The 122519-nt window shown below is 42.2% G+C and overlaps 2 protein-coding genes across 2 annotated transcripts; both read right to left on the bottom strand.

The window, feature by feature from the left end:
- Positions 1–1124: 1124 nt before the first annotated feature.
- Positions 1125–57965, bottom strand: LOC308610506 (putative helicase senataxin). Its single transcript, XM_081259611.1, has 23 exons — positions 57475–57965; positions 56030–56240; positions 53949–54058; positions 50214–50433; positions 49321–49440; positions 46489–46660; positions 46267–46354; positions 42605–45769; positions 32990–33089; positions 26081–26254; positions 23531–23763; positions 22303–22470; positions 21471–21621; positions 16199–16300; positions 15894–16009; positions 14624–14695; positions 12776–12925; positions 11493–11600; positions 8038–8225; positions 7324–7416; positions 5472–5636; positions 1914–2012; positions 1125–1308 (listed from the first exon to the last, which is right to left on the bottom strand). Exons 1-23 carry the CDS (start codon positions 57649–57651, stop codon positions 1206–1208), a joined length of 6285 nt encoding a protein of 2094 aa, XP_081115737.1. The 5' UTR covers positions 57652–57965; the 3' UTR covers positions 1125–1205.
- A 16452-nt stretch (positions 57966–74417) lies between these two features.
- LOC308610505 (transcription termination factor 1-like) lies at positions 74418–100267 on the bottom strand (the record flags this gene model as incomplete). Its single annotated transcript, XM_081259610.1, is given in 15 exon segments — positions 74418–74763; positions 75645–75730; positions 79954–80019; positions 81615–81704; positions 84436–84668; positions 87717–87846; positions 91130–91208; positions 92145–92330; positions 93445–93490; positions 93494–93671; positions 95001–95509; positions 95511–95678; positions 95977–96390; positions 99702–99804; positions 100005–100267. Coding segments are annotated over 15 exon segments (2733 nt in total). The 3' UTR covers positions 74418–74581.
- Between the last annotated feature and the right edge of the window lie 22252 nt (positions 100268–122519).

Here is a 122519-nt window from a genome sequence, read left to right as displayed (position 1 = left end):
GAAGTTACCAAAACAGTCCAGAGGTTCCACACACCCTTCACACAGTTTCCCCAAATCGTTATGAAAACCAATTCTTTAAATTTTCAAATTTACATGTAAAGTTTTTGTGGCAGAAAAGCCTAATAGTCATATTAACAGAAAGCCTTTTAATTATGAAAATATATAAACTACCCCCACTGAATTTTATCCTAAACAGTATAAATGGCAATTCAATTTTAAAGAGCAGAAAGAATAGCACTGCTCTCTATTCCACTGGATATATTTAAGAGTGGCATAATGGATTTATTTTTAATAGCTTTCTTTTAAAATGTCAAATATTTACAATACATTAGAAACAAAATCTTTATCAACACTTAACGATGAAACATTTTCAATATAAACTTAAAAGCGGAGGATACACAGCTTTTAAACATTCTTTCAAGGGGGTACACAAACAACAAAGGTTGAAGACCACAAATCTAGGTAAGAGCTGAATGAGAAAGACTGTATTTGGGCGCCCTCTGGTGGAACTAACCAAAACAGGGGAAAATCCTACTGAGTTGGCACCTCTCCTGAGATAAAACAATGACTCTGTTAAATACAGAAATTAGAGAAACTGAGTTATTACACCTAATGAGGCAGGCAAATACATGCTTTATCTAGCTGTGGTTCACCAAATTAAGCTGTACTATTACTATTTGTCGACTACACATGTAAACTTGCCCCTCCTTCTACAGGAGTATCTGTACGCATGGATGAGCTCTGATGCCACTCACCCCTCAAGGGAAACAGCAAGCAGTGCTGCTCTAAGTGCCAAGACAGAAATGAAGATCCAAGCACTTTCCTGCAAATTCCCCCTCTCTCTGGCATTAAGCTAGGCTAATAGCCACATTTACTGAGTGTTTACTAAGTGCTAACCAATCTTCTAGCACTTTACATATATGGGTTTACATGTCTTCTTAACAATTCTACGATGTAGATACAATTTTTTTAAAGCTCATCTTGAGAGTACACTACGGATACCTGGGTCTTGGGCTAAGAAAGGGTGAGCGGTTTAGGCATTATAAAAGCTCCCAGGAAGAAGCTGCTGGAGGACAAAACAACCAGTGGGAAGAGGCTCATTATTGTTTGTAGCCTCAAAATCATTTCCACTTTGATGAAAAATAAAAACAAAACCTCAACCCGGTATCAGTCATCATGAGCAAACTCTGGAGTTCCCCGGTCCTCTAGAATGTACCTACCATCAGGGTCCTCAAATGTCCCAGGATGAAGAGGCTGTACTTGGCTCGTGTGATGGTGACATTCAATCTCTGCAAACTTGCCAGAAACCTAAGCAATAGAAGGAAAAAAAAAAGAGTTACTTCTTTCTTCAGAAAGACTCGGCATGTCAGTGTAGGTGAGACACAGGCATTTCAGACAGCTTTTCTTGGGCTCCTGCTTTAAGCTCGTGGTGCAGGATCCGACACAGAAGCAATTCCCATTAAGGACAGCAAACAAACAAGAGGCCCAGTGCTTTCCTTCAAAGTGATGCATCTGTCTGTCGATTTCCTATTTTGACTTGGATGAGATATTGGAAATTTTAATGGTATGATTTTTAAGCCTTCAAAGATCCTAAAAATATGATAGTAGATCAATTATGACACATACCATGGAGAGGAGCATGCCCCTGCAAAATATACTGGATTCAATAATCTGTTTCACTCTTATCAAGTGAAACAACAGATTCACACTGTGACATGGGTTAATACACAAGGTACCAAGAGAAGCAGACCTAACAGTGGATCAACTTCACAACTTAAAAAAGAAACCTTCATGATATTACTCAATTTTTTATATAAGAAAATAGAGCAAATGATGGTATTCTCTAACAGTGATTAAAAAGATCTAACTCTGGATCATAAACAAGCAAAGAATCAATGATGACAGTTACCCACCCAATTGAGCCTTGCATGGCATTTGCTCTGACACATGTAACAATAATACAGTCTTTCTCACGACCCTGGAAGGCATCCACGGTATCTACTTCTGCTGGCCTATTTACGAAGAGAGAAACATATTTGCTGAAAAAAGATAATTATTAAATATACATATTTATACAGTAGTATTTCTTACTTTTGTAGTGCTATCTTTTAAAACTGGAGTAGAATTCACATAACACAGAATTCACCATTTTAAAGCACACCATTTGGTGGTGTTGAGTCCATTCACTACAGTGTGCAGTCATCACCGCTATCTAATTTCATAGCATGTCCATCACCCAGGAGAGAAGCCCTGTGCCTATCAGCCATCAGTCTCTATCTCCCCCTCCCCAGGCCCTGGCAACCACTAATCTACTGTCTGTCTCTATGGACTTTTCTACATGGGAAATTTCATATAAATGGAATCATAAAATATGGGACCTTTTGTGTTGGGCTTCCTTCACCTAGCATAATGTTTTCAAGGTTCATCCGTGTCGTAGACTGGTAACAGTACTTCATTCCTTCCACGACTGACTATTCGCTTGTACAGATACACAATTTACTTCTTACCTATGTACCATTTTGGGACATTTGGGTTGTTTCCACTTTTTGACTATCATGAATAATGCTGCTACGAACATTCATGTACAAGCTTTTGTGTGAACCCTTTCTCAATTCTTTCAGGTATGTACCTAGGAGTGGAATTGCTGGGTCACGTGGTAATTCTATGTTCAACTTTAGGAGGAACTGCCAAACTGTTTTCTGCAGTTTCTCATCAGCAATGTGTAAGTATTCTAATTTCTCCACATCCCTTCCAAAACTTGTTATTGTTTTTTTTTTTTTTTTTTTTGTAATGATAGTCATCTTGGTGGGTGTGAAATGATATCTCCTCACTGTGGTTTTGATCTGCATTTCCCTCATGACAAATGATGTGGAGCAGCTTTTCATGTGCCTGTTGGATTTCTGTTTATCTTCTTTTGAGAAATGCTCTTCACATCCGTTGCCCGCTTAAAAAGTTAGATTATCATTTTATTAAGTTGTATGAGTTCTTTATATATGCTGGATATGACTTGTCAGATAAATATTTTGCAAGTATTTTCTCCCACTCTGTGTGTTGTCTTTTCACTCTTTTGATAGTGTGTCCTTTGAAACACATAAGTTTTTAATTTTTATGAAGGCCAATTTACTTCTCCTTTGGTTACTGGTGCCTGGGTATCATATCTAAGAATCTGTTGCCTAATCTGAGGTCATATAAATTTACCTTTGTTTCCTTGTAAGTTTTATAGTTTTGTCTCTTAGACTCAGAGCACTCATTCATTTTGAGTTAATTACTCTATACAGTGTGAGACAGGGGTCTAAATTCATTCTTTTGCGGGTGGATATCCAGTTATTCCAGCACCATTTGTTGAAAAACTATTATTTCCCCAATGAGTAGGCTTGGCACCCTTGTTGAGTATCAACTGGCCATGAATGTATGGTCTGATTTCTGGAATCTCACTTCTATTCTATTGGTCTATATATGTCTACCCTTATGACAGTACCAGTGTTGATAGCTTTGTAGTAAATTTTGAAAGAGGGAAGTGTGAGCCCTCCAACACTGTTCTCTGTCAAGCTATTTAGGGTCTCTTGCACTTCCATGTGAATTTTAGAATAAGCTTGTCCATTTCTGTAAAAGAAGGTAGCTGGAATTTTGACAGAGGTAACAATGAATCTGTAGATCAACCTGGGGAATGGTGCCATCTTAACAATATTAAGTCTTCCGATCCATGGACATGAAATGTCTTTACATTTATCTAGTACTTTAAATTCTTTCAACAACGTTTTGTCCTTCTGTGTATGAGCTCACACTTCTTTGGTTACATTTACTCCGAAGTATTTTGTTCTTTATGATGCTAGTGTAAATGGAATTTTAAGAAATTTCCCTTTTCAGACTTCTCTAGAGTGTAAAGAAATACAACTGATTTTTGTATACTGATCTTGTACCTTACAACTCTGCTGAACTTGTTTATAAGGACCAGTAGTTTGCATAGATTTTTTTAGGTTTTTCTAGATGTAAGAGTATGCCGTTTGTTTTTTGTTGTTATTGTTGTTAGCTTTTTGCGTGTGTTTTTTTGTTTGTTTGTTTGTTTTTGGATTTTTTGTGGCCACACAGCATGCAGGATCTTAGTTCCCTGACCAGGGATCAAACCCATGCCCCCTGCGGTGGAAGCATGGTGCCTTAACCACTGGACCACCAGGCAAGTCCCAGATTATGCCATTTGTTAAGAGACACTTTTACTTCTTCTTTTCCAATATGGATGCCATTCATTTCCTTTTCTTGCTTAATTGCTCTGCATAGAACTTCTAATACAGTGCTGCACAGAAGTAGTGCAAGTAGAGAGAGTAGAGAGTGGCATCCTTCCTCATCATAGGGGGAAAGCTTTCAATCTTAGCATCAAGTATGATGTGTTAGCTGTGGGTTTTTCATAGATGCTCTTTATTAGGTTGAGGAAGTTCCCTTCTCTTCCTAGTTTGTTGAGTATCTTTATCATGAAAGGTTACTGCATTCAGTCACATGTCTTTTCCACATTTATTCAGATGATCACCATCATGTGGGGTTTCCCCCTTTAATACGGTATATCACACTGACTGATTTTCATATGTTGAACCAACCTTGCATTCCTGAGATAAATTCCACTTGGCTGTGGTAAATAATCCTTTTAATATGCTGCTGAGTTCAGCTGCCATTATTTTGTTGAGAACTTCTGCATCCATATTCATAAAGGATATTGGTCCATAGTTTTCTTTTCTGGTGATGTCTCCATGGCTTTGGTATCAGGGTAATAATGGCCCCATAAAATGAGTTAGAAAGTGTTCCCTTCTATTTTTTGGAAGCATTTGCATAGGACAGGTGCTAATTCTTAATGTTGGACAGAATTCACCTGTGAAGCCTGATCCTCTGTTTTTCTCTGTTGGAAAGTGATTACTAACTCACTCTTTTTACATTTAATAGGTCTATCCAAAGTTTCTGGCTTTTCCTAGAGTCAATTTTGGTACTTTGTGTGCTTCTAGGTGCAGAAACTTTTGAGTTAATGGATTTCTAATATTTAATTTTTTTATTTTACTGTTGAGGTATAAAGGAGACAAAAACATGATCTTCACCCTATACATGAAGGCACTAAAAGGGTTAAATAATTTATTGTAAGGGAAAATGTGAATACATGATTCTCAGTAGAGTTAGAATTCAGATAACAAGTCATCCAACTAAAGGTAAAGGCCTGAAGAATTTCTCAGTCACTTCCATTGTCAAGTGTAACGGTGATGACATTTGAACTGGCAGGAGGCACTCCATCTGCAGGGGCGACACGTGTAACCACACTCCCTCCCAGCACAAGTCTATGGAGCCAGGGTCCTAGTCTCCTTGTTCTATACTACCAGGGTCTAAGACCACTCCCTAGAGTTAAGTTTCCTTTGCTTCTTTCCTTCTATCCCCTCTTTCTTCTTTTTAATTCAACAGAAAAACTCAAAATCTCTGTAAAAATAGAGATGCCTCACCCTTTTCTATCAAACTCTTTGTCCAAATCCTTCTGAATCATCGTCTTCTGAGCCTTGTAATGGGTTATTATGCCAATGTTTCGGAAAGTAACATCCCTTCTTCTGTCTTTCATAAGTTTAATTATTTCCATTACCAGTTTTATTTCTTGAACATTTACATATGAGCTAAATAAGATGAAAACAAAAAAATACAACACATCAAAACTAATAGCAGCCCAATTGCTAAGTTAAGTTCCACTTTGTTTTCCACTACAGTAAAGGGTACATAGGTAGGTTTCATCTTTATTCAGTCAGCAGTGATTCAAAGAGGCTGTTATAATGACCATTAATATTGTACATATGAATAAATATAAAAATAACTGCCCAGTGAAACACAAAGTTGTAGGAGAGAAAAGTGGTTCGAGTTACGTGATGTTAAGGCACCAGTTTCTTCACTTATTAAAACAGGGATAGCCACAGTGAGAACGAAAGTATTCATAATAATAATGAAGATATGACTAATGAATAGCTAACATTAAGGATTGACTATCTTCCCCACACTGAGAAAAGTGCTTCAGATGTACTACCTTCCTGCATTCCCCACCACAGGTCATGCAGATCATGCACCACATGACCGAGAGGATGGCAGCCACACGGACTAAATGTGACCCGGCTCCCAGAGATGAACAAACACGGGGCCCTACAGCAGGATCACGTCCTCTGTCCTTGCTGGCCTCATCCTGCACTCCCAACTCATCTCCTGAACTACAATGCGTTCCCTCATCACCATACCAAATGCAACATGTGTGCACACTGGGGGATGCCCTGCACGCGCAACTTTATTCCCGAGGCTACCTTATCTGTCTCACTTTAAAGCCTTAAATATTCACTATTCTAATTTCAAGACTTACTATACGGACAAGCCAGTCAGCTAGCTTTCTTTTCCATACCTGAAAGCTTTATTTGGTCACCTCTCAGGCCAACTCTCTTCCCGTGACCATCCATCTCCATAATACTTATGCGGTAAACTCTCAATCCCCTGCTCCATTCCAACAGACCCCACTACAACTTCCACAGTCCCTCTGGAATAGCAACCCCCCAGCCAACTGCTCCGTATTTCTGACTTCTTCACTGAGGGGCCCCTCCTTCCACCACTATTAACTAATATCTTATTCTCATGGAGGACACCACTTGCTTTGCAGCTCTCTCTTGACACAGAGGTGGAATTTCTATTTCTTCATACGTCATGATGCAGGGGTGGCATTTCTATCTGTGCTAACAAATGCAGCCTCCGGGCTCCTCCTCCTTTATTCTCTCACAAGAAGCCCCGGCTCCTCTGAGATGCTTGCTAATTAGCAACCACTGCTCCTTTTGTGCTGTCATTCACAAACCACCTGATTCACAATCCAACATGCTGGAAGTATTGTCCACCCTCTGCCTCACACCTTGATTCAACTGTATCTGTACTTATCCGTCACAATACTTAACCCAACTGGAACCATTAATCACCACGGTGATGGCCTGGTTAATGTCTGTCTCGCCTGTTGGACCACAGCAGCCTTGCACTGGGGCCACGTCTGTTTTACTCATAGCTGGGATCTCAGCATGGATCTACTGAAGTGCTGACCGCATTTTAGGTAACATAACCCCCATTACCCAGTTAAGAAAAAAAAAATCAAGACTGAAATATATAAAGACATCAGTAATTTATGATTGAAAAGGTGAAGTTATCAACCCAGCTAAAAGAAAATGATTGTGCACTGGCACTAGGCAGAGAGATTTATATGGAAAGTATTTTGAATTTAAATATGAACAGAAACAATACAAAAATTCTGGGACCATCAGTGGGGACTGAAGAAAAAGGAGAACTTACTCATTATCCCGCTTTTCTGAACCATCTTCAACATCAAACACGAGGTAGGGTTGAAATGGCCAGTCAGATGAACACCGAATGGTCTCTGTCATTCTACAAAAGAGCAGCCACCATTTAGAATGCAAGTCAAATTACAAGAGAAAATGTTTTAGAATTATTATTACTATTTGTTCTTTCTGTGGAAGAGAGCAAGGGAAAGTTAAGAGGACAAGAAGGACCTTCTTTTTAAATAAAATTAAATACTTGTAAATAACATATTTTAGTGAGAGGTAGCAGGTGAATTTCATTTCTATTCTAGTACTAGGGAGAATGACCCATGTAAATTAAAATATAACAATCATGATTGGAAAGTTACTCATAATACAGTAAGTGAAAAATGCATGCTACAGTATACTATGTAGAGCATGGTGTGCTTTTTTCCTCCAAAAAAAGGAGAAAAAGTAAAAAAAAAAAGATGTGCATAGTACAAGGACTGGAAGTAGATATAACAAAATGTTACCAGTGATTACTTCTGGGTAGTATCAATAGGGGTTGGGTTTATCCCTTTCTTTTCATTTATCTGCATTTGCTACAATCAATAGGACTTTTGTAATTAAAATTATTAAACCTTTGTGTTTTTAATAACAAGACCTAAAAGCACAACAAAAGAGCTATTCTTCCTAAGCAGCCAAACCTACAAATAAAACAGGTGAACATGCAATGAACAGAGCTCACCTATTTGTTTTCAAGTTCCTGTTATAAATGTAATTAGAAGGGAAGAGACATATGTCTGGGTGCATCCTGTACTGAATGGTGAGCTGTAAGACAGGCAGCCTGCCAATCACGTTGTGCTCCACGTTCTCTTCCAGAAGGTTGTAGAAGCGGGCCATCATCGACTGGTCATAGCCATACTCCTGGGCCTTCTGAAAGGAGGAAAACAAAACAATAATCTGCAAGAATTCATGTGTACTTTTCCCACTATTAAAAAAAAAAAACAAAACAATCACTGAGCTCTCAAATGTACAAGGTATTACCAACAACCAAAGATTCAGAGAGAGAAGATATTTCCGACTCCAGCCCTAGAAAAGCCATGTAGCTTGACTACAAAAGTTAAGGTATTTTCCCCTTATTTAGAAAACCCACATACTGCTTATGAACGAGATGTGATCTTGTGAATGACCACAACTGTCGCTATTTTATAGGTGCTAACAGGGGTCACCTGAAAGAATCAATGATAAAAGCAGCAAAGAACTGTAACCCAGATTTTAACAATTATTTCTGGGCTATGCTATCACAACTAGAAATAATGAATGCCATTGTAAATAAGCCTCTGAAAGACCACTTTCTTCATCCATCCATCATATACCAAGCAGCTAAAATTTGGGGTGCTGACAGTCTACAGTGAAGATCAAATGTCACAGAGCTTACATTCTAGTGGAGGACACAGGCAACTAAGTTGATTTCATAAATCCAAGAAAGGGTTACAAACCTGTGATCTGAAACACAGTGACTTAATTGACAAACGAAGAAAACTGTCTTAATGTTATCACGGTCGTGCCTTGGGATATACTTTTCAATGGTAGCATCATATCAAGATTCAAAAAGTATTACGTCTTAAATAATCTAGAAGCAAAAAATGTGCTCTGGAAAACCCACTAGGATGATGCAATCTTTATGAGTGACGTTGACAATATGAGCGTTGAAGATGTATGTGCAAAGTTTTAATAAACCTGTTTCACAAACTATCAGAGTGGAGAAAACAGGCGTTACTTCTTATTTATATTAGTTATATATGTGATTATTTACATATGTGATATTAAATAGGTTTGTATAATTAAAGAGAATATTTTTAGTAGACATTTGGCAATTTCATCTATACCCCCCAAAGTTTATCTATTCAAGTTAGCTAAAAAACCTCATTTATTTCACTCTGTGAAAAAAGAAAGAGGTTTATATGAGGTAACACATCTACTTCCAGAAAAAAAAACTGAGTCCATCCTACAAAATGATGGAGATTTTTATGTTTTGACATGAACATATATCCCTGATCTATTTACTGACTGGAAAAAAAGGTAATTTGGTACAGACTGATTCTTCCACCTTTAAACAAGGTCAAAACCTACATACAGGGCTTCCCTGGTGGCACAGTGGTTGAGAGTCTGCCTGCCAATGCAGGACCCAAGGGTTCGAGCCCTGGTCTGGGAAGATCCCACATGCCACGGAGCAGCTGGCCCCATGAGCCACAATTACTGAGCCTGCGCGTCTGGAGCCTGTGCTCCGCAACAAGAGAGGCCGCGATAGTGAAAGGCCCGCGCACCGTGATGTGGAGTGGCCCACACTTGCCACAACTAGAGAAAGCCCTCACACAGAAACGAAGATCCAACACAGCCATAAATTAAAAAAAAAAAACCTACATACATATACACAAATTTATACATTCCCTATAGCCATCTGACATTCTGAATCTAGTAACTTATTTACTGTCTGTTACCCACTAGAATGTCAGCTTCATGAGGGCGAGGATTTTTTTTTCTCTTTGTGGTATGCGGGCCTCTCACTGTTGTGGCCTCTCCCGCTGCGGAGCACAGGCTCCGCACACGCAGCCTCAGCAGTCATGGCTCAGCCGCTCCGTGGCTTGTGGGATCTTCCCGGACTGGGACACGAACCCGTGTCCCCTGCATCGGCAGGCGGACTCTCAACCACTGTGCCACCAGGGAAGCCAGAGGTCAGGGATTTTTGTCAATTTTCGTCACTGTCATGACGCCAGAACTTAAAAACAGTGCTTGAATTAGCCTGGCACTCAATGAACACAGACTGAAAAAAAGTCAACACACACATGCCCACAAACTGTTCAAATACTCACTAAACTGTTCATAGTACTTATCCCTAGGGTTAGAAAGGCATGCTGAGAAAATTAACTTTGTAATTATTTTCTGAATCTTCTCAATAAGCCTCTATTATTTTTGCAACAATAAGAAAAGCCCAAATGGATTTTTCTCATTTCTGCTGTTTTTAATCAATCACCAAAGGAGACAGTGAAGTTGAGGCCTATCGACAACCCTTTTCACTAACCACGTGCTAAGGCCCTTCAGGAAGTTAAATCAGTAGGTTTCTGAAATACTGCAACTATTCAAGGAATGCAGGGCAGAGCTGGCTCCTCCTAGGTCTCCACAAGCAGAACCCCCCACAGCAGCTCTGTCCTATGGACAAGGTTTTCACTCAGGGACATGGGCGCTCCTAGGCTACTCCCTTGAACAGTCACGCACGAGTGTTCAGACGTCAAAGAACTGCACTATCATTTTGATGATTCCAAAGTCAAAAACAATACTAACCAAAAAAACCTGCTTTCTTTCCATAACGTAACAGAAATGCTGTGAAAATGGTCTGTTCTCTGGGACAGTTTATGCAGCCACTACTCTATATTTGTACAAATAATCTATGTATCAGTAAAATGCTCAAATTTCATTAAACTTCAAAACCGTCATCTAGACCTATGAAGATTACCCAAAACATCTGAATCCTGATTCTGCTGTGCATTTCTAGGAGCCATCTTTAGTGAGATTTAAGAAACGAAGTGAAGGGAACCACAACTTTGGTGCTCATCTTCCCACAAGCACAGCCCACAACCTCTTTCCTTTCACCACCTTCCCTTTCAGAGGATGTGAGGGACACCGGCATTTTCCTGTGCTATAGGATACAGAATCCTAAAATTGAAAACGTTACTGTAAGAATAATTTCTCTTTATACTGTTTTCCTCAAATTTGCACATATTGAAAGATAAATCAGGAGGTTGGATTCTATTCCCTGCTTTTAAAGTTTTTCTATTATTATTGTTTTGGTGTTTATGTTACTAAAATAAATCAGATACAGCCCTTAGAACAGCTGCACACTGCCTTTCCCAAAGGAACAGCCCACTGCACATGGGACATCCTCCTCCTAAACTTCTGGTCTGTGACACTCACACTGCTCCTGTCACACACACATAAGCACATTATGAACAAAGGAACATTTCCGGAGACTTTCACTATGAAGGCTCTCAACAGTGGTTCTCTTTTCTCAGCCATTCCCTATTTATCCTTGCAAATAAGAGATGATGATCCAAGAAAGACCGCCCCGCCGCCCAAAAAAAAAAAAAAAAACCCAAACAAGCCCCTACCACTTTAAAGCAACACGAATGTGAAAAAACATACCATAGAAATGACTGTGGGAGGGAGCTGCTTAGGATCTCCTACAAGGATGAGCTTGTTGCAACGATGTATGAGTGGAGTAAGAGTTTCAACTTCACAAGACTGTCCGGCCTTGGTAAGAGAGTACAGAATGGAGACATAATCAGAATTATCTCTATTATTTATTTATCCATATACAGTCTATCCAATTCACAAGTGTCCTAACCATTCAGAAACATACACTTTCTCCTTCTGCACCAAAGATCAAAAATAAGAACTTCCTTTGGTTAGAAAACAAAACAACAAAAACATTCTAAATGCCGAAGCGGGGGAAAGAGACCCACACACGTTTTGAAGTCAGCCACCACTCAGGTGCCACTACCACCTGGGAAGCAGCCCATAAGCAAGAAGGGCCATGTCATGTCCCCAGTTTGTCTTCTTTGTCCCTGCTGGGCACATGCCTGGGGGGACTGTGTGTCTGTGTGCCCCACCCCCTCTCTCTTCCTTGCTCCTCAGTAGGCCGCTTCAGTTGCAAGACTCAAGCTTCTTTTCAATTCAATGGCATTTCCTTCAATTATTTCATCACTTCCACCTTTTCTATTCCTTCGTTTTGGTGAATACTGGATCTTGGATCTCCTGGATGGGTTCTCTGTACCTCATTTTCCATCTCTTTTGTCTTCTGGCTCTACATTCTGGCAAACAGTAGGTACCCAATAAATGTTTGCTCAATGAATGAAGTAGAAATAAAGATGTTAGCTGAAAATACGGTGGCTCAGAGCTGTCCAGAGTTATATTAAAAATGCTTCAAAAGGTCACCAGAGGGCTTCCCTGGTGGCGCAGTGGTTGAGAGTCCGCCTGCCGATGCAGGGGACACGGGCTCGTGCCCCGGTCCGGGAAGATCCCACATGCCGCGGAGCAGCTGGGCCCATGAGCCATGGCCGCTGAGCCTGTGCGTCCAGAGACTGTGCACCACAACGGGAGAGGCCACAACAGTGAGAGGGCCACGTACCGCAACAAAAAAAAAAAAAAAAGGTAACCAGAGATATCCCAAGCAGGAGCTAGAATAATCCTTGGGAGGGATTTTATGAAGAACAATCAGGAATCGCTAAGACTACAGTCCCGATACTGAAAAAGCAATTTTCATCGTGGTGGGTCATTAGCAGCGTATTTCAACATAAGAGAATACATATGTAATGGCAGGTCAAAATCAGATGCAAAGACCACTTTGTCAACATCTCGGCAGCCACTCTTCATCTAAGACTTACTCCTTACTCCTAGCAAAGCTGTATGGCCGACTGCTTACTGACCTCATCAACAATGACACAACTAAAGGGGACACCCCCTTGCCCACGGAAAGCAGCCTCGAGCAGCAAACCACCACTCGTGCTCAGTGTGCAGCAGATGATGTGGGACTCTAAGATGATGATGTTCTGTGTCTTTTGTGGGCATCCTTGAACCTAAGAGAATAAAAGTTCATCAACATTCAGTTGTATATAAATTCTTAACTACACTTATTATGTGGCAGAATAATGTCTAGTAAATGTTAGGTAGGAACCTCAAGCCTAGAAAAGAGAAGAAACATTCAAGATAATCAGAAGCCACCAGAAAGAACACTTTGCAGTGGAGTCTAATCTCAGAACATGAGTTAATAATAAGCACATTAAGAAAAATTTATTCAGGTTTAATTTGGTCGAAGTGGATTACAATTCTTACAGCCTGACGTATGAGGGAAGGTATCAGAATAAGCAAAGATTAAGTAATTCTACTGAGTTGTGAAGCAATTATCTGAGTAAAACCAGGATCAGAACTAAGCCTGAACATACACTTTGCTGTTAGTTTTTAAGTATGTAATATTGTTCTTTTATAAGGGATAGTACCAACAAAAACGCCTGTGAAACTGACAAGCATTCTAGTTCCACAGTGGAATCCAACAACCTTGGTCCAGACTATAATGGAATAAACTGTGATGGAGACTAACAGTATGAATGACACCTCACAATGCATATCATTCAGTGTTCAAATTAATAAACTAGTACTCTCATCATAGATTCAGGTAGCCTATCTCCCCTCCTGAAAAAGCTGTCGTGAATCATCCCTGAACATGTGATAGATTCAACCATGGAGGCCAAGGCATGTATGTGAAGAGAGGGTGGCAACTGTGGCCTTCTGGTGCTCACATGTTAACTGTCACATACCTCTCCTCTCAGCTATCTAATGAGTAAAACTGCCAAGGACAATTAATTTAATGGCCCACAGAACAATGTGATCAGCGGCAAAAACCATAATACAGGTAAACATGGACTTCATCCTTAAATGTGGGAAGATTAATTTTGGGCTCAGCTTAAAGTTTTAATAAAAAGCTTTCCACATAACTTTTGATTTAAATAAACAAACTGCTAGTGGAAATACACATTAAGTTCAATTATATTTATTTAGCCACACAGAGAAGGTCAATAATACATTCAAGAGGAAAACCACAGCTCAAAAATACAAATACCATTACCGGTTGAGTATTACCCTCTCTTTCCCTGACCGCCAATTCATTTCATTAAGGGCTGCATGCTGGTGATGGGGTACACACCTGGCTCATTCTAGCTTTGACCAATATAAATGTTAGTTGATATTTTTATATCCAAAGAAAACTGGGAAAAGTTATACATGTTATAGAAGGATTTTTTGTGATCAGAAACAAGTAAAAGGAGTGTATGCTTTCAGCCAAAAACTGAGAAAAAAGGTGCTTATATTTCTTGGGCCACATCCCAGCCACTGTCACTCTACCTGAATTCAGATGTGTATTTTTTTTTTCCTGTATCTTCAAATAGTTACTTATTTATTTATTTATTTGGCTACGCTGGGTCTTAGTTGTGGCATGTGGGATCTTCCCGGCAGCGTGTGGGATCTTTTAGTTGCAGCATGAGGGATCTTTTAGTTGTAGCATGCGGGCTCTTAGTTGCAGCACATGGGATCTAGTTCCCTGACCAGGAATCACACCCACACCCCCTGCAATGGAAGCAGAGTCCTAACCACTGGACAGCCAGGGAATTCCCCCAAATTTTTAAATGTAATTGAGAAAAGACCACAGGTTGTCTGAACTATTTCATAATTTAAAAAAAGAAAAAGTAATACCAGTAAAGTGCTACACGTGAACTACTTACCTCTTTAATTTTAGAAGAAAGCTCCTGCCTTTCTTGTGAAACTTTGGCCATTTTTTCATCTAATTCTTGCCTCTGGAAAAAATCAGAATGCCATCATTAAAATTAAATTAAGCATTTTAAAATGCTTTCCAATGGACTGCCTCACATTTCAAAAGGGTGAGCCAGTACTTTACCAATGAAAAACTGATTCACCCAGTGTGTTTTCTCTATACCAGTCTTTCTGTATTGCTGTGTGTCAGAGTTTAGCTAAGCTACTCCATGGTACTGATGCCCTGGCATCCATTTTGTTTGGCCAAGCAGCCTGCAGAGACCCCAAACTAACACTAGGCCCCTTCACACACATGCACGCCCTAGATGGCAGCCCGTGGAGTCACCGGCCCACCAGCCAACATAAGCTCTTGTGATCAACAGTCTCCTCTGCCATCCAGTGCCTTCCCCTTATATGCCCTTTAGATAAGAGACCCTCTAAGCTACTTACCAAAACCCTGCTCTTTCAGTTAAAATTGGCCAATCCAGCCCTAGCCTGGGAACCCCAAAGTACTCCACGCATGGACTCTGATAATGACATGTGCGCCAGGGCCTGCCTCTCTCTGTCTGCACTCTCCCTTGACCTGCCTGTCATGCCCCACGAGACATGCCTTATACCTCCCTCAAGACCTGTGAAAATAAACTTCTCTATTTCGCTTTCTCTTGTGGTCTGTTTTTAAACATCAGCTCATTGTCCAGCAACCCGACAACCAGCACCCCATGCTTCAATCAGTAGGTGCTAATTTGATAAATTCTTTTATTTTTTGTGGCCACCCTGTGCAGCATGAGGGATGCTCATGAGGAACTAGGGTTCCCTGAGCAGGGATCGAACCTGAGCTCCCTTCAGTGTAAGTGCAGATTCTTAACCACTGGACCACCAGGGAAGTCCAATAAATTCTTAATAGTGTGTATGATTCAGTTCTGTTCAGAGTACTGCAGGTACGCTTTCTGCTTAAGCAGGCCAACCCTTGGGGCATCACTTACGTGTTATCTACTCTGCCTTCATGCTATTAACAGTGGCGTTCAGTGGCTAAAACAGACTGCACGTGGCCTGCAAAGTCTGAAATATTTACTATCTTGTTCTTTTAAAAAAAGTTTAACCCCTAATGTAAGGCATACCATCTCTGTGTACATTTTTGTACACAAATTATGCTATTCCACAATGAAAGAATGGCATCAAATACTCACCAACTAGTTTATCTATGAGCTTTTAAAAAACACTGATCAAGACATGTTTAGATACCTGTAGTTCCCTTCCACCTCGGCATAAAGCACGCTGGCGAGAAAGTTCAGCTAGTTGATGATCTAGAAATTCCTTTCTTCTGTGAATCTCATGAATATGAGAAGGTAAGTCTTTTTCTTTAAAAAAAAGATAAAAAGCTGTTGATTCTAACAAATACACACATATGCATACAAATGAGAAGAAAAACTAGCTTTCAAAACTAGACTACTTCTAGGGTCTCCAAATTACCTTTAATGCCCATGCCATTTTCTACCATACAAAAAGAAACAGAAATCAATTTATATATACCTTTATTCAGTACTTACTCATTCTGTGGTTAACTTGGCTCTCCAAACTGAATTTTAGGACCTCAGTATTAATACACTTTTCTGGACCTAGACGTACTAAATTTATATCTCCACAGTTTCCTGTTGATAGAAGTCACACTTAGAGGTTAATAAGAATGCTGTCAATTTCTGTACATAATAATTATTTCTAAGCAAATATATTAACAATCAGAGAAAGGAGCTAACATGAACTATTAATCAACCAAATACCTGGAACTGCGCTAGAGGTTCCACACACATTCTTTTAGATTTGCTTCATAAGAATCCTATAAGGCAAGAATTTATTTCCACCTAATAAAAGCTACTGAGGTTGCACAAGCAGTACACTGCAGAGTTGAGATTCTATTACACTAATGCTTCTCAAACTATGTTCTATACATCACTCCATGGTAAAATGTATTTGGGAAATGGCGAGTGAAAATAAAACAAATTTCTTGACCATAGGATATTTCGAAGATGAAGACTTTTCTCTATTAATGCAGGTCTGAATTCCCCAAACAGAATCTTACAGGACCATCAAATGCTTTTCTGCAGAATACTGAGAACCACGGTTTTGAAACACTGTTCCACATCACAATGCCACTCCAGGATCTAAGGGACACAAGATGCTGGAAATTCTGGAATATGGTAATTCCAAAAACTGTCAGCATCATTTAACTGGTTTATTAACCACATTTTAATTTTAGGTTAGCACATTTCAGATATTATTTAATCTAAAAGTCTCCCACTGCTTCACTGAACTACTAAACTATAGCAATCATGCAGTGTTTATTAGCACTTATCCCAATCTGACACATCACATACTTGTTTGCTATCTCCTTCCACTGAATCCAAGTCCCATAAGAACCAGGTTTTGTTTTGGTCACAGCCTAGAACCGCAGCTGGCACGTAAGTACAATAAACATACACTGAATGAATAAATGAACTCATTATACAGCTGTTCACACATATTTTTGTTCCTAGTTCAGCTCATTCTTCTAAAATTTGAAGCCATCTTCTCTGACCAACATTTACTTGAAGGTGTCAAAATTGCTAACTTGTGTTTCTACCAGAAAGGTGGATGAGATTTATAGCCACTATAAGCATCTAAAAATGCTCCAGAAATTAAAACAGACATCCTTTAAATTGCAGGGTGAGCTCAGAAGGATGTAAGAGAAATTCCTAGGGGCCAAAAACAAAGAGAAAGGTGAAAAACAGAGGTGAAAGCCCCTGAGCTGCTGTGGCTTCCCTGGAGGGAACAGGGTGAGGGCTGGTCACTCTCTAGATGCTTAGGTGTTTGTTTTTTCATTTACATACAATCAAATGCAGAGATTTAAAAATCCTTAGTTCTACAGAGTTTGACAAATATCTACATCAGCAAAACTACCATTCCAATCAACATATAGAAATTGTATAATGGGGGCTTGGATTTTAACGTCCACTAGAAAGCAAGAGGGCATGGAAGAGGTGGAGGGATGAAAACGACATGAATCTATCTTGGCCTGGGCTTAGCTGGGAAAAAAAACTCTCTTCTAGGACTTTCCAACTATAGGCCCATGCCACATGTGGACTTAGAGCCTAAACACATAATACAGAGAATGACAAAGGTGACCCAACCAAAATACAGTTGAGATTTTAAAAATGAGAATACAGTGAACAATGTTATACCAATATATTTGAAAACCTAAGGTGAAGTGGAGATTTTTCTTGAATAATATGAATTAGCAAAACTCACTCAAATGTAGAAAACTTGAATAAACCAACAATTAAAGACATTCAGCACACAGAAACTTACCCATCTGTCAAAAAACAGACAAAAAACAAACAAACAAGAAGCCCCCCAAAAAACAACACTAAAAACAAATTAACCTTCAAGTAACAGGTAATTCCCTGTCATATATGAAACATCCCAAATAAATGTCTGTATAAATTCTTTTTTTTTTTTTTTTTTTTTTTGTGGTTCACGGGCCTCTTACTGCTCTGGCCTCTCCCATTGTGGAGCACAGGCTCCAGACGCACAGGCTCAGCCGCCATGGCTTATGGGCCCAGCCTCTCTGTGGCACGTGGGATCCTCCCGGACCAGGGCACGAACACATGTCCTCTGCATCGGCAGGCAGACTCTCAACCACTACGGCACCAGGGAAGCCCTGTATAACTTCATTTTTAAAGTCTGTATAACTTCAATACTAAAACCAAAGATATGACAAAGAAAAATTATAGGCTGCCGTCAGTTAAAAAAATCAATAGCAATCCAGCAATGTGGTAAAAAAATAATAGTACACAACCAAGCAGACCTTATTCTAGGAATCAAAGGTATTTTCAAATTAGTAAAGCATTGTAGGGAATTCCCTGGCAGTCCAGTGGTTAGGACTCGGCACTTTCACTGCCATGGGCCTGGTTTCAAACCCTGGTCGGGGAACTCAGATCCCTTAAGCCTCGGGGTATGGAAAGAAAGAAGAAAAGAAAGAAAAGAAAAGGGGCTTCCCTGGTTGCGCAGTGGTTGAGAGTCTGCCTGCCGATGCAGGGGACAGAGGTTTGTGCCCCAGTCCGGGAAGATCCCATATGCCGTGGAGCGGCTAGGCCCGGGAGCCATGGCCACTGAGCCTGCGCGTCCAGACCCTGTGCTCTGCAACGGGAGAGGCCACAACAGTGAGAGGCCAGCGTACCACACACAAAAAAAAAAAAAAAGGAAAGGAAAAGAAAGAAAAGAAAGAATGAAAGAAAGAAAGAAAAGAAAAGCAGAATTCCCTGGTTAGGACTCTGTGCTTGCACTGCCATATGGTGAGGGGGAGGGGTATATGAAGGAAAAAATACTGCATGCAGTAAAATTCAACACCCATTCATTAAAAAACTCTAATTAGGTGGGGACTTTTTTAACCTGATAAAAGCGTATATACCAAACCCCAGGAACAAACATCACACTTAATGGTGAGATGTCCAAGGTATTTCTGTAAAGGACACCCAGGACCACTGGACATAGTGAAAAGAAGCAAAAATGAAAGTACTGAATAAGAAGAAAAAAGCCGTCTTTACTGACAAGAGATGTCATTTTCTCTCTAACAAAAATATTAAAAATCCAACCTAGACACTACACTTGTGCCACCTTCGTCCCAGCCTTCTCGTGTTGTCAGCCCACACCTGAAAAAGGGCTTATTACCCTCCCTCAGGGAAAGGAAAGTGAAAACCACACGGGAACTGTTCTCGGTTGTATAATTTGATACAACTACTTTGGAGCAGAACCGGGCACTATCTAGAATCAGCACAAATCCTTCAACCCAGCATTCTCATTTCTAGGTATATATACACTAGACCAGTGTTTTTATAAACTCTTTTGACCGTGATCTATAGTATGAGGTACACTTCACATTGAAAGCCAGTACACTCATACCTCACCAATAAAACAGGTTTCACAAAACAATACTTTACCCCTCACTACCTACACTCTAATCTTTTCTGTTCTCTTCTGTTCTATCTTATCTTGTGTAAGTATGCTGGTTCTGATCTCCCTAAACTGATTTCACAATCCACTAACTGGTCACAAGCCACAGTGTGAAAGCACTGCCCTAGCAGCCTGTATGAATACTCAGGAGACGTGAGTAAGAACACAGTACTCCAGTGTACTCCCTTCAGCTGCTGTACAGTACAACACAATACAACTCAGTCACGGCAGTAAACGTTTTCATCCTGCACTGGAGAAACAGGCACAAGTACAGGAATTAAGTTTGAAATAACAAAAAAAAAAAAAGGGAAAGAACTTACATTTCTATCAATGGATAACGAATGAACTGTGCACTCATAGATGAGACACCCTATAGCAGTTAACATGAATGACCGTATCCATATACAGCGATACATAAAGTCGTAGTTCTCACAAACATAATGGTGAGTAGAAAAGTTGCCGTTCACAATGCATTTTCAGTTTTAAAGGCAAATGACCTCTAGATGTAGCTAATACATGTGCAATAAAAGGGGAAATATGTGTGATCCCTGCGAAGACAGACGACACATCCTGGCTGCTCCTGCAGCTGGTGTGGCCACGGGACTGAGTTCTGGCCAAAAGGAAATAAGCAGAGGTGCTACTGGCAGCGTCTCAGAACTTTCCTTAAAGCACAGCTAGTATATCTGTCCCTTTTTCCTTGCACTTGCTAGATGGGACTACTGGTGCTGGAGCAGCTGTTTCTGACCATGAGGTGCACTAAGGAGTGGGGGGGTCCCACGTAGTGCAGCAACAAGGTAGAAAGACCCTAGGTCTCTGAAGACTCGGAAGTAGAGTCATCACGCCAGTATCATCCCTCAGCTGCCCATCTCTGGGCTTCTGAGTAAGCAGGAAATAAACTTCTATCATAGTTAAGCCACTGTAGTTGGAGTGTCTATTATTTGAAGCCTAATTGAATCTTAACTGATTTAGGTCACTGCCAGGTAACATCAAGGAAAATAAAATTTGCTTAGGGAAGACGAGATACATGTGCTTAGAAGAGCAGCCCGACCCAGAGCCATAACCACGCCACTCAGGATGGCTGGTGTGAGAGGAGGTGTTAAGGTTAAGGGCACAGAAATGACTTTACACATTCGCTCAAGCATTCCGAATCCTCGGTGGCAATGCTCTTCAATCTGTCAACTGTACTGAAAAGACTTGTCCCTGTGGTATACTTTACATCTCAACTCCTCAGCTTCTCCGCCTATAAAATGTAGATAGGTTATTTATTGCATGGCTCAGAGGATTACTCTGAGTACTGACACATAGTGAGCACTCGGTAACCATAAGTGATGACTGCTCTAGCTTTTGTGTCACTAAACATCTACTAAGTCCCAACTGAGTGCCAGGCACTGTTCCAGGCACGGGGGTTACTACAATGAACACATTTTTAAAAGCCCTTGCCTTGGTGGACCTCGTTATATTCTAGCTAGACTGAACCATCCACGGTTCTCTGGCTTCTGGTCCTTTTTATGTACAGTAAGTTCCACCAGAGTCCTCTCCCCACTTCACTTCCTCATTGCTCTTCCAAGTTTCATCTTAGATATCATTTCCTCTAAAAGTCTTCCCTAACCCCTACACAACTGAATCAAGGGCTGCTCTAAGGTGTTTCAAACGGCACAGGGCCTGGCACAGAATAAATGCTCCAAAATATTCAGTAAACAAAGCAGTAAGTACACATGGGCCACAGCCTCAAGTAGAAAAAATGACCAGAACTGGCTTGCTCTTTGTCATTCAAAGTTACCACACTAAACACTGAAAACAAAAACAAATGAAAAGCCCACATAAGTATCATACCTAAAGGATTCTTCTTGTCTTTACACTTCTCGTTGAATTCAAGCATAATTTTTTTCGTAAGTTCATCAACAGCTGTATTGGAAGGTGCACACACAAGGACACGGTTTTGTTTGATTTTGGCATTGGAGTTCTCATCTGAATGCCCCCTCTTCTGGTTCGACAATTTGCAACAAATAAACAAACAAACAAAAAAAAACAAACAATACTGATAAGCTCTATTGTGCAGTGTTATAGTTCTTCTCTACTGTCACATATATTTGAAAGTTCCCCTAATAAATAGTTAAAAGTAAATAAAAGCACCTACATCTTACACTGATGTTAAAAAATTACTCTGGCCGGGAATTCCCTGGCCAACGAGTGGTTAGGACGCAGTGCTCTTACTGCCAAGGGCCCAGGTTTGATCCCTGGTCGGGGAACTAAGATCCCACATGCCGCATGGTGTGCCCGAAAAAAAAAAAAAAATTACTCTGGCATAAAATCTAACTTCTCTGAGCCTTACCTTACTATCCACTTATTTTATTCAATGTTCAATCCAAAATGTAACCCAGGAATACATTCAAGATTGTCTCCTGGGATTAGCCGTGACCTATAATAAAGCCCGAAGACCACTATTCTAGCCCATAGAATTAGTTTCACACAAGATAACATTTTCTGTTCCTTTTATTTCTTATAACCTTCTCTACCTCTGCTACCGCTTTATCTGATATAGTTCCACACAGTATCAAAAAGATACACAGAAGTGAAGGGAAAAACACACTTTAGTACTTATTTACACGTTAAAGTAAAACAACATACTCAATTAAGGGCACAGATGCCCTCGTGCACACTCTACCTCTGTCAGTAGGCGGTACAGGAGGCCCACAATGGTTTTTGATTTTCCTGTCCCGGGTGGTCCATGAATCAGACAGATCTTGGCAACTGCTGGGGAGTGTTTCACCATGGCATATGCAGTTTCTATCGCTTTCTTTTGGTCTTCATTGAAATCTTTTAGGTAGGCAATCTATACAAAAGACACTAGTGAGAACGAGCGGTTCTTCCTGGGATGGCACAGGAGAGCGAGAGAGTGGAAGACATCTGTTTGAACTGCTGCTGACCTTTGTCAGACAGAAGCTTTGGTGATGATCAGGCAAAACCCCAAAATGACCCTTAATCTAAGAACCACTTTCACTACTGGAAAGAGCTACTGATGAGTCTACAGGCCTCAGTCCACCTACAACCACAACAACTATATTTTTATTTGTGATTCTTATAAAGATGATCACAATAAACTGTTTTGTACTTTTCTTCTTTTTATTCCGTGGTTCTTCCCATTTTAGTCAATCCTCTCTTTAGACAGTAAAAACATTCCAAGACTTCCTTTCCTAACACAAGTGATACAGTCAAAACAACAGGGATTTGGGGTCAGATCTGAGTCTACACCTCAGTTTCACTCAAACGCTAGGTCTCTAAACTCCTAACCTCTCTGGGCTTCAGGCTTTGACAATCATTAAATCTGGGATTCCTTAGAGGGTGGGAACTGACTGAGAAAATGCATATGAAAGTCCTAACACAAGACAGGGGTTCAAATAACATTCCTTTCCTTCCGCCTGTCTCTGTGTTAATTTCCTGGAACTTACACCCAACTCTTACAACAATGAGAAATATGTGTTCACACAAAAATCACAACTTCGTCGTCACACTGACAACAGTACCAGTCAATGCTCCACTGATCATTCAAATGCAAAAGTCATTCCATTAAACCTCCTCTTACTCCTGTATTTAATTACCTAACAAACAGTTAAGTAGGATGTTCACCTCACATTTTAATGCTGCTCTGCAAGCATGTTTTCAATTCCTTTTTGGACTCTACCTTTTTTCCTGAGGTAAGCTGACTAACTTAACGCAAAGAACTACTTTGCAATATTAAAGAAAACTAAGCACTAAAAACGTCACTGGGCACACATGGTGACTATGTCTTTGTTGTAGACAACAGGGAATGTGTGACAGATAAAAATAACATGCTTTAACATCTTGACATGAAATGTTCTGACTTTCCCTGTTATCAAATGACTGTCACTCACAATTCTCTCAGATGCTGTAGTTAGTAAATCTTTTGTACAGAAGTCCATGGGGTTTGGATTCAGAACGGCTCTGGCCAGTTGGTTCCGACCACTCAGCAAAGACATGGCTTTCAACTTCCTCTGTGTAGTCACCAGAGAGCTGATTACAAGACATTTCACGAATTCATTTAAATTGACTGGTAAATTATGTTGAGTCTGGATGGAAAGGGAACACTCAGATTTCCCATTACGCACTATTATCAAGAAGGAGAAAAAGCAATTTCAGTTACCAGTGAATAACAGTGTCCAGTTAAAAAGGTTATTCAGAACAAGGTGTTTTGTAACTTTTTTTTTTGTGGTATGCAGCCCTCTCTCAATGTTGTGGCCTCTCCCGTTGCAGAGCACAGGCTCCGGACACGCAGGCTCAGCGGCCATGGCTCACGGGCCTAGCCGCTCTGTGGCACGTGGGGTCTTCTCAGACCGGGGCACGAACCCACGTCCCCTGCATCGGCAGGCGGACTCTCAACTGCTGCGCCACCAGGGAAGCCCTGTAACATGTTTTTTATACATCATTTAAATAATTTTCTCAGTAAGTATCTACTGACTGCCTCCTAAGAACCAGGCAACATTCCTGTCCTCTGGAGGCTTATTTTTTAGAAGAAGGGGGCAGATAAGCAAATAAACATGTCAGGTGATGGTAAGTGCTAGGAAGAAAGCCGAGAAGGGGGATGAGGAAGTGATGAGGGTTGTGAGGGAGTGTTGTTGTAGACAGGAGAGTCAGGGGAGGTTTTCCTGATATGATATTTGAGCAGAGCCATGGCATTAAGTGAGTGAGCCATGCCCGTAACCGGGGAAAGTGGGTTACAGGCAGAGAATCAGCAACTGCAAAGACAATGGGGCAGCAAGGTGCCTGGATTATTTTCACAACAGGGAGAAGTCCAGAATGGCTAGAAGGAAAAGCAGGGAGAAGCGAGCTAGAAGACCAAGATGGTAAATGCAGCTACACTTCAGAGGGCTCTGCAGTTAACCACTCTGAACATGACTCTGAGTCAGGTCAAGAGCACGGGACAGCTCCGCGCAGGTAAGTGACACACGCTAAGTCACACATTAAAAGAATCACTTATCGCGAATGAAGAATAAACTGCAATGGAAAAAGCACAAGAAGACAACTTAAGAGGCTAAAATCTAGGTAAAAGTGAATGGTCACGTGGGCCAGGAGGCAGCAGGAGAGGTGGCACTTGGATGTAGGATATATGGCCAAGGAAGATCCGACAGGACTTCCTGATGCATTAGATGGAGCGTGCGAGGGAAAGCAGGACTCGAGGATGACTCTGAGGTTTTGGGCTGAGCAACTGGAAGAATGGGATGGAGGTCCCACATGCTGAGTGGGGAAAAACCAGAGCAACAGCAGATGTCAGGCAGTAAATCAAGTGCTTCCTTTTGGAGTAGGTTTGAAATGTCTAATAATCTCCAAATGGAGATGTCAGGTAGTTGGATGCATGAGGAGTTCCGGGAAGGAGACAGAAACCATTGCTAAATCTTAGAAACAGAACTTTGGCAAATGTAACCACTTGTAAGAGTTGAAAGCACAGATGAAGCTAGATATCCCTGGTGCTCAACGCATCTTGCACAAAGAACTGAGCTCTGACCACACAATAGTGGACATGGCACACCAGTTAGGATGCGGCACGATGTTAAACTCTAAGAGCTTTGTTGCTATTTTTAAGGTATGATACAAAAAGGGGAAGGAATAATGATCACATATTCTCTTCCCGTAACAGAGACTAAGAGAGCAGCAATGTCAAAAAGGCAGCTTGGCATATATCAAGCATGTGGACTTCGTAGTCAAACAAAATTAGGTTTCAATTCTGGACCGAGTGTTTAATAGTAAGGATGCCTTTGGATATGTTACTTAACATCCCTGAACTCTGATTTCCCAATGAGCAGGGAACAAACCATTCTGCTTTGCAGGGCTCTGGGAAAAGATGATAAATGTGTACAGGAAGGACAGGGCACACTGGCTGGCACACAGTCAGTAGTCCTTAAATTCAAGCTAACATTATTTTTGTTATGCTACCTTAGGGAGAGAAGTCCCTACACCACAATGGATGGGAGTGATGAAACAGTAAACCCCTCCAGTTGCCTTACAATTAGTTCTGTGTTTGGTCTGCTCATCAATAATTAGCCCCCAAACCAAGGCTGGAATGTGATTTAACAAACAGATGGTTTGCAAACTGTCTGTTTTATAACAAACACACTGACAGATGAAGGAATTTACTAGAAGGAGAAGACATTACAAAAGAAAGCTTTAAAATCCTAAGTCTAAAGCAATACGTGCTGGGCCTTTTCCAGCTGAGTCTAGAAAAACTAAAAGAGGACTCTGAATGGTAAGTAATCAACCTAGCAAATACAGTCTGGTAAACATAGAGCAAACATACATCTGGTAAATGGACAGCAAATAGAGGGCTGGTAAATGTATAGCAAATACATGGCTAGTAAAGCCTAATTTAGAGGGAGATGAAAAGATGAGCTGCTGACAGATTTCTCTTCCATGTCTCATTAGGTACTTACTGACTGAAGTGCGGCGGAACGTATGAACATAGCCACAGTAATGTTCACGGGGAACTTGCAGGCGATGTCTCTCTATATCCTTCTTCTCTCCATTTACTCTTTCAGGAACCAAAAACACCAAATCATTTTCCTTTGGATGAAGCTGTTTAGCTAGTTCACATTCCTCAAGATAAACTATAACACAAGAAGAAGCCAGCATTTATTCTAACAGAATTATTTTACATGAGATTAAAGGATATTAAACGCTTGTACTAAGTTCAAGCAAGTATACAGCACTAGCGGACTTTGTACATACTTCAAAATGATAGTCTAAGCTAGTCAGCATTGACAAATATTGATCACATAGCATTATAAAAGTCTTCTTAAAACCTGCTACAAAGCCAAAATAGATGAAGTCATAATATTCAAAAGTAGCTAATACATTTCTTTTCCTTGAAGTTTACCTTAGTTTTTAATCAAGGAATTTTCACTTTTGTGCCCTGCTTTCAAAATCCCGAGAGAAAATCTGGAAACAGATCCATGTACACGTAAGAATTTTGAGCCTACTAGTGGCATTTCAAACAAGGGGGAAAGGACAGTAGTAAAATAAATGGGGCTGGGAAAACAGAGCAAGCTCTAAAATTAAAAAAAGTTCAGTACCAACTGCCAAATCCAGCAGCAACATACTGAACCAAAGCACGAAGTACTAGGATTAAGTAGACTGAACTACTAAGTCAAAAAAGAATTTTAAAAATGCATCATGTAAGAAATGTCTATTTGAAGGCATCAGAGAGCAAATACAACAATGAAGAATCACTCTGTTGAGATCCAGAAGAAGGTGGAGATCCGTAAGGGTCAGCCCAGTATTTTCCCTAGAAACATCTGAACTCTTCAGGGAGTGGCAGCCAGGAATTTGAGCAGTACCTGGGATAGCCTTGTACAAAAAAAAGAGACAAAAACTGGAGTCCAGGGCCTGCATAGATAAAGTAGGCATCCTGGTAGCCCTCAAGCTTCAGGTAGGGACCATGAAGGACTACACCCAACAATGAAGGCAGCTTCAATTCACCCGAGTACTTCAGGAAAGCTCAATCCTTTAAGCCGGATTAAGATGATCCCACATTGCTAGTACTCCCAGAATCCTGGCAGAAGCAAAGAAAAATCCTCTCTGGAAGAGGACATCCTATCATCCTAGGCCCCTGATTATTTTTTAAATAGCTTTCCAAAGACAATGACCAACATATTAGAAATAAGCAAAGCACCAGGAGAGAATACATGAACTACTAGAATCAACAAACAAACAAAAAAGGGCTGCACAAGGCACTACACAGAGTACAGTCCTTGAATTGGTTCTAGGACTCCCGCAGGCACCAAAATCCTCAGATGCTCATGTCCCTTATGTAAAACGGCATAGTATTTGCATATAACCCACGCACATCCTCCAGTACACTTTAAATCATCTCTAGATTACTTATAATACCTAATCCAATGCAAACGCTATGGACATAGTTGTAAATCCAACATAAGTGGTATGTAAATAGGTGCTGGTGCATAGCAAACATGTTTTTCTGGAATTTTTTTTCCCTGAATATTTTCAATCCACGCTTGAATCCGATGACGCAAATCCCGCAAATACAGAGGACCAACTGTATGTATAACACAGTTTAAAATATAGAGTTAAAATACGTAACAATAATAATATACAAAGTGGAACAGATAAACAGGGTTAAAGTTTTTTAAGATTTTGCCTTATCTATGGAGACACTTAAAGTATCAATGAAATCTGTAAACTTTGAATCATGTACGCTCTAAGTTTTCACCTAAACTACTAAATGGCAAAAGAGGTACAAGTTGACGTATAATTTCCAAACTAAAAGAAAAGAAAAAATGAATGGTTCAAAGGTCTCACATATATGTAAAGAGTACACTCTAGTTCTATCAGTTTTTTCTTTATATATGTTATTAGGTATTCAAAATGGTCCTATCTTCTGTTCACTGAACTTGCTATCATTGTGAAATACTCGCTTTTAATCTCAAATAATGCTCTTCTGCCGTAAAGTCTATTTAGTCTGGTATTAACAGAGCAAAACAAGTTTCTTTTAGTTGGGTTTGCATGAGTAGCTTTCTCCAATCTTCCTCTTCTAACCTTTCTGTATCCTTATGTTTACATGTATTACTTGTAAACAGCATATAACATGCCAATACTGATCTTGAAATAACTTTTTCTACCCAAAGATACTACGGCTACTTAGAAAATTGAAAGCTCACATACAGGATAAAACATATAGATGGTATCGGTTATATCAGGTAGCAAGAAAGCTCTCAAAGACTAGCCTGTCTAAAGGGCTCAGGAGCCAACTTGAAGAAACCAATTACAAAGACTTGAAACAAGTGTATTTAAGTCCATGTGTTCATAACGAGAAAACATTTTTTTAAAGTTCACTGGTCAACCCAGCACTTGCAGAGAATTAAGTCATTAGTTTGAAAACTGGTCAGGAGTCAAGTATCAATACTTATTCTACCCTTCTTTATAAAGTATACTACTGAGTAATCAAATAAAATGGAGCACTTTTTCTTTACAGAACTACAATAGCAAATAAATGAAGAAATGATCAAATAAAAATATCACCATTTTGTATCCTTTAGTAAAATAATTAATCTAGGCATTAAGGATCAACGGTTATAAGTATTACAAAAAGAGAAATTAGAGATCAAGCACCTCCTGATAAAGGAACACACCAACCTCAGCTATGAACTAGTTTTGCCAAAAATATTAGGTCAAATGAAACTGATCAAGCCTCTAGATCCAACTATCAATTTACAAAAAGTACAAAGGACTGAAAAACATACTAAACACCACCAGGGGGATGCTATCAGCAAGACACAGACACAGACCCTGTAATTCTACAGGGTCAACAACACAATTTCTTCAAAAAATAAATTACAAAGCGGGAGGGATCCATGAAGGAGACAATTGTAATTGAAGAAGACATATTAACAATGTCAGTGAGTGGACCTAACTTGGATCTTAATTCAAGCAGGCTGAAATAAATTGTTCTTTATGAGGAAACGGAAAACTTGAACACTGTCTAGCTATCTAATATTAAGAAATCATGGTTCATACTTTAGCAACAAAATAATGAATTATCAGCAAAAATACTATGAATTTTTAGGTCCATCTCTATTAGAGATAGTCACTTAAATAATTATGACACCAAAAGAAAAAAAATCTAACCAATGATGATCTGCAAAACCTCTCCCTAGAAAACTGTAAAACATTACTGAAAGTAAACCTAAATAACTGACAGTATGTATCGTATTCAAATCAGTATTAGAAAGATGTCAATTCTTAACAAATGTCCACATCTTTTTTTTCTCTAAAACTTACATGGTAATGCAAAGGGACAAGAATAGCCAACGTACTCTTAAGGCCAAACAAGGTAAGCAGACTTGCTCATTAATGTTTATAATAAAGCTTAATTAAGTAAAATTAAGCAATGTGATATGGGCAGAAAGGTAGGCAAATGATCCAACAAAGAAGAAAGGAGTCCAGAAAAAGGCGAGTGCATTAAATGGACATTAGATTTGTAACAAATATGACACTGCAGACCATGGAGAAAGGATAATCTTTTCAATAAACACTACTGGGGTAATTACATCTCCATTAGGGAAAAAAAAAATGAAACATGGCCCCTACATCTTACTCGTGTACAAAATCCATTCCAGGTCGGCAAAACAGCGAAGCCTCTAGAAAAGGGATTGGCAAACTTTCTGTAAAGAGCCAGATTTTTCTTTGCAGGCTACACATGGTGTCTGTTGCATATTCATCATCATCTTTTCTTCAAAAGCTTAAAAAAATGTAAGAACCTTACTCTTGGGCAGTATAAAAACAGGATACAGGGTAGATCTGCAAGCTGTGGTTTGCTGACACCTGTTCTAGATGTTAAGATAATATATTTATGACCTGCAGCAGGGAAAGGTCTCTTAAACCTTTGGCACAGACCATTAACCATAAAAAATACACAGATGCATTTGTTATGTTAAAAAATAAAGTCTAAACAAGAATAAAATAAGAATTTTAAAGACATCACTAAGAGAGACATAATGCAAGCCAAAGTGGGAGGATGGTTTATATCCAGATTGCATAAAGAACTTGCTACAAATCAGTAAGGAAAAGACAACTAACAGAAAATGAACAAGAGTCTTTAATAGGTGCTTCCCTAGAGAGGTTACTTGAGCATCTACTAAATATATGAGAAGGTGCTCAATCTCACTGATAGCCAGGATATTACAAAATAAAACCACAAATGGCCATCAATACACACACACTACAATGGCTAAAATGAACAGTACAATCAACACAAATGTGTTGGCAGAGACATGGAGCAACGTGACTTCCATACGCTGGTGGGGTGTGTCATTCTGCATGACTAGCTTGGCATTATCTACTCATGTTAAGCTCATGCATAATACCCTGAGACTCTGAGACCCACTTCAGGAGACAGACTCCACAAAAATGCCCTCGCATAACACGAAGAGACACATGAATGACCATAGTAGCATTATTCATAAAATGCTGTGTGTAGAAGAAGGCCTGAGGCTGCTCTCATTACAAAGGCCTGCTTACAAGGTTGGCCCCCTTGGAATCTGGGAACTTGGTTTTCCAGACAGCTCTCATCATTTGCTGATGACAATGGCTCACTGTACCTTACCTGTTTGCCAATTTTTTTCTCTACAGCTTATGTCAAACACCCACTTTACTTGTGAAAGTCATGAATGTGGGCTAGGCAGAGGGTGTTTTAGGCACTGGGTCTCTAAGCTTCCCTGGTAGATAATGTGTCACATGGGTTGTCGCAGCCCACTACTGGGAAAATTAAGTGTGTCCTGTGTGACTTCGCTGGGAAATGACTCTTGGAAACTTGCTCCTGGTTTCCTTTTTCCCTTTGCTGATTTTGCTTTGTATCCTTTTGCCATAGTAAGTCACAGCCATGAGCATGAATATAATTCCTGTGAGTCCTCCTAGCGAATCACTGAACTTGGGCATGGACTTGGAGAGCCCTGACACACAGGCCTAAACTGCTGAAAAAATGTCCATTAACGGGAGTTCTCTGGCGATCCAGTGGTTAGGACTCGGCGCTTTCACTGCTGTGGCCCGGGTTCAATCCCTGGTCGGGGAACTAAGATCCCACAAGCTGCATGGCACTGACAAAAAAAACTTCTTTAAAATAATAATCATAAAAATGTCCATCAACAGTAAAATTGTGACACAGTCACATATTGAAATACCACCACAGCAATGAAAAAAATACCAAAGATGCACACAAAATTGATGAATTACGAAGACATGTTACGTGAAAGAAGTCAGACACAAGAGTAAATGCTATGTGATTCTATCATACCATCAAGATAAATGGATGATAAACCAGTGATTTAAATATTAGAAAGAAATATAAAACTACTACAAGAAAATATGGAAGTATTTATCTGATTTCTAAAACCAACTGAACAGTAAAGAAATAAATACGGTATTTTTGAACATGTGAAGATAAAAATTGTCTGCCTCAAAAAGTGCATGTGAAACTGAACAGCAAATAATGAAATTGAAAAAAAATTAACAATGCATACAAGTAAGAAAATAACCTCCCTAAGAGATAAAAAAAGGACAAAAGGCATGAACAGACAATTATCCGCCCCCCCCCCCCAAGAATATAAAAGACCAATAAAGATTTGAGGACAAAAACTACAACTTCAAATGAGATACATGTTCCATATAAAACTGAGGGATAAGTTTAAACTAGCAAATGAGAAGAGATACATTCTTACATTCTTATGTCAGAAGTGAAAATGGTATTCTTTTTGGTAGACAGAGGCAATATGAACCGAAAGTCTTAAAATGCACACACTGTTTGATCTAGCAAAGGGATTTATTCAGTGTAACAGTAAAAAATCATAAGTAATGTACATGTCTAACTAGAAATTACTGGTTAAAGAGAACTATGGAATACACTTACAATGGAATAACTACAAACACTGAACATGCTCTTATTATTTATCTCTGAAAAGACATTTATAATAGACTAAATGAAAATAAGTCAAATGTAAGCTTCACGAAGGTGGAATTTTATGTTTTCATCACAGCTACATACCTAGCATCTAGAATCATACACTATCAGGTAGTATAAAGTCAGTAAATATTTGCTGAATAAATACATGAAAAAAGTCACTTAGGTAAAATAACCCTACCCACCCACCCTTCACTCAGATGAATAGGAAGTCTAGCAGTAAGATATACAATACTATGTTCATAAGATGATCTCTGAATGATGGGAACTGTGAGTGATGTTTATTTTACTATTGGCTAATATTATCTGAATAATCTACAGTGAACATATAATACCTTCCCCCCCAAATATATGTACACGCTTTTTTTCTTAAGTGAATCTATGGAGTGGGATGGACTGCAAGGGGGAAGGAGACAGACGGAGAATTTATACTTTTTATTTTAAAGGGTTCTAAATGCTTGGTTTCTTTATAACTAAGACATAACTGTGACACCTGCTCCAGACAACTCATGAAGTGAGAGCAGAGACGGCAGAGAGATTTACTCAGAATCTGTACGCACGATCATGTCAACACCCCCTCCGCCCCCGCCAATCAAACTCCCTCACTCACCTTCTCTCTCCCTTGCCCAGCATCTAGGGACACTTTGGCCTGTGGTATTCTGCTAGCACAATGGTTAAAACCATGAATTTTATAACTGTCCCAGTAATTATCCTCATTAAGTAAAGACTTTAAACATACTCTTTGTAAGAGCTTACAAATTCACCTCAGGAAACCTATATCCCAGAAAATGCAAGCACTTATTATGTTCCCTCAAATAGCAATCTCCAATTATTATATGATAGAGCCCAAGTTACATAAGAAAGAACTCACCCACAAACTCCCAGTATTTTTTATAATCAGCAGGAAATTTTCGTAAATGCAACTGATGGAATTTCTCTTTGTTTGGAGAGCTGTTCCATTCCTGTGCCACCTACGCAAAGCAAAAAAAGCAACTTAAGAAAGCAAAAACATCTGAAAAGCCAATGTTAAACGGCAAAATTTTCCAAAGTAAGCAACCATAAAATCCAGAACCTAGAACTCCTGTGTGACACAAACATTAAAAATTAATTTGGGACTTCTGGTTTCCAGCTTGGCATGTAAGGAACTTAGAAGTCGCCACTCCATCCTAACAAGTAAAAAGAGACAAAAAGGTGGATACAGAAAATCACAACTTGCCAGCGCAGAAAACTCTTAAGTAGAAACCTCCATGCCAGGAGGAAATCCTGAACTGGATGCGACAAACTGTTGGAGGCTCAGCATGACCTCTCTTAAAAACTCTAGGGGGACCCAGTCATAAAAGGGACTCCACACTTTGGTGAGTCTTACCTCTAGGAGCTCGAACAGGCCCTCACAGTGAACACTGGAGAAAATTCCCTGTGTGCTTCCAGCGGGGGTGGGGGGTTGGTGGGGACTGGGGTAAAGGAACCATTGTGTAATACACCAGAGCATTCCTGACCTTCTTAACAAGGCCTGATCTATGAGATGCTATTTTACCGGAGTCAAAGTTGCTGGGATTTTATCAGAGCTTAAACTACTTGAGGGAAGAAAACCAGCTCCAGCCCATTCTAACCATCCTGTCGCACCCAAGGAGGTGGGGGGAAACTAAGAAGCATGTGGTGTAAAGTTCTTAGTCCAGAGGCAAAGGCTCACTAAAAGAGTGACACCTTATCATAGGACTATGGAATGGTCTTCCTTCCCCCATACCTCATTTCTATATCACTAAAGGCCTATTTACTGCTGTTCCTTTTATTTAGTAGATTACGTCTGCCTTGCAACAAAAAATTACAAGGCATACTCAAAGGCAAAAAACACAGTTTGCACAGAATAAAGAAGCACTAAAACCTGTCAGATATGGCAGGAATACTGGAATTATCAGACCAGGATTTTTTTTTTTTAAACTATAGTTAATATACTAAGAGTTTAATGAAAAAAGGAGGCCATGAAATAATAGATGGGTAATGTAATGAATGAGATGTAAAGTAGAAAGAATCAAAAGGTAATGCCAGAGATCAAAAACACTGTAACAGAAATGAAGGATGCCTCTGATGGCCTCATTACTACACTGGACATTGCTGAGGAAACAATCTCTGAGCTTGAGGCTACAGCAATAGAAGCTACCAAAGCTGAAAAGCAAGGAGAAAAAAATGGGTAAAAAAAAACACACCCCAGAATATCCAAGACTGTGAGATAATGACAAAAGATGCAGCATACACATAATGGAGATACGAGAAGAAGAGAGAGCGAAAAAGAAGCAGTATTTGAGGTATAATGACCCAGAGTTTTCCAAAATTAACATCAGACACCAAACCACAGATCCAGGAAGCTCCAAGACCAAGCAGAATAAATGCCAGAAACTACACCTAGGCATATCATATTCAACCTTCAGGAATATGAAATATCAAAGATAAAGGAAAAAAAAATCATGAAAGAAGCCTGTGGGAATAAACACCTTATTTATAGAGGAGGAAGGATAAGAATTACATCTAACTTCTCCTCAGAAACCATGCAAGCAAGGAGAGAGTAGTGAAATATTTAGACTGTTGAAAGAAAAAATCCTACCAATCTAGAATTCGGAATGCTGAAAAATTATCCTTTAAAAGTGAAGGAGAAGGGCTTCTCTGGTGGCACAGTGGTTAAGAATCTGCCTGCCAACACAGGGGACACAGGTTCGATCCCTGGTCCAGGAAGATCTCACATGCCACAGAGCAACTAAGCCCGTGAGCCACAACTACTGAGCCCGCATGCCACAACCACTGAAGCCCACATGCCTAGAGCCCGTGCTCCATAACAAGAGAAGCCACTGCAATGAGAAGCCCGCACACCGCAAAGAGTAGCCCCTGCTCGCTGCAACTAGAGGAAGCCTGTGCACAGCAATGAAGACCCAATGCAGCCAAAAATAAATAAACTAAATTTATTTAAAAAAGAAAAAAATAACTCAACAGTAAGAAAACAGACAACCTGATGAAAAAGATGTGCAAAAGGCCTGGACAGACACCTCACAAAAGTAGATATACAGACCGTAAATTAGTATATGAAAAAATGCTCCATATCTTATGTCATCAAAGGAATGCAAATTAAAACAACAAGATACTATTACACACGTATTAGAATGGCCAAAATCTGGAGCACTGACAGGACCAAATGCTGACGGGGATGTGGAACAGTAGGAACTCTCATTTATTGCTCGTGGGAATGTAATGGCACCATCACCTTTTTTTTTTTTTTTCTTTTTTTTTGCTGAGCCACGTGGCTTGTGGGATTTAGTTCCCTGACCGGGGATCGAACCTGTGTCCCCTGCAAGTGGAAGTGCAGAGTCCTAACCACTGGACCACCAGGAAATTCCCAAGATGGTACCACCACTTTGGAAGACTGTTCGGTGGTTTCCTATGAAACTAAACATATTCTTACTGTAGGATCCAGCAATAGTGCCCTCACTATTTATCCAAATGAACTGAAAACTTATATTTACGTTAAAAACCTGCACATGGATATTTATAGCAGCTTTATTCATAACTGCCTAAACTTGGAAGCAACCAAGATGCCCTTCAGTGGGTGAACGGATAAACCAACTATGGTACAACCAGACAATGGAATATTATTTAGTGCTAAAAAGAAATGAGCTATGAAGCCATGAAAAGACACAGAAGGACCTGAAATGCACATTACTAAGTGAAAGAAGACAATCTGGAAAGGCTACATACTGTGTGATTCCAACTATTTGACATGCTGGAGAAAGCAAACTATGGAGACAGTAAAAGGATGAGTGATTGCCAGGGTTGAGACTGTGGAGGGGTGAACAGGCAGAGCAGAGAGGATTTTTAGGGCAGTGAAAGTACGCTGATATTAAAGGACTGATACATGTCATTATACGTTTGTCCAAACCCTTAGAATATACAAATCAAGCGTGAACCCTAATGAAAACTATGGACTCTGGGTGGTAATGACGTGTCAATGTAGGTTCATCAGTTGTACAAATGTACTACATTGGTAGGGGATGTTGATAATGGGGGATGCTATGCAGAGGTTCTCTAGCTCGCTGCAACTAGAGAAAGCCTGTGTGCATCAACCAAGACCCAACCCAGCCAAAAATGAATCACATAAATTTCTATATATATTTAAAAAAGATAAGTACTGAGTACTATCTCCAAAATTTACGCCCAATGAATTCACTTCTCTTTATTTCCATAGCTACCACCTAGATCAAGCTACCATCATCTTTCTCCTGGGCTATTATAATAGCCCCCGACAGGTCTACTGCATCTATGCTTACCTTTCTACAGTTATTCTCTAATGAGCAACTAAGAATGTTTTCTTTAAAACAAAAAAGTAAACTATTACATATTGCTACTCCCCCAGCCTAAACACCAACCAACTAAAAATCCTCCAACATCTTCTCACTGTACTGAGAATGAAACCCCAACCTGCACTTACAGGGTTGTATACCATCCAGCTCTTGACTGATTTCTGCAATCTTACTTCATTTCCCTTTACCTCTAAGTTACCTCACTCCAGTCACATCAGCCTAATCTCTTTGCTCACATATGCTCAGTTAGGCCTACTTCAAAGCATTATAGTCTTGACCCTCCCCCCTCCTCTGCACAAAACCCTCCTCTCCTGGCTCTCAGCCCGATCTCAAAAGCAGCCTCCCAATGTCGCTCATCATATCAACCTGTTTTGTTTCCTTCACAGAACAAATTATAACAGGAAATTAGCTAAAAATGGTGCACTCTCCCTATAAGGGGTGTGGGCACTAAGAATCACAGCTGGTACTCCAGAAGGGCCCCCTTTCTGCCTGCTCCTTGTCTACACAACCTAAAAAGCAGCTGCCAATTACACTCTGCATACACGTGCACGCACACACAGGTAACCGAAGGGGACTGCAGACAGAGCCAGCAAACCAAAACTTTAAGAAAATAGAGTATTTGCCAAAACTGACCAAAACAATTGGTCCCTGTCAAAATAGTGCACATTTATCTAATATTTTTGTGTGTTAAACGTAAGGATTAAAAACTAATATATCCTCTATCAGTCACATCAGTGCACAAAAGACTCATATTTCTTTTTTCCCCCCACACACTGTATTTTATTTTTACAAGAGATAAATAAACTGACACCAAGCATTGCAAATGGATGACCACAACAAAAGCAACAATGATTGCAATTACCAAACACGAAACAGACTCATACTATGTCATAATATTGACATTCAGTCCAGGAATCCTCCACTGTAACAGCTCCTTTACTTTGCTGTGAAAATTGACTTGTATACTTTTTGCCTCTGAGTCCTGTGGGAATTTTTTTTTATTCAAGAGACTCATATTTCTACAAGTTGAATTTGCTCGTTTGCCCTTTGGGGCAAGGGATAATTCTACGCAATGTCATTGCATTCCACCTGCAATAAGACATAAGAACTGGATAACCAAACACTGCGTTTCATGTCCTAAATAGGATACCAACCACATTTCTGTCAAAGGACTCTAAACACACTTCAGCATTCCATTAACAAACAATATTATGAAGTCAAATTACATCCAAATGAGGATAAGAAGCCTTGGCCCAAGACTGTGGTTGATGCCACAGTCTCTGGCTTATAAGAAAGAATAAACATTAAAAGTAATCAAGGTATCTGAGAATTCTCTGGCAGTTCAGTTGTTAGTGCTTTCACTGCTGAGGGCCCAGGTTCAATCCCTGGTCAGGCAACTAAGATCCCACAAGCCACACGTTACAGTGGGAAAAAAAAAAAGGAATCAAGGTATATTAATAATACCATTAATAAATGTTGGCCTATATAAACTAGAAATGCTAAAACAATGCTGTTTCACTACATGGTTAAAGAAAAAGAACAAGATTGCAAAAATAAGAAAAAAAGAACAAGATAAAACTTCATGGTAAAGATGACAGATTGAACACAGGCATTTCCTTTCATTCCCCTGAAACCCCACTAAAACACCCAAGGGATTTTTCACAACAGGATTAATTCATTAGGATGAAGAGAACAGAAGACGAGGCAAGAGTATCAAAATCTGGGAAGCTGGTAAGCAGATGGATGAATGGTTAACTAACTCAGCAAGTCCAAGAAGCTGAACTCTAAGAAGGAAGTGTCTGACATACACCTCTAGGAGGAGGAGGGCTGAAGGGAGACTGCCCATCCCTGTTCCTAGCAAAAAGCTAGAGTGGTTTCACTTCTATAAAGTGTGACCGTCTCTGCCTGTGGGGCAGCAGATAGAGAGGGGATACTGTACTTAAAAAAAAAAAAAAAAGGTGGGGGGGGGCGTCCCTGGTGGTACAGTGGTTAGGCATCTGCCTGCCAATGCAGGGTCCACGGGTTCTATCCCTGGTCTGGGAAGATCCCACGTGCCGTGGAGCAACTAAGCCCATGCACTACAACTACTGAGCCTGCGCTCTGGAGTCTTTGAGCCACAACTACTGAAGCCCTCGCCACAACTAGGGAAAAGCCCACGTGCAGCAACGAAGACCCAACACAGCCAAAAATAAATAAAATAATTTTAAAAATAAAATAAAATAATTTTTAAACAGGGAATTAAGCAAATATTTAGATACTGAATGCCTGGACCTTTCCCTCTGCCCCCACCCTCACCCCACAGTCAGCTCCCCATCAAGCCTATGCTTTCCAGGCAGTCGATCTGAAGATTCTTCTTGGGGAAATCTGACCTCACTAAGAGGGGAAAAGAAAAGACTAAAAACAGTGACATGAGGGTGGGGATGAGGCTTCCCAATAAAATGCCAAATGGTCAACAAGCCTATCCCTTTCACTCAGAGCTTCTAATCGGTTTTAAAATATTACATGTAACAAAATATATATTATAACTATACCTAAGCATGTAATCTTAATATAAAGAATGAAACTAATTTGGATTTCACCATGTGATGGTGTCCTTCAGATCACATTTGACTTCCACAGTGCAAATAATAAAGGACCATTTTAGTAAAAGTATCTCTTTTCCTAAGCATCTCTTTTGACCTGTCATTATTTAAATGCATCCTCTTTTCTTATAGCATTAAAAAGTTGAGATATAGTTCACAATATAAAATTCACCACTTTAAAGTGTGCACACTACAGTGTGTTTTTAGTACATTCACTATTTTGTGTAACCATCACCATTATCTAATTCCAGAACATTCCCACCATCCCCAAACAAGCCTTATACCTATTAGCAGTCAGTCCTAATTCCCACACCCCTCCCTCACCCATCCCCTGGCGACTACTAATCCACTTTCTGTCTCTACGGATGTGCCTATTCTGGAAAATTCATATAAATGGAATTACACAATGTGTGGCCTTCTGTACCTGGCTTCTTTCACTTAGCATAATATTTTCCAGGCTCATCAAAGAACAGGTAAAAGTACATAGAACGGGTCATTCCTTTTAATAGTAGACTAATATTCCATTGTAGGCATATACCATGTTTTGTTTACCCATTCATCTCCTGATGGACATCTCGGCTGTTTACAACTTTTGGCTATTATGAACAATGCTCCCATCTGCTTGTTAGTATCCTGTTCTTAAATGTGAGTAAACCAACAAAAATCATTAGACATGTGAAGAAAGGAGTTAACATGAAAGGTCTGTAGACACTAAAATGAATAGGAAAAAAGCAACTGGGAAAACAGGGACAATGAAAAGAGAAGAAAACTTTCAACTAACTTTAAACTTATCATTAATTAACTTCAGGTAGTAAAAAATACTGTGCACATGAAGAAAGCACACAATCCTATAAAAAGGAATAATGAGAGGACAAGAGTACTGTGAAACTAAAAATATGCTCAAAATTTTTTTCAATAGACTTGGACGCTGAGAAAGTCTCCAAGGAAGGAGAATGACGATGACAACAACAAAGACAGAGATGGCAAAATAGAAAGAAATTTTAAGACATGCAAAGTTTCAAAATTTATCTCCTACACATTCTTTTCTCAGGAAGCTTGAAGGATGTGCCTTACTAAAATGAGAGGGTGACAAAAACAGACAACCCTGGGTACAGGAGACAAAGATCCAACACAGGAAAGAAGGAAATGCAAGCCCTAGGATGAGGATGGTGAGCATTTCAGGTTAACCATCCTAAACCAAGAAGATGAAATTTATCAACTATCTGATGTGCCTGATCATACTGAGAGACCTAAACATCCAAGAGACAGCCTGAAGCTAAATTAGTAATAAGTACATAGAAAATTAAGTAAACAATAAATCCAGAGAAAGCAAAGAGTCGGAAACGAAAAGTAGTTACAACTACCACATGACTTAGTCGCGGACACTTTTGTTTTTAATTCAAAGACCTTATTCTCTTTTGTTTAAATTAATTTATTTTTGCTGTGTTGGGTCTTCGTTTCTGTGCGAGGGCTTTCTCTAGTTGCGGCAAGCGGGGGCTACTCTTCATCGCAGTGCGTGGGCCTCTCACTATCGCAGCCTCTCTAGTTGGGGAGCACAGGCTCCAGACACGCAGGCTCAGTACTTGTGGCTCACGGGCATAGCTGCTCCACGGCACATGGGATCCTCCCAGACCAGGGCTCGAACCTGTGACCCCTGCATTAGCAGGCAGATTCTCAACCACTGCGCCACCAGGGAAGCCCAGTGGACACCTTTTATATCGTCAAAATAATAACAAATACTGACCTAAAAATTACAAGACTACTCCATAGTGAGGATGGGAAAACAGGAGAGGTGTGTGTGAACACAGGGCTGGGAAGAGAGGGTACTTCCTGTAGTGGGTAATTACAGAAAATGTCTAGTACTGAAAAATTAACAAGTCAAAATAGTGGCATGTTATTTAGAAATATGGAAGTAAATAACAAAAGGATCCCTCAAGGATCAAAAATAATTACTTGGGGAGGTGAGAGTGGCTGATTTTTTTTTTTTTAATAATGGGCCTTCCACAAGTATTTGACTATCTTAAACTTTGTGTATATACAAACGGAACTTGTGCTCATTCTGCTTTGAAAAGGTTCTGGCTACAGAAATGTCCTGAAGGAAGAAATCTTAAAGATAAACATATAAATACTTCTGAACTAAGGGAAAAATAAAATCACAAATGTGTCCTAAATTTAAGGGCTATGAATGGCCTCTAAGCAATTTAGTGTTTTCTGGAAAGGATAAACGTTCAAGAAAAAAATAAGCTCCAAGATGAAGAAAATCTCTGTATATTCCCCAGCTTATTTAACTGTATACACTGTTCACTGAACTAACGATTTTGTAAGGTAAGAAAATCATTCTTGTAATACTATTTCACATTGTTCTTAAGGAGAGAGACTGAAGAGCCTTTATCAGTTAGTTGTTTCTAATGGTTCTGAAACACCAGTAAAATAATTCTTACGACAATGGCTGAAATTTAGGGCATAAATTGACACCAACTTGCCTCTTTGTGCAGTACATCTCCTTTGCCTTTAACAATTCTAAGCTGGATCTTTGCAGTCTCTCTGCCTGCGATATACTTCCTATGGCCAACTCCTTCTGCTCACTCTGGTCTCGGTGTGAATACCATCGCTCACAGAGGCCGTCTCACCTTTCAGTCTCAAGTGCCTGCTCCCTTTTGTTCTAGATCATTCTAGAGCACTCTAGAGCCTTTTGTCCCGATCTGAAATGATCATTCCCAGAAGGCAGAGGCCTTGTCTGTCGTGTTCACCACTTTACCCCCGCCAGGTCTGTGATAATACTGGGCAAGTATCAGGCACCCGAGGATCTGCTGACTGAATACGTGGGTATTTACCTCAGTGCTCTTGGTTTTGAAGAGTCTTGTTGCACACTCACCTTTTGGGTTTTTGTTTTTTAACCAATTTGAAAAAAAGGAAAAATCGACCTGCTGTGAGAACACCAAAAACATCCTTCAAAGTGCAGGTGGATGTTTACACTAAAGAATTACTGTTTTTCTGAGGTTCAAATTTAACTGGGAATCCTATATTTTTCTTGGCAATCCCAGTCAGGCAGTAAGAAAGAGAGAAGAACCAGAATGGGATGTGTTGGGGTAGGGGGGCAGCTAAAGGCTGCTATGAGGCCTAAGAAGTTGGGAAGACAGATGAGAAATTTGGGATTTACTGCTTTGTGCTGACCAGTGTAACTTGCCCTTTGCTACCTCCTCAAGAAAACTTCAGTAAAGGTTTACACTACTTTTCAAAAAAATAAACGCAGATGAGAGACTATGTCCTCTGAGAAGTCTTCCCTTATTTTACACCGAAAAACGTTTCCTCCTCCTGTGCCACCTCTGGACTTGGTAAACTAGCACTCTGAATTGTGTCTGTAAGCTCCAGAAGGGCAGAGTTTAAGGGTTTCCTCTGTATCACCGGCATCTAGAACAGTGTGGGGCACAATGTCTGTTCAACATGAAATCTACAAGCTACATCTAAATCAAAATGCGATCAGTTATTTTAGCCGTACTCAGCATGGTAAAGAAACGTAATTTCAAAGTCTGAAGGTATACGATTAGAACATATACTTACAGTTTCAAAAGTATTCAGGATCATCAAAGGGAAAAACACATTAAAATAATCTCTACCATCTTGAAATCTCACAGGCACAGGTCTTGTGATGGACTGACAAAGAGTTGAAGGGGGTCCGCACTGATCAAAGTCCACAAACATTGCGTATTTCCATTTTAAGACCTCTTTAACGAAGGTGTCAGAGATGGACTGTGCTGACAAGAAAACGTTTACCGGAGAGGAAGGTGAAAAAGATCTGTTTTCACAAAATGGAACTTTGTAGCCTTGCCTGTTGGAATTATTTGGAGTATGAGACTGGAGAACGTTGCACAAACCCTTCATTTCAGCCACTGGCTTCTGAGACACCACAGAGACTGGCTGTGGTACTTTCAAAGCAGATTGTACCCCACTTGACTTATTTTGCAGAGTTGGTAAGAGCGCTGACGTATTTACCAAAGACTTGTAAAGACCAGCAATTCGTGAAGTACTACTGGAGGTAAATATCTTAGCAGTGGGAGGTCTCGAAGGTTTAGATGAAGAGAGAGGCAAGCCAGGTCTACGAAATGTATCTTCATCTGCTGCTTTAGCTTCAGAGTGTTTGGAACAGTATTCACCCTGGTTTTCCAGTGTTTCCACACAATCTTTGTATTTACATTTTGTGCTACTCCAAGATTCCAACTGAGGCCGACTCACAGAATCTTCTTCTACCTGGACTGTATCTTTTCCATGAACTACTTCAATGAGTTCATCATTCTCTTTCTCCATTTGTGAACATAAATCCATATCTTCTGGATCACATTGTGTTAAAAATATATTATCCTCCTCTATGTCACTGTTGGATTCAGGTTCTCCCTCCTTCAAAGCTGCCTCTGCTGCTTTTTTAATGACCTCTTCAGGTACATAAGCTGGACCATAACCCCAATCATCTGTGATATCCTCTACATGAGTCAAGCACGAATTCTCTTCATTCTCTTGAACTGAATTCTTGTTGTCTGGTCTCTGATCTTGCCGAACTGAAAACACTTCACATGGACTTTCAAACTCAAAAAAATGAGAATCCGATTCCTCAAACCGCAAAAGGGACCTTGTATTTTCTTCCTTTATTACATTCTGTTCCACATTTGTGTTAGCTATTGAAGTATGATGCTCTGGACATCCTTTCTCAATGCATGTCTTACCCTGTTTAATGTGTTTCTTAAAACCCACAATTCTTTCATCATCATCATCATCTTCATCAGATTCTGAAATAATAATGACGTGTCCAGAGCAGGTTTCCCTGACACTATTTTGGTTGGCTGTCAAACATCTTCTATCATCTTTAACTTTTCTTTGTAGCTGGGATAAACTTCTTTGGGTTGAACCTGATGGGAACTTAATAACACTGGCTTGAACTATTAAAGATAATATGTGGAGGTCTCTGTCTATCTGAGAATCTGTTAAAGGGTCAGACTTAGGACTGATGCTAAGGACCTGTTCTCTTAAATCAGAAGAAAACTCAACAGTACTCTTGCTAATTCCCATATCTCTTGATTCAAGTCCAGTCACAGGATCTTTAAAGGGAGGTGTTTTCTCCACAAAAATATTGGTCATTTCTGTGAATGAGACCAAATCTTTATTACCAACATGACATTCTAGTATTTGACAACTGATATCAGGGGTGGAGAAAATGCCCAACTCTTCTTCCTGTACTTGTTTCTTTTTCAGCAGTAAACTGTTTTCAGGTTTTTGTTGTCCATTTTTATCATCCAGAACACCATTAGGGCCTAAAGAGAGATTGTGTATGAAGCCATCTCCTTTCTGAGCTCCTGTATCTTTCTTTGAACAGAAACTTTCAATGCTAGATACAGTCAGGTTTTCCTCTAAAGTGGTACTTTTCCTGTCTTGCTTTTTCATTACATGCAATAACTTAGCACAGATTTCATCTTTATGTGCCTTAGTTTTTGCTTTTGAGGTTTTGCCAAGAGCATCATCCTTTAAAGATAAATCCTCATCTGATGTGGACACTTTTTCCAGAGAGTCATTGCTAGAATCAGTCAACAAACCTGTTGATGTGATTATTCCTCTGTCAAATACCTTTTCTGGACCATTTCTTGAAGTACAATTCTGTGGGGTATATGAGGAATTCTCTTTTACAGACATATGCTTCCCTGTACTTATTTTAACTTGGCCTCGAGCTCTTTCATTCACAAGCCTTTTACTACTCGGCTTCAAGCACAACTCAGCTGAGAGATGGTCTTTGAGTTTCAAATCTTTTAGATAAGTTTGCTCATTATCCTCTTCTATGGCATTATGTGCCTTGCTGAAAATACTCTCTTTCACTTCACATGCATCAGCTTTCATCGGTTCTTTAGAGAATGTTGGGCTGGAGTTTTCCAGACAGTGCCTTTGTTTTTTAGACTTCTTCCCTGTTTGTTCACTTTCTTCTTTATTGTAAGATGCAGGAGGTGTTTTACATGGAGGAGTCAGATCCACAGAAGTGCTACACTGAGGCACTTTGAATTTTATGTTTCTAATAATTTGCTTTAAACAAGTTTGTAACTCATGGGTTTCCTGACTAGTCAACTGCCAACCTAAAGATATATTTCCTCGTAGGTGTAAGTTGAGCTTATCCCAGAATCGCTTACAAAGAGTCTGCTGCCCAAGCTGATAGCCTTCTTTAAGGAGACTTCTGATCAGCTGCACACAAGCAAGTTGTACAGAGTTAGATGGCACTGAATGCAGTGACAGAGATATCATTGTTGTGCCTTTGGAGCAGTTTCCAGATGACTTCTCAGAACTCCGAGCAAACGCGGTGGTGGGAAGCTTGGCACATTTTACGATGGCTTCCACCCACTGCTGGGAACTAACCCACAGCAAATGCAAACACTTTTTATTTCTATGCAGTTCAATCACTGACACCAAAATCAGAAGGAAAAACTCAGTGACTGTGTCACACACGGCGTCCGTCTGGTTGAGGACGTCTTTGACTTCAGAATGCAGATGATGAATAACCTCCACTATATAAGCCACACCCAGATCCTTAAGATCCATGAGGGACTGCACAAAGGGGATGAACCACAGAAACGTGCTGTTATGAACACGCATGTCTTGACCGATATCTGACTGAAGCACATTAGCTAATGTTTCCATTTCTTCATACATGTTAGGACAATAATCTGGGCAAATGGCTGATCTCCACCCTGAATCCTAAAATGAAAGAGATACTGACATTCAGATAAACAAGCACCATTCATGACAGGTTTAACACAAAAGTTGCCAACAAGAAAATACACTGCTCAACTTTCCTGTGTTGATGTACATATATGGACCCCCAAGAAATTGAAAACAGTCCAATTTTGAGGTGAAGCTTTCATGAAAAGGTTAAATTTACAAAACCTCCATGTACTCTGGACCTCTTTCCTTCAGTTGGTTTCGATTTCTAGTCATGTGATTTATCTCCCTCATGCCATAAATGTTCTACCCTTCCAAAATGTACTTAAAAATTAATCTCTCAAACTGTGCATGCTCTCATTACAGACCATTTTTCCTCATGAGCTACTGTTCAATCAGAAACTGTTTTATGCAACAGTTGATTCAGAATAGCTACATATCATAAAATCAGCAATGCAACTAACCACGTAAAACACTGACTATACAATATAAAGGCAATACAATATCATCTGAATTCTCAAAATGTTTTATACCTTTTTGGTCTTTTCAGGGTTATAATTGTATACCATCTGGCTGCAAGTCACCATATCATCTAAATATGACTCCGGTTCTGACTTGGTCCTTAAATATTAAGAACAAATAGAAATTACTGAAATGAAGGGTAAAAAGAAGAGAAAAATCCTACTGTTAAAGTCAATTATAGTAGACTTCCTCATACAGATTGTTGGAAATCCTGACACAGGAACTGAACGAACCTCACAGAGCTGTTCCGTATGTTCTGGATCTCTTTCCTGTAGCTCACATTGTTGATAATGGTTTGAAATGCCTCAATAGGATCAATCAGTTGACCCCAGACCTTAGATCCAAGACGATCCAGAATCACCATGAAACAGTGTAACGCTGGCCAGAAAGGATCCACACTATCATCTGAAACACAATGGAGTAATTTGCCAAATTACAACACAATTAGAGAAAGGGACTAAAATATATTGAGAATTAAGCATTCTTTACCTGGGTAGCAACAAAACTGAAAGCAAAGCAGGAAGTAATTTAAAGTAAAGTCTTGTCAACTACAGGTTTTAGAAACCTGGCAAACTTTTAAATAATGTCTGCATTTTTTTTTTTAAAGCAATACACCTCTGTTAAGAAATCTTGTTGTGTGGAACAAACTGAGATAGTCCAGATAAACTCAACTTTCTCACCCTATTTGCCAACCTGAAAGAATCGTTCCTCCTCTGCTTCTTCCAGACCTTTATACTCCCATCCTTCAATAAATAACAGAGGTAAAGTAGAAAAAAAAAAGGGAGAGAAAGAAAAACTTGGTATTTTCAGATCTAAACAAAGTCCATGATATGAGAAATCCTGAATTGTGTGTGTCATTCAGTTGGAATAAAGGACTGAACCCCTCATCCACTGGATAAGCAGAGATACATACTCTTTATCCATCCATTCTCAACAAGGCTTTGTTGTTATCTCCATTCCATCCAACTGGCAGGAATTCCCATTACTCACACACTCTTATGCCCGGTCCTTCCCCTCTTCTCTACATGCAGGGGCAAAACACTGCCCTGCTCAAAGACCTTCACTTGCTCCTTAATGTCTTCTAAGGAAATTAGAAGCCCTCAGTCAAGCATCTGTAAGATCTTACTCTTTCTTTCCAGATTTATTTTTGACACTCACATAAAGATACACCACCTACAGAAAAAAACAGATAGCTGGCTTTTTCCAAGTGAGAACCAGAATGGCTTCACTGTTAGCACCACCTGTCATCTTCCGCAGTATTCTTAGGAGGCAAGTGCTCTAACTCACCCAATTACTGTCAACCTTAGAACTTTCTGCTTTATTTCCCTCAGGGCTCTTAGAGTCTACTTTTTTTTTTTTATCATAGTCGTTCGTGTAGAACTGCTCATATACTTTTTTATCCTCTACTGAAGCTGTCTTATGTCTAGGAAGCTCTCAAATAAGGAAGAAAGTCATCAGTTAGGTGAAGACAATTATGGAATGTTTCTTAAAGAGGGGACTTCCCTGGTGGTGAAGTGGTAAAGAATCCGCCTGCCACAACATAGGCAGAACACTCTATGACATAAAAGACCCTTTTTGACCCACCGCCTAGAGACATGGAAATAAAAACAAACAAATGAGACCTAATGAAACTTCAAAGCTTTTGCACAGCAATGGAAAATATAAACAAGATGAAAAGACAACCCTCAGAATGGGAGAAAATATTTGCAAATGAAGCAACAGACAAATGATTAATCTCCAAAATTTACAAGCAGCTCATGCACCTCAATATCAAAAAAATAAACAACCCCATCCAAAAATGGGCAGAAGCCCTAAACAGACATTTCTCCAAAGAAGATATACAGTTTGCCAACAAACACATGAAAGGATGCTCAACACCACTAATCATTAGAGCAGTGCAAATCAAAACTACAATGAGGTGTCACCTCACACCAGTCAGAATGGCCATCACCAAAAAATCTACAAACAACAAATGCTGGCGATGGTGTGGAGAAAAGGGAGCCCTCTTGCACTATTGGTAGGAATGTAAATTGATACAGCCACTATGGAGAGCAGTATGGAGGTTCCTTAAGAAACGAAAAATAGAACTACCATACGACCCAGAAATTCCACTCCTGGGCATATACCCTGAGAAAACCATAATCCAAAAACAGTCATGTACCACAATGTTCACTGCAGCTTTATTTACAAGAGCCAGGACATGGAAGCAACCCAAGTGTCCATCGACAGATGAATAGATAAAGATGTGGCTATACATACAATGGAATATTACTCAGCCATAAAAAAGAAACGAAATCGAGTTATTTGTAGTGAGGTAGGTGGACCTAGAGTCTGTGGTACAGAGTGAAGTAAGTCAGAAAGAGAAAAACAAATACTGTACGCTAACACTTACATATGGAATTTAAAAAAAAAGTTCTGAAGAACCCAGGGGTAGGACAGGAATAAAGATGCAGACATAGAGAATGGACGTGAGGACACGGGGAGAGGGAAGGGTAAGCTGGGACGAAGTGAGAGAGTGGCATGGACTACCACATGTAAAATAGCTAGTGGGAAGAAGCCACAGAGCACAGGGAGATCCGCTTGGTGCTCTGTGACCACCTAGATGGGTGGGATGGGGGTGTGGAAGGGAGACGCAAGAGGGAGGGGACATGGGGATATATGTATATGTGTAGCTGATTCACTTTGTTATACAGCAGAAACTAGCAAACCATTGTAAAGAAATTATACTCCAATAAAGATGTTAAAGAAGGAATCTGTAGACTCCACTCGCTGCAACTAGAGAAAGCCCATGCACAGCAACAAAGACACAACACAGCCAAAAATTAATTAATTATTTTTTTCAAAAGTAAGTTAACTTCCTTGGGCTTCAGTTTCTTCTTTTATGAAAGTAACGTGCTGAGTTAAACTCTAAAGGTCCTTTCCAATTAAAAATTCTGACTCTGTGACCAAAACCATAAAACGGTCATTCTTTCTTTCCTCCACATCATACACCCAAGTTCTTACAGTGACACTAGTATTTTCAAAGTGCACCATCATCACAATAGTCAGCAAATAAAGTTTATTACCATCTGATTGCCTCTCCATGGCGTGAAGTATTGATTGCATAAAATCATTCTGTTTGTTTGAGCCCAACAACAGTGAATCCATGGTTTGCTCCTCAAGAATGGTCAGCAACATGCAGATACCTGTAAGATCACGTATAGTTTTCTTGAATTGATTAAATAAAACTGTTCTAATGTCTTCTCCAGTTTAGTTGGCAAAAAGAATAACAAGACAGTAAGATGAAACCAAACAGTATCCAGTGCCTCAGACATTGAAGTCTGAGATATTCATATACAACTCCTCCTCCTAAGAACAGAACTTTAGACTGAATAAAAAGGGAAAATGGCACGAACCTGGTTAGAAAACCATTTCCAAAATGACTACCACACAATTTGCATCTCATAATATCAAAGACCCCTTAAATTTTAAGATCACTATATTTCAAGTACCAGTCACTGCCAAATATACACATGACTGTAAGACTCTGAATCAATGAAGTAGGACAGAACTACTTTAAGTCAATATACAACTTGATGAAAACCAAAGTTAGTATCGCTTTCTCCCAGGAAATATTTTACAGATGGGAAAAGAGGTATTAAACCTCTGTTTCAAGAGATCAAAACCCTATTAAGTTCAGCTGCTGTGCTAATACGGTAACATCTAATACTGCCTTAAATAAAAGATCTATTTGCCATACTTGAAAATGTACCTCTTACACAGATGATTTCTAGGATAAGAAATGTTTAAAGACAAGATGTTGTAATAGTCAATTTAATGACAGAACAAGAATTGTGAACTATGAAATCCTTTATTTAGCAATTTTGATCAGATTACCAGAAGAGATCCCTTCCCTTGCAGGATAATCGTAAGAAATATTGGAAAATACTAATTATATGTGTGTAGGAACAATACTCACCTAACCAATAGTTTTTGTAGTTGGCAGTATCATACATGTGTGAAGGCAGAAGAATCAGTTTACCCTTCTCAAGGACAGAAGAAGTATCAATGTCTGGACTTTCGAAAAGCCCCAACTCAATAACTTTAAAAAGGCAAGTCAAAACCTCCTGTAAGTCATAATAATCATCTCTGTTCACTTTCCCCAAGTTTCTTGCTGTCAGGATAGCCCAACGTGAAACCTAAAAGTTTAGCACATTCATTACTTCATTTAACACACAATTGTCTACAGAAAGAATACAGTTAAAATAAGATTCTCTACAGATTACAGAGGACACAAGATACATCAAATACTTTAAAAAAATCATTGCACCGTATATCTTAAACTTATACAGTGCTGTATGTCAATTATACCTCAATAAAACTGGAAGAAAAAAACTATCATATAGAATAAAGTACTTTAGGAAAAATACATGATTTTCAGACATTTAAAGGAAATAAACCAAAAGGTCCATGATGACAGAAAAAAAAAAAGACGGAAGATACTAATTACAATTGAACTTTGAACAACACACAAGGGTTAGGGGCACCTACCCTCTGCGTAGTTGAATACACTAATATAATTCGAATATAACATAGGTGGCAGCCCTCCATATCCTGGTTCTGCATCATGGATTCAACTAACCTCGAACTGTGTAGTACTATACTACATGCTATTAAAAAGGATCTGTGTATAAGAGGACCCATGCAGTTCAAACCCCTGTTGCTCAAGGGTCAACTGGAATGCGACATGTGAACCTTACTTGATCCTGATTTGATCTAACCCTGATAAAGCATTTTTGAGAGAGTAACTTCCACTCAAATACTGACTAGAAATATATTATTATTATTATTATAAGTGTGTCGATGTAATTGTTCTTTTTAAAGAGCACTTACCTTTTTGATACACGAACTAAAGTATTTTATGGATGAAATGCTCTGATGTCTAAGATTTGCGGTAACTAAACAGGAGTAGAATATTGACCACATATTGATAACAGATGAAGCACAGTGATGGATATATGGGGGTTCACTACACCAATCTATTTTTGTATGTTTGTAATGTTCCATAATAGAAAGTTAAAAAAGGAAAAATGAAAAGAGAAACCTCAGAAGAAATCAAAGGTCACCTCTACATGGCGATATAGCATAGGGAAGTGATTTTAAATTTATTCTGCACTACAAACTGAATTTAGTGATCACAACCAACCTTAAAAACTAAATAAATTTTTTTTAAAAAAATCAGTGGGCTTCCTTCATAGTAACAGTAAGTACTGTTTTGTGAAATGTTTAGGTCACGTATGTCTATATGTGTGTGAACTCGATGAAGAATATTTTTACTTAGGTTATGGGCAGAAAAGTTTGCAAAACATAGAACTAGTGGACAAAAGAATGGGCTCTATGCCAACATAATTAAGTAATGGATTTTAAGCTATCGAAAAAAAATACAAAGGAATCAATGAGTCTATAACTTATGATAAACAGATGAATAAATGAAGAGCAGGGAAAATGGCTCTTGATTATAGTATAATCAATGTCAAGTGCTGACTGGTAAACGTGTAAAGTGCTGGGGTTGAAACTATTTTGCAATCTTAGAAAAACTGGCTCAGGGAAGAACCATCAGGTAATGCTAAATTTAGGAGAACATTTTGGTGAGGAGTAAGGTATTTATGTGATCTTAGAGTACTTAAGAAATAGACATTGTACAGTGAAGAAACTGGACAACACCTCAACTAGATGATCAAAATTAACATCACCATGAGAGGCCGGATGATATGGCATGCCGTATATCTGACAGCCTGAGAAGGACATAACATCCTTCACTTATGTAGTTTTCCAGTTGGAACGTATAACCGAAGCCTAACCATGCGCAAGCATCAGACAAACCCAAAATGAAAAGCATTCTATTTTTTGTAAATGGGAGGGAGGCAGAAATGACTATTCTTCAGAAATGTAATTGTCATAAAAGACAAAGATAGGCTGCGGAAATGTTACAGATTAAGGGAGACTAATGTAACACAACTACATGTAAATCCTGATCCTGGTCTGGATACTGGAGTACAGGGGGAAAATGCTACAAAGTACACTGGATCACACGACACAACTGGAAAACAGACCTTACTGTGTCAATGTTAAAGTCACTGAAGTTTATAATATTGTGAGAATATACTTATTCTTAGGAAATATACACTGAAGTATTTAGGGGCAAAAGGCTATGATACATGCAACCTACTCTCAAATGGTCAGAAAACAAACAGCTTTGTAGTTAACTGAAAGCAAATGATAGAACAAATGGAGTGAAACATTAGTAATTGGTGAATACAGCTAAAGAATATACAGGTGTTTTCTACTTTTTTTATTTTTGAGAATTTTCTGAAAATTTTAAAGTATTTTCAAATAAAAACTTTAAAAAAAGCATTAGGGCTCTGGATCAGGCTGCCTATATACAAATCCCAGTCACCATACTAGCCTGTGTAACTGTGGTTAAGTCTCCTGACTCAGTTTCCTCACCTACAAAAACACATATATAATGAAGAATACAGTCATTCCTGGCCCTGCAGACCCAGTCACCCAGTCTGCAAGTTCTTGGCCCAGGTCCTGGTTGCTCAGCTGGACCTGCTTCCTCTACTGCTTTGCAGCTTTAAGAAAGCCAGTCCCGGAGAGCAGCTGGCTGTACTTTCTGTCAGTCTTCTTTCACAGGCAGGAAAGCCCCACCCTTATTTTAAGCACAGGCCTCGACTCTGGTTCTACCCTTGCCTGGAGTAGACTTGTAATTCTTATTATCATGCACAAACTCAGTCCCCTGCTACCTACAGCCACCCAGGCCGACATACAGGTTTCCACCATGTATCACTTTGTATTTCTGTTCCATTACTGGTCCAAAGAAACATTTACCCTTTAAAAAGTGGGACTATACCTTTTAGAATTCCACTTTTTGAATTCTTTTCTATCATTGTTTGGGTTTGGCACAAAGGAGACAGAAATTCACCACCATTCTGACTGGAAACCCCATTACCGTGTTCTTTCTTCGCCACTTAAAAAAAAAAGCCTCTTTACTATCCTTCTATTGGCAGAGCAACCCTTCGTGGCTATTGTCTTAACGTTGTAACTCAGTTCTAGAGGCCAATGTGCACAGGTCCTACTGCACACGCTGCCTCGCCACATGATGTTAAGTCCTCAAACTCGAGCAATCAGCTCAAAGTCAGGTTCCAAGCCTCTGGTGTTGCTCTCTGCTTCTGTCTACCTACTGTTCTGATTCTCATGTTCCTCTTCCTGTTTGGCACCTAAGAACTGAATCTCCTTGTTCTCCCCTCTACCCCATCACCTGTTAAAAATCTCATCTATTAGCAAAATAATTATTTCAAGTGTTTTAACTGGTATTTCCATGTGCTTGGAGCGGGGCAGGCAAGCAAGAAAAGCAAGAGAGAACTCTCCTTCTTCGTTAGTTCAGGTCAACACACTGAAAGTTCAGATTATTCCCTCATTTGTCTTTTAAACTGAAGCATCACCTGTCAGAACTGTTTCCCTACTCTTTTAACCCTCTTCTTTGAGCCCCCCAGCACCCCCTCCTGAACTACAGTAATGTTACAACAACAAGAGAATAACTTTGGCAAATATTTTAAACAAAGTACACATCAAAAACCTCTATTATAGTTATCTGTAATATAGGTGCAAAAATAAAATATCCCCTCTTCCACTGCCTAACACTCACACTCACCATTTCATTGGGATGGACCAAAAACAAATAGATCCCTGGATGTTTGTCAAAAACCTGAAAGGAGCAGTTAGCTTGTTCCATCCGGCAAAGTGCTTCAACGCATAATTCATCTAAATAGAAAAAATAAGGCAGTAAACATAAGACATAAATCTTATCAACGTATCAAGATTCCCTAAATTTGGCTCCTTCAGTTGCTCTGTAAGTAAATGAAAAGTTGCTCCTTTTTTTTTTAAACTGAGGCATAAAATTGCTGTAAATGTAGGAATGATATTTAGCTGCTGAAAGACCGGTAGGTTGATCATAGTGTGTGCCTATGAATTGCTCTGACTTTCCTAGTACAAACATCTTTTTTCACACTGGGCATAATTATCTCCAGAGAGCACCTTCTTAGAAGTATGGCTATAGGTCCAATTCCATTAGCATTTTACATTTTGATCCATGAGGACTTTATCTTGTACCCCAGGGATAAAATCAGCTTTGCCCCACAAATGGCTATTTTGTCCTACTCTCAGTTACTGAGTAATCCATTTTCTCCAGTGGTTTGAAATGCTATCATCAGCAAAGAGTAAATTCCCCAAATATATTCGGTTTACTTCTGGAGTCTCTACACTGCTCCATGAGTCTATCTGTACCAGCACTATCTTAATCCCTGTTGCTTCATGGAAATTTCTTCATCACTCTTTCAAAAGTATACTGAATAGACTCATACGTTTACCATATCAGATGAATCAACTTTATTTTGTCAAGCTTCAAAGAATATTGTAGTGACAGTGGTTAGCTTTGGGAAGGAGGGACAATGACTGGAAAAGTAAGAGGAGAGCTTCTGGTGTGTTGATGATGATTTGTTTCTGACCTGGGTGCCAGCTACACAAGTATGCTTAGTTTATGAAAAATCAAGCTTATATAGTTTTCTGGATATGGTACTCTTTAATAAATGTTTGAAAAATGACTTGTTCGAATTTAAAAATCTAGTTATTTTGAATTTATTTAGAAAGAACTGATTTATCTAATAAATCTTTAGATATACTTTTCAATTTACTGAAAATACAGAGGATAGAGAAACAAGTCAAATAACATGACAAGGAAGAAATCAGAAAAGTCCAGGAAGCACATTATTCTTTAGGGCAACCATCTGGTCTCAGCAAGTCAAAGTTATGACAAAAAAAATATCTATCTATCTATCTATCCATCTATCTATTTATCTAACTATATCTATACCTGTGCACACATACGTAAAAGTAAACTATTCTGGATTAAAAGAGATGTAAGAAATATGGAACCAAATGGAACCAAATGCACAGTCCCTGATTGGACTCTAATTTAAATAAATCATCCAAAAAACACATTTTGCAACTACTGGGAAAATCTGAATGTGGACTAGATACAGTAGTGGGTGCCTTAAAGGTACTGTTATTTCGTTAGATTTGACAGATCAGGAAAATGTCTTCAAGAGATTCATATTAAGAAATGCAAATATAAATGGCCAAAATCTAGGCAGACATAATATGCTATGCCATTGTGATTACTGAAAACTACTACAGACCAGTGGTTCTCAACCTGGCGATTTTGTCCCCCACTGGCCCTGACCCCCAACTCCCAAGGGACGTTTGGCAATATCTGGAGACAATTTTGCTTGTCACAACTAGGGTAATGGGGAGAGCAAGTCACTACCAGCATCTAGTGGAGAGAGGGCAGGGATGCTGCTAAACATCCTACAATAAACAGCATGTCCCTCACACACCAAGATTTATCCAGTCCAAAATGTCAACAGTTCCAAGTATGAAAAACCCTGCTACAGACAAATTCCAAGAATGAAAATTAATTGAATGGATAGAAGAATAAATATGTGATGAAGCAAATACAGCAAGATATCAGCAGCTGTACAATCTATGTGGTGTGTATATGGTATTCACTGTGTAATTCACTTTTCTAGGTTTGGAAATGCTCAAAATAAAACGTTTGGAAAAAAAAGTATCCTAAGTATATGTTTAAGAAACAGATTTTCAATATAGATAAACCCAAATTCTTACAATTCTTAAAATATAAAAATGATACAACTGTGAAACACCCAAGATACTCACTAACACGCTCATGTAAAAGCAAATAAGGATATTTCAGTATTTCAAGAAGAGCAACTCGAAGCTTATTTTTAAAGTCTTGGCCAGTAAGGTCAAACAGCTGTGCCTCTCCATTGTTGTCTACTATATGTAACTCGTCATCGTCTCCAATTTCTCCCTTCATGGCCTTTTCAAAGTGATTTATGAGACGTGAGGTTTCTAATTCCCATAAAACCTACAGGAAAAGAAAAACGGGCAGTGTGCTTTATATCTTATTAGCAACAAAATATACTGGATGTGACGATCCTTCTAGAAAGCCTTTTCCTAAGCATAAAAATTCAGAAGTTTAAAGAAGTACCAGGGCTTCCCTGGTGGCACAGCGGTTGAGAGTCCGCTTGCCGATGCAGGGGACACGGGTTCGTGCCCCGGTCCGGGAAGATGCCACATGCCGCAAAGCTGCTGGGCCCGTGAGACGTGGCTGCTGAGCCTGCGCGTCCGGAGCCTGTGCTCAGCAACGGGAGAGGCCACAACAGTGAGAGGCCTGCGTACCAAAAAAAAAAAAAAAAAAATTATATTAGATTTAAAGAAAACAGTCACTGAACATAAAAGTGGCTTTTATGATACATGAACATGAGTACATAGAGCATGAGATGTTTACAACATTGCTCTTGCAGAGTTTTGTTATCAACAGCACTGTCAACTATACTCTATTGAAAAGGAAATGAGAAGTTGGAGCTTCTTTACACAAGCTGGGCCTTCTCTGACTTCCCTCCTATGTTCCAGCCATAGGTAATTACCTTGAAACATCAGCTTTAGCATAAAGGCATTGGTTAGCTTCATCGCTAGGCAACTTTGTAAACGTAAAGTTTTCCTCAAAATGTTCATAACTTATCATCCCCTCCTCTCTTCTATATTATTATACGTAACTCTATGGTCTGTATTCCATTTCTCACCAGATAAATATAATAAACCAATATTCAAAGCCACATATTTAAAATTATATGTTTCACTTTGGTTCCTGTGAATGAAAAAAATGTTTGTCTTTATTGATTTATAGCACTTAACATTAAAAAATGAAGAGAGGGGAAAAAGAGAACTATTAGCCAATAAAAGAATAACCCAAGCCATTCAGATACCTGGTTGTTAAGAAAGTCAAACACAACGACATTAAAACATGAACCCAAAAATACCCCATACGTCACTTCATTTCATGAAACTGTTTCACATCAAAATGTCTAAAAGTGGAGGATTATAAAATTCTGCTTTAGATTTCAATTCAATTCCATCAATCAATAAGCATTTATTCAGCACCTACTATCTACCAGGCTATGAGTTACATACTACACGTATATTAGCATTCACAGTTTAAATCACGTTTTCAGTTCCCTGAATGCTTCCAACAGAGTTTAAATTTATTCTCTTCCTAGTTATCAAGCTCTGAAAAATACTGCCCAATTAATGTAAAGTACCTTATGTAAGAATGGCAATTCATCCCTTGCTTTGTGGTATTCCGCCACACATTCTAAGCAGTAGCAGAGGTCTTCATCAGCTGTTTGAAATTCACTGGAGTGGGTCTTGGATGCATAGCGTTGCAGGAAGTCAATGGTGGAAATACCACCTGGTGTACACCAACAACATGTGCTCATTCTGTACCTGTATCCAGAAAAGAAGACATGGAAAGACTAAAGAAAAAAAAAAAAAACACACAACACTTCAGGCCTATTCTGGTGGAGAATGGGTACATTTCCTACTAATGATCATGTCTTCAACTTACAATGTGCCTCGACCACATCCAGAACATTCTGCTGGCCAGCTTATCAATCACTGGCTAAACTCAATCTGAGCTTACTCGTAAAAACTTTACCTGTGACACATGAAAAATAATGAAATGAAAGCAGTTAGTAATAAACATCATAAGGCAACATACAGCTGTGTTATAAAGCCGGCTCAAAACTATACAGTACTGATGGGAAATTATATACAGAGACATAGAATTATCAATGTTTTCAAAGTACAGATTTTGGAGTGTTCTAATCATGTACTGGAGTCAAGTGAAAAGCTCAGGAAACCTTTCACATTCCCTGAGGCCCTGCTCCCGAAATCCCTGGAAACCTTAGAAATCCCCAAATATTAGTCCATACCAATAACAAAAACTCATATAGAGAAGAATTTTCTCTTGGTTTGGAAGTATATATACACATGAATTTGCACATGTGTGTATGAACTGCTGCCCATAACTCACTGCTCGTCAAGGCAGTATAAACTGTAATGGCTGCAAATATAATAGCTACAAAACTATTCCTACTAAGTTTGAAACTTACAGTTTTCAACTGTCTCCAATTTGGGGTTTTATACTACCATCAGAGCCTCCACCATCCAAACTCAAGTAAAAAGGGTTAAATGAAATTAATTTCAGAGATTGGTTCAAGATGGCGGAGTACAGGATGTGCACTCACTCCCTCTTGCGAGAGCACCGGAACCACAACTAACTGCTGAACAATCATCAACCGGAAGACACTAGAACTCACCAAAAAAGATACCCCACATCCAAAGACAAAGGAGAAGCTGCAATGACGAGGGGTGCAATCACAATAAAATCAAATACCATAATTGCTGGGCTGGTGACTCACAAACTGGAGAACACTTATACCACAAAGTCCACCCACTAGAGTGAAGGTTCTGAGCCCAATGTCAGGCTTCCCAACCTGGGGGTCCGGCAACGGGAGGAAGAATTCCTGAAGAATCAGACTTTGAAGGCTAGCAGGATTTGATTGCAGGAATTTGACAGGACTAGGGGAAACAGAGACTCCACTCTTGCAGGGCACACACAAAGTAGTGTGAGCACTGGGACCCAGGGGAAGGAGCAGTGACCCCATAGGAGACTGAACCAGACCTGCCTGCTAGTGTTGGAGGGTCTCCTGCAGAGGCAGGAGGGGCGGTGGCTGTGGCTCACCGTGGGGACAAGGACGCTGGTGGCAGAAGTTCTGGGAAGTACTCCTCGGTGGGAGCCCTTCCAGAGTCCGCCATTAGCCCCACCAAAGAGCCAGGTAGGCTCCAGTGCTAGGTCGCCTAAGGCCAAACAACCAGCAGGGAGGGAACACAACCCCACCCATCAGCAGATAAGCAGATTAAAGTTTGACTGAGCTCTGCCCACCAGAGCAACACCCAGCTCTACCCACCACCTGTCCCTCCCATGAGGAAGCCTGCACAAGCCTCTTAGGTAGCCTCAGCCACCAGAGGGCAGACAGCAGAAGCAAGGAGAACTACAATTCTGCAGCCTGGGGAAGGAAAACCCTATTCACAGAAAGACAGACAAAATGAAAAGGCAGAGAGTGCTTTGTACCAGATGAAGGAACAAAATAAAACCCCAGAAAAACAACTAAATGAAGTGCAGATAGGCAACCTTCCAGAAAAAGAATTCAGGAAAATGACAGTGAAGATGACCCAGGACCTTGGAAAAAGAATGGAGGCAAAGATCGAGAAGATGCAAGAAAGGTTTAACAAAGCCCTACAAGAATTAAAGAAAAAACACCTAGAAGAATTAAAGAACAAACAGAGATGAACAATACAATAACTGAAATGAAAAATACACTAGAAGGAATCAACAGCAGAGTAACTGAGTCAGAAGAACGGATAGGTGATCTGGAAGACAGAACGGTAGAATTCACCTGCTGTGGAACAGAATAAAGAAAAAAAGAATGAAAAGAAATGATGACAGCCTAAGAGACCTCTGGGACAACATTAAATGCAACACCATTCACATTATAGGGGTCCCAGAAGGAGAAGAGAGAGAGAAAGGACCCAAGGAAATATTTGAAGAGATGATGGACGAAAACTTCCCTAACATAGGAAAGGAAATAGCCACCCAAGTCCAGGAAGCGCAGAGAATCCCAGGCAGGATAAACCCAAGGACAAACACGCCAAGACACACAGTACTCAAATTGACAAAAAATTAAAGACAAAGAAACATTACTGAAAACAACAAGGGAAAAACGACACGTAACATACAAGGGAAGTCCCATAAGGTTAACAGCTGATTTCTCAGCAGAAACTCTACAAGCCAGAAGGGAGTGGCACGGTATATTTAAAGTGATGAAAGGGAAGAACCTACAACCAAGATTACTCTACCTGGCAAGGAGCTCATTCACATTCAACGGAGAAATCAAAAGCTTTACATACAAGCAAAAGCAAAGAGAATTCAGCACCACCAAACCAGCTCTACAACAAATGCTAAAGAAACTTCTCTAAGTGGGAAACACAAAAGAAAACGACCTACAAAAACAAACCCATACCCATTAAGAAAATGGTAATAGGAACATACATATCAATAATTACCTTGAACATGAATGGATTAAATGCTCCAACCAAAAGACACAGGCTCGCTGAATGCATACGAAAACAAGACCCATATATATGCTGCCTACAAGAGACCCACTTCAGACCTAGGAACAGTTACAGACTGAAAGTGAGGGGATGGAAAAAGATATTCCAGGCAAACGGAAATCAAAAGAAAGCTGGAGCACCAATACTCATATCAGATAAAATAGACTTTAAAATAAAGAATGTTACAAGAGACAAGGAAGGATGCTACACAATGATCAAGGGATCAACCCAAGAAGAAGATATAACAATTATAAATATATATGCACCCAAAATAGGAGCACCTCAATATGTAAGGCAACTGCTAACAGCTATAAAAGCGGAAATCAACAGTAACACAATAATAGTGGGGGACTTTTTTTAATGTTAATTTATTTATTTTTGGCTGTGTTGGGTCTTCGTTGCTGCGTGCTGGCTTTCTCCAGCTGCAGCAAGCAGAGGCCACTCTTTGTTGTGGCGTGTGGGCTTCTCATTGCGGTGGCCTCTCTCGTGGAGTACGGGCTCTAGGTGCGTGGGCCTCAGTAGTTGTGGCATGCGGTCTCAGTAGTTGTGGCTCTCAGGCTCTAGAGCACAGGCTCAGTAGTTGTGGCCTGCAGGCTCTGTAGCGCAGGCTCAGTAGTTGTGGCGCACAGGCCCAGTTGCTCCACAGCATGTGGGATCTTCCAGGACCAGGGCTCGAACCCGTGTCCCCTGCACTGGCAGGCAGACTCTCAACCACTGAGCCACCAGGGAAGCCCGGAACAGAAACAAAGTGCACAAAACACAAAAGGATGGGGGCATGTCAAAGGGACATAATAGACACCAACCTGAAGAGCTCCCAGCGGCCAAAGCTGAAACAATCTGAGTAACAAAATAATGTAATATTGGATTATAACCCACAGTATAAATATACATGAATCCATACTGATACAAATGAATGAATAAACAAATGTGGGGGAAGGAACAAACTTTCCTTATGGAAGAATTGCAAATAATATATACAGATACTCCCCATTCCAGGAAGTGGAGCTTAATCCCACCCTATCTTGAGCGAGGGCTGGACTTGGTGAAACACTTCCAAATAAGAAAGGATGCAAAGTGAAAATCACACTTATGGTGGAGACACCTGGCAAACACAACCTCAAACCAAGTGATCAAGGTTAACATCACCAGTGGTTAAGTCGTGTTGGTAACCCCTGACACAATGTGATGAGGCAGGAACTTCAACTCTGCAGTATGCTTCCCCAAACCCACAACCCCAGTCTATTCATGCGAGAAACATCAGACAAACTCAATGTATTAGCCAAACAGCTATTAGCCAGTCTTTGACAAAAATGGAGAAAACCACACCCAAGGGAAATCAAACCAAGTGTTCTATCGTATGGAAACATTTTATTGGGAATTGGGCCAGGAAATTACCCAACAAAACCGGTCTTGAAAACTTGACCTTCATTATCTAATGAATGTATATCAGCCTGATGGGAAAAAAGTTACAAACCCAACTGTAAACCCAATGAAGTTCATTGCCTAACTGGATGATCCTAATCCATGCATTCTCATCAGGAGTGACATCATCCTCAAGGAGATGAAAACTGGTTAGTGGAACACATCCTACTCTTTTTACATATAAAGCACAGGTATATGGACATTACGTAAAGAAGTATATAATATATATTGGTGGGATTAAAATTCATGGCAAATTCATAGGAAAGAAATGTCTTAAACGTTTCCTTTCAGAGAGGGAGAAGGGACAATAAAAGGTTAAGAAACATGACCCAAGTCATTGAATACTTGGGTACAGAAACTTGACAATGTTACATTTTTGAATGCATTACCACCCAAAAATTCAGACTGCATAATAAGCTCTGCTAATGGGACACTGATCACATCTTGACAGTATTTATAGTTTCTGTACAATCAAAAACATGGATTTGTCTTGTGAACTGATTTTTAAAATTTATTAAATATTAACTGTATACTTTCTTCAGGCTTCTGAAAAGAATGCAGGGCAGCTTTCAACATTAAAGTATAAAGAAAAAGACATTTTAGAAGGCAATTTAGAAAGGGAGAGAAATCAAAACTTATGTACAAGAAATTTAATTTCAATAAGGCCTAATTTAGGAGCTTCCTGAAAAGTAGAGCAGAAAAATAGCATGAGTTACACAGTCCTTGTGTGAAAAATTTAAAAAGTAATATGCTAGTTCAGCTGGAGGGTCCTGCCCTTTCCTAACACTAATTCTAATTCAATTACATTTTTTAAGGGTGCTGCAAACTAGGAAATATGAAGTAACAGAATAGACACTATGTTTCTGCAGAATATAAATTTCACTCAAAGAACTTCTCATACTTGAAAAACCAGTAATATAATACCAGGAAGTTAAAAGTCTGCAGAAGCTGTGTTTTTCCAGTGATGTAATCTAATTCAACAAGTTTCACCCTTCTAGACAATGCAAGGACAGAAAATGAAACTCAGGGAAGATTTCTCAAACATCAGTTGTTTCAAGCTTGACTTGAGCAGGAAACAAGACTGCAGTCAACTGCAACTTTGAAAAAATCAAGGTACTGAAGTACAAATAAAATGTTGTATACATTTTTTTTTTCTTTTTGCAGTACACGGGCCTCTCACTGCTGTGGCCTCTCTCGTCGCAGAGCACAGGCTCCGGACGCGCAGGCTCAGCGGCCATGGCTCACGGGCCTAGCCGCTCCGTGCAGCATGTGGGATCTTCCAGGACTGGGGCACGAACCAGTGTCCCCTGCGTCGGCAGGTGGACTCTCAACCACTGCGCCTCCGGGGAAGCCCAAAATGTTGTATACTTTAAAATAATTATTAACAGAGAAGTTAGTTAGCAAAATAAACTTTCTAGTAAAAAAAAAAATTATGGAGGCTGCTTTTTATTTCACTCACTCAGAGAGCTGGCTTACTTCCACATTCCAGAAAGCAAACTAAATGTTCTCAAAGTAGATAGGAGGTACTGCCATATAACAGATAAGTGCCATGGAATTTAGAAAACAGAGAGAACAGTGCTACAGCAAATCAACAATAGAAACATGTTTCCATAGTTCCTCTCAAAGGCCGTAAGTGGGTGTGGTTATGTTCCTAAAACTAAAATCATCATTGGCCTGATAGCTAAGCCCAAAAAAATCTGAACAGGGTATACTGAAATTTTTCTTTTAAGGGAAAACTGCTGGTAGATGACTATGAATCTTGCAAATTTTTGTACAATTCAGTTCTTCTGGAGGACAGTTTTGTTAAGTTCATCAGTGTTTTTACTGCTTGGAATCATTACTGAACCACAAATGGGGGAGTCCAGGGAATCCTCAAGCTGCATGACAGAAGTAAGAGCGGCTCCTGTGCATCAGAGAGACAGTATTTTTGCCAATAACATAGGATGCTTCACCAGAGGTATAACTGTAATTTTCTATTGACTTATCCAGGGGATATCATTTATCAATAATAGCTGGACAGAAACTTCAAATAACAATCACTTTCTTCTATCCTTCCTAGCTAAACTTTTTGAAAATTTATTTATTTTAAACTTCTTCACAATTGCTTTTATTTATTTTTTTCCTCGGCCACGCTGAGCGACTCGAGGGATCTTAGTTTAGATCCCTGACAAGGGATTGAACCCGGGCCACGGCTGTGAAAGCGCCGAGTCCTAACCACTGGACCACCAGGGAACTCCCCTTGAAAAAATAATTTAGATTCACTTCTTTAGCTCCTTTGCACTCTGGCTTCTACCTTATGTTTCACTGTATGTTTTCACAAAAGTCCCTAATAATCTCTTTAATACCAAATCCAGCAGGTTCTTTAATGGACTCCTCTAAAGCATATGAAACTGCTAAGCATGTATTCCTTAGCTACGACAACACAGCATTCTTCTCTCACTTCCTCTACCCAGCCCCCATAATCATCTGTTCCTTTTCCCCCTGCTTCATATCAACATTTCCAAAGGTTTGTCCTCAGGACTCTAACCCTTCATTCAATATCCTCTTTGTGGGTGACAATTCAACCTATTTCTTCAACTACTATTTATAATGAAGCTTCCCCAAAGACTGAGAACGTAGGTAAAACTCAATGCCATGTTTGTGTTTCAGCTACTCAATAAATGATAGCCTAGCCTAGAATTCCACAAAGATATACAGCTGCCCTTCAGTTTCTGCAGGGGATTGGTTCCAGGAGTACCCCCCATGCACACCAAAATCTGCAGATGCTCAAGTCCCTTCCATAAAATAGTGGAGTACAGGGAACACAGTTGGCCCTCTATATCCACACATGGGAAACCCAAAGATATGGAAGGCTGACCGTACTCAATATCCAACTGTACAGTGAATCTATACTCACTTGACAGTTGCCTCAAAGTAAACAGGACCAGAACAGAACAAAGTCCTTCCCGTCAATGTGTTATCTGTCCTGTATTCTCTGTATCCACGGTATTACCATGACTTCACTTTTCAAACCAGTAACCTGTGAATTCTCCTATGCTATCCTCCCTTAGCCCCCATCTCTACAAGTTCTATAGAGTCTACCACCTTGATTACCTCTGTACTTTACTCTCAGTGAGACTGCCATTTCCTTAGTTCAATACATTTTCATTATTTGTCTGGATTACAGAAGAAACCTAAATGATCTGCCTCTTGTTTGATCCACCATCAATTCTTCCTCCAAAGTGCTGCCAAAGGCCAAAGCCAAAACCAGACTCTAAAAGCACAAATGACTCCTCTACCTTTGGCCGATAAAATTAAAATTTCTGACCTCACCACACAAGGCTCTCCATGACCTGGCTTCAGCATCATCTCTTGACATTCCCCCTCACTTGCACTTCCTAAAATGCTTCCTGGTGTTTGGCATTACCTGCCTTTATGGAAGCTCTTCCATCTGCCTTGGACACCTACTCTTCATACCTTTGCCTGCTTCTTAACCCTGGATGTGCCTCAGACTCACCAAAGGAACTTGGCAAAAAAAATTAGCAAAGGCACATGGTGAGATACCACTGAGAAAATTCAGATGCGTTCTAAAAAAGACTCCACCAGTACGTCTGATAAAAAGCCAGATTTGGGGGACATCCCTGGTGGTCCAGGGGGTAAGACTCTGCACTCCCAATGCAGTGGGCCGGGGTTCGAGCCCTGGACTGGGAACTAGATCCCACATGCATGCCGCCACTGAGAGTTCGCAAGCCACAACTAAGACCCAGCACAGCCAAAATAAATAAATAAGTAAATATTTCGGGGGCGGGGGTGGGAGGAGCCAGATTTGAGAACTACCTCTGAGCATCATCATGCCTGGAGGCTTGTCTGACTCATTCCCTACCTTCCAATCTGTCTTTGATGACTTTTTTCTCCATCCCCTCAGGACTTTGTACATGGTCTCTATCACTGCATTTACCATGTTAGGCTGAGCTGTTTACTTATCTGTCTCCCACCTACAAGCTCCATCCTCAGCAATTCTGCGTGTGTTAGGGGGCAAGGATCCGTTCTGTATTTTTTTTTCTTTTGTCTTACTTCTCAGTGCTTGGCACATAATAAGTGCCTGAAAAATAAAGTCTTAAGTGTCTATTTAACAAATAACTGCCGACACTTCCCTGGTGGCACACTGGTTAAGACTCCGCGCTGCCAATGCAGGGGGCCCAGGTTCGATCCCTGGGTCTGGGAACTAGATCCAACATGCATGCCACAACTAAGAGTTCGCATGCCACAACTAAGGAGCCCGCCTGCTGCAACTAAGACCCAATGCAACCAAATAAATAATAAAACATGTAAACATTTAAAATTAAAAAAAAAAACAACAAATAATTACCTGGGGTAATGGCCTACAGCGAAGCCATCCTTTCAGTCGAGATTCCTGGGTTTATTTGAGAATGGGTGAGGATCTGCATTCATATATAACCAGACTCTGGCCCCCAACATTTCTGAAAAAGCAAAACAAAACAAAACTGAGGAAGTGGTTTTTAGACTCGCTCTCTCACCTGGGCTTCACATCAATCCTTATAAAGAACCACCAAATATTACCATTTGATGACAGGGCTCAAGCTCCCAGAGGTTAGACAACATGCCTGTGGATCTAACAAGGAATGAAGAAACAGTGCAACTGCCATTCTGACTCCACAGGGGGAGTGGCTCCACGGGGGACCTCGTCCCCACGCTGGGGACAGCGAGGCACTTTGTCATTAAGTCCCGCAATTAGCAGGTGAGTTCAGCCCTACGATCGTCAGTAGCTAACATCTCTGCCGCTTTGACTGACCAGCCAAGGGCTCTTCTTCCTTCGAGCCTCGGGCCCGATTCCTTCTGGGCCACACAGGTCTTGCCACATCGTCGCTCCTGGAAGGTGGGGAGGACGGCAAAGGGCCCTCTGGCTGGCTGTCAGCGCTCCATCGCCTTCAGGTGGGGCAGGGAGGGCTCAGGTGGCCACTCGGGAGGGGCACACTCTCCAAAGGCACGAACCCCAGCAGGAGAAAGCAGGGGGCGCCGAGCGGACAGAGACTTTCTGTAGTGAGACACCCCACTCACTCCCACAGAAACTACGCAGCGCCCAGACTCAGAAGAGCTCACACGGGACGGCACTGCAGACGACGCGAAGGGAGAGGACCGGAGGGCGCCCCAATGGGCGCCGCAACTGTCCTGAGGGACGCGGCCGAGCTCACGCCGCCCCTACCCCACCCGCCCGGGCCTCACACGCTGCGACGGTTACACCGTGCGCACTCCCACGCTCACCGGGCCAGCAGCCGTGAGTTCAACGCTCTCCTCACCCGTCTCGGCCTCCCCCCGGCCGCTAACCAGCCTCCGCCTCCATGCCTCAACTCAACAGTCGGCCGAGAACGGAAGTGCGGGCCTGCGATCAGTCGCCAACATCCGTAACCGACCACCCAACCGAAGAAGCCCCGAGCGCAGGACCCGCCCTCTGCGTGGCGTCGGCCGTCCGCAGGCCCCGCCCCGGCCGTCGCTTTCTTGTTTTGGTGCCCCGAGGGGCGGGGCGTGGGAAGAGACACGCCCGGGCTCCGCCTGGAGGCCGGGAAGCCCGGCGCGGCGTCACTTCCGGGCTCCCAGGGCCGCCCAATCAGGAGCGTCCGTGAGGGGCGGGGTCTGGGGGAAAGCTTGAGGCCGAGGTTCCACCGCGGCCTTGACCCGGATTTCTCCGGGTAGCGGCCGCCCACCGATGCGCCCACCCCGGGCGACCTGGACGCTTACCCTGCTGTCTTTTCCGCCCAGTCCTTTTTCTTCCCTTTTAGACGCCTCAGGAGTTTCAGCAGGGGTGTTACGGGTTGCGAAGGAATTGTTTTTCTCTTTCGATTTCCTTTAAAGACCTAAAATATAATATGTAATCAACACGTACTTTGGGGGAAGTATATACTTTGTATCATAGAAAAGGGATACATTAAGTATTGGAAAGAGGAAAAACAGTACAGAATATAACAGTAAAACCCCCTGGGAAGCCTACCCATTTTTTTTTTTCTTTTAACGCTTACTGCTGACTTCGACGATGAGGCGTCACCACTAGCTTATACTCTAATAGAGGAGACAGAAAAACAAATAATTACTAGTTCTGATCAAGGCTCTAAAGGAAAGCAGAGGCTGAGTTAGGCCCGATCCAGACCGGTCAGCCAGCGACGATCTTACTGAGCAGAAAACCCTAACCAAAGAATGAGAAGGGGTGAGCCAGGGAAGAAGTGGGCAGGGTCCTGCTGAAGAACATTCCAGAAAGAGGGCGTGGCTTATCGGAAAGCCCCGATGCCTGTTATGGAAATTTAACAATCCCAGCGGGAGGCAAAGACTGTTATTCTCGTTTCTAGATTTTTCTCTGTCAGGCAGACTGTTGGCCAAATTCAAATCCAGTGTTCAAATACGAAAGTTACAAAACTGTGCGGAACTATATTGCACTATAAATTGCGTAGGTATCCTTTTTAAAATAATATTAATACTTTTGTAAAATAGGGATCTGGCTGGCTATTAAAAAAAAAAAAAAAAAAAAACTTTTTCTGAAAGAGAAGATGGAAAAAAAAATCACCGGAATCTCTATTTCCCTGAGATAACCATTTTAATGTGTATCCTTGAAGAATGTATTACATACGTTTTTATTAAAGTAGCCATGAAAGGATATTTATAAAATGCTAAGCTACTCACCACAGTGTAAGAAACGGAATATTACCGTGAATCCTGAACAGAGGGGCTCCTCCATTTTATAGGGTAGCTTGGGCTAGGGACACACAGAAATGTTTTAACTTCTTATAAAATCAGAAAAACAAGTGGAATATTACGTTGAAGAAAATCTTTTAATATTTACCATTTATTTGTCTTTATACCAATACAGTCATAAAATATAAATTTTGGTATTTTTAAGGAGGAGAGTGCCCCTGAAGGCAAAAAGTGCCTAGGGCCACTGAAGCCATAATTTCATCCTGCTTTGGAGCCCGCTGTGGGTCTTTCCTTATGATATTACCACGTTTGTCTTTAATCTGTAAACATATGAAGCTTAGCGTGTTTTTGAGCTTTATCAAATTAGACTGAATGCATTTTTCCGTGAATTGCTTTTTATACTCAGAGATTCATTGACCCAAGGTATGCTCAGGAGTTGTAGAGCAAAAAGTTTACAAAACTTGAGGGGTGTCTTTAATATTTATTTGAAATGAATAGCACAAATTACAAATTTTTTAAATGGACAAACCCCACAAATACTAAAAATTCAGAAAAAAAAATATTTAAGCTGCAAACACAACTCTATAAAAGTTATATATTTGGGCTTCATACACTTTTATCTCAGCAATGAGGTTGAAGATCATTTTCTATACAAGGAACACAAATGTAATTCAGTCTCTTTTCTAGTAAGATTGATGAAATTTTATGGTGTTTATGAACATTTCAAATTAATAATTCGTTTGATAATATGCACATTTTAGGATTGTCAAGTTTAAAAAATTTGGATCAAGCCTTTTTTCACAGATAAGCTGTAAGAATTCAGAACACATAAAGTTTCTGGTGTAATGATTGAACCTAAGTACTTGGAATTGATAACACATTACTACTAGGTTGTCATAGATTTTCTCATTTTTAGATACAGATTGTGAGTTTTATATGTCAGTATTTTATGTCAAATTTTCAGTACTTTTTCCAGTTTGATCATTTGACTCATTACTCATCATTATTTGGATCATCAACAATCCAAGAACATGTTACACATTATTTCTATTTGAAATGGATCTGTTCTTAATGAATTACTAAAATATTTGTTATATTATAATTTCTATTGACTTCATCAACATTAACCTTCATTGTAGCCTCTTAGTCCATTATTCTGTCAACTTTATATAATTTATATACAATTATACACAATAAGTACACATTTTAGGTGTATGGTTGAGAGATTTTAACAACTCCATAATTTCATGTAACCATCTCTAATCATGATATAAAACATTTTCTTCCTGCCAGAAAAGTGCCCTTGGGACACTTGGCAGAAAATCTTCTCCCCATTCACCCAATGGAAACATTGATTTGACTTCTATCAACATATCTATCATCATAGATTAATTTAGACTATTCTAGAACTCTATCAATGGAATTATACACTATGTATTCTTTTGACCATCTGCTTTTGTTCAACAGGAAGTGTATGAAGTCCACAGATGTTACTGTATGTATCAGCAATTCATTTTTATTGCATAGAAGGGTATCATTCAATGAATACACCACAATTGGGTTTTTTTCTTTTAGTCATCTACTGATGAATATTGGGTGGTTTCAAGTTTTCCACTGTTAATAGATAAAGCTGTTGTGAACACTACTGTACAAGTCTTTTTATGCTCATATGTTTTCATTTAACATGGATAAATATGCAGGAGTGGAATTGCTGGGTTACAGGGTAGGTGTGCCTTTAACATTACAAGAATTTACAAGCCATTTCCAAAGTGATTTTACCATCTTCAATTACCATAAACAAAGTGTAAGACTGCCATTTGCTCCACATCCTTGTCAATACTACCCCTATTGTAAGTATTTTAAATTTCAGTCATCCCAATGGGTTAAAATGGTGCCTCATTTGTATTTCCCTAATGAATAATGATGTAGAACATCTTTTCTTTTCTTTTCTTTTGTGGAATGCGGGCCTCTCACTGTTGCGGCCTCTCCTGTTGCGGAGCACAGGCTCCGGAAGCACAGGCTCAGCGGCCATGGCTCACGGGCCCAGCTGGTCCGCAGCATGTGGGATCTTCCAGGACTGGGGCACGAACCCGTGTCCCCTGAATCGGCAGAAGGACTCTCAACCACTGCGCCACGGGGGAAGCCCTAGAACACCTATTCATGTGCAGATTGAGAATTAGTGTATCTTCTTTGTGAACTGACTGAGCTTTCAGGCAGAGCACAGAGGATTTTTAGGGCAGTGAAAGTACTCTGATATTAAAGGACTGATACAGGTCAGTATACATTTGTCCAAATCCATAGAATGTACATATCAAGAGTGAACCCTAATGAAAACTATGGACTCTGGGTGATAATGACGTGTCACCGCAGGTTCCTCAGTTGTAACAAATGTACTACACTGGTAGGGAATGTTGGTAATGGGGGATACTATGCATATGGCGGGGGGCAGCAGCGGGTATATCAGAAATCTCTGTAGCTTCCTCTGAATTTTGCTGTGAACCTAAAACTGCTCTGAGAAACTAAAGTCCTTTTTAACCTTATGGTCAAACAGCTCAGACGTTTGAATGGAAATGGCAGGTAGGTAGATTAATATTTTAGCCTGGAGTTTGGGGGAGAATCTGACCTATAACTACACATTTGGGAGCCATCAGCACATAGATGTTATTTCGAGGCACCGGGAGAATGTGAAGAGTCCAAAAAGTCTCGAGGAACATGAGCATTTAGAAGTTGGGGGCAGTTGGGGGAGTGTAGCAGAAAGTGGTAATTGATTCTACCTGTATAGAATCAAAGATAGCTAATACTGGGCTTCCCTGGTGGCACAGTGGTTGGGGGTCCGCTTGCCAGTGCAGGGGGTGTGGGTCCGTGCCCCCGTCCGGGAGGATCCCGCATGCCGCGGAGCACCTGGGCCTGTGGGCCATGGCCGCTGGGCCTGCGCGTCCGCAGCCTGTGCTCTGCGGCGGGAGGGTCCGCAGCGTTGAGGGGCCCACGTACCACAAAAATAAATAAATAAATAAAAAAGATAGCTAACACCATGGCTTGTTTGTATGGTGATAACAATGCAGAATAGAGATGACAATTAGGAACAATTGTCCACAGGGGTATTTACCCTTTCAGCCATTTAAGGAAGGTTGAGCTAAATCCGAGCTCCAGACATGAGCCCAGATGGGTTGAAGACCATCCTATTTTTTGTGGCTACAGTGATGGCTCAGAGTTGGGCACAAGCTCTAATTTGGGCACTGGGAACGAAACCCAGGACTTAAGCAAGAGCTATTGTTCTCTTCTCTGAATGGCATCCTCTATTTAAGTAATAATAAGGATGCTATAACATGGGGCTCTATGAAGGCACCCCTCAGGACCAAGGGGCCCCTTGTGTGGATTGAAGATGAAGTGGACTCTGGAGAAGGGAGAGCTGAGAATCAGCAAGAAAACACATTTTGGGGACTCCGAGTAGCTGGATCCATCCTCTCCCTCTGGATTTTCAGTCTGAGAGTCCCCGGATTCCTTTGAGCTATCTGAGTCTCATTTTCTGGCACTTGCAAGTCAAGACTTCTAACCTATAAACTCACAATCCCACTCCCCGGAGAGAACCACTGTCAACACTTTGGGTTTAATTCCTCCGTTACTCTGTAATGCAACTCTATTTACACATTTTTTTTTCTTTTTTGGCTGCACCACGCGGCATGTGGGATATTAGTTCCCCCAACAGGGATCGAACCTGTGCCCCCTGAATTGGAAGCAAGGTGTCTTAACCACTGGACCACCAGGAAGTCCCTATTTTTTTTTTACTGTTACAAAATTAAGAAGATAATATGTACACTTCTGAATGAAAAACAGTATATATTTTAGTTGATGATACTGTTTACCTTGTATGTTAAACAAATCTATCACTGTCATTATTTTTTTTAATTTATCTATTTATTCATGTCTGTGTTGGGTCTTTGTTGTCATGCGTGGGCTTTCTCTAGCTGCTGCGAGCAGAGGCTGCTCTTTGTTGTGGTGCGTGGGCTTCTCATTGCAGTGGCTTCTCTTGTTGTGGAGCACGGGCTCTAGGAGCGTGGGCTTCGGTAGTTGTGACACACAGGCTCAGTAGTTGTGGCCTGCGGGCTCTAGAGCGCAGGCTCAGTAGTTGCGGTGCATGGGCTTAGTTGCTCTGTGGCATGTGGGATCTTCCCAGACCGGGGATTGAACCCATGTCCCCTGCATTGGCAGGCAGATTCTTAACCACTGCATCACCCGGGAAGTCCCTCATTATCATTCTTTAATTACTGCCTAATATTCCATTCTAGGAATACACCATCATATATAGTAAATTTCCTATGAAAGAACATTCATTTTTCTAGTTTCCATATTATAAATGTGCCATTCTTTTACACTAGTTCTATTATTTCTTTAGGTCCTAGAAGTGAAATTGCTGGACCTCAGAATATGTACATTCTTAAGGCTTTGATGTATTCTACCCGATTGTCCTCCAAAAGGAACATGTAATTTATATTCCCATCAGCCTGAAGATTGGTATGTTTGACAGATAGAAGGAGGTGACTAAAGGCAAGATGCTTATTAAAAAGAAAATATTCATTTGTTCTGGGACTTCCCTGGTGGCGCAGTGGTTAAGAGTCCGCCTGCCAATGCAGGGGACATGGGTTCACCTCCTGGTCCAGGAAGATCCCACATCCTGCGGAGCAGCTAAGCCTGTGCACCACAACTAATGAGCCCATGGGCCACAACTACTGAAGCCCACATACCTATAGCCCGTGCTCCACAACAAGAGAAGCAACCAGAGTGAGAAGCCCGTGCACTGCAATGAAGAGTAGCCCCTGCTCTCCGCAACCAGAGAAAGCCTCTGCAGCAACGGAGACCCAACACAGCCAAAAATAAATTAATTAATTAACTTTTAAAAAGAAAATACTCATTTGTGCCCTGAATATTTATCGAGTGTCTATTATTTGCACAACACCATGATAGGTGCTGTGGATATACTGGTGAATGAGGACTCCTAAACTTGTTTCTCTCTATTCTTCCTTCTCTGATGACGGCAAGCTTGGAAACATGTCTAGCTTTGTGGATGAATTAACCAACATCACACAGCATGATGCTACACTCAGGAGACAAGGGTGCTGCACCTTGGCCCAGAGGGTGGCCTCACTGTATGGGATATTGCTCACCCACACCTTCCTTTCTATGTTCTCCCCTGTACAGATGAGGCTAGAAGCCTGGGCACTTTATTCCCCTTGCCAGCAAGGGAAGTCTAACAGAGGCAGTTTTTCCAGAAGCAATGGAAGAGACTGCTGGATTCTTTGTTTTTTCCAGTTAAACACCAGAAGAATTCTGTGACTGGCTTTGAGAGGGCATCTTGTATGAAAAATACTTATCTTTGAACACTAGAATCACACTCGGGAAGATGAGATACGCACACCATGACAGGCACATGGGAACCGAAACCAGCTTCGAGGAACACAAACGTCCCTGTACCACTTACCTAATACGCACACACACTAAAATATACATCTAAACAACTGAAACACAGAAAAAAATGGCATGCATTATTAAAATTGTTAACATTCTCTGTTTTGCTGAATGCACGTATAGTTGAATCCACACCATGAAAATGTTCATTGGGGAATTCCCTGGAGGTCCAGGGGTTAGGACTCTGCGTTTTCACTGCCGAGGGCCTGGGTTCAATCCCCGGTGGGGAACTAAGATCCCATAAGCTATGTGGCACAGCCATAAAAAAAAAAAAACAAAAAGAAAATGTTCCTTGGACATGACTACCCTCTGCTGCCATTAGAGGGACTTGGGATCCTGTTGTTGTATGAAAACCATTAGTTGTAAGTATTTTCAATATGATAATTTTCAATATAATAGCACAGAAAATATTAAATCAACTCATGTACTCGCCTTTCTTTTCACATTCAGACAAACTTGAATATGAAATGTGAATCAATTTTTAATGTTCCACAGTATGTTATTATTTTCATACCCTTCCTTTGGCTGTTGCACCTTCTTCAGTAAAATCAATAGTGGAAATAGCATTATTGACACGTACATAAACACAACCAGACCTAGAAAAATGGACAAGAGAGTATCAGCCGCTTAACATTGTTCATCTCCGTCTTCTCCCTCACTGTCATCGTCACAACAAAAGATGTCTCGAAACAGGAAGACTGGCTTGGGGGTTGCCAGAGTCTGGATCTCAGTCCCGTTTTTCTCCATCTTCTTCTCTAATTTTTCTTTAAGCAACGGTAGACTAGTCTCATGAAGGTAGTCTATAATCTCTAAAGAAAAGAAACTGAATCTTGAGATGATCTGACAAAGCCTCTTCCCAAGGTCAAAGGACGGACGGCACAGATGATGACAATGCATTGTTACTGGCACTACTGTGTGCAAGACCTGGCTCTAACTGCTTTATTCATAGTCACTCATTCAATCCTCTCAAAAATGCTATGAGGTAGGCACTATTGTTCACCCGTGTTTCAAATGAGGCATAAAGACATGAAGCTCATCCAAAGTCATAGAGTCAGGAGGGCGAAGCCAGGATTCAAACCCAGGAAGTGCTGTCCGCTGAAAGCAAGGAGCATTTTGTCACACACTGCAGGGTGCAGTGTTACCCGAACCAGTGGTTCCCAAACAATGATGCTGGGCAGGCCACTGGCGACTCATCTGTGAGCTTGTTAGAGAAAAATCTAGCCTCTGGACCCAGACTAGAGACTAGGATCGACTGGGTCTGGGATGAGACCCAGGTATGTATCTTTTTTCCCAAGTTCCCCAACTGACTCCGATAGTCCAGGTTTGGGAATTACATATGTAAACCACCTACAAATGGCTGCAGAGAAGAAACTGTACCTCCAGTTTTTTGTGGATCAGTGGGTGTGCAGGCATGTGGTGTGAGCATGTGTGCTGTGCAATCCAGAAGCACTCGCAGCTCCTCACCCAGTGCTTGCTAAACGCCCGGCGGCCTGGTGACCACACTTCTCAAGCTCATTATCTCATTTAGTACTTTTGAAAGTCCTGTCAGGTAGGGGTTATAATTTGCCAATTTTTACCATTTTCCATTTGAAGAATCTGAGGTTCCCAAAAGTCACTACCCAAGGTCACACTACCAGCGTGTGTCCCCATATGCTGCGTTTTTAACTATTCAGATATCGAAAATACTGACCTGGAAAAGTCTTCTTCTGCCAAAACGGAACACAGGAAGCTTTCAGCTTATAAAATTTACTTTGGACATAAGATGGAGGAACACCCCTTTAGAAAGGAAAAGGTGTCAAAAAGTTAGTGGCAGTTTAAAAATTAATCATTTCAGTCCTGTGTACTAAGTGCATTGATTGAGGGGTGGTCTACAGACCTAAGCAGCTTTCTTAATCCTCATGTCTACACATGTGAGAAAAATAAGACACGTATGAAAAGCTATTGTTCATCTGGTTAAACACACACACACAAAAGGAAGAAAAACAGAAGTACAACAACACGGATTCTGTCTAAACTAGAATAATCTAAACTACCAGTTGAGAAGACAAGGTGTAACACTAGCTCACAGGGGCTGATGCTAACATTGTCTTCAGCCCCACCCTGAGGGCTCTCCGCAGAGCAACAAATAACGCTCACGACCACTCTGTGTGGGGCCTCCTATGCTTATCCCTCGTTTTGGAGATGGGGAACCCAAGAGAAGATGCCCAAGATCTTACAGTGAATAGGGGGGAAGGGCTGGGACTTCAATTGGGTCCACTCCAAATTCTACTTTTTTCTTTCTTTTTTTTTGATATCAGTGTTTTTTAATGGAAGTATAGTTAATTTATAATGTGTTAGTTTCAAGGGTACAGCAGAAAGATTCAGTTGTACATATATATATATATATATATATATATATATATATATATAATTTTTTCAGATTTTTTTCCATTATAGATTATTACAAGATATTGAGTATAGTTCCCTGTGCTATACAGTAGGTCCTTATTGTTTATGTATTTTACATACTGTAGTGTGTATATGTTAATCCAAGCCTCCTAAGTTATCCCCCTACCTCCCGCCCGCTAACCCTTTGGTAACCATAAGTCTGTTCTCTATGTCTGTGAGTCTATTTGTGTTTTGTAAGTAAGTTCATTTGTATCAGTTTTTTAAAGATTCCACATATAATTGATATCCTATGCTATTTGTCTTTCTCTGTGTGGCTTATTTCACTTAGTATGATCATCTCTAGGTCCATCCGTGTTGCTGCCAATGGCAACATTTCACAAATCCTACACTCTTAACCACTACCTTCAGGCTAACTATATATTTGTCACAATGCAAAAGCAGGGGTCTGGATTTTTTACTTTACAAAGCTAAATAAAGTGGATGCTTACGATATTCTGGTGAGTCAAATCCACTTTTCATTTACAATAAGTAGGACGGAAACAACCACATCTTAAATATTTTTTTAAAGTGAAAATCACTAACTTCACTTCCTGGGCACTCATTTCCTAAGCCACAAAAGCGTGGCATATTTGTTTCAGTAATTAATTAATCTAGTTGTTATATGATTAGTGGGAATAACTGGATCTGCTAGGTATGTGGAAGTACAAGATGGCTGGGCTCTCTCTGCCTCTTCATGGCAGCAGCTGCCCGCCGCGTGTGCATGGCATGACACGCACTGTCTCCTTGCTGTCGTCCTCATCACGGTGCTGTTACAATGCTGCGCAGATGAGGAAACCGTTACGCAGAGGCAAGTGAGGGAATGACCTGCCCAAGGCTGGCTAAATTAGGAGCAGAGTCCCAGGACTTGACGCCCGGTCCACCTGACTGCAAAGCCCAAGATCTAGGGCATCTATGCCTTCCCTCTTCCCACAGCGCCCCACACACAGGTTGTTCTGCAGATCAAAGCTCAGGCTTCAAGAAGTAACAATAACTGACCTGGACATTTTCAAACGAAGTAGGTGTTACATCTCATTACGTGGAGATGCTTTCTTTAAAATCCTGCCTAAACAATTCACAAGGGAGGCTTAACGAACCTGAAGAGATCGAACTTCTAATTTAATTATTTTCACTGTTTTAATTCGTTATTAAAACTTTGAGGATGTACTATTTCCAATGGTATTTGACTGGATGCCATGATGTCTGTTTTACAGCTTTGAGATTTCTAAACCTTAACCAGAACAATCAATATTTAAGTATATAATTCTACTTAAAATCATTAAAAACCCATTTTAATTTAAGAAATGTGATCTGAGGCAATGTCACAAGATACACAAACATTTATTGGAAAAGTCAGATTTTTCAAAAGGGGTTTGATATTACAAAGGGAGGGAGCTGTCGACATGAATACTTCTTAGGATGGGAGTTGGTGGGGTACACAGCAGGACAGCCTTCCTTCAAAGCCCCTAACACCCTCCCCTCTCAGGGACCCACACCCAAGAGCTGGTGCCCCACCCCTGAGACGAGCTAGAAGAGGAAAGGGTTTGGAACCGTGGGCATGTGTCTGTGACTCCCAACAGGGCCTGCCACGAAAAGATTCCAATTCTCCAAGTTAAAAAAAAAGGACTGATTGTTCTTTGTCCATAATCCCAAGGTGTAAATAACTAACCAGCAGAACCAGTTTACACCCTTCCTAATGGATCAGTGACAACCTCACGCCAGCAGCCACGTTTCTGAAAGGCAGCCAGGTTGTGGCAGCCCTGTTCCCCTCAGCACCCTTCCCGAACTAAAGGCCAGACAGTCCCTCAACATCCCCACCTCCCAAAGCCCACCAACCCCTGAGCCCTGTGATGCTCAACAGTTTGCATTGCTTAGAGGGACTGTGCTTTGCCAGCCAGCTCTCTGTTGCTTGGCCAGCAGTGAACTCAGGTCTTCAGAGTGATGGCCTCTCCTCCAGTGGCAGGAACTGATTGAAAATGCAAGGACCATAGCAATGAAGACAGACAGTGACAACCGATGAAATCTCACTCCTCAGAGGAGAAATGCAAAGGAACAGCACACCGAAACCACTGAGGCAAATCCGAAGAGGAACAGGAGCTTGATGTGGTCTCAAAATATCTCCCCGTGGCCGTTTCTTTTCACCAAGAGAAAAACTTACTTTTCTACAGTGGGGCAGTGTGGCAGAGGCCGCCAGAGCCAGGGGATCAAAATCAGAACCACATGCCTCATGATGGGATGTGACATGGTGACACAAACACAGCCTCCCCCGTGACTGATTCCCGTGTAAAATACAAAACCCGAATCTAACAGTGAAGAAGCGTCTGACAAACTCCCCAGCTGAGGCAAGTTCTCCACAATGACTAGCCTGTATTTTCCCACAATTTCAACATCGTAGAAGACAAAGACATTAACAGATACACACTACTGTATATAGAATAGATAAACAACAAGGACCTAGTGTATAGCACAGGGGACTATATTCAATATCTTGTAATAACCTATAACGGAGGGACTTCCCTGGTGGTGCAGTGGCTAAGAATCTGCCTGCCACTGCAGGGGACATGGGTTCGAGCCCTGGTCCAGGAAGATCCCACATGCCGCAGAGCAACTAAGCCTGTGCACCACAACTACTGAGCCTGTGCTCTAGAGCCCACGAGCCACAACTACTGAGCCCACGCGCCTAGAACCCGTGCTCCTCAACAAGAGAAGCCACCGTAATGAAAAGCCCACGAGCCGCAATGAAGAGTAGCCCCTGCTCGCCCCAACTAGAGAAAGCCCACGCGCAGCAATGAAGACCCATCACAGCCAAAATTAAATAAATAAGATAATAAATATATTTTAAAAAATCTATAACAGAAATCATTTTGCTGTACACCTGAAACATTGTAAATCAACTATACTCCAATAATTAAAAAAAAGAAAAGAAAAGGCAGAACAACTCTGCTGTTTAGAAGACTCTAAGGAGACAGATCCTGGACTGGATCTTAAATCAGGGGGAAAGTGTTATAAAGGACAGGACTGGGACGCTGGGTGAAATTTGCATGGGGGCTGTGTTTTAGACAATAGTAGTGCATCAGTGTCAGGTGCCCTCAGTACGATCACTGTGCTGATGCAGAATAACAGCCTTGCTGAGGACATGGCGTCCACCACTAACACTGAAACGGTTAAGGGAAAGAATTCTATTCCCTTGTAGAAGGGAGCGGGAAAGGGAGGGATGATAAAGTCAATGTGGCAAATGGTAAAAGGCTAATTATGGGCAAAGGGACCATGGGTTCTTCATCCCAGTCATAGCTGGTGTGCTCCATGAAGCTTTTAAGAGACTCTGCACACATTTCATTCACTCTTCTCAGGTGTCTTGGGGTGGAGGTGGTGGTTGGAGCGGAGGGAGGACTGGTCTGATTTACCTGGTCTGGTACGTAGACAGGGTGTTCCCAATACATATATACACAAATACAATTTATAGATGAGTTCCATAAGCAGCAGGAATTTCAGTCCTGTTCTTCAAATCTGAGAGGCATTTATTAGAACTCCTCTCTGATTTTTTCATTAGATTAATATTAAACAAATGGCCTTACCCTATGGTGCTAGCAAGATCTTCCCAGTCTATTTCATTAACATCTTCCACATTTATTTCATTCAACCTATGAGAAAAAATAAAAATTAAGTTTTCAAGCCAAAAATCAACAGGATCCACATCTTCATGGGCTCACAGAATATTAAGAGCTGGAAGGCCTCAGCGTGTTCACCCCTGCTCCAGCTCCCCTGTTACACAGGCCCAGTGTCACTGGCATGCTAACCCAAGGTCAGCCCAAGGTCTTGGGCTGAGCTACAGACCAAAAAATCACCCTTCCTCCTCCTGAGCCCTTTGCATCTCCCACCAAGCCTAGTAAAAAACACAACTTCACAAGGAACTATATTAAATATGCTGTGATAAACCATAATAGAAAAGAATGAAATATGAAAAAGAATATATATATGTATAACTGAGTCACTTTGCTGTATAGCAAAGGTTAAACACAACATTGTAAATCAACTATACTTCAATTAAAAAAAAAAAAAAAACACAGGGACTTCCCTGGTGGCACAGTGGTTAAGACTCCACACTCCCAATGCAGGGCGCACGGGTTCGATCCCTGGTCAGGGAACTAGATCCCACATGTATGCCACAACTAAGAGTCTGCATGCCACAACTAATGAACCTGCCTGCTGCAACTAAGACACGGCACAACCAAATAAATAAATACAATATTAAAAACCAACCAACCAAACAAACAAAAACACAACTTCACCATTCAATGTAGACACACAAGAGTAGTATACATGTGTACTCAGCACTTACTAAGTGACAAACACTGGGTTAAGACCTTGATACCCACTAATCCATTTACCCTCAACACCACCTGATGAAGCTAGGGGATTATGTCCTTTCCACAGGCCAGGAATCAGGGTTGAGAGCTCGGGTCATTGGCTCAAGGTTTCATGACTCATAGGTGGTACCCACATTGGAACCCAGGCCTGCCTGACGTGAGATGCCCTCCTTGGCTCTGCTAGTCTCTGCTGTCTCTGGTAGAGGAGAAAAACCCCAGCCAGGCCAGCGTGGAGAACGAGGAAGCCCACCAATGAAGGAGAAGCAGGCTTCCTGACAGAGCGCAAGAATAATGAAGCTGGACAGGGCGGCCAGAATCCAAAGGTTTCTTCTGCTCTTTGCTGTTCCTCATTGGACATGAGGCCAGGTCCACTAGACTCGCAGTCTTTGTAAAACAGTTCTGTGTCTCCCTGTCGATCAGGGGAGGGAGGACTCTGCACGGACCAGGAACTCAAAGACAAAAGTAAAGACCAAGCAGCAGTGACGCCAACTAATGCATGCTAGAGAGCAGTAGGGCTCGGCCTGAAGTATTTACCTCCATTTTCCAATGGACAGAAGTAAGCAATGTCTATGTGAAAGCCTTAAAGACTCAAAGAGCTATGTTTATTGAGTGCATGCTACGTTTTGCATGCATTATTTCATTTCTTCGGCCAATAACACTAAGAGGCAGGTACTGTTATTATCATCCTCATTTAAGATGAACAAACCAAGAACTAGAAAGGCAGGAAACACATCCAAGGTCATGCACGTAGAAAGTGCTGGAACAGGAATATGAACCGTGGTAATCTTACTGCAGATTCTGCTGTTTAACAATTACTCTTTGGCTAGAGAGGAAAACGGGTAAAATATCGTCACTTTCTATTTCTGTACCTTTCAATGAGGTTGATCTTGGCCTGTAGGGCATTAAGTCCCCGGTATACGTCCCGACCATTTGTCCTCTTCTTGGTTAGAATTTCCGTCCTACATTGAAAGAAAGAAAAACAGTTTATTTTCGGGGTAAAGTTTCCATTAAAATGTCCTTTGTTTTCCTCATTTAAATTGTCCTTATTCAGAACCACTTTATAACTTTTGCAACTCATCACAGCTAAGATTTACCACCATCAAGAATATACCTTTTTAAAAGTTTTTTAAAGTGGGAGAGGGTAAATAAAGAGATAGAAAGTTGATGGTTATTGAAAATGAGTGATGGATACAAGGAGTTCTAAGTTGGTGTGTGTTACACAATTTCCATAATAAACAGTATAATAAAAGGGAGGAAAAAAAAAGAATAAGCCTGCTTGCAGGTGCTAAAGGATGCTGTGTAGACTCAATTTATTTTTGCTTGTTTATCAAACAGAGAGATATTGCTCTTATTACCATTATAGCTGCTGAAACACCAAACTACACAGATTTACTAAAGTGATCAATGACTCCATGATTCCTCTAAGGCCCCAAGTTCAAGGCTGAGGGAAAGGGTTCCCTGAAGTTCCTAATGAGAGAAGCAGCCCAATTAAAAATATTTAAAAAGTGCTTCTCTTGAAGAGTGAAATCTGTCACAATCTGATGGACAGATCATGAGCTGTGACATTTACTTTCTTGAGCAGGGAGGTACATGAGGCACACACAGAGAAACTGAGAGTTTTTACTAATAGCCGCCCATGTTCACTGGTTTGAAATGTACCCGCTGATGCCATTTCAATGTTTCATGAAGTAAACCTATGCTCAGCATTCAAGTTTCCTACTTTTTTCTTCAAATTAAAAAAGAACCCTTGCATGTTATTTAATTATGCTGATTCTGAAGCACGGCTCCCCTTCATCATTTCCTTTTTAAGACACTGACATATCATCTTCCAACCGAGGCTTTATAACCCACTCCTTTTTTAAAAGTAATTAATTAATTAATTAATTATTTTTGGCTGTGTTGGGTCTTCATTGCTGAACGTGGGCTTTCTTTAGTTGTGGCGAGCAGGGGCTACTCTTCATTGCGGTGCATGGGCTTCTCATTGCAGTGGCCTCTCTTGTCGCAGAGCACGGGCTCTAGGCAGGTGGGCTTCAGTAGTTGTGGCACACAGGCTCAGTAGTTATGGCTCACAGGCTCTAGAGTGCAGGCTCAGTAGTTGTGGCACACGGGCTTAGTTGCTCCACGGCATGTGGGATCTTACCAGGCCAGGGATCGAACCCGTGTCCCCTCCATTGGCAGGCGGATTCTTAACCACTGCACCACCAGGGAAGCCCCCACTCCTTTTTTTTTTTTTTTTTTTTTTTTTCGGTACGCAGGCCTCTCACTGTTGTGGCCTCTCCCGTTGCAGAGCACAGGTTCTGGATGCACAGGCTCAGCAGCCATGGCTCACAGGCCTAGCCGCTCCGCGGCATGTGGGATCTTCCTGGACCAGGGCACGAACCCATGTCCCCTGCATCGGCAGGCAAACTCTCAACCACTGCACCACCAGAGAAGTCCCCACTCCTTTTTTTAAGCCTAAGATATAGGGGTAGAAAGGGCTCTGGTTCCTCCATATTACACACTTCCCCCCCAAAACATTATCTGTCCTTATTTCCTGAGGGTAGTCTTCTAGTAAGATAAATATTCTACAGCAGAACTGTAAGGTATATAAACAATACTCAGTATAATCTAGCAGTTTGCTTTTAACGTACAACATGCCCACTCTGGATTTCATTCTTCTTTAATGGTCAAGATGACGGAGCCCCCTTTATGCAGGATGATGGAGCCCCGTTTATACAGGAGACCTGGGTCGTGGGCTGTAGAACCACTGCTTCAAGCTGTCATGTTGCAGCTGAAAGTTAGCTCGGAATCCCTCCAGGGCTGGGAAAAGCTAGGTTGGGCAAAGAACATGCAGCAGCATCTGGACCGAAACTACTTCTTCATGATGGATGTACCTAAAGATGTTCTAGGATGAAAGAGTATGACTGCCCTGCTTTGGATGAAGACAGAGGAACTGCTGAATTAGAAAGCACAAGTAAAAAGGTGGAGGTATTACTGATCACTACACTTGTGATTTCCCTCCTAAATATCCAGACGTTAATTTTGTATTTCTTTCATGCTATAAATAGGTAACAATCTTGTTTTATGAAGAAAGGGACAGAGTGAAGAAATCAGAAGTCAATATTCAATATTAAAAAGATTCAAGTTCTGTTTACAAAACAGAAACAGACTCACAGATACAGAAAACAAACTTATGGTTACCAAAGGGGAAAGGGGGCAGGAATAAATTTGAAATTGCAGATTAGCAGATACAAACTACTATATATAAAATAGATAAACAACAAGGTCCTACTGTACAGCACAGGAAACTGTATTCACTATCTTGTAATAAGTTACATTGGAAAAGAATCAAAAAAAATAATATATATGCACAACTGAATCACTTAGTACACCAGAAACTAACACAACATTGTAAATCAACTCTACTTCAATTAAATAAATAAATAAATAGAATAAAAAGGTCCAAGTTCTTTATGAAGAAGCCACACAATGAATCAGGGGTGGTTAAATGCTAACTTAAATCAGCTTTCGATATTGAAGTGCTTGGAGCAGCGGATTAGAGAGGATCATTCTTGACCTACTGTGAGGCTTTCCACGTGGTCGTTACAGATATTCTTAGTAACCTCAGCAGTCCACCCCTCTCCGGAAGTTGCTGAGAGAGGGGCAGGGAATGCTTCTTGTTGAAATTTATGTAAGAAGCCTCAAACTTACCACTTACTTTGACACTGCATCCAATTCCTGGTTTCCACTTTTGCCTCCACTTCTACCCAGGATATGCCTTTGTACAGTTTTTCCCAAACAACTGACAGGCGACCTTCAGGATTCTCTTGGAGTTTAGAATCCATCTCGTTTAGCTCCTGGGGAGACATTTCCTTTAGAATCACTTCTTCAACAGCCTTGATTAGTTTCTGGGTGTCCGTCTTGCTCCAAGCACCATGATTTCTTTCTGTTGACATAAAAGGATGGTCTTGAAGTTGCTCATCTATTTGCTTTCAAACACAATATTAACAACAAAATGATGATGAGGGGTATCTGTCATTTGACATCTCTCCAAACCCACAGAAGCTACAACACCAAGAGTGAACCCTAATGTGGACTGTGGACTCTGGGGGGTTAAGATGTGTCAAGGTAGCTTCACGGATTGTAACAAATGGACCACTCTGCTGGGGGGTGTTGAGAATGGGGGTGTGCCGTGCATGTGTAGGGCAGGAGATAAGTAGGAAGTCTTTGTACCTTCCTCTCACTTTACCTGTGAACCCAAAACTGCTCTAGAAAAATAGTCTTTTTTTTCCCTTAATTTATTTATTTTCTTTATTTTTTTGGCTGTGTTGGGTCTTAGTTGCGGCACATGAGATCTTTGTTGAAGCACGTGGGATCTTTTGTTGCAGCGCAGGCTCTTTGTTATGGTGCACGGACTTCTCTCTAGTTGTGGCGTGTGAATTTTCTCCCTCTAGTTGTGGTGCATGGCCCCTGTAGTTTGTGGCATATGGGCTACAGGGTGCGTGAGCTCAGCAGCTGTGGAACACGGGCTTAGCTGCCCCGCGGTATGTGGGATCTTAGTTCCCCGACCAGCGTCCCCTGCATCTGAAGGAGGATTCTTTACCACTGGACCACCAGGGAAGGCCCAAAATAAAGCCTTTATAAACAAAAAGGTAAATCAGACACTTTTCAGAAGACAATGGGCAACATCTCAATTACACAAACATAAAACTATCAGTTATGCACTTCCCTGGTGGTGCAGTGGTTAAGAATCCGCCTGCCAGTTCAGGGGACACAGGTTCGAGCCCTGGTCCAGGAGGTTCCCACATGCCGGGGAGCAACTAAGCCCACGCGCCGCAACTATTAAGTCTGTGCTCTAGAGTCCGCGTGTCAGAACTACTGAGCCCTTATGCCACAACTACTGAAGCCTGCGCACCTAGAGCCCGTGCTCTGCAACAAGAGAAGCCACGGCAATGAGAAGTCCGTACGCCACAACAAAGAGTAACTCGCGCTCGCCACAACTAGAACAAGCTCGCGCGCAGCAATGAAGCCCCAACGCAGCCAAACAAAACAAAACAAAACCAAAAAAACTATCAGTTACATGCAAATCAAAATGAAACTACGAAAGTGGCCATAGTTTCCTTTTAAGGACCAATCACACTCACACACACATACACACACACACACACATACACAACCAACTGCAAAGAAAAAAAATCCTTTCTTAATGCAATCTTTTTTTTATCTTCGAGAAAGCTGTTCTTCCTGTTTCTAAGAGTAATACCTACTGCAAGAAATTGTGAGGTTCCCAAACATTTAGTGGAAAGAGAATAACCAAACGACTTTCATGTTATATAAATAACTCTCCCCAAGAGTTTCTGGAGTGAAATTAACAGCTACAATGGCGTCACCACAGTACTTGATGAAGGCACCTGTGAATTTCTTTTTTTCTTTCTTTTTTTTACATATTGCACTCATTAAGCTATTTTTTTTAATTAAAAAACATTATTTGGCTGTGTTCGGCCTTAGCTGCAGCACGTAGGACCTTCGTTGTGGCACACAGGTTTCTCTCTAGATGCAGAGTGTGGGCTTAGTTGCTCTGCAGCATGTGGGATCCTAGTTCCCTGACCAGGGATCAAACTCATGCCCTCTGAAGTGGAAAAGTGGATTCTTAACCACTGCACCACCAGGGAAGTCCCAGCACCTGTAAATTCCTAAAGCCAGTCCTTGGTGCAGGGCATCAAAAGCTTCTATGATTCGCTCTTCTTGTCTACATGCTCACAGTCATGCTAAGGAAGAGGCCGCAAGCTGGAAGGCTACAGATATCTTCGATCTGGCCTACAGAATGTTATTGTTACTATTTCCCCAATAACAATTTGGATGAATATTTAAAAATCAAGAGAATCCCAAGAGGGTTTTCCCTGGTAGGGCAGTGGTTAAGAATCCGCCTGCCAACGCAGGGGACACGGGCTCAATCCCTGGTCTGGGAAGATCCCACATGCCATGGAGCAACTAAGCCCATGCACCACAACTACTGAGCCTGCGCTCTAGAGCCCACGAGCCACAACTACTGAGCCCATGTGCCACATCTACTGAGCTTGCGCTCTAGAGTCTGTGCGCCACAACTACTGAAGCCAGCGCGCCTAGAGCCCATGCTCCACAGCAAGAGAAGCCACCACACTGAGAAGCCCGCACACTGCAACAAAGAGTAGCCCCTGCTCACCGCAACTAGAGAAACCCCGCTCACAGCAACGAAGACCCAACACAGCCATAAATAAATAAATAAATTTATTTTAAAAAAGAGAGTCCCAAGAAAAAAAAGATCTTGATTTCACACACACGTGCAAATCCAGATGTTTGCTTTACTTCTTGGAAACTGGCAGAATTGGCTGTGCTGAGTCTTCGCGTGGCACCGGTGGCCAGAGTTGGTGGCACAAAAGGCGTGGTCTCCACCACCTCAGAGTTTACCACGTGCGGACATGCAGACGCCTTGCTGGGACCCGCTGCACGGCTCTGCCTGCAGGGCCGGAGCATGTGAGCCTCTGGGCTGAAGCTAACACCCACTAAGGACTGTCTTCTGAAAGCAACTGGGGACTTTTTAAGGTGAAGAATATAACCAAGGAAGCTTTTTATGAAAGAAGAGAACAGACAAGAGACGACTGACACTGGCTTTGGGAAACGTCCCTGACTAACAGGCCCTCCCTTTGATGGTTTCCCTGGTCACCTGGGGGAAAGGACCTTGGTGGCCCAGGTTCTCCTGCCCACCGGCTGAGTGGGTTTCAGTTTACCTGGCAGTTGGAGTCACACTGAAAGCTACTGACATAACGTGTGGCAGAAATCAGTCTGGTGAATAAAGGCTGCATCAATATGCATGAAGAAATAAATGAATCAGTAAGAGAATGGCTGAAAGAGTGATGACTCTCTCAGAAGACAGGCCTGCAGTGATGCCTGGGCCCTGGGCCACTGTGGGCTGATTTGTTCACCAAAGTGGGCTCTAGAGACCACGACTTACAACTGCTGATCTGGGAGAACTTCAGGGCCACAGAGAGGCTACTTCCAGACATCATCTCGCCAATCTTTCTCCAGTCGTTTCCATGGAGGGACTGGTATATCTTTAGCTTCTCGGTATCTCCTTTGCTATACCTTAGAGGAAGGGAAAACAGATCACAGCTAAGCGTTAACCACAAGCTTAAAACCACTATTCTCACTGCAGCACGCTGCGACGCTGGGAGAAGCTGTATAGGGCGGGCTGTCAGGAAACCTGCTCAGCGCAGTCCTACCAAGGTCCTGAGCCCAGATACTTCCTGTCTCGGCATCACAACCATGAGCATCCTGTAAGTCAGTCACCGCAGTCCCTGGCTCACTTACACAGAGGCCAGGACAAATAATCTGATCATGCTATTCCCCAGCCAAATCCATAAAGGCTTCACACAATAAAACCCAAACTTCTGACTGTGCCTGCAAAGCTCGGTGCTCCCTAAGTTCAACCCTATTGGCCTTATCGGCCTTTCTCACCTCGAAGCCTCTGGACCTGTGTTGGGAATGGCCTCCCTCCACCGCTGGAAAGCTCCTGCAAGCTCTTCAGAAGCAGCTTAAATGGTGCATCTTCAGAGAGGGCTTCCCTGACCACCTGGTTGGAGGTGTCCTGCTGTCCTCTCCCACAGGACACTCTGCTGCTCTCTCACTGCCCCCATCACCACTGGCAACTGTACGCTCGTGGCTTCCCTGGTTTATCTGACCCGTCGTCTAGGCCACCACTGGCCAATGGAAATATGAGCCACAGATGTCATTTAGAATTTTCTAGTGGTCAGGTGAAAATTAATTTTATTAATTTTTTTAAAGATAATTTATTGGCTCAGGCAATTGAAAAGTCCAGATACAAGTGGGCCCTAGGGTGAGCTTAATCCAGGAGCTCAGTCAAATCACCAAGGACCACTTTCCACCATTCCACTCTGCCTTCCATGTGTTTGGGGGTTTTATTTAGCGGCAGCATGCGGCATGTGGGATCTTAGTTCCCCAACCAAGGATCAAACCCACACCCCCTGCAGTGGAAGCACGGAGTCTTAACCACTGGACAACCAAGGAAGTCCCTAATTTTATTTAGTTTTAATGAATTAATAACATATCTTGTTTAACTCAATATACTAAAAATGCAGCCATTTCAACATGTAATCCGAACCTAAAAGTATGAATGAGATACTTTACACTCTCTTCTCCACACCAAGCCTTCTAAGTCCATTGTATACTTCACTCTTCAGCGCATCTCAGCTTGGACTAACCATAGTTCAAGTGCTCCATGGCCACATGAGGCTGGTGGTCACATGGATGGACAGCACAGCTCTGGAGGGGAAGTCCTCGGAGGGTGGGGACCCTGTCAGTTTTCTACACTTTGGAACCCGGTAATGCTTGACAGACAACAGATGCTCAATAAAGATGAGACAGGGACTTCCCTGGTGGCGCGGTGGTTAAGAACCTGCCTGCAAATGCAGGGGACATGGGTTCGATCCCTGGTCTGGGAAAATCCCACATGCTGTGGAGCAACTAAGCCTGTGCGCCACAACTACTGAGCCTGAGAGCCACAACTACTGAAGCCCGTGCGCCTAGAGCCCATGCTCCACAACAAGAGAAGCCACCGCCATGACAAGCCCACAAACTGCAACGAAGAGTAGGCCCTGCTCGCCACCACCAGAAAAAGCCCGTGCGCAACAACAAAGACCGAACACAGACAAAAATAAAAGATGTGACAGATGCCTTAGCACAAATCGGTCACAGTTTAAGGAAGTTAAGAGGCAGCAATCCCACATAAAAGCAAATACATTAAAAGAAAAGAACTAAAGTGCACTATAATATATGCAGATTTTGAGATTAAACATCTTAAATGTTTAAGGGGAAAAAAGCCATCATTATGACATTTTATAATTCCTTTTTGGTGGGAAGGAAGAGGGGTCAGAAGTGGTAGTTTATGTTATTACTAATGCAACACAAAAGCAGCCCTAATAAAATACTAACCATTTCTAATGAGGATGATCCACAACTACCGGGGGACAGTAAGATCCTAGCATTCTCAGAAATGGATCTAAAATGCAGAGCATGGTGAACAGAGATGCGAAATCCTTCACCATTAAGAATCAAGCTTTTTAGCAGTTTCCTTTATAAGGCAAGCAGGGTCTTCCTGAGATTTAAAACAAGACTTAAAAGTACCCTTGAAGCAACAAAAAAGAGGACATGAGAGAAAAACAGAGTGTACGAAAATGAGGAAACAGGTGTACTGACCTCCATGGCCCCTTGGAGCCTTACAATTCTTTGATTTTTGACTTTCTATGGTTTTTTCACTTAAGAGTTCCTTAAGTTGGAAACATACTTTAAGGGTAAATGGTCAGCACAACACAAGTAATATGGTACCAGTGAATGAACTTTATTATCAGAATGACAGACCTTCATTATTTGAAAAATGCCATTTCCCACAGTGATGTAACAGGTAGAAAAACAGGTTACCTCACTCATTTACCAAAAGCATCATTTTGGTCCCACTTAAAATGTCACCCTTAGTGAATTTCCTTAAAGTACATGGCGGGGGCTTGGGAAAAAGAGAGGGCAGGTTTCAGTCTGTGTGGAGGCGCCTTTCCTCTACTTCCGGTTTATTTCTTTTGGTAAAAATTTTTAAAAAGAAGCCGAGGTCATATCAATGTTACGTTCTGATAGTACCTATGTCCTGATTCAAGATCACGGCGCTCAGTAGGACCCAACTGGCCGTGACAGATTCACTCCATCTGCCTCCTGGAAGTGAGATCAGTAGTTGAGCCCTAGGTGGCTGTCTGGGCCCTCAAGGGTAGGAGCTGATGCTTTCTCCCTCATCCCTTTGTCCTTAAGCAGAGTGCTTACCCACCACTGACGCTCAGTCTACATTTGATTTATTTGGAATGTTGGAAACAGAACATAATTGGGTATTTTATTTAGGAAAAAAGGGAGGACAGAAAGGCTACCGCCACATGAAGCTCTGCATTGATGTTACCGAATCACACTTAAATGACCTCACACAAATGCTCACCCCCACCTTCAAATATTTACTGAAAACCCAAAGCACTGGGCTCAGTGCTGAAGGGCACACATCACACTGAGAAGGAACGTCTGGGTTCGCAAGGAGCTTACAACTTAGGAGACTGCCGAGAAAACTGCACAGGTGACGCTAAGAGGCAGCGCGTGGAGAATGCTACAATTGACAGCATAAAGTAAAAGCCAGGGATTTAGAAAGGGGAAGATGACAGAAGATTTATTCAAGAGGTGGAAACTGAAAGGGACTTTGGAGACATACACCTGACGGCACATCTGGTTTCACACACGAAACTCTTCACGATTTTGTTGTGTACGTTTTGATTTACAGTATCAGCAAAGACTAGAGAAATGCTGTGCTCAAGTTTTTTCTTACCTGCCTTTGTAATTGTTGACATCAAACATCTTCTTTGCTCGACAGTATATGAGTTTCCAGGGCCAGGCAATGCCCTTACCTAAAGTCGGAAGAGAGGTGGTCAGAGGGACAACCGGAGCGAGGCATGAAACACAGTCGCAATTATAAAAGGAACCCAGAAGGGCCCCTTTTTACAGCACACGCTATCCTAGACCCCAGGTGGAGGGTGCGGTTTCCTATGTCCTGCAGAAAGCCGTCTTGGGGAGCAGATATACAAAATCCCCAGTTTCCGTGGCCATCTCTGGAAACTAGATGCTTAGTATGTAGGGGCTCTAGCTTCTGTTCTGCTAAATTCACGGAAAAGACCCTTATTAGGCAAAGAGCTTTTACCGTAATCTGGAGGTGGAGGACACACTCCAGCAGCTCCCCATAAGATAAACAAAAAAACTTTGCAATTGAATAAGCTTCTTCCTGCTTTGCCACTCTAAAGATGAAAGGATCCCCCAGCAGGGGCTCACTGTTCTGTTTTCCTTTGTGCATTTCACCTAAGAAATTATCCTCTTTAAATTCAAGAGAGATTTTTTTTCCAGTCCAAACCTACATTGCTTCGTGACCTTCTAACTTCCCCAGGATACCTCCAAGAGGAGGGTTCCAGCTCAAAGCGCAAAAATGGCTCTACTTAAAAAAACGTCTGAGACTCTGGTGTATACCAGAGTACTTTGTGCAGTGTATGCAAAAAATACACAATAGAGGTCAAGAAGAGAAACCAAAACCGTAATTGTTACCAAGTAGGAAAGCTGGAAGCTGATCATCTAATTTGTTAGAAAATCTGTAAAAGCACTATCCTTGGGAGACGTGAACACATTCCAAATCCCTGAACGTATAGGCTGGCAATAAAAATACTATTAACGTAGCAGCGGCTAACATGCACTGCATGTACTGGACGGGCCAGGCATTGTGTTCAATACTCACCATGGTTATCTGTGCAAGGCTGGAAGGCTGCAGATGGTCAAAGAGGCCACAGTTCTAAACTTACCAACGTGCAATCTAAACGAGTACTTTCTTTTTAAGTCGGTGATTAGAGATTTCTCCTCTGGGTATCTGTCTGTGTACAGCAGCTTGTCTGCATTCTCGATTCCTGTCAGAGACAGAAATTCTCGCACATTTTTCTCTAACTGCTTATTTTCCTTCACGGAAATCTTGCCAAATTTAATAGCGACACCTAGGATTTGGGGAAGGAGAAAAAGGTACACAACTGTCAACAATGAATGAAAGCGAACCACCGTTTTGTCTTTAGCAATCACAACAGCACCCGTCAGCTCCTCCCCACCTATCGGGGAGCAGCCCCTGCTTGTGCCCTTGACATTGGCTCTCCTGCAGAGTTCGGCCAAAGCCACACTGTCCTCCCAAAGTCTTCCCTGGCCATCCTACTCCAATGTGACCTTTCTTGTGTCATCAATTCCTTTTTACACAGTTATTTAAGAAATAAATTAACAGTAATAGATATTCATTAAAAATTCAAACAGTGTTGAAATAAAAGTTTAAAAGAAGCGCCCCCCCCCCCCACTTCACTATCCTCTGCCCCTCCTCCCCCCAAGGCAGTGCTGGGAACTGGGTGGCACAAACATGAACATGTATATTCTCTACGAATATATGTTGGGGGGAGGTGGGGACAATGTCACTGCAATTTACGTTCTATTCCTCGTCATAACTCAAAGCACTCAAGTCTCCTTATTATTGACTGCATTACACAGTACATTTTCCTAATCTTAAACTTATTTTAAAAATCTTTTATCACTTGCAGTACACAACCTTACATTTGTAGTTCATTCTGAAACCCAATAAGCTTTCTGGGAGGTTCTTGTAACACAGTGAAATCAAGAAGGAGACCAAGCTGGGTGTTGCCTGAAGCCATGCCCACTACAACCAGCTCACCCTCAAATTAATATCCTTGAAATTACACCTCATCAAAGCTGATGATGTTGATATGCGTGTTTTAATTTGATTTCACTTGTGCCCCCCTCCCAGTGTCTCAACCACTTAACCTCCTCCCCCTCTTCTTCCGGGCTTGATCTTCTAGTCTGTGGATCACCTGGATCCATTAGTCCCGTTTTTCCTCGCCTCCCCTACCAGAAGTTGGGCACAGAGGAGGAAAACTAGTGCACTTCAGTTTGGTAATTTTACAGTGCAGATAATGATTCTGGAAGGAGATAAAGCTGAAAGTAGCTAAGGGATGCTCTTTGTGAATCTATAAATATGAACCACTCACAAAAGAAAGTCAGGGCTAGTTACGCATATAGAAAAGTTCAACAAATATTCAAGTCCCACAAGCTTACCCTGGGCTTTAAATTCTTTAAAGCGTCCCAAGTCATCCCGATATATTCACTTAATTGTAGTGGCAGCCCTCTCCTTGATATCAGGGAGGAACTCCTGGAGCTGCCTCACAGTGGAATCCAAATCCACGTCTGAATTATCTGAATCTCTCGAATCTTCAGATAAATATTTCGTTTCAGGATCTTTAGCCGACTCCAAATTGCTTTCTTCTTCATTTGTGGGTTCTAATCTAAGGAGAAAAACTGGATTGATTAACACTGACAGGTCACGTGCCCTAATGGCTTTCAGATTCTTTCCTTACAGTGACTCTCCCTTTGACTACGACAGCATTAAAGCTGGAAGGGATCTTGGAGTTGATTCCGTCTGTGATGTCTGAACTCTTTAATGTAGCTTTACTAACTTGGATACACCTCAGAGGCTGCCTGGAAGGTAAACATGTCGCCTTAAGCCCTATTTCCACCAGGCATTGCTTATGTTACTATTTCTCAACTGTATTGTTTCAGATATTGACTTCCTCATAAGCTCAGCCCTCTTCTACACCCATGGATACTCAAGACACCTCCCCCCCACCAATGAGTCGTTTTATAATAATGGTTACTAATTAGTTAAGTCAATATTCAGGGTTTACATCGTTACAATTGCTTCCTTGCAGTTAACAATGGCCACATATTTTCCCCTTGGCAGTATAAAGAAAACATAGTCTTCTATGTATCTATCACTAATTCATTCCCACAGACTTTCTGCCAGATGTGCAAAGGTGTTCTTAGCCAAGGGCATCAGCTAACCACCCAGACAGGAAACTGAAACAAAACAAAAACAAAAACAAAACTGTACGCATTTGTCTGAGCAAAGGGTCAACAGCTTTCACAGGTCCACAGCCCCATACAAGTTAAGAACCACAGGCCGAGAACATTCCTGCATCATTATCAGTGATCTAAAAATGTCCCCAAAGAGAGGGCACAGAGGATGATGTGAGTTGGGCCCTCTGCCATTTAACTTCTATGTGAAACTATTTTAAGCCAGGACAATCTAGCAAATGTAAGAACGTCACAGAGTAGAAAAGGGGAGAAAACCTGTCCCAACTCCCAGGAACTGAAATAAAGTGCTTCAAAAAAATTCCTGCATCTACTCATCGGCCAGTATACTTAAATGATAATTATATAAAGAACGATATCTAAGTTTCTTTTATTAGGGAGAACCCTAAGTCAAGTTTTTTTCCTGTTCTGTGGCATTCTAAGTTCTCTGATCCTTTCTCCTCTCTCTGTACATATAGACAAGGTAATTGTGGGGTCTTAAAATTCTTTTTAAACTTATACATAGAATTTCAGGGCTGGAATAATTCTTAGTGAAAACAGACTGTAACTGCCTTATTTTGTACATGAAGAACGCAAAGTACCTGCCAAGTTACTCAGTTAAATGTGCACGACATCCTATACATTCGATGGTCTATCTCTTTATGATTTCTGCCACTTCCTATGGCCGTGCTGAACAAAGAGGTAACGGGCAGACTTCACACCCAAGACGCACACCATCAGAAGGCTCTACACCCACACGTTACCTCTGCACCTCTTCCGAACAGGCCTGGGGTTTCTCCTCTTGTGGCCTGGGTTTCACACTTTCTTCAATCAAGGTACCAGTACCTTCCACTGAATCAAAGCGCGTGTCCTCAGAGCTCGTCCTGAGCACTGAACACTCACCAGCAGGTGCCACGGCAGTATCAACAGAAGATCTTCTCTTCCTTTTCTTAGACTTTTTCTTAAGGCCACTGGACTCCTGATTGCCCCCTGCAGTCCCGACCTCACCAATCACTTGAGATCCCTCTGAGTATATGTTCTCAGCGCTCTCAGGCGCAGGCAAGGCCTCGAATTCCTGGTCACTTGGACGCTTCCTCTTTCTTGTCTTAGACTTGCTTTGATCTGCAGACACTGGTAGTTGTGCGATTTCACCTTCTTGGCCCATGGGAGGCTGGGGTTCCTGCTCTTGGGATTCTGATCTGGGCAGGGTGATGCTTGCACCCAGACTCTCCTGGACAGCATCACAGGACCTGACTTTCCTCCGATGTTTTTTTATGCTTTTTCCCCCGAACTTTATCATGCAGTTCTGACTCATTTTCACGTGACTTAGTAACTAAATGTGCTTCAGGCCCTTTTGTTGACTTTTGCCGCTTGCTTACATCAATGTAAATGACATCGACATGCTTTCTAAAATTCTTGGGTGTGTTCACAATGTTTTCTTTTTTTTTTTAATTCTGTCTCAATTATCCTTTATTTGTAGTTTACCTTGAATTACTCTGGTAACCTATTGAAGTTTTTTTTTTTCCTCCAATTCGCGCTGTCTCGGCGCACGTACGTGTCACCAGCTCTTTTTTTTTTTTTTTTTTTTAATTTATGGCTGTGTTGGGTTGGGTCTTCGTTTCTGTGAGAGGGCTTTCTCCAGTTGTGGCAAGTGGGGGCCACTCCTCATCGCGGTGCGCGGGCCTCTCACTATCGCGGCCTCTCCCGTTGCGGAGCACAGGCTCCAGACGCGCAGGCTCAGCAATTGCGGCTCACGGGGCCAGCCGCTCCGCGGCATGTGGGATCCTCCCAGACCAGGGCTCGAACCCATGTGTCTGGCATTGGCAGGCGGACGCTCAACCACTGCGCCACCAGGGAAGCCCCCACAATGTTTTCTTTATCCACCAGGATGTACACAATACCTGTTTCCTTATAGACTCCCAAAGCACATTTTCCTCTCTTTTTATTCTTTTTCGGTATAGAAGTGGTCTTTTCAGGCTCATCACACATTTCTGATTGTTTCAAAGCAGAAGAAACAAGATGCTGGGCATCCTTTCTCTTTTTTTTTTTACCCTTAGTTATGTCAGCCGGTTTCTTTGCCAGGGAGGAGTCTCTGAATCTTTCATGGGGATGCCTCCCATGTCTCTCCTTATGTACAGAATGCTTGATCTTTTTCTAGACGAAAACTGGAGTGTGGGTTTCCAATCTGCTTGATCCTCCTTCCATTTTACTCCTATAGGGAAACAGAACCACATGGTTTCTTTTTGCAGAGCATTTTAAACATTAGCCTCAGGAGGAAAAAAAAAATCACACAAAAACGAAACTGCAGGACAAATGGCAAGCCTGGAGTCATGATTATAAGTTTTCCATTATTCTAAATGTGTAGCAAGCTCACTGTAATTCACTTGTCTGGTTCCATTGCCTTTATGATATGGAAAAAATATAGTTAATTGAGAACAGTGCTCTGCCATGATCGGGCCCTTGTTCCCCCATGGCCTCATCTTCTACCTCTCCTCTCAAACTCTGTTGCTCCAGCTACACGGGACTATTTTTTTTTTTTTCGGTTCCCCAAACATGCTCCAATCCTTTCCCTGGCTTGAGGTCTTATAAATCACGACTCCCTCACTCTGGGCCGCTCTCCGCTGTCTCCTACCCCTCCCTGCCTCCTTTCATCCTTCAGAGCTTGGCTTGAGCATCGCTTCTTCCAGAAAGCTTTAAAAGAATATAAACATTATGATACCATGCATCCTGAGTTAAGACAATATAAATGTTATGATGACGTGTATATTGAGTTAAGAGAATACATACATGATGATGCCATGTATGTTACATTCAAAACACAAAATCGTTTCATGTATCTTTTCTGAATGGATACATATGTAGTAAAACTATGAATAGAGCACGGGGAATATAACTGGTAAATTCAGGGATTAGGGACAAGTAGAGAGCCAGTTACTCTTATATCTTCAATCTTTTATTTCTTAACTGGAGTAACGAGTACAGGGGTATTTGTTATACTTTTGTCTACTCTTATTTGTCTACTCTTTTAAAGTGAACTGAAATAGTTCACTTTCTAAAAAGCAAGGGGCAGAACAAGAATACAGACTCCTTTCACTGAAAAATAAGCATTAAGGACTTCCCTGGTGGCGCAGTGGTTAAGAATCCACCTGCCAGTGCAGGGGACACGGTTTCGAGCCCTAGTCCAGGAAGATGCCACGTGCCACAGAGCAACTAAGCCCTTGCACTACAACTACTGAGCCTCTGCTTTAGAGCCCATGCTCCACAACAAAGAGTAACCCCCCGCTCGCTGCAACTAGAGAAAGCCTGCGGGCAGCAACGTCGACCCCACACAGCCATAAATGGATCAATAAATTTATTTTTAAAAAATACAAGCGTAAAAACAAGCAACTGAAGGATGTAAACATACTGTTTCAAGTATTTACCAAAAAGAGAGAGAGAGAGAGAAAAGAAAGAAACCTTTCCTGACCCTTTGAGCTTGGTCCATTCCCCAAATGCTATACTTTCATAGCAAACTATTTTTCTTTTGTAGCATTTAGCCCAGCTGTGGTTCAGAGCGGGAACATCAAGTATCCACTGACCTCAAACTAGTAGATCGCATCTTTGAGAAAGAGGCTGAATGGGCCTTGTTAGTGTCCAACAAAATGTCCAAGTTCTGCAATAAGTTGGAATGAAGTTTAATAAGGCTCCAATGTCAATTCTTATACAGAGCACGTGCATCCTGGAGTTTAAGTACAGGAATAGAAATGTACTTCACAAAAGACATGGTTAAAAATATAATTTTACAAACACATCTTACAACTCTCCTTGCTCCGTATTGCTTCTGGGTTTCAATTTTTAAGATTTTATTTCTCTGCGACTAAAAGTAATACTAAAGGTAATACGTTTACATGGTTCAAACATCAAAATAATCTGCCCTTATTTTCCCTCCTTTCTCACAGAGAAGGCAGCATCTGTATATTCTGATCTGCATTTTGCTACTTTCACTTAACAACAGATCCTGGAGACCTCTCTGTGTCAGTGGTCTTTCAAGTCTGAATGCTTAAGCACCTTTTCTACCAGAAGGTACCTACTTTCTCCTCGGTAGTCAAGAAACTATAAGAATTGTCTAGCTGGAAGGATGGGGAATAACAAACATATGGACTGATACCTATAAGCCAAAACTACCAGCCTCAGGATCTCACCTCCAACGGAGGCAACAGGAGCTTTGGTTAAGGCCTTCCTACCTGGTGTCACCCAGAGATGCACAGAAACCCCTTCTTAACCCACTTCTTTGCAGCTTCCATCTCCAAGACACGCCCCCTGAGACTGCTCCAGTTAGAGTGCCTATGACCTTAGAGCCACTAAATTCAAGAGATACTTTCCTGGCCCATCTTTCAGGATCTCTCTCTCTCTCTCTCTCTCTCTCTCTCTCTCTCTTTGGCTGCACCACGTGGCTTGGCGGAATCTTAGTTCCCTGACCAGGGATCGAACCCGTGCCCCCTGCAGTGGAAGCACAGAGTCCTAACCAATGGACCACCAGGGAATTCCCTCAGGATCTCTCAATAACAATGAACAGAGCAGATAATTCCTTTTAGTATTTTTACCTTCCATTAGTTTCTTTCTTTCTTTTTGTAAATACCTTCTATGCTTCTCCTTCTGGTCTCTTGAACTCAGCACCACGTTTTAAATATATAGTCACGTCCCACTAAAACCTTCTTATGGCTTCTCCATTATTCTTTGTAAGTTTATTTATTTTATTTTATTTATTTTTGGCTGTGCTGGGGCTTCGTTGCTGTCTGTGGGCTTTCTCTAGTTGCCGCGAGCGGGGGCTACTCTTCATTGTGGTGTGCAGGCTTCTCATTGCCATGGCTTCTCCTGTGGCAGAGCACGGGCTCTAGGAGCGCAGGCTTCAGTAGTTGTGGCGCACAGGCTTAGCTGTTCTGAGGCATGTGGGATCTTCCCGGGCCAGGGCTCGGACCCGTGTCCCCTACACCGGCAGGTGGATTCTTAACCATTGCACCACCAGGGAAGTCCCTCCATTATTCTTAAAATAAAGTTCCAAATCCTTACAGACCTACCATGCCCTTCATGAGCTAGTCTAGTCCATGCCTACCCCTCCACCGCTCATTTCTCCCTGGGTTTCAGACATCCTGTCTTCTTTCCGTTCCCAGAATACACCGTGATCCTTCTCGTTATCAGGGACTTTACAAAAGCATCTCATTTCCCCAGGAATGCCTTTCCTCCGTTACCTTTCTGCGCTATAACTGGTCTAAGTTTGAAACTCACTTTCTCTCATCACTTCTGGGTCCCGCCTTCTCGTTACAATGTTTCTCAACAATCCAGCTGCTTGCCTACTGCACTTCGCTCCGTTGGGACAGAACCGGCCTCCTAAGGGCTGGGATCTTCTCGTCCGTCTGGCTCCCAAATGATTCCCCGGCATTCGATATGTATGGATATACATTTACTCACACTTATTCGGAACATACCACTTCCCGCCTTTCAGGGACGTGCCCAAGCCTGGTCCCGATCCCCTCCCCACTTTGGGGTGCCCTGGAGACCCTGCTCTGCCCCGAGGTGGGCGTTCCGGGGCTGAGAGGGAGGAACGAACGAGAGGTTCCCGAGTGGAGGGGCCTGGAGCGGCTGCGGAGAAAACAGGCGCCACCCTCATCCCTGGGGACCTGGGCCAAAGGCGGGCCTCCGGGGAGGTGAAGACAGCAGCCACACACCTCTCGGCTCAGACACGCCAACTGGGAAAAAAGCCGGAGCAACTATAAGGCGCTTTCACTTACCTTCCGAACGCGTGGCCACCTGCCTTCCAATCCGGAAGTGCTGGTGTGGCGAAGGCGGAAGTGGGTGTGTCACTTCCGGCCCGCCCCCTTCGGCATCGCCCTGCCGTAGCAGCTCGCTGGCTGTGGGGCTGTGACTCGCGTCGTTTTCTGCCCAATTTGCTCCCGGGCTTGTTGCGAGTGGGGTGGGACAGGGTAGAGCGGGATCCTAAAACTAAGAAAGTGGGACAGAGCCCTTCCGCCGACTTGCTTATTCGTGCATGCATGCCATTTATTCAACAGTTTTTTTTGCTGAGGTCCGTCTGCAGTCTAGGAGTGAACAAGATGCTGAGGGCTAACCTGAGGAAGACAGAAAACAAACTAATCAACCAAGATAATTTCAGATTATCCTCTAAGGAAAATAGACCAGAGTAATGTGATAGGGAGCGACTAGGGACAGTGAGAGCTAGGTTAGATAGTAAGGAAGGCCCTTGGACGAGTGACCGTTGAGTTCTAAATGAAAAGGGTGAACAAAAATCGATGGAAGAGTGTTCCAGGCTGGGAGCAAATCCAGGGGCCCTGAACTTGGTTGCTGCAGGAACTGAAAGAAGGCCAGGGTAGCGGGAGCACCGTGAGTGACGGGGACAGAGGTAAGGGGTGAAGTCAGGGGATGGCAGGGGGTCAGCGGTGTGGAGTCTAATGCATATTGAACTTAGGTGGAGGTTAGAGGTAGAAGAAACCTTGAAGATCTATTCCGATTCTCCCATTTCCACTGAGTCCTGAAGAAACTTAGCTTATGATTAAAAGTAAAGCTTTAAGCAGGCCATCAAGTCGAGGCCAGTATACATGCCACCCAAACTTTTAGTCTTACTGCATAGTGAAGACAATCACACCAGCAAAGAGATTTCTCATGGAATCCTATAACAACCCCCTGTTTTAGGAAATCTTTATTAGGTAATATCAGCCTTACTTTGTGGATGAGAAAACTAGGGCTTCATGTAACTTGTCACAGGGGAACTTATGTGGCCCCAGCTAGGATTCAAACCTGTGATCTTCCTACTACTGCAGTATCCTGCGCCTTGCTGCACCACCTGACTTCCTCTGTGTGAGCTGCCAAGCAGCTTTGATTAAAAAGTGCACAACACGCACTTATGTGAAAGTCTGAAAGTGAAGCAGACTAGAGAAACCATAAAGCGTACATCATACACCTGTCACCACCCAAGGGCCTCTTCAGGCCTTGGATGGACAGTCGGAAGTCTGTCTGATTTGCTCTGGAAAGGCAGTGCTGCTGTTGTCCACTGTTGCTGTGCAAGGCCGTGCAGTGAAGGTTTGTTGTCTGTGCAACTTCTCTGTGGTGAACCCTTTACCCAGAGCCTTGTGGATATTTGCACATTTAATGAAGATGATAATGATGGGTGAATGACGGCACTAAAGGCTGGAACTAGAAGGCAGACTAGGGATCATCCAGGCTAGTGGTTCCCAAAACACTGCACCAATCACTCGGGAAGCTCTTAAAAAGTGCAGATTTCCCACTTTGCATACAGACTGCATACCAGGCACCATTATTGTGACATTGAAATCCATAGACATAATAGCATTGTAGTTCTGTGTGAGACTGTCCTTGTTCTTGGCAGGTACATGTATTTAGGGTCAGATATGATGCTGTCTGCAGATCTTTTCAAAATGGTTTAGCAGTGTGTGTGTGTGCATGTTCACACACACACACAGAAAGTAAACGTGGCAAATACTAAGGACCAGTCAATCTAGGTGAAGTCTATATGGGTTTTCCTTGTACTCTTCTTTCAAAGTTTCCATAGCTTTGAACTTAAAAAAAAAAATCCAAAGGGGAAGAAGGATTAAAATACAGATTCTCAGATCCCATTTCCAGATATTCTGATTCAGTGAATCTGTATTTTTCAACTTCCCTTTTTTCTGTTGCACAAAGTTGGGTACCATTGATTTCATTCAACTCTAGACTTTCCCCCCCTACACATTTCACAGAAGAAAATACCGAGGACCCAAAAGGTGACTAATTTGAGATCACACAGTGGTTTAGCAGTAACATCAGGCTTGGCATGCGGATTTCTATTTCATTCTGAAACACGTAACGCTCTGCCCCGGTGTGTGTGTGTGTGTGTGTGTGTGTGTGTGTGTGTGTGTGTGTGTGTGTGTGTGTGTGTGTGTGTGTGTGTGTGTGTGTGTGTGTGTGTGTGTGTGTGTGTGTGTGTCGCTGGGAGAAGTGGGAAGGGGCGGCGAGAGGGGTCGTGGTGAGTGGGGGGGTGTATGTGTCTTTGACTTGGAAGTCAAGTGTAGCTGGCCTTCTAGAACTCCGTCGCTTTTAACACAGCCCAGTGGTGATTCTTGGGTTTTTCTCAGGTCTACTTAAGAAAACTCAAAACACGTCCACTGAGGTGGCCGCCAAAAAGTTTCCTGAAAGTAAATCGACCAGCCCTGTTCCAGTGCCATTGGTCTCCTGTCACCATGGAAACGGACGGTTCCATTCTTCCTCAAGGGGTGGTCGTGATTTTCTCTCCTTTTCGAATCCACAGCGCAGAGCCCAGAAGGCGCTCTCAGGAGCCAGAGGGGCTTTTGTAGGTCTTAGTGCTCCTTGCAACGAGGGGGCGGCGCGAGGTGGGCGTGCCTCGCTCCGGAGGGAGCCCGGCGTCTGGTGTCCACCCCGGCGTCCGGGTGGTATGTCCCGGGACTGGCGGAGGGCCCCTCCGAGTTCCGCACCAGCCCCCTACCTGGGAAGGCCGCTCGATCCAGCCGGCTGGTCGACTCGCCACGATCCCCAGGATGCCAGAGGCCAGGACCTCCTGCCACGACCTCACGCGACGGAAGAAGAAGCAGCCGGTGCGCCACACCGTCAGCCAGATCTGCCTGCCCCCGCGGCGGCCCCTGACCGTGGCCGACATCCAACCGGCCATGGAGAATGAGAGGCTGGGGGTCGTGCGGGATTCCATGTTTCAGAACCCGCTCGCTCATCGTCAAGGTGAGCCGCCCCCACGCCCTTCACCCTCTTGCACTCGTCCCCTCACTGGGCACCCACGCGGCCGGGGGTTTCCACCCATCCTGCCCCAGCCCCACCGCCCCGCTCCAAGCCTGGCACTGGGAGCTCCAGCTGTGGTCCAGACAGACCTGGACCCCCAGGCGGTCATGGGCAGGCCGCATCACCTCGCTGAGCCTCAGTTTCCTCATCCTCAAAGTGGGAGGATAATGGCACTCATTAAAGGGAGTGACTGGGAAGATTGTATAAGGTAATCCCTGTGAGATCCCTGACACGTGGTAAGTGCTCCACGTTGGCGGCTATTTGCATATGTATTCACGCAGGGTGAACCCCCAGGGTGACAGACAGGTAGCAGCACCCTTACCACCAGCCAGCCCTCGCAGGGTGCAGGCCGCCTGTCCCGATTCCCCTGAATGCCTGGGCTGCTGTTATGTAGCCAGTGTTCTGTACGTCCCTTGGAAGCATCACATCACACGCTAATTTCCACCCAATCATACTCTTAACCAGAATTACGACCCTAAGAGACAAAAAGCGCGAATCTCTGCCCCAGGAGTCCCACAGACACAAACGAGCGAGGGAGCCGCCGTTTCCAACTAGGTCGCCGCCTCTTTGATCGCACGCTCCCTTACATTAGTCACGTTTCGGGAATGGTGATCACCCAACGCTGGCGTGGCATCAACGCTCCTTTCCGGGGCCTCAGGGAAGGTCAAGTTGAAGTTTGGCGCTTGGGAAGCTGGTCATGGAGCAATTTTACCTTGCGCCACTGGAGGGCAGTGTGCCTTTAAAAATGTGCGCAGTTCCCCAGATTCCGGGGGTGGACGGCGCAGGTGATAACCGTGGATTCGGTAACAATTATTTATCTGAACGCCAGGAGCTGTTTAGAGCCCAGAGGTTTTGGTTGTTGTTAGTTTTTTGTTTGTTTCGTACAGGGAACCTGGGCTTTCTTAACATCGTGGTAGAATTAGCTGAGTTAACTGGCTCCTGTGAAAACATGGATTCTCTGCTCTTGCCCTACCCAAACTGTTTCCTGGACCAGCAGCTGGGAGAAGCTGGCTTATCACACTAGGCACCCTTCCATCTAACACCTCCCCTTCCTAGGCCTCCCAAAGTGGAGCAAAATCCTTCACTTATTTATAGGTGAGAAGAGCCACTCTCAGAGGACAGATGGCACAGACAGATGGGGTTCACCACTCTGGGATCAAGGGGAGAATCAATTTCCTCACCTCTGATCATTGCTTTTACTCAAGCAGTTACTGGGGGACCAACGCCTTCCTAGTGAAATACAAAATGGACAGTGTAATGGAGTTATTCTCCATGGGGAATTAAGTGTGATGCACACCCCAAGCTATAACATAGCCATAGAGACACATACATACATATAGGTATATGCATAGATATATACACCTTGTATATACACATATGTATGCACACATACACACATGTGTATGTACAATATACATGTGTTTAACATGTATAACATACATCTCTAAGTAAACATTTCCCCTCCCATTTTTCCTTTTGCTCGTGCTGCATATCAAGAAAGACAGTATTTGGCCTCTGGATGGCACTAGCTGAACAGCTTCCAGATGAATTCAGTCCTAATTCCTGAACTTGAACTTTGGGTTGGAAAACGTGCGGGAGACACTGACCCACCACCGAGGGTTCTGTCTTCAGAGCATGTGACACAGAGCAGGGCTGCCCCGTCAGCGGTGACTCGGCTCAAGCAGCAGGGGGCGCCCTGGTGATCGTGCCCAGCTTGTCTCCTGTCAGGAAAGCAGGTGTTTCCTTCTTACTTTTCTCCCTCCAGTTCTTGATGGGCCGTAAGGTAGTTTCAGTAGCAGTGAAGATTATGTCCACATTTCAATACTGACCACCACCACCAGATTTTTCTACTAAAATCTGGCCTAAGTAAAAGCTGCAGAAACATTGAGAGCAAGGAGTAACCTTGATTATTACCTTCTTCAGACCCCTCCTTACACTGGCGACGCTGAGGAGGTCTGTGGTGGGTTCTTTGTGCCAGGTTCTGGCAGAGCCAGGGGTATAAGCTTCGTTCACTGGCTCCCAGCCCAGCTTTACTTTTACCACTCCAAAAAGCTTCCTCTATTTTAAAGGAAATTTAAATTATGAAAAAAAAACTTTGAGGTTTTCAGCTCTCAAGAAAAGAAGATTGAAAGTATCCAAGATGGTGGAGCCTTTAAAAAAATCTTTTTAAACAATAATGTATTGCTGAAATTTCTGTTGAGGCATGGCTTGTGGATTTCTTGACTGTGGCATGTCAGTTTCACAATCCCAGATTTTCAAACCCTTGTTTCTGTGCGAGTTCTCATTGTGTGCAGCAGAGGTGGGAGTGCCCTCTGCCTGGGGTGTCTGCAGGAGAATGATTGGAACTGAAGTATATTTTGGTTTTGTCTCCGTCTGAATCTGAACGTTGCATCTGTATTGGGGGAACATAGCACCTGAGAAAGAGTCATTGACTCCCCCATGTTGGGAGGCTGTTGCTCAGATTGTTTTCTCCAGTGAATAGGATTGCAATTTTCTTTTTCATTTAAAATGCAGACACACTGCCTGAACGAACACAACACTGCTGTTTCACACCCATGGAATTTACCGGGACGTACACACATCAGTTATTCAAGAACATGTCTGCCAGATGTCACCGTAACCAAGTGAAAAGTGAAAACCTCAGACATCCAAGCAGATATTTTATCAGCAAGAGCTCAACAACTCTTTGCCTCATTTAAAACCAAGCCAGCTGGCTATTGAGTGGGGCTGATTGAAACAACTGCATGTTTTAATGTGGCCACAAGAAGATGCAGGTGTTTTCCATTAGAAAGGGCATCTATTCTATTGTATAAAGTGACGTGTGGTTAGTCAGTTTTCCTTCAAATGTGACTCTCTGGGAAGAATAAAATTAAATAGAGAAAGAGCCAGGCTTCTCCCTGCTTGATTCTCATTTCCCCAGAACTCTGTGACTCAACAGAGGATCCTGCAACAATAGCCTTCAAGGCTCCTTTACAGAACCTGTCAGGGTGCACCCTTCCTGCCATCAGAACTCGACTGATATCCTGTCAATACAATTATGGGGAGAGACTGTTTGGTTTGCTCCACTGACAGCCTTGAATCTTCTGTTGCCCTGGAGAGGCAGGCTAGGTACAGGGGTGGAATTTATTGAATTGAGCATCCTTAGAGTGTGCAAATGATCACGGCACCCGATGTTTTTCATAATTTCTCACCGACTCTGTTTTTCGGTGGGGCTTTGTGTCACAAACAAGAAGCGTGTACATTTGTAGATAGAGCTATAGAATCACGTCATTCTGGGGTTGGAAGGAAGCTTACAGCCATCTAGTCCAATTCCTTTTTTGAGGCTATTAAGACCCAGAGAGGGGAAGAGACTCACCCAAGGCACTACCCTGACCTGGTCACAGAAGTGGGGTGAGATTTATGTCACCTGACTTCCAGACCCATGCTCTTTGGCCGCGATACACAATTAGTTAATGAATGACAAGCCAGATTGGTTATATCTCTACATCAGGCAGTCAAAAAAATGTTCATTGCTGAGTCCGGTTCCATTATTGTTTCACTCAACATTCCTTCCAGAGTGAACTCTGCTAATTTCTTGGGATTGGTTGACAGCCAAGAAATATTTATTGAATGTTTACTGAGTACTCTGCACCAACCTAAGCTCTCTTGGGGGCATAGAACCAAGTTCAGAACTTAGCTCTTTCCCATAAGGAATTAATTATCTAGTTGGGGAGACAGAATATCTATCTATATCATTATATATATGTATTTCATATGTATGACATATATATTGCTTTGCATAGCCCCTGCATCAAAGAAAGCTCTCAGGAAACATTAGCTCTTACTCTTGTGCATGCGCGTGCGCACACACACACACACACACACACAGAGAGAGATAAGACAAACAATGTCATGGGTCACGCCCCTGTAAGTTTCAAGTTTCTGCACTACCCAGAAAGGTTCAGATTTGTGGGGAGGAAACCCTGAGCACGACTCAGGAGGCTTTATAAAGGAACAGTCCTGAAACTGGACCTTGAAGGGTGAAAATGTAGACTCTGATCAGGAATGGAGATTGGGAGAAACTCAGCCCTCTGGGGCCAGATGACTCGCCCCTCCTTAGATCCTAAGGTTTCATAGACTTTCACCCCAACCCGAGTTCTATTTCCTAAGACTCAGCACCGCTGCTGGGATTCTTATCATCGTCTTCACGGGGAAGAATTTATTTAGAGCCAGTGTGTCCAAATTGGATGCTCTACAAAATTAGGCAACCACACTCAACCACACTAAGAGCCTAACATCTCTAATAAATATTGAGGCTGGTGAACATTGGCACATAGGTAGAGACAAATGCAAAGAAGGTGGGCAGACAAACACACAGTCGGGCAAACAATCCATCGTAGGTCAGTAATTTTTTTTTTTTTTTTTTGGCTGTACGTGGGCCTCTCACCGTTGTGGCCTCTCCCGTTGCGGAGCACAGGCTCCGGACACGCAGGCTCAGTGGCCATGGCTCACGGGCCTAGCTGCTCTGTGGCACGTGGGATCTTCCCAGACCGGGGCATGAACCCGCGTCACCTCCATCGGTAGGCAGGCGGACACTCAACCACTGCACCACCAGGGAAGCCTCCGTTGGTCAGTATTTTTATCATGTTTGAATGAAATGGGAAAACGTTATATTCCGCTATGTATTGCAGAGAATATGCCTTTGATTGCTCAGATCCTTTTATGTTCAATTTACAATGTAACTGGAGAAGGTAAAACACAAGGAAGGGGGGCTGAAACTGAGCTACCCACCTTAACGACCCAGTCTTGGCAGGCTGGTGGGCAGTTTTCATTTTTCTAGGGAAAGCTATGTGGTTGTCGATCCCTGCAACTCTTTCTCTCTCGGTCCATTTTTTTTTTTTTTCTTTTTTCGTCTTTTTAAATGAAAGCTTCCAGCTTCCTGGCGCCTTGGCACATCCTTCGGTGAGCAAGGGTGAGCAAGCAGGGGCTGCAGCAGTGCCCAGCCCTGTGGTCGGTTCAGAAAGGAGACCTGCTCCCTCCCATGCTTTTTACCACTGGCCCGGGTCGGGGGGTGGGAAAGATCTGCTGGAGGAGGGGCCCACCTTCCTCTTTGTTTCTCTAAAAAAGGGGGGCTTTGGCTTTGCAACGTTAATGAAGACCACAGAATGTGGGTTCCTGGGGGATGAGCTCAGCCCCCTTTTGAACACTCCTCACAGATCAGTGGTGGGAAGGCCGTTCCTCCAGGAAGAATTCTGAGTCCTGGATGAACAAGTCGGCAGTGGCTTCCAGACCTTCCAGAATCTTCCAGGCTCAAGTGCTGCTCATAGTAGAATTTAGGCCCCTTTTCCTGTATTTGAAAGACAAAGTTTTCTTGCTTTATGACTGGGCCTGCGGACAAAATTTCAACCCCCTAGTTCTTTCTCTTTTAAAAGAAAGTATTTATTTATTTATTTTTGGCTGCATTGGGTCTGTGTTGCCGCGTGCGGGCTTTCTCTAGTTGTGGCGAGCCAGGGCTACTCTTTGTTGCTGCGCACGCGCTTCTCATTGTGGTGGCTTCTCTTGTTGCAGAACACGGGCATGCCGTGTTATAGGCATGCTGGCTTCCACAGTTGTGGCACACGGGCTCTAGAATGCAGGCTCAGTAGTTGTGGCATGTGGGCTCAGTAGTTGTGGCTCACAGGCTCTAGAGCACAGCCTCAGTAGTTGTGGAGCACAGGCTTAGTTGCTCCACGGCATGTGGGGTTTCCCTGGAGCAGGGCTCAAACCCGTGTGTCCCCTGCATTGGCAGGTGGACTGCTAACCACTGCACCATCAGGGAAGTCCTTGATATTATCTTTAAAGCGATGAGGAGTTTCATGGAAGGGGTGTCATGACAGAATTTGTGTTTACAAGACACTCTGGCCACAGTGTGGAAGACAGAGTCAAGGGGACTGGAGTAGAGAGGAGGAGCCAGTTGGGAGGCAGTTGGAGTAGTGCAGGTGGGAGGTGATGGCTATTTGGAGTACGGTGTGTTGGTGGAGAGAGGGGGCAGTGAAAGGATTTGAGAGCCACGGGGATGGGTTCACAAGGAAGAGAGGACGAGGGGTCAAGGATAAGCTTTGGTTTCTAATTATGCAGCTGGATGCATAATGGCCCATTTACGAGTCAGGGAACAAAGAACCAACAAGAAAATCATGGCTTTAATTTTGGACTTACTGACTTTGACATATTATTGACAAACAGGCAAGGAGAGAAGTGGCTTGAGATACACATTCCTGTGTCACCTGCATTGAGGTGGTAATGACGGTGCTGAGGGAGAAAGCGGAGGGTGGCAAGAGGAGAGGGGCTAGCCTTGAGCTTAGTGATTCTCGAAAGCTTAAAGGCCTTGTAGAGGAGGGTGAACCTGCAAAGGAGGCGGAGGGGCAGGAGGAAAACCAGGACGATGCTGTATATCACGAAAGGGAAGAGAGCGCTTTCAGATGAAGGGACTGTTCAAGAGCATCAGATGCCATTGAGCGGCCAAGCGAGGCGTGACTGAAAACTGCTCATTGTGTTGAGCAGCGTGAAGGTCATTGGTAATGTGAGAGAGCTGCTTTGTGGAGTGGAGGGATTGGAAGGCAGATGGTGGAGGAGGGTAAGAATAAGTGGGCAGTGGGGATTCCCTTCTGGCACAGTGGTTAAGAATCCGCCTGCCAATGCAGGGCACACGGGTTCGAGCCCTGGTCCGGGAAGATCCCACATGCCGCGGAGCAATTAAGCCCGTGTGCCACCACTACTGAGCCTGCGCTCTAGAGCCCACGAGCCACCACTACTGAAGCCCATGTGCCACAACTACTGAGCCCACGTGCCTAGAACCCGTGCTCCACAAGAAGAGCCCGTGCTCCTCAACAAGAGCCCGTGCTCTGCAATGAGAGGCCCACTCACCACAATGAAGTGTAGTCCCTGCTCGCCACAACTAGAGAAAGCCCACGCACAATAACAAAGACCCAACACATCCAAAAATAAATAAAATAAATGAATTTATATAAAAAAAGAGTAAGTGGGCAGTGACCATGTAAAGACAGAAGGATGGATAACTCCTTTGGGAATTTTGGCTGTGAAGGGCAGGGGAGAGACAGCAATGGGTAGAAGAAGGAGGACTGAATAAAGTGATTTAGTTTTGCTGTTGTTTTAATGGGAAAGACTTGAGCATGGTTCAGAGTCAATGGAGAGCCTCCAGTCAGCACTGAATGCACAGAAGAGAGGACGAAACTGTATTGTTTAGATCCCGGGAAGGGCCGAATGGAAGTGTTCCTAATAGAGGTGGACAGAACAGCCTTTGACAGGAGGAGAAACACCACATCTGGCCCTTCGGGGGAGGGCGTGGATAAGACATGTGCCTATGGAGGAAGTTTTGTACTTGGTGTCAGGAGGGCGGGGGAGTGTAAGTGGATGACTTGAGATGTTATCAGTAACTTATAAAACAAGAGTGCCTAGTGAGAGTGAGGTTTGAGGGCAGCACTGAGATTTGGAGAGGCCTGAAGGAGCTTTGAAATAGTCATTGTGAATCATGAGAGCGAGAAAACTGTTGGAGACTACTAAGGGGATCCCAGGCAATTTGGGAGTAGGTCATCATGAGTTTAGAGTTAAGCCACAAAAGCTGTTTTGTGATTTTCTCCAGTTACACTTGATTACCACCTAAAATATGGGGTCAGCCACTTCAGTTTGCTAGGGCTGCTGTAACACAGTACCACAGATTGAGTGGCTTAAACAACAGAAATTTGTTTTCTCTCATTCTGGAGGCTGGAAGTCCAAGATCAAGGTGTCAGCGGGGTCGGTTCCTTCTGAGTTCTGTGAGGGAGGGAGGTGTTCCAGGCCTCTCCCCTTGGCTTCTAGATGGCTGACTTCTCCCTGTGTCTACACGTCTTCCCTCTGTATGTGTCTGTGACAAATTTCCTGTTCTTACAAGGACACCCGTCATATTGGATTAGGGCCCACCCTAGTCATCTAATTGTAACCTAATCACCTCTGTAAAGACACTATCTCCATATGTGGTTCCATTCTGTGGTACTGGGGGTGTAGGATTTAGCATATGAATTTCTCTGCAGGGGGGTTCAATTCAGCCCATAATATAAACACGTACACTCAAGTTTTCAGCTAAGAATATAAAAAGTAAAATTGTACCGGTGTTAATAAAGGGAAGGAAGCTGAGAAAGGGAGTCAGTTTATGAGGGAAAGGTGAAAGGAAAGAAGGGAATCAACTGTTTATGTCCAGGATGAGATGTCCAAATGACCTATTTGTTGACTGGCTACTAATACTGCAGATTTGGAAGAAGATAATGCCATGGGAAACACACCACACTTACAATGATAGAATAGCCAGGAAACTCTATCCTGAACTTTATGGTGACATGATTTATCATGGTCTCCAGTCTTTATTTTATGAGGAAGATCAGAGAGAGACGCAGACAGAGACAGACTGACACACACCAACAGCAGTGTGGCCACACTTAGAACCCAATGGGCCAATTTTTACCCCATGCCGCTTCACTTTACCTTCGGTTTTACTTCTCTTTCAGTAGGCCTGGGATACAAATGAAGAATATCTCTTCAAAGTGATGGTGTCTTTCTCCATGAGAAGAGTTCCCAACAGAGAAGCAACTGAGTAAGTAAGCAATGAAAAGTCTAAATTGACTGTTTGCAGCATTATTTGAGACAGGACGTTCATTGAAAACTCAATCTTGAAAATAATGTATACCTCAAATTTTTAGGGACACACTTTTTAATTTAACATTAAAAAGAACCTTTATAATCTAGCTCAGCTTATAGTTTATATCATGTTCAAACAATGCTCTTCATTCAATAGGCACTATGAAGATAAATACAAAAATTTGTAGTTACATGTCATAAGCTTTCTACATTTATATATATATGTGTGTGTGTGTGTGTGTGTGTGTGTGTGTAATATATATATATATATATGTATTTTATATATATATATATATATATATATATATATAATATATATATATATTTTTTTTTCTTGCAGATAGATAGATAGATAGATAGATAAAGATAGCAAGAAAAGAGTTCGCTTCTCATTGTATTGGTCTGCTCTGGCTGCCATAACCAAATACCACAGACTGGGAGGCTTACACAACAGAAATTTATCACAACAGAAATTTATTTCTCACAGTTCTGGAGGCTGGGAACTTGAAGATTAAGATGCTGACAAGGTAGGTTTCATTCTGGGGCCTCTTCTTTCAGCTTGTATGCAACACCAAATCTTTGTATGCTCACAGGACCTCTCCTTTGTTGAGGGGGAAGTGGCAGGGGAGAGAGTGAGCATTCTGGTGCCTTTCTGGATGAGGGTGCTAATCCTCTCTATCATGGCTCCACCATTATGACCTCATTTAACTGTAATTATCTCCTTATAGGCCCTATCTCTAAATATTAATACATTCACATTTGGGGTTAAGACTTCAACATGTGAACTTGGGGGCAAGGGGATAAGTGCACAGCACTCCTTTTGAAAATAACTTACATATGTATTGGTTCATCGCACTGTTGGTATCTGTCACAGCACCTTGTTTATTTTCTTCAGAGCCTTAGTCCAACTTTTAATAGTTTTACATTTGAATCTGTTCTTCCGAAGGAATCTTCCCTATTTGTGATGTTTCCGTCCATCTCCATTTGTGATTAGGGTAACACTCCTGGTTTCTCTCTACTCCCTTACTTCACTCTTCCCTTGAGAGGTGAAATGACTGATTTGATTGGTGGGCTGGAAGGATAAACGGGGCATGGGTTCCCTTCTCTTGAGGAGCCGGCCTGCCCTCTGCACACATTTTTCTGTGCTGCTCCCCACACTAAGTACAGAATCAAGCCCTGCCTGGGCAAGCTCACACACCCACATGGTTGTCCGTGCTGTCTGTAGCTGTAGACTGTTTAGATTGGTAGGGGCCAGATCCTAAGGTGTTAAATATCTTGCATATTACACCAGAATATCGTGATACCTGCCTCGGTTCAGCTCTGCCTGGGTCAGTGTAGATGAATTTATCTCATCACAGGATATTTTTAAAATTAAGAAGGAAACTTGCCCCCTGATAAAAGTCATATCCTCCCACGCAGCCTTTTATTGTGGTCTCCTGTCTGCTTCATTCTTTTGTCTTAATTTTATTGAGAACTTGACAAAGAGGGTTTCTATTTATTGTCTTCCTCAGACTCAAAATGTATCATGCATGGACTGTGAATATAAGGGATAAAAGAGAAGAGGAACATTTGGGGGAGCAATATAAACATATGATATGTGGATTTGTGTGTACACAAACACACACATATATACACAGCACATGTATGTATTTTAAGATACGTAACATGCTCACATGATTCAAAAAAATTAAAAGAAGGAGGTGTAAGGTAAAAAAACAAATGATGCCCTACGTGAACTTTACTCCTGTTTTATAGATTTTTAGAAAAGATATATTTGCCTTTATCTTATGCTTTAAACAGAAGCATTCTTTCCAAAACAATTTATAATAACCTTTTAAAAATAAAAAATGAGAAGGTTGCCTTCCAAGAAATGAAAAAGGGAAAATATAAGGAGAAGAGGGAACCCATGTACACCATTGGTGGGGACGTAAATTGTACAGCCTGTGTGGAAAACAGTATGGAGGTTTCTCAGAAAACTAAACATAGAACTACCATATGACCCCGCAATTCCATTCCTGGGTATATATCAGAAAAAAAGAAAATCCCTCACTCAAAAAGATACATGCACCCCAATGTACACAGCGGTGTTATTTACAATAGCCAAGACACGGAAGCCACCTAAGTGTCTATCAACAGAAGGATGGATAAAGATTATGTGGTGTACACACACACACACACACACACACACACACAGAGACACACATACACATACAAATACAATGGAATACTACTCAACCGAAAAAAAAAGGATGAAAACTTGCCATTTGCAATAACGTGGATGGACTTGGGAGGCTATTACGCTTAGTGAAATAATAAGACAAGTACTGTATGTTATCACTTATATGTGGAATCTAAAAAGTAAAGTAGTGAGTATAAGAAAAAGAAACACACTCAGATATAGAGAACAACCCAGTGGTTCCCACTGGGGAGAGGGAAGGGGGAGGGGCAAGATAGGGTTAGGGGGTTAAGAGGTACAAGCTACTATATATAAAATAAGTAAGCTACAAGGATATATCATACAGCAGAGAGAATAGAGCCAGTATTTTATAATAGCTATAAATGGAGTTATAGCCTTTAAAACTGTAAATCACTGTGTTGTACACCTGCAACTTATATAGTATTGTACATAAACCTATACCTCAATTTTAAAAGATGCAAAAAAAAGAGAAGAATATAAGGAAAAAAGCCTCTGGTCATCTCACAATGCTAGCCCCTCAGCTATTCTCTTTTTATCTTATTGTCATGTTTGATCAACAGATTTTATACATTGCTGTGTTCATTGTATTATTACTTCCTCTTAGTACCTAAATTACACCTTGTAACTGACTGTGTTATATCACATTTCCATCCTTAGTAAAAGTTAATTTAAATATGTAACATTTCAGATTAGTTTTGAGGAATTGACTTTGGGAATTTTATTTTTCGGAACCCAGACATTGTAGGAGTCTGTGCATATGTAATCTGGTTTATTTGCAAAGGTGTTTTAATTGGAACTGGGTGCATAGGCTATATAGAGGCTTTTGTTGCCAGTGTCAGTTGAAAAATTGAAAAGTGCAAACCTAGATTGGGGTCAACAAATTGTTTTCCTGCGAACGCTCAGGCAGCTGGAGTCCCAGCAGCACTGCGCTCAGGGGGCTGGGGGCTGAGGGCTGAGGGCTGCCTCATGAATCAGGATGTGTTTAAGATGCAGTACACGTGCTGCCCCCCAATAGTGGCTGCTTCTTTACATGAGCAGGTTTCCTCTATGGGAAAGGGCACCACAGGATGCAAGATGAATTGGAAACAGCTTCCCAGACAGGCTGGCTCTCCCGAGTGTGGTGGGTAATAGAAAGACACCACTAGCTTGGCAAATGGATCAGATTTTAAACGTGCTTTTCAGAGGTCTTTTGGTGCCAGTGTGAGGCAGAGTGGATTCTACAGGGTGGGAAGAATGCCTGTTAGGATGGCTTTAGACATTCAAATCTTGAACATTGGCCGTTTTTTTACATCTATTTTTTCCTATCCTGTCACTGCTTATTCTATGGATACTGCAGAAAACTCAGACCTACTGAGATGCGCTGGGTGGAAGATGTAAAGAGTAACTCACCAAAGATAGTCAAATAATGAACAGAGTAATGAAGACTCTCCGTCCCACCTTTCACCCAGTCCTAACTATGGTATCTCCTATCGAGCGTGATGACGTCCAGTGACACAGGGCTCAGTGTCTCCTCTGCATATTTGGGAACCTACCGCCAGCCTACCCTTGACCCAATATAAGCTGGATTGACTCTGCAAGAGGGTGTTGTTTCTAAAGCGAGGTCCTGGCCACATCCATGAAGGACTTGCAGGAGAGCTGAACGGGTGCAGTCACCATGACCCCAAGCGGGTAGTGGAAGAGAATGTCGATGGTCCGAGAAGCAGAGGGCGAGGCCCTGCAGAGAGGGTGTGGTGTGTCCACGGCCTTCCCCACAGGACAGGGGCGGGGATGGGCCCCAGTGTGGGTGCACCACGCAGCCGGCTGGGAGCTGACAGCTGGGTCCATAAGATGAGTTAGCACCCAGGCCACACTAGTGGACCGCTTGCGTGTTCTCCTGCCCACCTCAGGTCAGGCAGCGCTGCTAGTAGAGAGAGGAGCCGTCTGTGAGAGGAGAGAGGGGCACATCACTCCCCAGCTTGCAGACGTTCCCAGGGCCACTTCCAGCTGATGCCACCAGAGTAGCAGCACCTGGAGCGCGAGCCACCGTGATGGTGTCCCCAGCCACTGAGACTATCCCGTGGGTGGAACAGAAACTGGCGCCTAGCTCTTAGCTGGAGAGGTCTGAGGGCAAAGGCTGGCTTGAGGCTCCGTGGCTGGGTGAGAGAGGGCGGCTTTTCCAACAGCCTGCACTCGGATGGCTGCCCGGGGACAAGCAGAGGCCTCCGGAGGGAGCTGCACGAGTCGCTGCCTGTGGGGCCCGAGAGCCAAGTGAAGGGCCGAAGGAAGGCGGCAGAGCGGGCAGGGAGGGGCGAGATGGAAGCCTTCGGCCAGACTGTGTCGTCCTTTTCAGGGGCAGGGGCAGTGCGCAGGCCCCCAGACCTGTCTCCTGAGGCCCCCCGGGTGCACTCTGGGTGGAGAACGCGAGGACCCGCCCCGACAGGAGCCACCAGCGGCCAGCGGGCAGCACAAGGAGCCTGGCTTGGGAAAATGAAGCTTGCCTTTTTCTCTCCTGTCGGATCCCCGCCCTCTCCCACCTCCCTTTTCCATCCCCCAGTGAGCAGGACTGCGGGGAGGTAAGGGGCGAAGCGCAGGAGGGGTGGAGCCAGGAGAGTCAAGGAACAGAGCACGCCGCTGAGGCCAGCACGGCCGGGGGAGGGAAGCTGTGTGTTAAGGGCGGGAAGACAGTGCGTCTAGGTTTCGATCAGACTGGCCCGAGCTCTTTAAGGGCCAGAAATGACAGGCAAGCTCCATCGCGCCTCCTCGCGGTGCTGTCAGGGAGTGAGGGAGAGAAAGAGCTGACAGAGCGCCCAAGGCAGTGGTGTGAGAAGCAGAAGCCTCTTCTTCATGGCGCTCTCCTGAGGCCGCCTGTGGGCTGCACTGCTGGATGGGGGCCAGAGAATTAAGTAACCTGTGTTGGAAGCCTGCTGTGTAGGCTGCTAGGTAGGCCCTGAGATTTAAATGATGGGTAAATCCAGGTCCCACACAGCACGGGCCCACACGCAAGAAGCCGGCCCTGGGGGTCATGGAAGACGGACGAAATGTGACAGAAACAAGACAGTTCCTTTGAAAGCATTACTTACAAATCTTGATATCAAGTGGTTTTCTTGCTCTTCCCTGGATTTTCGTCAAGGTACAATGGAAGAGGGAAGGACAAGTTTAAGTGGTAGAAAGTTCTGGTTTCATTAGATCAGATTACTCGAAGGTTTCTTGGGACTTTGACTGAAGATGGTAAACAGGTGTTTTCAAGTTTTTACAAGAAGGTTTAGGCCAGATTTTCTAAAATCCTTTCATAGGAATTTTTCAATGTTGGAAGTAGTATTATCTCAGGAAAATATGATTCAGTTTAAACTTCAGTCTATTTTCCAGGTGAACTGAGAAATCTAATTGCCTAGTTTACTCCAATATTGGTTTTGTAGAATAATTTTAGCAGGAGAGGCAGAAGAGTAACTCAGGCATAGTGTTCTCTTTCTGAGTAAAATGATGTAGGGCACGGAGTGGATGTCTTCCTCTGCCTAATTAGTCAGGGATAAGCCTTGTGATCTAAGAACGAACAACATGCTCTTGTATCCACCGTAAGGGGATGAACGGTCTCGTGCCTGTTAAACAGCAGCACAGCTCCTATTTAGTCCTTTGATTTCCAGAAACAAGAGCCCGATTCTTCCCACCCTAGTTGGCCCTGTCTGGCGCCACTGATGAGAAGTGGCAGTGGAGCCAGTTCTTAGACAGTTACCTTCAGACCAGGGCTTCCCACCCTCAAGGAATGGGAGGGGACATTTCTACCCTTTTAGTTTTTGCTGACAGGAGTAATTGTATATGTATAAATATTACAGCTTTGTGAAACAGTTGGACAAAATTGTTATTCCAGTGAATACAAAGGATTCCATCAGACCCATCTATATTTACAAATCTTGAAAGTGTAGGTTTGCTGTTTAGCTGTGCTAATGCCATTTCAGGCATTTATTTATTTATCTATCTATCTATTTATTTATTTATTTATTTTTATTGAGGTATGATTGACAGACCACATTATATTAGTTGCGGGTATACGACATAATGATTTGATATTTGTGCGTATTGTGAAATGATCACCTCAGTAAATCTAGTTAACATCTGTCACCGTGCATTGTATTATAATTTTTTTTTATTGTGATGAGAAGTTTGTAAGATGTAGGCACTTCAGTTTATTTATTACATCAAAACATACTTTAAAAGACATGTTTAGTTCAGTCAGTGCTGTTGGCTGATTAATATTTCATTTTGTGCAAATCTTAGAGGACATTCTGTGATGACAAGTATTAAGGATCATTGTGATCACACGTGTTTGGAGCATTGTGATGACAGAGATCATGGATCATTTTGAGTTCAAGGAGCATGAGCATTGTGATGACAAGAGCAGGAAGAAATGTGATCCCAAGGTTCATGGAGGACTGTGATAACAAGCGCATGGAGCATTGTGATGACAAGGTCATGTAGTATTTTGCTGACACAGGCATGGAGCATTGTGATGACAAGGGTCATGGATCACTGTGATAACATGCATCAAGGATCATTGTGCTTACAGGGTTCATGGAACTTTGGGATGACCAGGTCATGGATCATTGTGATGACAAGGTCATGGAGAATTTTGATGACAAGATTCCCAGATCATTGTGTTGTCAGGGGTCATGGAGCATTGTGATGACAGTGGTCATGGAGCATTGTGATGACAGGGGTCATTGAGCATGATGAAGAGAAAGTCATGGATCATTGGGCTGAAACTGTTCCTGGAGTATTGTGATGACAGTGGTCATGGTGCATTGTGATGGCAAGGGAATGGAGCATTGTGCAGACAAGTTCCTGAAGCATTGTGATGAGAAGACCATGGAGCCTTGTGATGAAAAGTCTCATGGAACATTCTTATGAAAAGGGGCATGGAGAATATTGATTACAGGGGTCTGGGAGCACTCTGATGACAAGCGTATGGAGCATTGTGATGAGAAGGCCATGGAGCTTTCTGATGACATGTATCATGGAGCTTTGTGATGACAAGGACATGGAGCATTGTGATTACAGGGTTCCTGGAGCATTGTGATGAAAAGGGCATGGAGGCTTGTCATGACAGTGTTCAAGGAGCATACTGACGACAAGTGTCAGGGATCATTGTGATGACAAGTGTATTGAGCATTGTGATGACAAAGATCATGGAGCATAGTGATGAGAAGACAATGAATAATTGTGATGATGAGCGTCATGGGGCATTGTCATGACAAGTGTTATGGAACATTGAGATCACAAACGTTTGGAACATTCTGATGAGAGAGGTCATGGAGCATTTTGATTTCATTTTGATGAAAATAGCCTGAAGCATTAAGATGACGGGCATGGTGCATCATGATGACAGTTTTCGTGGAGCATTGAGATGAAAAGGAGCATGTAGCATTGTGATAACAGGGATTTTGGAGAATGTTGATGACAAGAACATGTAGCATTGTGATGAGAAGGCCATGGAGCATTCTGGTGACATGCGTCATGGAGCATTGTGACAACCAGGGAATGGAGCATTGTGATGGCAAGACCGTGGAGCATTTTGATGAGAAGACCATGGATAATTTTGATGACGAGTGTCTTGGAGTACTGTAATGACAAGGGACAGCATTGTGAGAAAATGTGTCATGGAGCTTTGTGATGACAAGTTTCATGGAGCATTGTGATGAAAAAGGTCATGGAACTTTCTGCTGACAAGCCTTTGGAGTATTGTGATGACAATGGCATGGAGCATTGTGATGAAAAGGGCATGGATCATTGTGATGAAAAAGGCATGGATACTTTTCATGACAGGGCTCAAGGAGCATTCTCAAGACAAGTGTCAGGGTGCATTGTGATGACAAGTGTATTCAGCATTGTGATGAAAAATGTCATGCAGCATTGTGATGACAAGGGCATGGAGTATTGTGGTGACAGGCATCATGGAAAATTGTGATGACAAGTGTTATGGAACATTGTGATCACAAGGGATTGGAGCATTGTGATGACAGAGGTCATGGATCATTTTGATTTCAAGAGAAATGGAGCATTGTGATGACAAAGGTATGAGGCAATAGGATCCCAAGGTTCATGGAGGATTGTGATGACAAGCGCATGTAGCATTGTGATGACAAGGTCATGTAGCATTTTGCTGACAAAGTCATCGAACATTGTGATGACAAGGGTCATGGAGCATTGTAATGACATGCGTCAAGGAGCATTTTGATTACAATGTTCATGGAGCATTGTGATGACAAGGGCATGGATCATTGGGATGACAAGTTACATGGAGGCTTTTGATGACAAGAGTCCCGGATCATTGTGTTGTCAGGGTTCATGGAGCGTTGTGATGACCGTGCTCATGGAGCATTGTGATGGGAAGGTCATGGAGCATTGGGCTGAAAATATTCATGGAGTATTGTGATGACAGGGGTCATGGAGCATTGTGATGGCAAGGAAATGGAGCATTGTTATTAGAAAGGAATGGAGCATTGTGATGAGAAGTCCATGGAGCTTTGTGTAGACAAGTGTCATGGAATATTCTGATGAAAAGGGGCATGGAGCATTGTGATTACAGGGGTCTTGGAGCATTGTGATGACAAGGGGATGGAGTGTTGTGATGAGAAAGCCATGGAACATTATGATCACATGCGCCATGGAGATTTGTGAATGACAAGGGCATGAAGAATTGTTATTACAGGGGTCTTGGAACATTGTGATAACAATGGTCATGGAGCCTTCTGATGACAAGGCCGGGGAACATTGTGATGACTGGGGTCATGGAGCATTGTTATGACAGTGATAAAGGAGCATTGTGATGAAAAGGGCATGGAGCATTGGTGTGAAATATTTCATGGATTATTGTGATGAGTGGGCATGGAGCATTGTGAAGACATGGGCACGGAACACTGTGATACATGGGTCATGGAGGATTGTAATGACAAGGGCATGGAGCATTGTGATGAGAAGGGCATCGAGCATTTTGATGAAAAGTGTCATGCAACTTTGTGATGACAAGGACATCGAGCAATGTGATGAGCGGGTTCATGGAGCATTGTGATGACAATGGCATGGAGCATTGTGATTACAAGTTTCATGGAGCATTGGGATGACAAGGGAATGGATCATTGGGATGACATGTGTCATGGAGAATTTTGATGACAAGAGTCCCGGATCATTGTGTTTTCAGGGGGCATGGAGCGTTGTGATGTCAGTGCTCATGGAGCATTGTGATGAGAGGGGTCATGGAGCATTGTGATGAGAAGGTCATGGAGCATTGGACTGAAAATGTTCATGGAGTATTGTGATGACAGGTGTCATGGAGCACTGTGATGGCAAGGGAATGGAACATTCTAATGAAAAGAGGCATGGAGCATTGGGATTACAGGGGTCTTGGAGCTTTGTGACGACAATTGCATGGAGCATTGTGATTACAAGGTTCTTGGAGACTTGTGATGAAAAGGGCATGGACCATTGTGATGAAAAATGCATGGGGCCTTGTCATGACAATGTTCAAGGAGCATACTGACGACAAGTGTCAGGGAGCATTGTGATGACAAGTGTATTGAGCATTGTGATGACGAAGGTCATGGAGCATTGTGATGAGAAGACCATGTATAATTGTGATGACGAGCATCATGGGGCGTTGTGATAACAAGTGATATGGATCATTGTGATCACAAGTGTTTGGAGCATTGTGATGACAGAGGTCATGGAGCAGTTTGATTTCATTGTGATGACAATGGCATGAAGCATTATGATGATGGGCAAGGTGCATTGTGACGACAGGGTTCATGGAGCATTGAGAGGAAAAGGGGCACGGACCATTGTAATTACAGGGGTCTTGGAGCATTGTGATGACAAGGGGATGGAGCATTGTGATGAGAAGGCTATGGAGCATTCTGATGACATGCGTCTTTGAGATTTGTGAATGACAAGGGCATGAAGCATTGTGATTACAGGGGTCTTGGAGCATTTTGATGAAAAGGGCATGGATCATTGTGATAACAAAGGCATGGAGCCTTGTCATGACAGGGTTCAAGGGGCATACTGATGACAAATGTCAGGGAGCATTGTGATGAAAAGTGTATTGAGCTTTGTGATGACAGAGGTCATGGAGCATTTTGATTTCATTGTGATGACAATAGCATGAAGCATTATGAAGAAGGGCATGGTGCATTGTGATGATAGGGTTCATGGAGCACTGAGATGAAAAGTGTCATGGAGCATTGTTATGGCAGCGGTCTTGGAGCATTGTGATGACAAGGGCATGGAGCATTGTGATGAGAAGGCCAAATAGCATTCTGAGGACATGTGTCCTGGAGATTTGTGATGACAAGAGCATGGAGCATTGTGATGACTGGGGATTTGGAGCATTGAGATGAAAAGCGGTATGAAGCATTGTGATTACTGGGGTAATGGAGCATTGTGATTACAAGGGAATGGAGCATTGTGATGAAATAGGCATGGAGCCTTTTCATGACAGGTTTCAAGGAGCATTCTGATGACAAGTGTCAGGGAGCATTATGATGACAACTGTATTGAACATTGTGATGACAAAAGTCATGGAGCACTGTGATGACAGGGGTCATGGAGCATTGTGATGAGAAGGTCATGGAGCATTGGGCTGAAAATGTTCATGGAGTCTTGTGATGACAGGGGTCAG

Source organism: Mesoplodon bidens (assembly GCF_964165515.1).
Source record: "Mesoplodon bidens genome assembly, contig: HAP1_SCAFFOLD_798, whole genome shotgun sequence".
In the NCBI taxonomy this organism is placed as follows: domain Eukaryota; kingdom Metazoa; phylum Chordata; class Mammalia; order Artiodactyla; family Ziphiidae; genus Mesoplodon; species Mesoplodon bidens.
This window is presented reverse-complemented; position numbering and strand designations above follow the sequence as displayed.

Excerpts from the sequence above, each read along its gene's own strand:
- LOC308610506 (XM_081259611.1), bottom strand. The coding sequence starts at position 57,651 with ATGAGCACATGTTGTTGGTGTACACCAGGTGGTATTTCCACCATTGAC. Across the intron at positions 50,434-53,948 it reads TGGTCCATCCCAATGAAATG|GTTTCACGTTGGGCTATCCT; the intron begins GTGAGTGTGAGT and ends CTAAACTTTTAG. Across the intron at positions 21,622-22,302 it reads TGTACCGCCTACTGACAGAG|AAGAGGGGGCATTCAGATGA; the intron begins GTAGAGTGTGCA and ends TTGTCGAACCAG.